Below are 144179 nucleotides of genomic sequence, written 5' to 3' on the forward strand. Positions count from 1 at the left end.
GACGTTAAATTATTTGTCCAGAGTCACATGGATGGAAGAACTGAATTCTTGTTTCAGATCAACATAATTCAAAAAGCATTTATTAATTGTCAGTTTGTGCCAAGCCATGGAGATACAAAGACAGAAACAAGAACACTTCCTATCTTCAAACTACTTTCATTCAACAGTGAGGGGGTAGAGGAGCCTGTGAACAGATAAGTAAATGGGAAATATTTAGAAAAAAGATTGTCAAACTGAAAAAACACAGAACCATCAAAGCAGTTAGAAAAGAACACATCTTTAATAAGGATAAGGGAGACACCATACAGTCATACATCCACCAAGCTCTGGGACTCTGGGAATATTGTCTTGTTTAAATGGAAATTTTGAACCTTGTACTTCATTGCCCATAAATTTCCCCAAAATTCCCTTTAATCTCTCCTGCACCTCCAGGTTTGTGTGGTCATGTTATTGTTTTATAGTTGACTGTAACTCCTCCCATTTTCTCTTTTGTTCCTGGGAACAAGCTGGTTAGTACCTTTTAGTTAGTCTCTTGTTAGTCTATTATTAATAAAATATTCATAAATATAATATCTTAGTTATTGAATGTTAATTTTAATCTCTACAGTCTCTGGGGAAAAAAAAACAGCAAGAATGGGAATTTCTGTCTTGTTAAAGATTTGGGGGTCTTCTGTATACTTTAGGGTATATAGGAAGGGAAGGACAAGTGATTGGCTTACAGGGAGATTAGGGGAAGAATACCTGGGTACCTGGAAGAATACTCAGATAAAGTAAGAGAAAGGAAGTAGACAAAAAGAGTACCTGAGATTTGATTATATTTGCTAATCCTATCTCCAGTGATCAGTGGGTACTTAAAGGTTCATTGTTCCGTCTTTGAACAAACTGATCAGTGGGTAATTAGAAGTTTCATAAAACAAGATTATCAAGATGTAACACAATATCTAGGAAAGGGAGAGAATTATACTAGGGAGGAGAATCAGCCAAGGCTTTGTCTAGGAGAATTGAGGTGAGACTTGAAGGGAGTGAGTGAATCTAGGAGGCCAAGGCAAGGGAGAAAGGACCAGAGTAACCTCCACCAAGGTGGGAAGTCCTGTGTGGGGGAAACATGGAATATGCATGAGAGATGGTCCTGTGAAATCAGCCTGCAGTAGTAGGTGGGAGCCAGTCCATGCAGGATAGTAAATGCCCAATTGTATTTTCTCCTAGAGGAAGCAGGGAACCATTGATGTTTCTTAGGTAGGCAGATGGCATGATTGTGTAGTGGGAGAGCTGTTTCTGGCTCCCCTACGGAATTACCAGGCTCCAACAAATCTTTAGAAAATAAAACAATGTATTAGGAGAGAAGGTCGAATGGCTGGGAGGCAGAATGCAGGGAGAATGTGCCTCTGTTGTGGAGAGAGAGTTCAGGCTTTCTGTGCTTGTGGCTTACATGAATCATTGTACTCTAGAAACTTATGACAATGCCAGGAAGTCAAAAGTTACTACTCAGAAATCTTTATACATGAATAGCATCATTTCTTTACATTGTAAAAGCATTTGAGTGCTTGCTACATCTTTTGTATCCTCACTTAAAATTTACCTGCTGCCACTGCTGACATGTCAGCCATCACAATACTTTTTATTCCCAATTTTAATAAGACACTTCTGATGAAGCCCCATGTGATGCTAAATAAATACTTAGGTGCATGATCTGAGTACTGTTTTCCTGAAGACATCTGAGACAGAAATTCGAAATGTGTTGTCTTGAAGCACATAGTTCCCCTGATGATCCATCCTTAGATTGTCGATTTGTTTCTCTGAAAATTGTGGTTCAAAAATCTTTGCAAATGAACTTCGTGATATCTCGATCATCCTTCAAGGTTGCAGTTAACTTTTCTATCCATCCTTGTCCCACTCTAAAACCCATGTTGTCCAGCTTAGTAATGCACCTTCCATTCTCCATTCCTAACCCTTGGTGGCCACATCTTGAAGGTCTTCTAAAGGACTCTCCACCACTTTGGGTTAATTACTGGTCAGTCTTGATCTCAGGAATTTGAGAAACCTCACCTAGGTAGAGTTCCTCAAAGACTTCTGAGGGACTTTCCCTCCTTTTTCCTTCGGGGCTGGTAAGACTGTTTCATCTGTCTCTTGAAGAAAGGAAACTTATCTGCCCAAAATGTCATCCCTACCTACTGTGGTGGTGTCTGTGAATAACAACATTCCCCTAGGATAGTAGTAACAAAAATATCAATAGGTAGCATTTATATAGCACTTTCCATGAGTTATCTCATTTGATTCTGGGAAATGGATGCTGCTATTTATTACTCCCATTTTTCAGATAAGGAAATTGAGGTTTAGTTGAGTGACTTGCAGATGGTCACACAGCTAATAAAATAAATGTGTGGGGCAGTATCTGAATTCAGGTCTTCTCTCTCCATGTCCAGAGAACTTTCCACTGTACCATCTAGACACCTGAATATGCATTACAATGGAAAGAGTCACCTGCATTGGGTTGAAATCTTAAATCTGATCCTTATGTCAACCATAAAATAAACCAAGTATCAAAGTAGTTATAATAAAAGGTCTTTAATTATGCCCAAAAGATTGCAATCTGGGTGCTCCCACAGCACCTTGCACCATGGTCCTTGGGTTCTCTAAGGAGACACAGAGAAGAGGGATGAGCATCCTTTTGGAAAGAGGGAGGGACAAACTGCAGAGTTACTAGATTTTACAAAGGTTTGGGTTTGCCATAGCTGAAGGCTAACTAAGGTGGGTGTGAGTGGGACTTTGTTTTGATTTGATTGTCCTCTTTTAAGTTTAGTCCTCTGGGTAGGTGAGATAAATTCATCTGCAGGTTGAGATAAAGATTCTTCTGGAGGCTCTGTCTCTATTAGAATACAGACTTGGCTGATTTTCTTTGTAGAAAGCTATAGCATTCCACCTTCTTTGAACTGTTGGCCATGCTTAACCCTAATGCTATATTGTGTCAAGATGTTTTGCTGTAAATTGTAAGCCTTATTCTTTGAAAAAAATAATAATAATTTAAAAGAATTAGTTCCTAGCAGCATTGAGTAACTGACAAAGTTTTTTCTCTTAAGATCATTAGATATTTCTTTATTTGATCTTTTTATAGCCCCTATTTGGTACATGAGATAAAGGTGTTGAATTCCAGGGACTGTAAAGGTCTTCATTCTTGTAGAATGTAAGCCCCTAGAGGGCAAGGGCTGTCCCAGGGTTGTTTTCTTTGATTGTTTGTTTTGTAACCCTAAACCCCAACACGTAGTCATTCCACCAGTCAGTAAGTATTTATTAAAGGCCATTGTGTGCCAGGCACTGTGCTAAAATTTGGAGATAGAAAAGTTAAAAACAAACAAACAAACAAAAACCCCTGTTCTCAAGGAGCTAGTAGTCTGATGGGTGAGAGACCACATGGGAGAGGAATCGGGAAAGACTTCCTGCAGAAAGTGGGATTTTTTTTTTAAACCTTTGCTTTTAGAGCAAGAGCTAGTTAGTTGGGGTTAAGTGATTTGTCCAGGGTCACATAACTAGTGTTATCTTAGAAAAAACGCAGAACTATTAAATAGTCATAAAGCCACTCTTTAATCAAGGGAAAGGGGGAACAGGGCTACTTGGCCTCTTATGCAGAGCTGCACCTTGTGCAGAGTCCAGGATTGAACACTGCTTCGCTCTGCTCCCTGAACCCCTGGGAGTGCCACAGGGCTAGATGAGGACTCCAAGGAACAAAGGAAATTGGGGAACCTATATACCATTTGGGAAGATCCAGGGGCTGGGAGAGATGATTGACATTATACTGACAGGATACTATCAAGCTTGGGAAAGGGATCCTAGCCAGAGGCTAGGGTGTAAAGAAAGGAGCTGCTTACCCAATGGATACTAAAGGATGGTCCCTGCCTAGGTGTGTCTTCCTGGGACTGGGTCTCTGATACTGTGGGCAAGACTACCCAAGACAAAAGGGTATTTAGCATTTACCCTAGGGCCCATTATTCAGTCTACCACAGCCAGCCTGAGATTCCCTTCAGGGTGGATCCTCTAGGGAACAGGGAACAAGCACAGCTTTGGGGGTCTCCAACCTATAAACTATTTCTAAACTTGAGGTTCATCATACCTCACTAAGCTACAAGTTTGGGGTTTCTAGATTCCATGTCGACACTAGGAAGTATCTGAGACTGCATTCAAACCCAGGTCTTCCTGACTCCCAATCCTGGCACTCTTATCCCCTGGGCTACCCCAAGGTAGGATTTTAATAAATTGATAATTCATTAGCCCACTCTGGGCTGCTGGGTCCAAACAGTCCATCCTTCTTTCCTCCAGATGATTCTAAACTCCATTCCCTCAGGTTTTCAAGCTAAAACATTCCTTTTTGTCCAAAACTTCTATGTATATGTTATCTTTTGGGAGATATGATTCTTAAGGATAGGGATTATTTTGTGAGAAAGATGGTAAGTTTTATTTCTGTTAAATTTAATACATTTAATTAATATTGACCATCATTGGAACTGTTTTCTAGAAAAAAATAACCTGCTTTTGAATAAAAGTAAAAATCTTTATTATTATAGAAAAAAGCATGGCGATTTCTTGGAAGCCCTAAAGGTAGGCTTATGGGTAACATAGACATGGTTGTTTTTCTTGGCCAGTAATTATTTTTGAGATCAGTATTGCATGCAGAAGGAATACTGTACTTAGTTTAGACAGAGACTTGGAGTCAAATCCCATGTGGGACACTTCCTTGCTTATGGGATGGTCCTTTAATCTTTCTATGCTTTAAACAGTTCTCTGGGCTTTATATGCTAGATTACACATTCATAGACATCTCCATTACTGGAGTGAATTCTCTTATTAGGTGTTTCCCCATATTGGAAGAAATCGCCCGTCCTACATGACATACTCCATGTATTCTTGTAGTCTTTGTTGAAGGTTAGTTTTGAGAATGGAGTTTTAAAAACCCTGCTCCAAATGAACAAGGGGCAGGTTTGTCATAATTCTTCCACACTTTCCCCATTCTTCTTACCATAGCATAGGTACCCTATATCAGATTACCTTGCCCTTCAAATAAAAAGAAAAATGGGAGGATCTCTATATTGTTTAGAAGAGGACGATGATGATAATGATGGCTGGAGAAAGGAATATCTGGAGAGTTCTAGGAACAAGAAGTTGATCCAAAGGACATTTCATTGACACTCCTTTTCCAGGGAAAATGGTCGTATTGACTTATTTACTGAGCCCAGTGCAGAAAAGAAAAAAAAAGGATGAGCATTTATTAAGGCTTTGCACTTTGCTGTTTGTATCCCTGGGGTTACAAATAGAAACAAAGCAAGATAATCCCTGTCTGTAAGGAGTTTACCTTCCAAAAGACACCATATATAGAGAAGTTTTCGCCAAAAAGTAGTTTTTTAGACAGGAAAACCATTGAGAATGGAGTTTGGAATCATTTGAAGGAAAGAGAGGAATGGGACCAGCTGCCCAGAGAGGGACTAATTGAATTTGTGTTCCAACCCTCAAGAATCAAGATGGCTCCACTTCTGACCAGAAGGGCTAAAGCATAGTGAATTAACTCCGACAGGGGACTTATGGGCATTTTTCCCAGCCCCCCTGGCCAGATTAGATTTCTGGAATTTATAGAAGTAAATGGATAACTCATTGGATAGGGCATATGAGGGAAAGACGACTTTAGGGTTCTAGCAGGAATAATGGAGTAATATGGTGATGGTGACAGAAGCAGGAAGTCAGAAGAAGAGGGTAGAGGAGGAATGATCTTATTTTAGAAGAAAGAAGGCAAGTTTTATTTCAAATGTCATGTACCAAGTACTGTCAGAGTACCTAGCGGAGGTGGCTAATAGGCAGTTGGAAACGTATGTCTGGAAGATAGTTGTCAACAGCTCACTAATGCATCTGTGAATGAATGAGTCAGAAAATTCTATTAAGAGGATACCCTTTTCCCAAAATTGTACCTAAACTAACTAGAAAGGGATGGAGTGGATGAAGTAAAGTCAATAGATTTTTTTTTTAAGTGCCTACTGTTTTCAGAGAGGGGCAGCTTAGGTGGTGCAGTGGATAGAGCTTCGAGTTTGGAATTAGAAAGCCCTGAGTTCAAATATAGCCACAGACATTAGCCACGTGACCCTGGACAAGTCATTTAACTCTTTTTACTTCAGGTTCCTCATCTGTTAAAAGAACTAAAGAAGAAAATGATCAATCACCCTAGTACCTCTGCCAAGAAAACCTCAAATGGGGTCACTAAGAGTGGGACACCACTGAAATGACTCCATAACATTGGTTCAAGACTATAATAGTAAGAAGGCTTATATGTTTCGGCCTTTTATCTGTTGATCAGATAGAAATATGATTAAATATTTAGTACTCCCTGCCTCTGGGTTTATCTACCTTAGACACACATAAAACATTTTATGCATATTTTCTTCTAAACTTCTCTGGCCTTCCCCATTCATAAAAGTGATCTTTCTCTCCCTTCAACTGTGGCAGCTATTATCTTCATAATTCATGTGCTGCCATATGACAAGCAATTTTTTTCTTAGCTGGAATTCAAGTCTCATTTCTATGTCTTTTTCCCTCAAATAGATTCTAAGTCCTTCAAAGGCAGGACTATGGCTTATGCTGCCCTGTATCCCACAGAATACAACACCCTGCACATAGTTGGCCCTTAATAAAAATGTATTATTTCTAAAAAGACTAAACACCATTTATAAGTCTTTGTACTTTAGACTCTCAGTAATGAATGACCATTGGCTGTTAAAAGGAAATCCCCTTTATCCTTGCCATCTGCCTGCTGATTCATTTGCTGGGGAACAAGAGTCACAGAACCTTGTGATCGTATCCTCTATGAACTTAATATGACTTCTTGACCTTTGGGCTGATGTTAAATACAAATATTTAATCCTAAGCGGGCCCTCACCACAGCAAGGCTATCCTTTTATTCTTCTCTATTACCCCCAAATGACAGTTCCAAGTTTTTTTTTTTTTTCTCAACCTACCTTTCAACAGACAACCTTGATTCCTACTTCACTGCCAAGAGAGACCATGTGTCAGAAATTCTACCAGTCTTCTAATCTACACTTCAAAATCCTCAACTATACCTGCCATTGTCCAGTGTCTGATGAAGAGATGGTCCCTCTCTCACCGAGGCCAACAGCTCTATTAGTGCCTTTGATCTTATCAATCAGCAAACATTTATTAGGTGATTACTACATTGCTATATTGCAGCAGCTAGGCGGCCCAGTGGATAGAGTGGCAGACCTGGAGGCAGGAGGATTCATCTTCCCGAGTCCAAATTTGACTTCAGTCACTTCTAGCGGTGTGACCCTGGGCAAGACTCTTTTTTTTTTAAACCCTTAACTTCCATGTATTGGTTCCTTGGTGGAAGAGTGGTAAGGGTGGGCAATGGGGGTCAAGTGATTTGCCCAGGGTCACACAGCTGGGAAGTGTCTGAGGCCAGATTTGAACCTAGGACCTCCAGTCTCTAGGCTTGACTTTCAATCCACTGAGCTACCCAGCTGCCCCCCCCCAGGCAAGACTCTTAATCTTGTTTGCCTCAATTTTCTTATCTGTAAAATGAGCTGGAAAAGGAGATCATAAACCACTCTAGTATCTCTGCTAAGAAAATCCCAAAATGGGGTCACAAAGAATCAGATATGGCTGAAAAACTACTGAACAGAAATGATATTCCAGCCACTGTTAAGTCCTGGGGATACAAGGAAAAGCAAAACAAGTCCTTGTTCTCAAATAGTTCACATCCTAATCGATTTTCTCCTTCTCTCCTCTTTGGCCCTTTACTCTCTTCCTTTCTCTCTCTGTTCTCCCTACCTTTTCTCTTGTCTGACCTTGATCTTCTCCTGTCTTCCTCCTTCTCTGCTTCTCTTTGCAGCCTTTCTAGATTCCCATAAACCTCAGATTATCATGTACGTACTTACCTGCTTATAGGTAGTATCCCTCTAGTAGAACATAAAATCTGTAAAGGCAGGGATGGTGCTTCATTTTGTCTTTTTATCCCCAGTACTTAACATGGGAACTTTAGAGTCAGGGTGAGTGGGAGGAGAAATGGTGATTCTTATGGCCTTCGGATTGTTCTCATTCACCCTTTCTCCTGTGGGAAGTATTCACGTACTTGGGGTTACCCTCAACCTAGTCTAGCCCATCTACCAAGATTGTTTACCAGTTTTGGCCTCTGCCTTTGTCATACCTTCATGGAGCCACAGGCAAGAGAGCAGCCCTGAAAAGGGCCTGGCAAGCCCTCCCAGAATGCCCTCTATATCTGTAGAATAAAAATAAAAATTTAAAAGTAAAAATTAAATTAAAAATAAAAATTTAAAAATGTTTAAAAGTGAAAACATGTTACTAAAGATGCTTCAAGTGGATGGCCAGCCCAGTTTGTAAATGTTCCCAGTTAGAGAGCAAGCTATGAAATGGTGTAGGAAAGCTTGTTACCGTGAGCCAGAGGGACCCAAGCATGACAGGAGTCAATCAGGATTCCCCCTGCCTGTGGGCTTATCGTAAATACCATCAGATTGTAATATCTATTATTATCTGGAGTGGTTCCACAGAACTGCTGCTTTTCAAGTAATCCTTGCTTCTTAGAGCCAAAAGCATTTATTTGAATGTGATTTTAAAAGCATGTTAAAATCCTCTTTTAGAAGCTCAGCATCAAAAACGGGACATCCTGTAACACACTTTCCTGGAGCCACAGAGGAGGGATTTATAAAACTTTTTAAATTTTCAGCACCCCCCCTGGGAGGGCTCCGTCCTTGGATGTATCTAGTAGGCATAATAATAATAAGGGAGTGAGCATTTACTAAGCTCCTACTATGTGTCAGCCCCTGTGCTAAACTTCCATCAGTATCTCGTTTGATCCTCAGAACAGCAGTGGAAGGTAGGTGCTATTCTGATCCTCACTTTACAGAGGAGGAAACTGAGGCAGACAGTGGTTAAGAGATTTGCCCAAAGTCACAGAGTAAGTAACTAGGCTGAAGTGTATAAGGCATTCCAGGAAAACTAGCCTCTCTGGTGTAAGGACTTGCCAAGTCCTTTTGGGGGCTATTTGACCGCTTTTTGTTGTCAACCCTTCACCTCTGGATGCAAAAAGCTGTAGCATGGGCAGAGGCCACAGCCTAGTAAAACCATCTCAGGAGGCCAGGTTGAGGGTAACTGCCGGGTCTCAAACCCATCAGTGAGTTAGGAGATGTCCTGGAAGAATGGGAGGGTGAGAACAGCATGTTTCTAGGGACCACGAAGGCAACTAAAGCAGCCACTGTGAAATGCTAAAAGCCTGACGATGCCAACGTCATCCGCTGCATCTTCCAGTTTGGTTTGACCACTGGACTCCAGAGTCGCTGAGAGAGTGAGACGAATGGCTTTGTGCAGCTCTGCCTCACATCTAATTCATGTGCCAGTCAAGATATGACCTCCTAATGGAATTAGAACTCTTAGAAAAATAAAAGACAGAAAAAAAAATGAAGAAAAATAAAGGACAGAAATTAGACCTCTTTGAAAAATAAAGGAAAAATAAAGGACAGGAAAAATAAAGAAAAATAAAGGGCAGAAATTAGACCTCTTTGAAAAATAAAGGACAGAAAAAATAAAGAAAAATAAAGGGCAGAAATTAGACCTCTTTGAAAAAAAAAATAAACTGGATTGAAATTCATATCTTTTTGACTAGAGGCCTGGACCACCTCACTGATAACAGTAATAACATCTCTTTAAGGTTTACCAAGAACTTTACATATATTGTCTCAAATGATCTTCACCACAATCTCGTGAGGTCTGTACTACTGTTATCCCCATTTAACAGGTGAGGAAACTGAGTGACTTTCCCAGGATCACCTAAGTAATAAGCATCTGAGGGAAGAGTTGAAGGGAGGTCTTCTTTGTCTTCAAGTCCAAGCCCCAGAGGGGTGTCAAGAGTCTCAGGTAGGATCCTGGCACAGGCTTTTCTGCCTCTAAGTCAGGAAGGGCTCTCAATGCCTGCGTGACCTTAGATAGGCTGCTTAATGTCTCAGATTCCCCACCTGTAAAATGGGGGTACTAGTTCTTACAGTACAGGAGCTCCCAGAGTCAAAGAGAGTAGGGAAGGCTTCTTTTGGGAGCTCTGATGCACTCTATAAATACAAGCCGTTGTTGTTTTTATAGTGAGTCCTCAGGGAGGAGAAGGAAAAGGAGTCCAAGGGAAATGAAGTCCCACAATGAGTCAAGTTTCTAAAACTGTGAACAGAGTAGTGGAAAACCTTTTTGTTGAGAACTCATTCTGCCCTGTTCCATGGGGAAGGTGCTAGGTGAGGAACAGAAGTGATCTGGCATAAACAGATGATAAAAACAAGAGAACACAAATGGAAAGAAGAATCCTTTCTCAAAGCATTCTTTCTTTTTTCCCCACAAGGTATTCTTTAAATACTCAAGATGCTTTCAGGAATGAATATAGACCTTCCCAGGAAAACCTGCAGTTCTAAGGAAAATCAGTTAATGAATGAATCAGTGGTTTTATTAAACACTTAATATTTGCTAATCACTGAGCTAAAGGGCCTCTTTATCTCTGTAAATTAAAGAATGAATGAACTGGGACAAAAAAAAAAAAAAGACAGATTATCCCAAAGGCATTTGTGAGCTAAAAATCTCACAATATGCATTGTATTATTTCCATGAAGAAGCTAAAAGTTTTATAGGACTCAGAACTAAAAGAGGACCTTAGAGATGACTTAGTCTAACCCTGTCATTTTGTGGATACAGAGAACTAATGCCCAGATGGGTGAAGGGAATTTAGCAATGGCGCCAGGTAGAATATTCTCAGTGCCGCCTTTTTTAATAGATCATTTGTCTATTTCACATGTTAATTTCCTGTTCAATGGATTTTTTTTCACCTTCACATCATACTTACATAAAATTTAGACTTTGAATCATAATGTCCTTTGGCCCAGGGTGGCACTGAGCACAACTAGATGGCACAGTGAATAGAGCATTGGGCTTGGAATCAGGAAAACTCATCTTCCCGAATTCAAATCTAGCCTCACTAGCTGTGGGACCCTGGGCCAGTCACTTAACACAGTTTGCCTTGATTTCCTCATCTGTAAAATGAGCTGGAGAATGATAATTATGAAAGTGCTTTATCAATATCATCACCTTTTATCTTCACCACAATTTTGTACTGTTATTGGTAGTTACTGTTATTTTACAGATGAGGAAACTGAGGCAGAGAGAAATTGAATAACATGCAGATAATACACATCTAAGGCCGAATATGAACTCAGACTTCCTGCTCCGTCCACTGTGTCATTTCATTCACAAATCTTTGGACATTACATGTATTTTTCAGGCCTTGGTTTATCCCATCCTCTCCTTTTAGAATGCCCTGCCCTGCTTCCCACTTCCATTTCTGGCTCCTGAAATTCGTCTGTCCTACAAGGTCCATGCTACCAAGGTGCTCTGTCCCCTGTGCTTCCCAGATGCCCCTCTCTTAATGTTTTAAAAAAGGCATTTGGGAAGTTGTTAAAGGTTTTGTAGAAACCACTGAACTTGCTGAAGGATGAATACCGTCATGAGAAATATTTGGAGCCAGTTGTGAAACCCAGCAAGCCTGCCAGCCCTCCAAGAGATCCACCCCAATGAAACCCAGGAACTCAGCCTCTTAAACCCACTGGGCTTTCTGACCAGACTAACTCCTTATAAGATCATAGATAAAGGCCAAGGGAGTAGATCTATGTAAAGCCTTTTGCAAGCCTTCAAGCACGATGTAAGTGCTCCCTATTCTGTGGCTGAACTTACAGAATTGGAACGCAGAGTGAACCCAAAGGCATTGGTGCATGCCATGTTTTTCGGACGGGAACATTAGAAAAATTTAAGTTATTAATCGTTGGAAGGAGGATTGGATTTTGGATCCAAGCCCTTTTATTTCCTAAAAGTACTCTTACCTGTGTGACCTTGGGCAAATCGTAGAACCTCCCCAGGCCTCAGTTTCTCTGTGTGTAAAATGAAAGGGTAGAACTGAATGACTTCTCTGGTCCCTTGCTGCTTGAATGGAGACTTTTACAAGCCTGTGATTTTGATGAAATGGGCTACATTCCTAAAAGTGATCAAAATACCCTACTTGAGTACAATTTTTGGTTTAATCTGTGTGTTAAAAGAATATTATACCCAGTAAAAATTTGCCAGTGGACATCCATTTCTTCAGTTTTAGCAGATTTCAATAAAATTAGGTTAGAAGGATGGGCATAGATTATAGTGATCTTGAAAACGTATGAAAAGAAGTTTTTAGTAGGTAGAACTAATATTTTAAAATATTAGAAATGCAGACTAATGCTGAGTCAATTGAATGAACATGTATGAGACATATATATAAATGTGTCTTTTTTTTTTTTTTTGCTCCCAGAGTGTCTCTACGTGTTTCCATGCCAGTGGAATTATAGGCCAGACCACTGCATGTATGGCAGTAATTGTAAAGGAGCAGAACAAGAAGGCGTGTCTGTTCTTCATGGTAACCGAGGTGTCTATCATGACGACAAGCAACCAACTTTCAAGGCATTATATGAAGTGATGCGTGATGTAAGTTGTAGGACTGGGGATAAGCTTTTTTCAGGTAATCTAGGGTTTTTTTTCTCCCTCCCTTTCCTTTCATCTTGGAATGAATTCTGTGTATTGGCTCCAAGGCAGAAGAGAGGTAAGGGCTAGGTAATGGGGGTTAAGTGACTTGCCTAGGATCACACAGCTAGGAAATGTCTCAGGTCAGATTTGAATTCAGGACCTCTTGTCTTTAAACCTGGCTCCCAATTCATTGATTGGATTTCTTATGACACGTCATAGGAATTTTAGGGCTATATCCTACCTGGATCAAATGCCAATCAATCTTCAAGCTCTTTTTAAGCACCTACTGTGTGCCAGGTATTGGGATACAAAGACAAGAGGGAGACAAATCCTCATCTATATTTGTGGGTGTGGGCAAGTCATGTATGTGATTTGTTGGAGACTCAATTCTTCATCTGTACAAGTAAAAAACTTCACCCATAATTCTCTTGGGCGTATTTTGTTTAAATTTTTCTGTTATATCCCTTTAGATCGTATAAACTCTTTGAGAACAAAGATTTGTCTCCTTCTTGTCTTTGTATCCCAAAACCTGGCACATAGTAGGTAATTAAAAAGTACTTGAAGATTGACTGGTACTTGATCCAGGTAGGACAAAGCCCTGAAATCCCTTGATATGTCATAAAACAATCCCAAGAGTGGATTGAGAGCCAGACATAAATAAAACCTTGCTGCCCGCCCAGGTAATCTAGTTTCGATAGGGGCAAAGAGGAAAGGAGCAGAATCTACTTTACACAGTATGCATGCTCCTTTGTTCTTATTCTCTCTCTCATTCCTACTCTCACAAATATTAAGTGAGATACTATTTTTAAAGAAAAAAGCCCTTAGAATAGTGCTTGGCACATAGTAGGCAATACTTAAATACTCATTCCTTTTCCCTTCCCATCTCTCCTTTCAATATTCCCTTTTCTTGGGTTTTCAAAGCCTGGGAAATATTTAGGGAAAAGACGTGGAACACTTCTGGTTATGGATATAATAAACACCTTTAGAGAATCAAGGAGGGGAAGCAAAATCCTACTAGAATGCAAAAGTAAACTAAAGTGAACCAAAGTTTTGAGCATCTGGGGGCAACTTGTGGGTTTCTTTAGCTAAGCAACAGTTTCCTTTTTCCACCAGACCAATATTGTATCTGAATTATGATGTCTAGTATTTGAACAAACTGTATTGCCTTCCTAGTCACACATGAAACATTTATGATCATGCTTGGACTGGTTCTTCAGAGACACGGTATTGAGGCAGTTACTCAGGACCCCCCCAAAAAAAATCACTTGTAAAATGGCTAATTCAAATGGGTTATCCCAGAAGAATTATGTCCCTCCCCAGCTTCTCATCAGAGCCAGCCCTCTCCGCTTTTCTCTCACTGCCTCCTCTGGAGCATCCATTCCTGGTCCCTGTGAGGACATCGAATAGATACCCATTACCATTTGAAGATAGCTTGTCTGTCACTCTGCTAGGTTGACTTTATTCCCGTAGACTTGCCATCCCGAAGTGCCCTCTTTGTTACCGCTAGCATCACTCCCTGCAGCATGAACAAAGGGCCCCAGAGAAAATATTAGGGTTAGTGATATTTCCTCTTCTAAAACATTGAGCAAAAGAAATTGCTCATGTTTATAGAATACATTAAGGTTGGCAAAGCAATTTTCCCGTAATGACCCTTCACAGTAGGGAGTACAAATGTTATTATCGTCTTCCTTTTACCGATAAAGAACTGAGTCTCTGATGGGTTACACGACTTGCCCACAGTCACAAACCTGGTAAGTGTCTGATCAGGAATTTAAAACAAAGATTTAACAGCCATTATTTCACCTCACAAGGCTGTCTCTTGGAATTGTCCTAATCCCTTCTGTCCTTGGAATTATCCCAGATCCGTCGACCCCCTTGGCCAAGCATTTTATGGATTTGGGGAAAATATTGCAATCCCCAAAGTTTTTCCATGATCAACTTAGTTTGGGAAATGCTCTAATAAGCACATTCCCAGGAAAACTGTCCCAAGAAATGAACCATAGCAACCATGTGGGTTTTTTTTTAAGACATGCCCTGACAATAAATAAAAAGTAAAAGGCTATGAAACCTCAATTTTTCAGGTGCTATTGAATATCGATCAAATGCTGTGATAACAACTGACCTACAGCAGGGTCTCTCTACTTCCTCAACTGTTAGTAACTCTCCCCCTCACCCCCTCCAGTTATCTTGGGCTTATTTTGTATGTATCTTTCTATGTAGTATGTGTCATATTCCATTAAATTGTATAAACTCCTTGAGATTGAAGATTCATATCCCAATATCTAGCACATAGTAGGTGCTTAATAAGTGCTCGAAAATTGATTGCTACTTGATCCAGGTAGGACACAGCTTTAAAATCCCTTTACTGAGAGGCAATGTGGTGGACTGGAAAGCATTCTGGCTTTGGAGGCAGGGACTCTGGGTTCTAATCTCAGCTATACACCTTTTACTATCTGTAATCTTGGGCATCCAGTTCCATCCCCTGAGGCCTCAGTTTCCTCTGCTGCAAAATGGGAAAATATTTCCCAATTATATTTTAATCAGATTTTTGCATCAGGGAGTATTGTGGCTCTATGTTTGATACCCCCTTTTTTTTATTGAAAATTTTTATTTAATTAATTGATTTAAAATATTTTTCCATGGTTACATGATTCATTTTCTTTCCCTCCCCCCCAAAAAGCCAACAAGTAATTCCACTGGGTTTTACTTATGATCAAGACCTATTTCCATATTATTAATATTTGCATTAGGGTGAGTTTAAAACCCCTTTTGTGGAGGACCTTGAAATGAAAATAAGCATCTGCCATGTCCTAGGTCCTCTATGCCTCCTACATCCCATTTTTATGTACAGGATTTGAACTTTTTTGTTCTGTTTTGTTTTGAAACCCTGACCTTCTATCTAAAATCGATACTTGGTTCTAAAGCAGAAGAGTGGTAAAGGCTAGGAAATTGGGGTTACACGACTCAAAAATGTCTGAGGTCAGATTTGAACTCAGAACCTCCTCTCTCCAGGCTCTGTGCTCTATCCCAGAGCCACCTAGCTGCCCCTATGTATAGGATTTGTAAAAAGCACAAATAAAAATGCATAAAAAACAAACCATGTTTTCACCAAGCAGAAACTTTATTTAGTATTTCTTAATCAAACTGAACCCATCTTTGGAGAATCCGAGTTTAAGATTTAGTTTCCTTTGAGATGGAATGAACAGCTAGATAGCACAGTAGATAGAGCACCAGGCCTGATGTCAGGAAGATCCCAGTTTAAATCTGGCCTCAGGCACTTTCTAGCTACATGATCCTGGACAAGTCATTTAACCCCTATTTGAGTAGGGACACTGGAGAAGGAAATGGCAAACCACTCCAGTATCCTTGCCAAGAAAAACCCTTTCAACAACAATAACAGCAATAGTACTCATTCCTTTTACAGATGAGGAAACTTGGGCCCAAAAGATGCTGGATCTGAGGCTTAAGAGGAGTAAATTGACTTCCCTAAGGTCACACAACAAACAAGCCAGGATTTGAATTATGGCCATATGACTCCAACCAACATTTTTTAGGGCGCAGCTAGAAGTAGATCTATTCCAATGACTCCCCATCCAGCATTCTTTCTAAGATGCTCTGCTTATAAAACAGGCCCCAGACTGTGTCCCCCTTCTTTATCAATATTGGCCCCTTTACCATTTATGAGTTTCCAGCAAAAATGGCCTACGTTTCTTTCTTAAAGGTGTTTTTTTTTAATTTAAAAATATTTTTATTATGGATTTAAACATAAAAAAATTTTTTTCTTACCCATGGTAGAATGCAAAGAAGATTCTATATGAAACCCTGTAATATTTATGCCTTTTCTATAAGAATGGTTTGCATTTTTTTCTTCAAATAGTGTATTCAGTTGCCGAAATTAATTTGTTTTCCTTCGTCTTTATGTGTTTTCTATCTTTCAGTTTCCCTTTCAAGACAATCTTTTTCAATCCATGTATTACCCTCTTCAGTTGAAGTTTTTGGAAACTGTACACACTTTATGTGGACGAATTCCGCAGGTTTTTCTGAAGCAGATTGAGAAAACGATGAAGAGAGTGTATGAGAAACATGTCATTGTCCATGTCAGATCCAACCGGATGTATTATTAATTACACCTTGTGGGGTTTTTTTTTTGATGGGGGATACTCCCAATTTGGTTTATTGTCCGCAGATTATTCGCTTCTCTTTTGATCAAGGAGATACAAAAAGCTCGAAGCAGGCTGGATCCTCTTTCATAGTCACAGACTGTCAGTAAAAATGCTTGCGAAAATTTTGCTGTATTGATTTGTTTCCGTGGAATATGCTTTTTGTTGAAGGCTCTTTTTTTATTCCTAAAAACTCTTTCTTGGTAGGTTTTCATATTATTGCTCATAGGACTTTGTTGGCAATTGTATGAATTAGCTGTGAAAAAGAGTCCTTGGGAGCCTTCTGACTCCTATCAACTGCACAAAAATATTAAGGGTCTTTCTGCTCCTTACCTCCATCCAGGCCCCCGAGGGAGACAGTCCTTGTTAAATTGCTTTTTTTCCATTATAATACATCTCTTAGGGACAGCTTGAGTCAACTTGGGCACATGTACCAAGACTCTCAATAGCAGCCTTAGAAAAAAATAAGAAACAAGATGAATTTTGTGTTTACGGTGCTCCATTTGAAGCCTCTTGATAAAACTCCAGAATGACTCTGGGTTCCCATTAATTAGGTTTTTATGAGGCAGTGTTGCAGTCGATAAGCATTTCTCAAGGTGCTTCTTATGAGAAATTTTTCCATGTCATTTGGAGACTGAACCAGAAGGATTCGCTAAGCAACAATACTCAACTAGGAAATATTGTAATCACGTAAAGCCCCTGGAGGAGCTTATTGAGCAAAGGGGGGGTGGGAAGGTGTATTTATACCCATACAGTGGTATTGTCTAGCTTCTTTCTTTAGGAGTCTAGGTATCTTGTGTCTCTGAGCTCTTTGGCAAGAGAAGAAAATGGAAAGCCAATTCCTTTCTGTTGTAATAGACACCAAAGAGTTTAGCCAATTGAACTGGCAGAAAATTGGACTTTCTATTAGCCACAGAATTTCCTTGTTTTATACTTTGCTTTAGGTTTATGCATTCACCAAGAAACCCTAAAGTCCTACAGAGAGGAGGAAGTTCACCTCTTACATAGGGATCCCACCTCATCTCCATTTGGTGCCATGAGATGGTAGTGTCTTAGGTCTGTACTTTTCAAAGGCTCTCAGTGGAGAGACCACTCCATTTGAAACCCACCAACAAGAATTTTAAACCCTTGTTCTGCCACTCTCTGTGACCTTGGGACCTCCTCTAAGTGTTCTGGGCTTCTGTTTCCTTATCTGTAAAATGAGGGAGTCTCCCTAATTAGGTTATAAACTCTTTGAGGGCAGGCAGGAACTGCCTTTTGATTCTTTTTGAATCCCCAGGGCTTATAACAGTGCCTGGCACATAGTAGGGGCTTTAAAAATATTGATTGATCAATTGACTAGATAACTGGCTTTCCACTATGCCACAGAGGCAAAAGAAAAAATTGCTGGCTTTCGAGTCCTCCAAGGACTTGAATTTGAAATTTGGACCTGCTTCTGACTGTGTGATTTTTGTCTAAGACACTGAGCCTCAGTTTCCCATCTGTAAAAATGAGAAGGTTGAATTGGATAGCTTCTAAGGAACTCTAAATCTATGGTTTCATCTGACCCTCAAGACAATTCCTTAAGGTATTTTTTGGGGGTAGAATGGGTAGATTTCTCCTTTTTGAGAGGTAGGTAAGTTAACATAGAATTAAGTATTCATTGTTAACTTGCCAAAGGCCACACATACATAATTGAATAGGGACACCTCTGAAAAAAACAAAACCTGGGACCCCTGTTGTCTGCCTCCTTATCCATCATTAGATATCCTTTTACCCTAATGGTGGTAGCATTCAGGGTTTAAAAAATAAAAATTGTTTCTGAACCCTGAACTAGATAACTCTATAAAAAGATTTTCTTTTTTCCCTATATACTTCTAAAAGAAGTGCCATTTTATTATGATAAATATATTTACACTTTGTTCACAGTTCTCAGTGCCCTTTTTTTCATAGGAGACTTGAACAGCCAGAATGAGGAAAATCCAAGTTTTGCTGCTGTGGTAGGTAGGTAGGTTACAGATCTGCCCAGGAGTCCAGGACTCCACCCAGTTAAGCCTAAGAAAAAGTGTAAAAATGTAAACATTGTAAATCCTTTCCTGACTTTTTGCATCAAAATACTATGTTTGTTTTTGGCTGAAGAGTTTTAGTAGCCCCAAAGGGGAAAAGGATCCAAAAGAAAGCCTGTAGGTGATCAGGCTTGAAAATTTGACCATCTAGCTATTAGAGCCTTAGTGGAATCAGGAAGGGCATGTTAGGGAGGCAGTGTGGTATGGAGGGCAGCTAGGAGATACCTGAAGACCCCAATTCAAATCTGAGCTCAGATACTTATTAGCTGTGTGTGACTCAGGACAAGTCACTAACCTACTCTTTGCCTGAAGAAGGAAATGGCAAACTACTCTGGTATCTTTACCAAGAAAACCCCAAACGGGATTCCGAAGAGTTGGGACAGGACTGAACAAATGGTGTATTGGAAGAAATGGTGGCCTCAGCATTAGCCTCTCTGGGTCTCAGTTTCTTGATCTCTAAGTTGAGGGAGTTGACTTCTGGGATCATTTCCACCTCCAAAACTGTGATCCTATAACCAAAAGAAAAAAGTTTTGGTTGTGGAGTAGTGTATATTAAGAAGCACTTGCCTTAGAGAAGGATGGGGGCAAACATTCGGGCAAAGATCCGTGGAAGAAGAAGAGATGTTATGTTGTCATGGATCTCCTCTGGGAAATGTACAAAGGGTACACAAGAATTTGGGTGGATCCGGCTCCATAGCCCTCCATGCCCTCTCGTGTTGTATCCATCCAGCATTTTAGACATAAATCTCTAGTTCTCATGACATTGCCTGGATCTCTAGAGTCTCTTTTTATCAGCTGGCTCTCTCTCTCCACCTTATAGAAATCCCTCATTCTTTGAGGGAGGGAAAAAAAAAAAAGCTTCTTTGGATCCTACTTGAGCCCTCAGGATATCATCCAATTTGTTGTTTAGTCATTTCAGTCTCTGTCTGACTCTTCAGGAATCTATTTGAGGTTTCTTGGTATAGATATTGGAGTGAAATTGCCATTTCTTTCTCTAGCTTATTTTACAGATAAGGAAACTGAGGCAAACGGGATTAAGTGACTTGCCCTGGGTCCCACAGCTAATAAGTGTTTGAGGCCAGATTTAAATTGAAGATGAGTCTTCCTGGCTCCAAGCCTGGCATTCTAACCATTGAGGCTCCTCCCTTTCTTCTCTTCCAGCTACTAGAAAAAAACCTGTCTGCATTTATTACATTATTACTTCCTCATCTCCCAATCTCTTCTCTTTCCCGTGTGGCCTACCAATGAAGTATTTGAACTATCCATTAATTATCCCATAGTTTAGTCTTAGGATCCAGTATATGGACTAGAATCCCAAAGGATGAGAAGGGATAGAGAAGCTTTTATTTGCCAAACGCCACTCCCCATCTAAGTATGTATATTCTTATTGTATTATACTGGAGGGTCATCTTTTTCCAATCAATTCAGCTTAAAAATGGAGATAGTATCTTATAGCCAGGAAGTTAGCAAAAGGAAGTATTTATCCTTTTTCTTACCCCTACCCTATTTAACAGGATTAATTTAATTCCAATCAAGTTGCTTCATTATAAAACTCCAGAATCTTAGAACAAGAAGTATCATGTTATTAATACCCCATCTAAGCTACTGCCTATCAGATATTCTAAAGCCACAAATGAGTTTTTGTTAAGAAAGAAAATAGTAGAGTGGTGTTTGGTTTTTACACTGCAAAACATTTGTGACTAATCCTGGTTTCATTTGACATTGAAATAGAGTTCCTGATAGAAAACTAAAAGTATCCTGGTATAATAAAAATCATTTTTTAAAATCCACTGAATATGAATTCAGAAAAGTCTGGGATCCTCTTTGAGTCTCTGAAAAAATATTAATAATAATAATGATGATGAAAAATGAGGGTAAGGACACTAGACTATTTCTAAGTTCCCTAAATAGCCCTAAGCTCAAGTATCCCAAGATGTGTTCTCAGCTCTGGGCCTGAAATTCTCAGTAAATGCCTTCACAAATCATGGAATCTTCTGTTTTATGCAAGAAGAGAGTTTGGATGTTATCAAATTTAATCACTTCATTTTTTAACTGGGGAAACTGAGGTCCAGTTGAAGTATTTTCCCAGCAAGCCCCTTCCTATTGTGGTGTAAGTGGAAAATTCCAACATTTTAAGATAATGGCACCTAGAAAGTTAACTTATTTACCGCCATTTCAGAATAGTCAGTGCATTTCTCTTTTTTGGATGATATATTTCATTTCTTGCTTGAAATCATCCATACTGCAAGCTCAGTGCACTCGTTGCAAGTTGCTTGTAAGTTATGTGGCATTTATTTTGATGACAGGAATTTGTAAGTCATGAATATATAACTTTTCATGTTACAGTTAAGGTATTGGTAACCTAATATAGGAAGGCAATCATAACCTTGTCATTTACCCAGTCCTGAAAGAATGGACAAGAAAGGAACAGCACCATCAAAAGCTCTCTAACTCCTCTAAGATCATTATTCTTGGAAGTTGGGACAGAATTGTGTGTGTTTGACCAAAAGCTGAATGGGATACATTATTTACATCAGTGGTTCCCAAACTTTTTTGGCCTACCACCCCCTTTCCAGAAAAAAATATTACTTAACACCCCTGGAAATTAACTTTTTTTTTAAAAAAATTTAATAGCAATTAATAGGAAAGATAAATGCACCTGTGGCCATCACCGCTCCCTGGGTCACTGCAGCACCCACCAGGGGGCGGTGGCACCCACTTTGGGAATCACTGATTTACATTCATTAAATATTTTGAATTGTGCCTGTAGGGAGGAAGGGAATGGATTTTCCCTCTCAATTGGGTGTTAGCAAAGGTCAACAGCTTGTAGCATTAATGCCAATGGATAAGGGTCACCTAGAGGATTGGTATTGGGGTTACTGGTCCATTCTCATGTTGTACATTCTATTCTCTTCATTCTCTCCCCCATCATTTCTTGTTTCAGTTAAGATCAATTCAAGTCAGCAGGCAATTTTTTTTTTTTTAAACACTTACCTTCCATTTTAGAATTAGTACCAAGTATTGATTCCAAGGCAGAAGAGTGGTAAGGGCTAGGCAATGGAGGTAAAGTGACTTGCCCAGGGTCACACAACTAGGAGGTATAGCCACCTAGGTGCTCCCATCAGCAGGCATTTATTAAGCACCTTATATATGCCAAGCATTGTGCTAAGCACTTGGAATACCCATTCAAAATGGAACTTACATTCGACTTCATTCTGGGAGAAAAAAGTGTATAGGCATTGTTCAGTGGCATCCAGTGCAAAAGAGACTGGTATTAATGCATATTTTCATATTTTAATGTTACTAGAGGTGAAAAGAGGGTTAAAAAAGGCTGGAGAGGGACCTGGAGCTTCAAATGAGGCATCATAATTTGATTGTACTCTGTACTCCCATTCAGTCCTTGAAATTAGATGTGATTTGGCCAAGTTTTGCAATAGTTTTATTTTTTACAGAACAAAACTGGAAATTACCTTTTGAGTCTTCCAGAGAGAGAGAGAGAGAGAGAGAGAGAGAGAGAGAAAGAATATGAGAATATGAGAATATGTGAGAATGTGTGTGTACGTATGAATCAGAACCCATTACTACATCATTATTTGAAAATGTCTCATTTGTTTCACTTGACAAATGCACCACTTGTTTATCGCTCCTAAGGAGATTGTTACAGTGCATTTTTATGTTTGAAAATTTTTCTGCTTACATTGTGAATAAATGAACTTTTAAAGGAACATACAGTGTCTTGGGGTTTTTGTTATTAGAGCAAATTGAAAGGAATGGAATTATTATTAAGTACTACAAAAAATAATTAGTGTTCTCGATCTCTGTAGATGTCACTTTCTATTTCAATTTTTATTAAAAAGCTTTTGAAAGCTGTTTTCAGACATTATTTTGGGAAACTTCAGTTTCTATTCTTTTATAATCTCATAAGCTTAAATGATGAACATAGACTAATTGAGTTTAGTATGGGGTGTCCTATGAATTTTAGTGCATTTTAAAGCTTTATTGCACTAAGAATTTTGGAATACAGTGTACTGCTTAGCATTCACTTTGGTTACAACTGATTTGCTTTTTAAAAATTAAGTATTGTAAATAATAAATTGTGTTGTTTAATTATAATTGCTTTATTATGTTATGAAATAGAATTTAGAAGTGTGAAAATTAAGCCCCTAGATTCCTTCATTTATTATGATTAAAAAAGTAAGACCAATATAATAATGAGAGGTCACATTTTTCAAAAACCAACTTTATAAAGTAGGTAATTAAATGGTTATTAGTTCCATTTTACAGATAGGAGTGACTGAGGCTTAGGTGGATTAAGTGACTTCCCAGTCCCACCGCTACTAAGGAGCAGACCCAAACAGAACTTAAAGCTGGGTCTTTGACTGTACTTTCCATATGGTAAATAATTTGTTAAACATGGTTTTAAAAAATTGTTAGTTCTATATAAGCTGGATTTTAATTTTTTTTCCTCTTCATTTTTTCCCACCAGTGAAATGTTATAAATGTATTCGTTTAATGTGTTTTCCCTATTCATGCATCTATTTCTACAGTATGTGGGTAAATAATGATTTCTTAAAATACTGAATATTTTCTAAATGTTTACATTCTTGTTTGTCTTGAAATGGTTTTTGATGAAACCTGGAACCCACACTATGCAGTGATACCAACTGAACTCACACATTACCAGGGATCCATAACCTTTTGACCATGGGTTGGAGTACAAGAACACTTTCCTAGTTAGGGCCAAGTATGAGGAGAAAGACCCTTGGAAGATAGTAAAGACAGCACTAGAACAAAAGACCAGGAACCTGATTTCTAATCTTCTCAGTAACTTTGGCTATGACCTCTCTGGAATTAATTTTCCTCATTTGTATAATGAGTCAGTTGGACATGATGTGCTTTAAAAGTCCTTTTATGTTTGTTAGTTCCAGGATTCTGAAGTGCTTGTAGAGGAATCAGATTTGCTGCTTTGTAAGCTTCTAGCACAGTGGATGCTCCTACATCTTGAGGGGCATAGCAGTCAGGAGGGGGACAGAGAAAACCTGTCTCTTATTTCCTTGACATCATTACAGGATGAGGGTGGGTATAGAGAAGGGAATGCAAACAGCTCCCATAATAAGATTAAGGCTTTGGAGAGGTAGGTCAGACCTGACAAATGGTTAGTTCCCTGGAATTCCAAATATTTATGCATCCTAATATAAGACCTACCCTCTCTAGCTCTCCTAAAAGCCAGTTCCTTCTCTTTTCCCTTATTTCTTGAGCTTTAGTGGTCTGAAGATGAGCTCATATTAACCTAGTCTGTATTATTGGTTTACACTTTCTCGACTCTACATTCATCTTCCTTCCTTCCTTCCTTCCTTCCTTCCTTCCTTCCTTCCTTCCTTCCTTTCTTCCTTCCTTCCTTCCTTCTTCCTTCCTCCCTCTCTCCCTTCCTTCCTTCCTTCCTGCTTTCCTTCTTTCCTTCCTCCCTCCTTCCCTCCCTCCCTCACTTCCTTTCTTTTTATCTTAACATCAATTCTAAGACAAGAGAAGTAAGGGCTAGGCAACTGGAGTTAAGTGGCTTGCACATGGTCACAAAACTAGGAAGAGTCTGAAACCACATTAGAATCAAGGTCCTCTTGATTGGAGGCTTGGCACTCTATCCACTATGCTATCTAGCTACATCATTCAGATTCTTTCTATCCTGCATCATTGAATGCTATTCCCCACCAGGATTTTCACCTAATCACCCATATATGTTGGCCCAACAGCAAACTTAATAGGACTAACAGTGCATTGGGTGGTGGTAAGCATTTGATAAATATTTGTTGAAAAGAACACACATTATTAGAGAAAGGATTCATTATTCAACAAAAACTACTGAGAAGATTGAATAATGCAGAAATGGGGTTAGACTAGAATACTGCTCTATGGGAAGAACAAATTTGTAATTTCATTGAGATAGAAAGTTCCAATAAAATTACCAGTGCAAATAGCAACTGCTCTGCAGTTTGAAGACCTGGAAAGTTGCAGCACTCTAATGTTATAACTTATGGCATAATGATCCAAATATAATGTCTTCATATTGAAAAAATTGGAGGATATTTTAAAGTTATGCCTTTCACAACTATAGAAAGGTGAAAAATTCTTAACCACTTAACCAGTTCTTATTTTGAGGAAATTAAGTTCAAACTGATTTGTTAGGTTTTATTAGAAGAAAAATGTTTTTACAAAACTAAAACTAATGCAATGAGAATTGAGAGAGAAGATAAAAGTTTAGGGGGAAAAGTCTTTCCATTAAAGATTTCTGATAAAAATCTAATTCAAAATCTTCAAGGAACTGACACATTTTTAGAACTATTCCTCTGTTAGACAAATGGTCAAAGGCTACTTCAGGCAGTTTTAAAATAAGAAACGAGCCATCAATAATCACTTGAAAAAGTGTTAAAAACCCTTAATAACCAGAATGTTTACTAGACCTATGATTTCATTGGTATAGAGCAGTGATGGTGAACCTTTTAGAGACTAAGTGTCCAAACTGCACCCTGACACTGCTTGTGAGCCACTCCCTTATCCCAGACAGGGAAGGGAGGAAGCACTCCTGTTAGCCTGCTGGGCAGAGGGGTGGGTGAAGTGAAAAATGTTCTCAGGCACGGTGGAGAGGGGGAGTGGAGCAGCCCCCTCTAGCACATGTTCCATTGATTCACCAACATGGGTATAGGAAACTTATACATGAGTTAAAAAAAACCCTTCTACCAATACTCCCACAACTCATAGCCTTAGAGAGCTGTGTAGGGCAGGGATTGGCAAATTAAGTCTGCTGTTTTGTTTCTGTATTGTCCATCAGCTAACAATGGTTTTTAAATTTAAAAAAGTTTTGTTGTATTTTAAACTGTAAAAACCATTCTTGCTTCTTGGGCCTGCCATAAACTTGTGGATCTTTGGTCTAGAGCAGTGGTTCCCAAACTTATTTGGCCTACCGCCCCCTTTCCAGAAAAAATATTACTTAGCCCCTTGGAAGTTAATTTTTTTTAAAATTTAATAGCAATTAATAGGAAAGATAAATGCACCTGTAACCGTCACCACCTCCTTGCATCACTGTAGCACCCACCAGGGGGCGGTAGTGCCCACTTTGGGAATCACTGGTCTAGAGAATCAAATGGTTAAATGCCTTACCCAGGAACAAGTCTGAAAGTCAAGTGATTTTTCCTAATGTCAAGACCAGCTATCTATCTGTCATGCTATGTTGATTCTCATTAAAAGTCAAATTAAAATAGGAATATTGCTTTATATACATCAGATTTCAAACATAGTTAAAAATGAAAAATGTCAGCGTTGGTAGGACAGTGGAAAAATCAATATGTTAATTTACCCCTGCTGGAGCTGTGAGTAGGTTGGACCTTTCTATTTTATTTTTAAATTTAAATTTATTTATTTGTTACATTAAAATACCCAGATTGGACCTTTCTAGAATGCTTGGAATTCTTTTCTAGAAAGATGAGAATTATCAAATAAAAGATATTTTTAAAATTTTCAGTAGATTTATAACCTAAAGATTTTATTGACATGAAAAAGACCTATCTGTACAAAAATATTCCTACAGGATTATCTGTAGTAGCAAAAAAAAAATCAATTACATGCCTAACAGTTGGGAAATGACAGTTTAAATTTTGCATAAGGAGATAATGAACTATGATTGTGTCATAATAAATGTGAAGAGTTCAAATAAAGTATTGGAAAATGTGGAATAATGAAAAGTGAAGAGAACCAAAAGAACCATTTACACACTCACCACAGTTCATGGATATGAATCAGCCACCAAGCTCATGTTAAACACTTGACATAGTGAAACTGCCTTGTTTTAAGTTAATATATATTTGAGGGGGCAGCTAGGTTGCACAGTGGATAGAATACCAAGCCTAGAAGTCACAAAAACCTGGTTTCACATTTGACCTCAGACACTTCTTAGCTGGGTGACTGGCCAGGTCACTTATCTCTGTTGCCCTTCTGTCTTAGAGTTGTTACTCAGACAGAAAGTAAGAGTTTAAAGAAAAAGTTATTATATGGTTTAGCCATTCTGGAAGCAGCTTGGAATTATGCTTTAAAAAGTGACTAAAATGTCTTTTTACTCTTTGACCCCAGAAGTCCCCTTATAGGTATACAACACAAGAAAGTCAATGATAGAAAGATCTCATATACTCCAAATTCTAGTATCTCCTTTGGTGGTATCCAAGAGCTAGAAACTAAGGAGATGCCCATCAGTCAGGACATAACAAATGGTGATACATGGATGCAATGGAATACTTTAGTATCATAAGCAGTTAGTATAAAGAATTCAGAGAAGCGTGGTGAACTGATACAAAGTGAAGTAAACAGGAAAACAGTGTAATTGGGAAGGAGAACTAGCATTTATTAAGTGCCTACTATGTGTCAGGCACTCTGCTAAGTACTTTGCAAATATCTTGTTTCATCCTCACAAAAACCCTATGAGAAAGAGTTCAGGAAATTAAAACAGACCGAAGCTAAGTGACTTGCCCAGGATCACACAGCAATGAAGCATCTGAGGCTAGATTAGAATTCAAGCTTTCTAGGTCCAGTGCTCTAACTACTGTACCACCTATCTCCCTTTAAGATAGTAAAGGATAAAAAAAAAAAATCAAAACTAAGTTTGGTATAATTATAATAACCAGGCTTGACCCTAAAGAAGAAATGAGAAAATGTGCTTCCTGTCCTTACTTGCAGAGGTAGAGGGTCTGGAACACTGAAAATATTAACTTGTTGGTTATTTCCCTGCTATTTATTACCTCTGTGACATCGCTGAGTCTCAGTTTTCTCATCTATAAAATAAGGGGATTGGATTAAGTGGCTGCTAGGCACCCTTCCAGCTCTAAATCTCTGATCCTGCAATATGGATTAGATGCATTTGCTGAACCTTTTTTTTCTCTTTTGAAACCTTGGTAAAAAGGGATAGGGAATGGCCCATTGAGAAGGATGATATTTTTTTAAAATATAAAGGTGATAATAAAAACAAAATACTTCAATAATTTAAAAAAATGAATACAAATGTTTGTTTCTTTTCGTGATTGGTAAAGAAATAAACTACACATATAACTATATATAGTAAACTCATGTTGGTGAACCTGTGGCATGTGTGCCGAAGGGGGCTATTCACTTTCTCCTCCCCATATGTGCATGATGACATTTTTTAAATCACCTCCCCCTCTGCCCAGCAGCCCAATGGGAGTGCTTCCTCCCTTTCCTAACTGGGGTAAGGTGGCGGTTCACATGGGGCATGAGGGTACAGTTTGGGCCCTTGATCTCTAAAAGGTCAATTATCACTATAGTAAACTATATGTATAGAATCATTAAATTGCTTTTTTTTATTGCTTTGGTTCCCTTTTATGTTTTTTGAAGGTTAGATTTGTGCATGTATTTATGTTTGCTTGTGTTGTCTTTTGTCTTTCATATATATTTGCATGTTTTTTGAAAATTAAAATTTATCAGTCATTGGGAGGCTGTTGATACAAAAAATGTTTTTGAGCAAGTAGTATTTTCTTAAATAATTGGATTATTTCTCCTCTCTTTTCACTTATATAATTTATTCAATTATCAATTAAAAATTAAAATAAATTTTAATTTACCCATCAATACAATTTTTAATAGTCATTTTCTGACATTTTGTAATCCACATTTTCTCTTTCCCACCCCACTAAGAGAGCAAATAATATGAGATAGGTTGTACATGTGTTATCCTACAATACATATTATATGTTCATCATGTGAAAGAAAACATAAAATTGTTACACTAAAGACAAAATTTGCCTAAGAAATAAAGTGACAAATGGCATGCTTCAAGTTGCATTAAATCTTTGTCCATTTTTCCTATCCTGATGGATGACCTTTCTCATCAGGAATCCCTTAGAGTTGGCTTGCATCCTTGCATCACTGATACTAGCTAAGTTATTCATAGCTAATCATTGTACATTATTGCTGTTACTGTGTACAATGTTGTTCTCATTCTGCTCACTTCACTTATGTCTTTGCAGGTTTTTTTTATGATCGTCCTGTTCATCACTTCTTATGACATAATAGTATTACATTAAAATCATATGCCACAACTTGTTCAACCATCCCCTAATTGTTGGACAATCCTTCAGTTCCCAGTTCTTTGCCACTACAAAAAGATATGTTACAAATATTTTTGTACAGGTAGGTTCTTTCCTCCTATCTTTGATCTCTTTCAGATACAAATCTAGTAGTGGTATTGCTGGATCAAAGGGTACCTGGAGTTTAATGGCCATTGGGGCATGATTCCAAATTGTTCTCCAGAATGCCCGTATCAGTTCATCGTCCCAACAACAGTGCATTAGAATCTCAATTTTACTATGTCCCCTCCAACATTTATCATTTTCCTTTTTGTCATATTAGTGTGGCATTTAAAATTATTGTAAGCCCTGGGAGACTACAACTCCCAGAATTCCCTTCTACAACTTCCCCAACACCTCCCACTTCCTTTGTGGGAAGTGTCAGGGAAAGTATAAAAGAGAAAGTTTGGCACCTTTTCAGTCTTTCTGCTCTCTGGAGCCTGGAGGCTGGCTGACACTATCTACCTTGATCTCTCTCTCGGTGCCTTTTCCCCTTTCTATCTACCTCCTAGTTTTCCATATAAAATTTAGAATTGGATGTTTAGAATTTTTCATCCAATAGTCATTTGGCCTTTTTGTGTTATCTTTTTCTGATGAATTTGATTGGCAATGATTCATATGCCTCCTGCCTCAGCTATATATCCCTCTCTGTTATTTCAGTGTTTCTTTCTATCTTCCTCAGGGGGGATTTGTGTTTTTATTTCATATGGAAACTCTAGGTTGTTTTAGGAAAAGAGATTTACTACCTCCTGGAATCCAAATGGAGATGCCTTTGGAGACCACATGGAGAACACATGCTGATCCAGGAGCCTAAGAAAGCAACTGGATATGCAAAAAAAAATTTTGAACTTTGTGGGGTTTTAAATTCATTGTCTGGTTTAAAATTCATTTGTCTTGTTAAAATTCATTTGTTTTGTTAAATTCATCTGTTTTGTTTAAATGCATTTGTTTTATGTATCTATATGTTTAGTTGTGAAAAAAAGAGGACTTCCCCCTGAAGTTTTTTGTAAAAGAAGTGCCAAGTATTTTATTTCCTTATATTGTAAAAAATTGTTTCCATTCTTCCCTTGTATTGATGTATATACCCTTTATTTTATTGTAATTGTAAATTTGTTTATGTTTGTTGTGATCCATTGGGGAGACTGGTCTCCCAAAGGATCACAGGGGGGAATGTGGCATTTAAAATTATTGTAAGCCCTGGGAGACTACAACTCCCAGGATTCCCTTCTACAACTTCCCTCAACACCTCCCACTTCCTTTGTGGGAGGTGTGGGTAAAGTATAAAAGAGAAAGTTTGGCACCTTTTCAGTCTCTCTGCTCTCTGGAGCCTGGAGGCTGGCTGACGCTATCTACCCTGATCTCTTTCTCGGTGCCTTTTTCCCTTTCTATCTACCTCCTAGTTTTTCCTAGACCTTCCCCTTTCTGATTTAAGTAAAACCTAGCTATTCTAAACCCTAAAGTTGCTCTCAGATCTTCTATTTGAGCCTGGAAGGGCTCTGTTCAGTTTCCCCCTGCAGGGGCTGGGGACCACTATCTTCCTTTCCCTTCCTCTACCTTCCTCTCTCCTTTCCCCCATTCCATCCAACCTTCCTACCTTCCTCCCTTCACCCCCTCGCAATTAGCTAGTCTGAAAGGTGTGAGGTGATTCCTCATGTTAGTACGACTGCCAGGGGTTCAACCCTGGAGACAATGAGACCAAAGTGGGGTGATATAGCAAAGCTTTATTAGAGGAAAGAAGCAGCAAGGGGCAGTCTGATGCCAGTGGAGGTGGCCAGCGGAGCACCTCACAGATATTATAGCATCAGGGGGCGTCAGGGGTAATTCAATTTGGGGTGCCTCTATTGGTTTCTGGTAAAGGTGAACTACTTGGATTAACCTGTGAAAATTTTTATAGATATTGAGTTGGGAACCAAACTATTGAGATTTTTATAGTACTTCTTTTCTTCATGAGCCCTTAATTTCTGAGGCTTACTAGGTGTGAGCATGAACAGATGAGAAAGATTTCCATAAAATTTTATAGGTGGAAGGAAGCCATACGCAAAAAAATCCCCACTACGGCATACTCCCCAAGGATCCATCCATCCTCTGGTTAAGACCCCCAATGAAGGAGAACCCATCACCTTCCAGAGTAGCCCAACCAATTTGGAGACAGCTCTAATTGTTAGAAAACTTCATGACATCTAATCTAGATATCTAGTTTAAGACTTTACAACTGCTGCCCATTGTTCCTCCAGCTTCCCTCTGGGACCAAACTGAACAAGGCTAATTTCTCTCTCATTTAACTCCGTTTTAATCATCTGAAAAATGGGGATAATAAAACCTTAGTAACTATCTCATAGGCTTGTGGGACTTAAAACTCTTTCTATACTTGAAGTGCAACATAAACATCTACCATTGTAATCATTAGTGTAATAAGATGAATCACATTGCTACATGGGCTGTTTGAGCAAATTATTTAATCACTCTCTTCCTCAGTTTCATTATCTATAAAATGGAGATGACTTTGGCATCCATCTCTCTGCATTGTCATACTCATAATACCTGAGAAAGTAGATTCTACTGTATGTGATAATATATGAAATGCTTTGTGAATCAAGTACTCTATACGTGCAAGTTATTGTTAATATTATTAGATAACATTATTATTATTAGATTATTGTTAGTATTGGATGCTATGTCATTAGATGTTGATATTATTATTCAATCCCTCTTGAATCTGTGATGCTATGAATTGAACTAGAACAACATCTATTTTGACGACAAGTGTTGGAAGAACGTACCCTTTTGACCATACTTTACTGAGTTTTATTTTTTAGGGCAGGCATTTTCTCCTACTCTGATGCCAGGCATAATGACATTTTGGTATAACTGCAGTATTGTGTCTTTACTTTGGAAAGAAATATATTGTTTGAGTGTCCAGCTGGAACCTAGTGGTACTGCTGGCTGTGTCAAAACAGGAAAGAGAGTATTCCCTGGGCATGTGCATGAAACAACTATTCTGGATTGTCTTTTTTTTTTTTTTCCCTCCCTCTATTGAAGAAGTTCTATAAACTTGATGAAGTGCTTTTCTCTAAATCCTTTCTAGAAATGTTTCAACAGAGATGGAAAAATGAATAGATGATTTAAGAGGAATTGAATTCTTATGAGGCTGGTCTCTCATTTCTTTCCCAGCTGGGAAATAGAATACTTAGAAAGTCAGTCAGTCAACAAACATTCTTTAAAAAAACCAAACACACACACACACACACACACACACACACACACACACACACACACACACAACACACGAAAACTTTGCCTTCTATTTTAGAATCAATACTAAGTATTGGTTCCAAGGCAGAAGAGCCTTGCCCAAAGTCACACAGCTAGTGTGTCTGATGACAGATTGGAACTCAATTGCTGCCTCAGTTACTTACAGGCCATGTGACTGAACAAATCATTTAATTTTTCTGTACTTCAGTTTCTTTTCTTTTTTTTTTTTAACCCTTAACTTCTGTGTATTGGCTCCTAGGTGGAAGAGTGGTAAGGGTGGGCAATGGGGGTCAAGTGACTTGCCCAGGGTCACACAGCTGGGAAGTGTCTGAGGCCAGATTTGAACCTAGGACCTCCCGTCTCTAGGCCTGACTCTCATCCACTGAGCTACCCAGCTGCCCTTCAGTTTCTTCATCTTTAAAGTAGAGATAGGATTGACACCTGCCTCCCAGGGATATCATCCTCCTATCTCCAGGCCTGGCTCTCCATCCATCAACAAACATTCATTAAGCATTTACTGTGTGAAGACAGATAGGAAAAAAGAAAGACAGACAATTCCCTCAAGGAGCTTTCAATCTAGTGGGGAAAGTTAACACACAAGGATGCAGAAGAGAAGGGGGAACTCTGGGTCATATTGGAAAAGACAGAGAGGTCCCAAAGTAGAGCAGCCAGTGAAAAAGGAGATGTTCTGAACTAGACTCTCTCTGAAGTGGAGATTTGAAGTTCTTGGCTCCACCCTACAATCAGAAGAAAAGTGGATGGTGATGAGGTGGGATGCCAAAAGGGGTGAGCTTTCACCTACTCAGGTAGGCTCCTCTTCATCCTCTTTGTGAAAGATTGATTACCCCTTCAGTCTGGAAATCACTGGCATGGAGAAACAAGGGGGGAGATAATCAAAGGATTTGTTTTGAATGTAAACTGAATATATGAAATTTAAGGCTGGTGATCCCCTCAACATGACCCCCTGAAAGTTTCATTTACTCTCTGTTAAAATTTTTAGCTCATGAGCTGTTATACAGTTTTCACTTTACCAGACTAAGCCAGATGACAGGAGTTCAAAGGGAAAAGCCTTTAAGGAAGCACAGTAGTAACAAGGAATTGGACCACGAAGCAAGCACCCATGGCCCCCCTTCTTAGCAGTAGATACTGCCTAATCCTTAAAGGAGGACTACAAGTCATCTTGGAATTCCATCTCTCTCCTTGTCAATGTCCCAGAAGGAAAAAGCACACAGGTGGCTTAATTCTGCCTAATGACTTTTAGTCCAACAGGATGGTGAATGTCGGTCAACTCTCAGGTAATGGCACCTCCTATTCTGGACCTTAACCATCATCAGTTGTTCAGTTGTTTCAGTCATGCCCTATACTCTGTGTCCCTATTTGGGGTTTTCTTGGCAAAGATACTGGAGTGGTTTGCCGTTTCCTTCTCTAGCTCATTTTACAGAGGAGGAAGCCAAGGTAACAGGGTTAAGTGACTTGCCCAGGGTCACAGAGTTACTAAAGTGTCTGAGGCCAGGCTTAAAATCAGGACAATGAGTCTTCCTGACTCCAGGCCTGGCATTCTATCCACTGTGCCACCTACCTGCCCTAAAGTTCAGTCAGTTTTCATGTTGGCTCTAGTCCTTTAGCCATCCTAGATCTTGAAATCTATTCTTACCCACATCAGCAAGATCTCAGGCTCTCTCCTCTGCTAACTCCTCCCCATACAATAGGCCCACCAGGAGACTGTTTTGTCTTTAATTTTGCATGTGTGTATGTGTTAGAAGAATATGTAGTTGCCCTAAATCTATGCTGCATGATGATACCCAGCGAATTCTGTGCACTGCCTTTTGGGATATGTAGGCAATAGAGATCAAGGTACCTGTACAGGAGCCTGGTACAGAGGTGCTTAATAAATAAATAACATTTATTTATTTGTTTGTTTATTATTATTTTTTAAACCCTTACCTTCCATCTTGGAGTCAATACTGTGTATTGGCTCCAAGGCAGAAGAGTGGTAAGGATTAGGCAACGGGGGTGAAGTGACTTGCCCAGGGTCACACAGCTGGGAAGTGTCTGAGGCCAGATTTGAACCTAGGACCTCCCATCTCTAGGCCTGGCTCTCAATCCACTGAGCTACCTATCTGCCCCCTTAATAAATATTTATTGACAGGGCGATGATATAAACAATTTGGCCTAGCTTTCCATTTTATCTATACCTTAATAGTTTTGTTTTGTCTTATCATCACCCCTTTATTCCAGAACTCCACTGTTTAGAGGATACATAAACTAGTCTGACCTGCCCATCAACCTGGTCTGCTGCTACTTTTCGACATAAACCCTATACTCCAGTGCCAGGAGCCATCAAGTCCACTCTATCTGACATGGTTGCAGGTGTGACCCTGTAGTCTGCAAAGCAGCCTCAGGAAGGACAGAAAACACCCACTTAAATTCCCCTGTGTGACTCTTCTCTTAATAAACACTCCTTATTATTGATATTATTGTAATCAATATCCCTACTCAGCCCCAGGGAAATACAGAAATACAGCTAAAGGCTGCCTAGGGCCTCTACAAACTCCTAGGAAAGTCCCACCTTTACATGTAATAATACAGAAATTCCCCTAAAAAAAAGTCACTTCATAACAAACTAGCAAATGGTGAGTTAATGCAGAAGATTTTAAACCCTAACAAAACTGTACTTGGATTTTTCATTCCCATACACAGGAGCTTACATAATGGGAAACTAAGAAATGACAAGACTCCCTGATTTCAGTATGTCAGTAGGACAATGGATGAAAAATAGAGAAGTTGTTCCATGAAAAGACTGGTACGTCCCAGCCTAGGAAACATGTCAAACATACCTTTGAAAAATATTGATAGTTACTGGAGAATGAAAAGTTGTTAGTAACAAAGTTAACGTATGACTTAATCCATTACCTACAAGAAAAAATGTATATTGAAAATGAAAATCCATGCTAACCATATGTATGATCTCAAAGTGTATAAAAATAAACTTTACTCGAACCTGGGCAGAAAAGTCTCTGTATGCCAGACAGAAACTCTGGCTGTTCTCATTCTTGTATTTGCTGATGCCACCCCACCTCCGAGACATACCTGGACCAGCAGAAGCAGGACTTCTGCATTCCAATTAGGCAAATCTGTTCTCTGACCCTGGCATATGTGTTCATTCTGAAAATTAAGCCTTTGATTATGCTGGGATTCCCTGGGAATTCTCTTCCTCTCCTCTATAAGCATCCAAATGTAACCTGAGTTGATTCAGACCTCACTCTCTGAGGGTCAAGCCACTTATCTCTCCCTGCTCAGGACACTCGGGTACCCAGAGGGGATTGGAGTGTCTCTCTTGTCTGCCATCAACTCAAGTCTCCTACTGGCTGTGTTTGTCCCATTTTTAGGGGGCTATTGACTAACATTCCAGATTCCATAAAAGAATATTTACTTCAAGTTCTATCAGAAGCAAGAAGAAACATTTGCCTCAACACCTCTGGGACATTTAACTCCCTGTATACCACTTCATTCTCTAGGGATAGAATTAGACTTGCAGTTTAGCTTACTTCCTACATAGCATTGATCTAACTAAGTTCATGGCAGCCAGCTTCTACTGGGCTAGCCCGTTGGACCCTTTTTCCTCAGGGTATTGCTGGGGGTCTGGCTCCAACACATGGCCTGGATTTCTAGGCCCCTGGATACTCAGGACTTGGGCTCCTGGCCCAAATCAGAAACTCTGCTTCCTTTACTTCAGAATGGAAAAGAACAAAGGAAAAGTCCAAAGACCCAAGATCTTCCTTTTGCTTGACCCCCTTCCTTCATTCTTTCTCTTTCCTTCCACTTTATGCGTCTCCTTGTTCTTTCTCTTCCTTTCTCATTTTTCTTTCTTCTCTCCTCTTAACTTTTTCCTTCTTCCTCCTTTCCTCACTCTCTCTTGCTCTCTCTGTCTGTCACTGTCTCTTTCTCTATCCATCTCTCTTCTTAACTAGTTGTCATCTCTGTGACTTTGAATAATTTCTTCATTTTCTGGGCCACAATTTCCTACTCATTTGCTTTTTTTTGATCCTTCTCTTCTTTCATTTTCCCTTGCCTTTATGTTCTTTCTCATTTTTCTCCTTTCTTTTTTTCTTCTTCCACCATTTTCATTTTTTACTTTGATGAACTGTTTTTCTTTCTTTTCTTCTCTCCATTTCTCTTTCTTCTTCAAATATTTATTGATACAAGGCAAAATGTGATAAATACCACATGATAAAAGAACAACCCAATTGTAATTGATTTATCCTCAAGTGTAATAGTATTTCCTTGGGCAAAAAGCATGGTCATAGTCAACCTCCTCTGCTAGGAAAATAGGTATTTTTTCACTTTTCTCATGCTTTTGGACAAGATAAACATTTTTTAAATTCATTTATGTATATATGTATGTCATAGCAACTTTACTGGGGACAGATGCTACCAGGAGATTAGGAGTTGGCAATGGGGCCCTTCTTCTTGCCAAAGGTGAGCACTACATTGATGAAGCATTGGTTGTATTGCATCCCTTTTCTGGCACACTCCCAACTTCTTTTTCTTCCTCTGTTTGGTCAGCTTGGGAGTCTGACCCCTAACTTTTCCAGCCTGGGTCAGAGCCATAGACTTTACCTCTTAGCATCTGCCCAGCCACTTCCAGAGTGGCCACAGGCTCCAACCCACACTGTCCCACGATGGCTTCATTCTCCTTTGGAGAGGCCCCTAGAAGTAGGGCCCTCTTGGGAGGCCACATGTGCTCTGACATGGGTGATAGTCTCCTGCCTGGTCACTTGGAGGGTGTACAGAGCCTGCTTGTGGCACCTGGGACGTGCTCATCCTGTTTCCCACTGCAGTGAAGATGGAGCCTCAAAGACAAACATTTATTAAGCATCTACTATGTGCCAGATATTGTGCTTAATTAAATGCTTGCTATATTTACTAGCCACTGCAGCTGGATCTTTAAGACCATGAGCCTTTGGAGGGCAAGAAATCCTTGTTCCATTTTTGTAATTCTGCCCCTAAGAGGTCAGCAACATTAACGGAGCCTGCAGCATGCTGGTGGGGGGTGGGAGGGTGGGGGAGGAGTAGAAAGGTAGGGAAAAAAGCCACAATTGCTGTGTAAAAGAGTTTATAAGGGGCAGCTGGGTGGTTCAGTGGATTGAGAACCAGGACTAGAGATGAGAGATCCTGGGTTCAAATTTGGCCTCAGACACTTCCTAGCTGTGTGACCCTGGGCAAGTCACTTAACCCCCATTGCCCAGCCTTACCAGTCTTCAGCCTTAGAACCAATATTGGTTCTAAGGTGGAAAGTAAGGGCTTAACAAATAAATAAATGGGTTTATAATAAAAATACCATCCCATTCAGTATTCTGTGCACAATAAGTAATGATGACCATGACACCCTATGACCTTTAACAAAAACAGAACTGTGCATACCTATGCAGTTTCACTTAACTTTTATTCAACTTACCCCACTTTTGTACCCTATTTTACTTATATTTTCCTATTCCTTTTTAAAAATCACTTTAAGGGGCATCTAGTTGGCTCAGTGCATTGAGAGCCAGGCCTGGAGACTAAGAGATCCTGGGTTCAAATGTGTCCTCAAATACTTTCTTTGTTGCCTAGCTCCTACCGCTCTTCTGTCTTGGAACCAATACACGATACTGATTCTAAGACAGAAGGTAAGGGTCCAAAAAAAAAATCTCTGTCCCTCCAGGCATGTAACTACTGGACACATGGCATGGGATTACCCATAAATAGTCTCACAGTGGAGACTTTGATAACTCAAGAGTTCAGAAATATCTTGAATTTAGAAAGAATTCTAGTAGGAGGAGAACTTGGGGTGAAGCTTCTTTTAGATTTCATTTTTTAAATATTTTTATTTTTATTTTGAGTATTTTCCCATAGTTACATGTTTCATGTTCTTTCCCTCTCTCCAAATCCTCCCAACCCCTCTTAGCCAATGCACAATTCCACTGGGTTTTACATGTATCATTGATTAAGACCTAATTCCATGTTATTGATAGTTGGATTTCTTTTAGATTTCAGGTGATTTCCTGTCTAAAGGTCCAGCCCTCTTTTGCCCTGCTGGCTAATTTCCTCTAATTGCTCTTGAAGGAGGACTGGTCCTTCTCCTCATTGTGAAGTACGCTTTTCATATTTTTATTATCTTCAGTATCTGAATCAGACAGTCAAATATCTACTGAGCAGTCACTAAGCAGTCTAGCTTGGTAGCCAGACTGGAAGTGGCAAATTAATTCAGAACAAAAGGAATTTAGTTAAATAGTAATTTAAAAAAAGGATGGAGGCAGCTAGGTGGCTCAATGGATTAAGAGCCAGACTTAGAACCAAGAAGTCTTGGATCCAAATTTGTCCTTAGACACTTCCTACCCTTTGGGCAAGTCACTGAACCCCAACTGCCTAGCCCTTACCACTCTTTTTTCTTACAGCCACTGCACAGTATTGACTTTAAGATGGAAAGTAAAGGCTGAAAATAAAAAGATTCCCTGCTTTCTCTCTTCCCCAAGTATATACAGATAGTGAAATTCTTCCACAGGTAACCATGTCTCCAGTGGAGAAGGGTAGACATAGAGAGAAGATATGTGACTAGTGATACTCTATGAAGGAAATGTAGGTGGCCAAGCATACATATGGAAAGCACATACATTGGGTACTGATATGGCCAGAGCACACTCCTAGAATGGACATATGGGAAAGCTCGTAACCAGAATAAACTTGAGGCCAGGTCAGGTCACACCTCCTATGCTACAGAGCCATCAGTAGCCAGTGGGAATGCCATGAAAAGGCTCCTTTCTCAGCTGGCTATTGCCTCATCTCTGCTAGGAGTCATCTCTCCTCTTCCTTATATCCGCTGGCCATCTCTTCACGTCTTGACGTAGCATAAAATTCACGCAAATAAAAATCTTGTTGAGTCCCAGGGATTTGGGACCAAAAAGGATCTCCATCGCCATAGAAAGAACAGAGCGAGCCTGAATGCAGATTGAAACGTATTATTCATCGCTTTATTTCCTCCATGAATTTCTCTCTAGTGTAAGCCATATGTTTCTGGATTCACAACCTGATGAATAGGAAAATATGTATTATATGATAATATATGTACAACCTATATCATATTACCTGCCTTCTTGGGGAAGAGAGAAGGGTAGGAGGGAGGAGGAAGAAAGAATGAGACATAGGTTTTTGGACTTAGATAATGCGAGAATTTGGTTCTCTTGGATATGCATATTTATTAGAATTTATTACAAAATTTTAACAAATCGTCTGTATTATATTATTATGTTATGTTGATATATTTGTATTATTATATATTATTAATATTATTAATATAATACATTATATATTATTAAATGTGTTATTATATATTATATATAAGAAATGATTATATAAATATCATATATTCTATATAAGAAATTATATATTATTATATATTATATATATGAAAAGATAATATATATATAGATATACATAGAAAAGTATTATATATATAGAAAATATAACTATATATATCTACATAGATATATATATATAGAAAAGATAACCATATATCTATATATGTATAGAAAAGATAACTATATATATCTATATGTAGATATATATATATAGAAAAGATAACTATATATAGATATGTATAGAAAAGTATTTTATATATAGAAAATATAAACTATATATAAAACTATATATAAGAAAAGATAACCAAAAAATGCTTGTTGATTGATTGAATGATTAATTATGCTTGTCAAGCTGTTCTTTGCTTCCATCTGCTGGGTGTCCTTCCATCATCTGCTACTGTCCATTGACCACTGGGGTATATGAGTATTCAAAGCACCTCTGATGGGAGGGCTTGCCAAAGCCTTTTAAGGGCAACTCATCCGCCATTGTTCGTTTCTCACCAAATCTCACTGGTGGCCCCAAGAAGCAGTAGCATGTCTAGTGGTAAATCATATCAGTAGGAGGGCTAAAGCACGTTGAGGGGTAACCTAGGAGCCACAAATCCTTTGGTGAGTTGGGGGGAGGGTCTGCCCCAAGCGTGTGAAGACTTTTCCCTGTGGAACGAGCAGATAAGAACAGTTTGTTCTAACAGCCATGAAGGCAGCTAAAGCAGCACTATGGCATGCTTAGAGCAGTGATGGCAAACCTTTTAGAGACCAAGTGCCCAAACTGTACCTCTCATTCTGCATGTGACACTCCCCCTCCTCTTATTCCAGGCAGGGAGGAAGTGTTCCCATTGGGCTGCTAGACAGAGGGGTGGGTGATGTGAGAAGTGTCCTCAGGCACACATGGAGTGGGGTAGAGGAGTAGCCCCCCTCTGACACATGTGCCATAGGTTCACCAACATGGACTTAGGGTTAGAAAATTCTGTTAACTCCTTTTAAATAACTGTGAGCCTGTATTCTTGAAACATTTTTTTAAGCCTTGACAAAAAATACCCAAAGGCACTGTGGGAAAGCTTATCTTCTTCCCAAGATCCTCTTTTGATTGCTATGCACATGAAGCTAAGGACCCCAACAAAAATTAGGCGAAGGAGTCAAGGATATCATTATTCAGCAAACATGGTTCATATTTCTGTCTTTATAATGAGTATTTGTTGGGAATAAAACCTCAAGATGTAGAACCCAGGTCTAAGCAAACAATAAATTCTGAGTGGACTGAGTGAACATTTTTAAGGATGGATTAAAAAAGAATGCCCAAAGGTTGACTTGGTCTTCAGAGTCCTTTATTCTAGCCAGCAAAGAAAGGTTAAATGGTGTGATGTAAATTAAAGTGTAATAGGAATGTCAGAGAGAGGGTGGGGAGGACATCACAAAGCAGGTGAGACTTTGGCTGTACTTTGATAAAATGAATATTTATTCAATGACATATAGTGATAGAGTGCCTCCAATGGGTCAAGGTGTGGGGCTATGTGTTTGAAAACAAAGCACTTTCAAACCTTTCTTGACTACTTCAGAATCATAAAATTGGAGCCACAACAGGGAACTTATAGATAATTTTCCCCATCCTTCTCAAGGAGTTCATGATTTTTTTTAGGGAGAAAAATAATATGTGGCCAAATAAATATAATGCAAGGCAATACTGGATAAATGCTCTGAAAAAGGTGCAAATAAAGCATTAAGGAATTTCAGATGTGGGGAAAGATTGTTACTTCTAGCCATGGGAATCAGGAAAGGTTTCATGGAGGTCATTTGAACTGGGCCATCTATATATCTATGGCTTAGATCTTTCCTCTTCCATAGATCAAAAGACCAAAAATTTCAACAATGGCCACTCCTTGATCCATCCATGTCACATCTCTTTCTTAGAGGCTTTCAGGAGCACTATTTTGCATCACATTGTCTCCATCTCCTTCCAAAGTTTTTTTTGATTGTTTTAAAACCCCTCACCTTCTGTCTTAGAATCAACACTGTGTACTGATTCAATGGCAGAAGAATGGTAAGGGCTAGATCATAGGAGTTAAGTGACTTTCCTAGGGTCACACAGCTCAGAAGTGTCTGAGGTCAAGTTTGAACCCAAGACCTTGCCACCTCTACGCCTGCCTCTCAATCCACTTAGCCACCTAGCTGTATACTTTTATAGTACTATTTGGGCCATCACCTATTCGGATCCAGAGCTCCCAGCTCCTATGACTGTATATCTATGCCAGATCATGTCACAAATATAAAATAAAAAACATTCAATGAAACAGGTTAGCAAAGTAAACAGCAAGGAATTGAATCAGGTTGTAAATGTTCTTTGCAGCTGCTCCAAATGTCTTCAGCACTAATCAATCCTCAGTTAATTCCCTGGTCTCCTGAACGTAGCAAGAAGATGGCACAAATCCTTCATGGACCTGGTGTTGAAGATGGGAGTTAAAGGATGCTCTGCTCCCATCCCATCCTATCTTAGTGCTTGTAAGCATCTGTAGAGTGCTGACTTTTCTCACAGCCATCATGCATGTCTTCATGAGATGCTTGAGTTTCAGTGTGTCCAACTCTGGACTATTTTATGCCCACCTCTCTCCTCTAGACCCCATCTTTCCTGACACTATATCTTGGATGTTTACACCAGACTCCCTCATGGGACTCTGCTGTCCTTAAAGCTACCAGAGGGAAGCTTCAGCACCCCATCCAAGTACACAATTGCAGATGCCACCATGTGATGAGCTCGTTAAGGGTCTTCTGAAATATATAGTTCAGAGAATTTACCTCTAATGAGTAAATTCAGCTTCAGGAATTATAGGAAACAAATAGTCCATGGATGGTTCCTCTACACTAATGACCAAAAACTGTTATTGCTTACTGACAATCCTTGGTTGGTCCTTGGACAACTGTCCAAAATATTTGTTGTTATACTGTTCCCCTTAATTATCCCTTTCAGTAGGACTGAAAGTCAGGACCCACAGGCTGTGGCTATAAGGGTTCTAGGGTATCGACAGATACTCTCTCATCTTCATTTAAGGACTCCGCCAGCAAGTTACCAAATGGATAGTGGCAAAGAAACTCTTGATTGGTAACAGGGAAGAAACATTATGAAACTGAAGGATTAGAGAAGTTAAGAAAGTGGCAGAAGTAGAAATGCAAGTCAAAATAAGTTATGTTTCTATAATTCAATAAATTGAAGATCTCATCCATGAAATCTATTTTTTTTTTTTTTGCAATTTTTTTCCATGTCATTCTTGTTCAGTCTTGTCTGACTCTCTGTGATCCCTTTTGGGATTTTCATGGCAAAGGTACTGGAGTGGTTTGCCATTTTCTTCTCCACCTCAGAGGAGGGAACTGAGGCAAACAGGGTCAAGTGATTTGCCCAAGATCACACAACTAGTACATGTCTGAGGCTGGATTTGAACTCGAGCCTTTCTGATGCCAAACCTGGTACTCTATGCACTGTGCCACCTAGCTTCCTATCACAACATAGTTTTCCATTATATTCATATACTATAATTTGTTAATAATTCCACAACTGGTAAGTGCCTCGTTATTTATTTATTTATTTATTTTTAAAGAATTATCCGTGTTTTTGTTTTTCAAGGCTCTTTTATCAGTTTTCAGTGTGGCTGTTTTGTTGAGGCTCTTTCCTTAGCACTTTGTCTATCTGTCTGTCTGTCTGTCTGTCTCTCCAGTTTTTTCTTCCTTTCTTCAGTGGTTTTGATTTTTTACTTCTGAGATCTTTATCCAGAGAGTAAAATACAAATTCCTTATCCTGGTATTTAAGACTAATCAAAGTCTGGTTGTAACATAACTCTCCAACATTATCATGGTAGTAGAGGACTACTACCAGCTCTTATCTGCTAATAATTCTTTCTCTTGGCTTCCCATCCTCCATATCAGAAAATGGCTCTCTTCTTTCTTCTCTGCTTCTTTTTCTTACACTCATTTAAAGCCTATGTCAGATATTGCCTCTGCCTCGGGCATTCATTTGTAGTATGGTTGTACTTACCTCTTAATTCCTCCACTAGAGGGAAAGTTCCTTGTGGGCAAGGATTGAGCACCATTTTCCATCTTGATATCCTTCATATTTGATATAATACCTTTACTATAACAGGCACTTTAAAATATTTATTGAATTTGAATTGAATTGAATCCTCTCCAACTGGAAGTAATCTTTCCTCCCTCTGAACTTTGAACCTCTTGAACAAACTTGTCACACTCTACTTTTTACTTGTAGTGGAAACTGGGTGGCACAGGCCTGGAATCATGAAGACCTGAATTAAAATTCAGCTTAAAATACACACTAGCAATGTGACCTTGGGAAAGTCATTTAACTTCTGCCTGCCTCAGTTTTCTCATTTGTAAAATGGGAATAATAATAGTAAATATTGCTTAGCGTTGTTGTGAGGATCAAATGAGAATATTTGTAAAAAGCATATAGCATGGGGGTAGCTAGGTAAAACAGTGGATAGAGAACCAGGCCTGGAGTCCAATTAGACCTGGGTTCAAATCTGGCCTCTAGCACATCTTAGCTGTGTGATCTTGGACAAGTCACTTAACCCACATTGCCTAGCCTTTAACACTCTTCTGTCTTAGAACCTATACTTCAAATTCATTCTTAAACAGAAGGTAAGGGTTTAAAAAAAAAAACAAAACTCAAGCATGTAACACAGTGCTTGGCACATAACAGGTGCTATATAAATGCTAGCTATTATAGTATTTTTACTTCTGTTACATGTATTATCTTTTCTATTAAACCATTATAAAGTCCTTGTTTGGAAGTTCTATTAGTCATTTTTATATTGGCCTGAGTGCCTAGCCCAGTGGCTTGGAGCCATATTTTCCAGAATTTCTGACATAGTCCAATTTGAAGAAAAGAAAGTGTATTTTTTTAACCCTTACCTTCTGCCTTGGAATAAATACTAAGTATATATATATGTATATATATATAATTTTTTTTTCCCAAGGCAGAAGAATGGGAAGGACTAGGCAACTGAGGATAAGTGAATTCCCTAGGGCTGGGTTGGTGGCAACATGTCCTGGCATTCTGGAGGGGGCTGCTCTGTTCCCCCTCTCCACTGTGCCTGAGGACATTTTTTGCATGCTCCATCCCTCTGCCCAACAGCCCAATGCAAGCACTTCCTCCCTCAACTCTCTGGGGTAATGGGGAGGTGTCTCACAAGTGGCTTGATGTTGCAGTTTGGGCATATGATCTCTAAAAGGTTCGCCAATGCTGCCCTAAGGTTGTATAGCTAGGAAGAGCCTAAGGCCACATTAGAAGCCAGATCCTCCCAACTCTAGGCCTGGTACTGTATTCACTGTGTTATGTAGCTGCCCTAAGAAAGGTTACTTTTAACAGGGCTTTGGAAAAAGGCAGATATCCCGTGTTATTATGAGTCCTGAACCTTGGCTTTGGAAATAACATAGGCACTAGGCAAAGAGTAGGCACTCAGTGAATGCTGATTGAATAAAATCAATTTAAAATCTGGCTCCAGTCTACCTTTCAAGAATTCTTTCATAGTATTCTTCCCCACATGCCATGTTCCAGCCAAATTAACTTCTTGTAGTTCCCATTTAAGTCATCAAATATGAAAATATATATCCATCCATCCACCCACCTATCCATCCATCCATCCACTCATCCATCCATCCGTCTGTCTGTCTATTTCTCTCTCTCTCTTGATATGACCTACTTATACTTCTTCAAGTCAGCAAACCATCTACCATCTCTGTATGTGGGTGGCTGGAATACACTGTCTCCTCACCTTATTTTAGAATCCCTTGACTTCTTCAGGGTTTGACGTGGGTGTCCCCCTTTTGGTTATTGCTCTCCCTCTTCTAGTTATTATTTACTTGTCTCCTTCAGAGGTTTCAGAAAGGCAAATAAATAGAAGGGAACTTGAAGAGTAGGAGATATAAAGCCACCAATACAGGAAGTACATAATTATCTTTTTAAGTTCTTTTAATGTGTTTCCTCCCAGTTTTGAAATGTGAGCCTACTGAGGGCAGGAATTGTTATTAACATTCATCTAGCATTTACTATGTACCAGGCACTGAGTGAGTTAAACAATTCTTACAAGTCTTTTTTTTTTAAAACATTTATTAATATTCATTTTTAACATGGTTACATGATTCATGCTCCTACTTTCCCCTTCACCCCCTTACAAGTCTTATTTTATATGACCCTCACTATAACTCTAGGAGGTAGGTCTATGATCCCCATTTTATAGTTGAGAAAACTGAGGCAGAGAGGGGGTAAGTGACTTTCCTACCGGGCAAGTTTCTTATCCTCTCTGAGTCAAAGGGGAATAATTATAGCACCTACCTCCCCTGCTTGTAGAGAGAACCCAAGAAGATAAGTCTTAGTAAAGTGCTTTGCAAACCTGCATTATTATTGTGACTTCTGGCTGTCTGTGGGGCTTATTTTCATTCTCATGGAATGGGTCTGAACATTAGGCTTAATCTGAGGTGCCTTCCATCCCTCAAAGAGGAAGTTGGATTAGATTGCCTCCAATATCCCCTTTCAGCTCCAGATCATAGAATTATTACAGCTAGAAGGAAATGGAGAAGCTATCTAGTCCAACTCCCTCATTTGTCAGATGAGGAAACTGAGGTCTAGAAGGCAAACACGGTACCCTTCCCACAAGTCAGTTTCCCCAACAGTCTGTTGAGAAGCTTTGACTCTCAGGGCCCTTTTGGCTAGTCTATATCTGTGATACTATGATAGCACAGTGCTTGGCACATAGTAGGCACTTAATAAATATTTATTAAATGAAAGAATGATAGTGTTGAAATGGACCTCAGAGTCTGTCTACCATCTAGCACAAAATCCCCTCAATGGATGGATGGGGAAATTTGCAAGAAAGGTGATATGATTCTTCCAAAGGCAGTCATCAATCTATCCACCAATTAACATTGATTAAGTCCCGACTGTGTGCTAGGCACTGTGCTAAATGCTAAATGTACTACATTAAGAAGTCTAAGAGTGTGTAACCTCAAGGGGCTTCCTATCTAATGGATGAATCAATCAGTATTTAATCAGCCACCGTATGCCAGACACTGGGCTATAAATGCTGGGATACAAGGAGATCTGTGAGTGCCCGGCCTCAAAGGGCTTACTATCTAATGGATCAATCAACCAATCAATATTTATTAATTACCCATAATATGCCAGTTTCTGGGCTATACATGCTGGGATTCAAGGACTAAGAGTGCCCACCCTCAAGGAGTTCACAATCGAATGCACTAGGGGTGGTATTTGAACTCGGGATTTCTGTCCCCAGAGCCGGTGCTCTTCGTTCTCTCCCTTCCCGGGTCTCAGTTTCCTCCCGGGTCCCAGGAGCTCTCGGGATGAGACGCTACGTGCCTAGAAGTAGCGCCAGCTGCAGCCGCAGACGCAGGCGCACAGCTTGGCTGGTGTCTCGCTCGCAGCCTCGCTCCGGGCCTGGGGGGCGGGGCGTCGGCACGGAGGCCCCGCCCTCGGCCCCACCTCCCAGGTGCGCTTCCGGCCGCCCCTGGGCCGTGGCCCCGCCCAGAGCCCTTGGGGGCGCGCTGGGGCGCGGGGCCGCGCCGAGCTGCGGCGGGGACGAGGACGGCGGCCCGGGGAGCGTGCGCGCGGTGACGTGCCGGGCGCCATGTTGGGGAGCTGATTGTGGGCACTCGGGAGGTGCTCGCTCGCTCGCCCCTCTCCCCGCCGGTGCCATCGTCGCCTCCGTGTGCGTGTGTGCGTGTGTGTGTGTGTCTGTGTGTTTGTGCGCGGGTGTGCGTGTGCGTGTATGTGTGTGGGGGTGAGGGCGCGAGTGTGAGGCGAGTGTGCGCGCGTGTGTGTGAGGGAGAGGGGGCCGGGACGGCGCGAGTGTGCGCGCGTGTGCCTGCGTGTGTGCGGCCTGCGTGGGGGCGCGCGTGTGAGGGCGGCGGGGGGGCGGCGGCGTTCCGGGCCCGGGGACTCGGGACACCGCGGAGGGAGGCGGCGGCGGCGGCGGCGAGGGACGCGGGCCACCATGGACATGGAAAGGCTGCAGGAGGCGCTCAAAGGTGGGGGCCGGGGGAGGGGGGTCCCCCGCGCCGTCCCCCTCCTCGCCGGACCGGGCCCTGGGGGCAGCCCCGCCCCGCCCGGGGCTTTGTGTCGGGAGCCGTCGTGGGGGGCTGGGGGGGCGGCTGGACCTTCCCCCATAACCCAGAATGGAGGGAGGGAAGAAAGAAAAGGGGGGGAAAAAGGAAACTGGAGCCCTCCCCGCCCCCACTTGTTGACCTCCTCCAGGACGACGACGGCGGCGGCGGCCGGGAACTTTTTTGGACGGCCCCGCACTGTGAGAGTTCTCCCCGGCCCGGCCCGGCCCAGGTGGTGTCACTGGAGCCATGGGGTTCTCACGTTCCAAGCCGCAGCCCGTGGATTCGGGTTGCCAGGGAGAGGGGTAGGGCCCCCCTAGTATCCCCCGGACGGGGTCGGGGTCTCTCCCCAAAGCTACCCGAGGCGTCGTGGGTACTCGGCCTGGCCCTGGCTTCTGTGCTGTTTTTGAATGACAGTGGGAGGGACTTGGGGAAAAGTTTCTGATTTGTAGGGGGAGTTGGGTTGGGGGGGGGATGAGCACCGGGAAAAAAAATACTGCTCCATATTTAAGGTATACTTGCTTTAACTTTGTTTCTTTTTCTTTTAAATCACCCACCCAGATTTTGAGAAGAGGGGAAAAAAAGAAGTTTGTCCAGTGCTGGATCAGTTTCTTTGTCACGTAGCCAAGACGGGGGAGACGATGTGAGTTAAACAAATTTTTCAATTGATAAAGAATAGACTTAGGATGTTGTTCTTGAATTAGGGGAGGAGAATTAAAAACCAAACATCTAGAAAGTTGAGCACTTCATTTCATTCACTTCGTTCCAATTTTAAAAAATTACTTCCTCGTGAAGTATATTTGATTTTTAAAACTGCTTTTAGGTGTCTGCTGTAACGGTTTAAAATCATCCTATGAAGCTGATTTCTCCATTGCATCTTGTCCCATTTTGTTATAGTTGGACTGTTAGAGCATCTTGTCATGGTGGCTTGCCTTAGACTCAGGGGAAGAGTTGGTTTTTATACTACTTACAGATACCCTTTGGGTTGTGTGGTCCCAAGCAAATGACTTAACTTTTTAGATCTTCAGTTGTGTCTTGGTGAGGCTTCCCTACCTGAAACGGGAGAGGTTTCTGTTTTAGGAGATCCCTACACTGATGATAAAACCAGAGATTCTGAAACAAAAATTCTGCTAAAGCTACATGAATGAAAAGGAAAAAATGCATTATGGCCATATTTTTGCAGTAATGTGAAGAACCCAGTTCTCTTCAATTTTGTGCTTTTGAGTCTTGTCTTTTATGTATGTTATTTTCTCAAATCCCCTCTCCAACCAAGTGTGATTTTGTAAATGTGTGAAGCCCCATTTCTAATGGCTTTTTGTTGGATTGGGGAAAGAAGTCTCTTACTACTACCATTTGCTCCTGTTTTGTATTTCCTAGAAACTTTTTAGGATAAATGACTTGTTAATACTCAGCATTTTTTTTGGGCACTTCATCTGAAAGTCACCTTCACTTTATGAGTTAAAGTGTTTGTTGTTAGTACCATTACACGCTGTATGCTTAGTGTTGGTGTGTAAGACTAGGTTTTGTTTTTGTGCTCTACCTAGGTTAATCTTTGGAAAACTGAGCTGCATTGATGACTTCCTTGTTGTCTCACTTTTTGGCAGGAAGAGGAAAGATTTCTTTGGGTGCCATGCTAGTGAATAAGCTCTCTTTCTGGCTTCCTACTCAACTCTTGATTTGAGGCCTACTATAAGATTATAAGCTTCAGCAAGTGATATATTCTTACTACTATCAAATGCTGATTTCATAAAGGATTTGTATGCTAACAAGTTTAATCTCAAAGGAGGAAAAAAACAAATGTTTGAATTAATGGCTGTGTTCTGAAAGGTTAACTTTTCTCATATTCTGCTAAAAATGTACCAATCAGGTGAAAGGTGGCTATCATTTTCCATGGTGGGGGAAAAAGTTCCTTGAGAAAAGTATTTGCGTTTATTGTTAGTGTCATATGTTGGCCTTTGTGTGCATTTTAATTTTGAGAATTAATGAAAAGTAAATACATAGTAACAAGATTATTTTTGCTGTTCTAGTTTCAGACAAGCCTAAAAATGATTAAACTTTTGTTTGCTTAAATACATTAACTTCTAAAATATTACTACACAGGCTTACATTTTTAATCCTTATAACTAAGTAGTTATGCCAAACATCTTTAACTCAGCAGGACATTCAAAGAAAAGCAGTGGCATTTTTCATAGTCCCAAACTTTCTGAAAGTTTCCATAGACAATTACTAATAATACCATCTCTGAGTGTAAATATCTGAACAGACCAATAAACTCATTTGAATAATAGATGGTGTTATACCTGGACATTGAATTTTTAAATTTACAAATATGATAAAGAGACCAGGTCTTTTAAATTTTGTTTTACAGACTCACCAGTTGAATATGCCTATTTCCTTTGAATTTGTTTTTTTTAGGCCTAATGGAGAAATTACTTCACTTGCCAGAATGAATATTTGTGAAATATGAACATCTGGAGTTAAAATCAGTATTTGAAAATCTATTCGTTTCTCTATTCGAGATTTTGGAACGCATTTTGTCATCTCATTATGCAACCAAGAAACTTAGCATTTAACTTTTTTCCCCAGCCGGTGTGGATTAATTTTTAATAGTGAAAGAGAAACTAAAATATTTTTATACTTTTTTCTCCATACATTATATGGTTAAGTCTTGTTTTATCAGGGTTTTGATAGTGCAATTGGGGAATGAAAAATACAAATATACCTATTTAAATATTTTGAATATGGTTTTTGTGAGATAAGGATTTAAAACTTGATCATGAACATTTTCATTAAGACATAAGAAAGAAGATGCTGATACAGTAAAAATAAGAGATGAGCAAAAAAGCTTATGAATGAAATTGAGAAATAATTAACTTACTATCAACTTTTAAAGGTCACTTTTTTTTGTCATGATTGACATTTTTTTGTGTGCTTTATTTAACATTTTACAATGTGCTTTGCCCATATTGTCTTACTTTACCTACACAATAAGCCTGTGAACTATTACTATTTTCCATTTTACAAATTACAAAAGTCTTGGGTATTTAGTCAGTAAACATTAAGTGCCTACTATCTATTTTTCAGGCACTATGCTAAGTGCTGAAGACAGAAAAAAGGCATAAGATAGTCCCTGCCCTCAGGGAGCTCACCTGCTAATGGGAGAGACCAAAAGCACAAAAAAATATTTTCAGATAACCTCTATGCAAGATAAAGAGACAATTAAAGGAGGGAAGGTTACGAGAATAAATAGTGGTAGGGAAAGGCTTTCAGATTTTGTTTGGGACTGAAAGTCAGGGGTGGGTCAGTAGGAGATGAGAAGGGAGAGCATTTCAGGTGTGGGAGACAGCCTGAGAAAATGGAGTATATTGTGTGTGTCACCATGAGGCCAGAGAATAAGATATAAAGAAGACTGGAAAGCAGGAGGGACTAGGTTATGAAGGGGTTCAAAAGCCAAACAGAGCACTTTGTTTTTGATCCTAGAGGCAGTAGGGAGCCAGTGGAGTTTATGAATTCAGAGATGTGACATGCTCTGACTTGTGCTTTAGGAAAATCACTTTGATGGCCCCAAATGGAGGTTGGATTGAGGAAATATTTGAGGCTGCCAGATCCCCCCAGCAGGCTGTTAAAGTCATTTAGGTATGAATGATGAGGGCACCAGGATGATGTCAAGGTCAGAGGAGAAAAAGGACCTTGTCTCATTCAAGAGATGTTGGAAAAGTGAAATGGACAGGTCTTGGTTACAGCTTGGAAATGGGTGATTACTTTGCAGTAATAAGGAAGTTGATAGAAGAGTTGGGAGAGGGCTTAAGGGGTATAACGAATTCAGTTTTGGACATTTGGAGTAAAGAAGTCTTTTGGAAATCCAGTTAGAGGTCTAAAGTAGTTGGAGATTGGAGGTCAGTTTAGGACAAGATGGGTAGAGTTTGAGAATTATCATCATAGAGATGGTAATTAAATCCAGGACAGTTAATGAGATCACCAAATGAGGTAGTATAGAGAGAAAAGAGGAGAAGGCCCAGAACAGAACCTTGTGGGATACCTACAAGTAGAGGGCAAGATCTGGCTGGATGAAGATCTAGCAAAGAAGATTTGAGGAGGGGGTCAGATAGGTAGGAGGAGAACAAGGAGAGATTGTTTTCCCTGAAACCTAGAGAGAAAAGAGTATCTAGATGGAGAAGATTATTAACTGTAAAAAGCTAAAGAGAGGTTGAGAATGAAGATTGTGAAGAGGTCATCAGTGGTTTGCCAATTGAGAGATCATTGGTAACTTGGAGAGAGCATTTTGGTGGAATGATGAAGCTGAATTGCAAAGGGTTAAAAAAGGGTGAAAGGAAAATGGAAGCATCTATTGTAGACTAAACAGGTTTTTTAATCCCCCCTTTATTATTATAAGTCATTAAAATTTTTTCTGAATTCTGAATTCTCTCCTTTTCCTATTCCCTCACCCATTGATAAGGCAAGAAATGTGATAACAATTATACATGTAAAATCATGCAAAACATTTTCTTATTGGTCATTTTGAAGGAAAAAAAAGGCCAGGAAAGTAAAGTGAAAAAAATTATGCTTCAAGCCATATTTAGACTTCAGTTCTCTCTATGGAGGTCAATAGTATTTTTAATAATAATTTGGAATTGTCTTGGATCATTGTATTGATCAGAAGAACGTCATTCACAGTTGATCATCAATACCTCCTGGTTCTGCTCACTTTACCTTGTAAAAGTTCATATAAGTATCCCCTATTTTTCTGAAACCATTGTGCTCATCATTTTCTTGCAGCACAATAGTATTCATTCCATCACAATCATACCACAAATTGTTTATCCATTCCACAATCAATGAGCATGCCCTCAATTTCCAATTTTTTTTTGCCACCACTAAAAGAATTGCTATAAGTATTCTTGTATGTATATGTCCTTTTCCTTTGGGATACAGACCTAGTAGTGGTATTGCTGGGTCAAAGGATAATCACAATTTTATAGTCCTTTGGACATAGTTCCAAATTGCTCTCCAAAATAGTTGGATTAGTTCACAACTCCAATGTTGCATTAGTGTCCCAATTTTTTCACATCTCCTTCAAGTTATTTGTCATTTTCCCTTTTTTGTCATGGTAGCCATTCTGGTGGGTGTGAGGTGGTACCTCAGACTTGTTTTAATTTGCATTTCGCCATTTAACAGTGATTAAGAGCAAATTTTTTTGTATGATTATATATAGCTTTGATTTAGACAGCCTTTTTAGAGTTCAGCCCCAAAGGAGAGAAGAGATATAAAACAATTAGGGATAAAAGTATCATGCAAGGTTTTTTGAGGATGAGGAAGACATGATTGTAGAGGGAAGGAGCCATTACATGGGGAGAGATTGAAAATAAATTAAGTGGGTGGGGACAGTTTGTTGAATTGGATGAATTTAATCCCATGGAATGGGATTGCTTGAACAAGTGGAGAGGGACGGACCTTGGTGAGGAGCAAGAGTACCTTTTCATGTGAGATACAGGTAAAGGATTAGATAGTGGCAGAAGGAACCTGAGTGATAGGAGAATGGCTTCAGTTTTTTTTTCTATGTAAAATATAAAGCAGTGTTCTCAGGGAAAAGGAACCATGGGAGATTTGAGGAAAGAGGAAAAGGTTTGGAATTGCTGCTGTGGGGAAGTAAGTTTCTAAGGCAGTTAAAGAAGGATTGTTTAGTGTGTATGGTGGCACAGGTGATGTTGTGTAAGGTAAATTTAGAGTGGGGCCTATCACAAAGGTGATTGACTTTTCTCCATCTTAGTTCAGCAGCATATGCACAGGAACAAAGGTGGCAGATAGGAGGAGTCATCCAAAAGCTGAGATTTAACTGGAGGTTCACTTGCTTGCCCATATTCAAATAATGAAACTATCTGAGGGAGAATTCAAACCCTGGGTCTTTCTAACTTCCACGGCTCTGCCTCAGACGCCAATAGTTCCTTCTTTGGTTATGGATAGCATTTTCACTGAGAGTCTCTTGTGGTTATCTTAGAAACTTTCTTTGCTGAAAATGGTTTAGTTCTTCTCAGTTGATCGTTGTATAATATTTGTTATTGTATACATCATTCTCCTATTTCTGCTCACTTCACTTTGTATCAATTCCTACTAGGTTTTTCTGAACTTGTCCTGTTTGAGTTTTATGGTTTAATTGGTATTCCATTATAGCGCTCTATACCACAACTTGTTCATCCATTTCCCAAGTGATGGACAACCTCTTAGTTTTCAGTTCTTTGCCAGTACAAAAATAGTTGCTTAAAAAAATATTTTGGTACAAGTAGGTCCTTTTCTCTTATATCACTGATATCTTTGAGATAACCTAGTAGTGGTATTGCTAGCTCAAAGGTTATGCATAGTTTTGTGGCACTTTGAACATAGTTCCATATTGTTCTCCAGAGTGGTTGCATCAGTTCACAACTCAACAGTGTATTAGTGTCCCACTTTTCCCATAGTCCCTCCAAAATTTATCATTTTTCTTTTTTTGGTTAGTTATTTATTCTTTAAGAATAATTGTGGGAACTTGTGTGAATGATTGGTTTATTAAATGTGAGTAACTTAAGTGGCTAGTACCATGGTAGACTCTCAATAAATATTGACTATTGAATTTTAGCCCTGCATTTGAAAAATTCATTGAGACCAAAAATGAAACAACTGTTGACCAGTGATGTTTGATGACCAAAATGTGCATTTTTATTATTCATCTAGGAATTTATTATTGTTTTTGAAATATTCTTGCAGGATTTTTCTTTCTATTTTGTATCTACCAAGGGTTAATGGTATACATACACAATCTTAAATATGCTTATTGAATGAATCAAAAGGAAGGAAAAGAGGTATAATTTTAATACAGGGAATTTAATCTGAGAGGGTCTCAAATTGGAACGTAGGGGGAAATAAATTGTTCAGGTTTCATTTTCGAAAATGACAGGAATAGGATAATAGACTGTCCACTGTCAATTCTCATTTTAATTTTACTTGATTTTTATTCCTTTTGATTTCTGCATTTGGAGTTTGGTTGTTAGTGTGCATTTCTGATTCTTCCCAGTTTGATTTCTTATTGCAGTGAATTGAACAAGTATTTGTCACAGTATAAGATTATTTGGGCAGCTAGGAGGAACAATGGATAGTGCTGGATTCAAATTTGGCCTTAGATATTTAGTAGCTGTGTGACTCTGGGCAAGTCACCTCACCCTGTTTGCTTCAGTTTCTTCATCTGTAAAATGAGCTGGAGAAGGAAATGGCACACCACTGTAGTATCTCTGCCATGAAAACCCCAGATGGGGTCAGACATAACTGCAGACTGTTGAACAGAACAAGATTATATTCTAGGCACTGTAGGACATAAAATTATATGACCCCATCCCCTCCCTCATTGTCTTAATCTATAGTTAAGGGAGATAATGAAAGAGAACAGTAAAATAGAATATTCCTTCATTCAAGTTACTTTTCATGTGTATACACTGTGTTCTAGTCAAGTCGGTGACTGTCTTCTGAACTTGTCCTTTCCCTTCAAGGTTATATGTTTTGTATACCTATAGGTGAGCTTTTGTTTTCTTCATTAAGATAAAAACTTGAGGACTGAGACTTAATTCATTTCCGTCTTTGTATACAAGTGCCCAGCACAAAATCTGGCAAAATATAGGCACTTAAATGTTTGTTGCTCAATTCACATCTTGGACTGAAACAGGTGGAATACACTAAGGATAATGGACATATTTGCAAAGAAAAAATTTCAGAAATTGTATCCTTAAAGAACCTCAATTCAAATCCCACTTCTGTTGCCGACTGAGTTTCTGTAGGCAACTAACTTAAGTCAGAATTGTTTCACTTGTAAAATGAGAGTGTTGGACTAGGTAGTCTCTAAGGAGGATCCTTCTAGCTTCAGAACTCTGATTCTGTAATCAGGAGAGAGTCACCTGGTTTATTAAGCTTAAATATCAACAACAAAGATTGAGGAAAACATGACTAAATCAAATCTGTTGCTTGTTACCTATTGTGACTTCAGGAAAAGTCATTTAATGTCTCTGGGTATCAGTTTCCTCATCTGAAAAATGAAAGGATTGGACAGGTAGTTTTATGGGTCCTTTTTATTTAGCCTTAACTATCTAAAAAATTTCCTTTTGCTCAAGATTTCTTAAGTTGAGGTGTATTAACTTAAAAAAAATTTTGACAACTATTTCAGTATAATTAAGTTTTCTTTGAAATCTCTTTATTTTTTGCATTTCAGAGCATCACATTCTGAGAAAAGGAGTCAAATTTGATTGCCAAAAGGCATCCATGACACAAAAAAAGTGAAAAGTCCTATTTTGGGGTTATTGGATTTTTTTCCTCTGTCTTAGATTCACAATAAGGCTTAATTACTTGTTATGTTTAAATGCCTACTTAAGCTATAATGAAAGTATGACTTAAAAAAAAAACCAGTTGAAAGACATGCTTCATAGCAAAAAAGAAAGATTTGCTGTTGAATAATTTTATAGTAATAAAATACTTTATACATATGAATACTATAAAACATGTGAATTGGAGTTTCTAAGGGCTACATACAAATCTCATTAGGCTGACTGCCTAATAAGTTACTAATGAGTTGCTACTCATCCTTTATCAGGTGCTTTTTTTTTTTTTTTTTTTTTTTTTTTTTTCCATTCAGATTACATCCCCCCATTGGAAACTATTTTTGCTATATGACTATATACTATTATCATGTTCTTGGCACTCCCCCCCCCCCTTTTTAATCCATTTTATTCTTACAAGTTTGTTTTTTTTCAGTGCTATGGCCTCTTAAGTATAAAAATAACCTTTTCTAAATAGCTCCTCAGAAGTGCCATCCTCAGTTTTGCCTGCCTAGCATGATTGTTTTAAAAATTGTAGCCTATAATTGATTAACCTTATACCTTAAATTATTTGGGGACTTCCAGGTTGAAGTACTGTTTTTGGAATCCCCAGTGTCTACTTAGATGTCTTTGTTCCTCCTACTCTTTTCTGTTTTCTTATATTTACCTCCTAATTATTCTCTCCAAATTCTTTAGAAGCTCAGTTTGGAATTGTACTGTTGTTTTGTTTTGTTTTGTTTTTTTCCGTAGAAACCAGTTTTGAGGCTTTATTATTTTCTTTACTTGAGATTTCTATGGCCCCATGACAGTCTTTCCAGGCTTGCTTTGACACCACTGACTGTATGTAGATGCTAACCAGCATATGTCAGAGGGCCTTACTAGAGAGTTTTGTCTCTGCGTCTTTTTGAGGGAAAAAAAAAAAAAGGAAGAAATTTTCTGGCAAGTGTCAGTGAGGCAAGTAATTTATATGAGCTTGCAAATGATTTATTTCTGCTTCCTCTCTAGGAAAAAGGTGCCTTTTATGTAATAGCATAATAGGTAGATAGTTGTAGATCGCCCCTCAGAAATGAAAGAAGCCATCAATTGCTGGATTTAGAACAATTGCCACGAGACAGCAGTCTTTTCCATAGCCTTTTACAACCAAGTGGAGTACTGCATTTCTGTGTAAACAGCAAAGCTTACTGTTTAATTCTTAACTGTTTACACATATTGTACTTTTATGGTTTGCAAAGTGCTTGCATGATTTCATTCTTTCTTCAAAACAGTTCTTTAAATTCAAGATCACAGATTGAGTCATCCTATCTTTACATATGAGAAACTGAGTCTCAGGGCAGTGAGAAATGACTTGCTTAGTCACACTTGGAGTAAGGATCTGGGTGGAATGGCTCTTCCTCCATCTTTAGGTCAGAACTTTTTCTGTCTTAGCTTTCTGCCTCTAATTAATAGCCATATTGTTTGGGAGGAGAATAAACTGAACTATATTTTGTTCAGGCAGCTGTAACTTTCATACTTAAGTTTTATAGTTTACACAGCCCTTTGGAGACTGTTCTTTTCTGGATAGTGATCAACCCCCAAACATCTCATCTTTTCTATGATCCTGTGGATCTGAAATGACACCAAGAAATAGTTTTGCTTTCCAATGCTATTGGATTACTGGATTGAATCCCTTCTGCCTCTTAACGTCCCCACTCCTCCTGAATATCCATGTTGGTGCAGGTGGTAGGTTGCCTGAAAGAACAACACAAAATATGGAGTATGGCTCACTTTTTTTCCTCACTTTCCATTTTAGATAATAAATGCTATAACTTATGTTTTGTATAGACTCTACCTTATAATGTTGCCATTGTAATTTATGCACATGGTGCCAGTGAGGAAGATTTGCATTTTGGTTTTACTGTGATTAAAATATTTAAGTGTTTTTTTTTTTCTTTGTAGAAGTCTAATGTATACTAGTTTAATCCTGATAGATTTATGCTTGAATTCACAAATGTAAAAATCCAGTTGTATTGTGTACAGAGATTGAATTTAGTTTTTGCTTTCATTCTTTGTCCCATTTAATTATGGCAACTAATCAAATGTTTCTCCACTTGTTACTTTATTGTTTGGAAAAAAATAAATGCAAAACAGGTGGTATTGGTACTTTGAATAAAGAAATAACTGTTTTTGGATTACAGGCATTCAAAATGATAGGGCAGAACATAAAGTTTGGGACAGAGTTGGAAGCAGGTTCTTCTTCAAAAGGGCTATTCTTACATGATCAGGGTGTGGCAAGTTGTTGGTTTGGCACCCTTTCCTTAGCAGTGTTTTGAGATATATTTACTTGTTTCAATCTACAGGTACATATGTGTATCAGATTTTTGTCATACATATTAGTGTGATTTTTAAATGGAAAAAATAAAAATTGTTTTGTATATGTTTAAGTATGGATCAGCACATTCTGGGTTAGCTTAAATCAAAATGTAACTTTGTCTTAGGTAGGTCAAAATATTGAAGATCCCTAGGGTTGATCTTGAAGTCTATTTGTAAGCCTGAAGGCCAATCTGGACTGTTATTCATGACTATCGCAAAACCATTTTGAAACATATATGATTATAATTAGATAAGATGATAGATAGCCTGAAGTGGGTAGCTCTAGTAATACCCCTCCAAAAAAAAAGACAAAGAAAGAAAAGAATGTTAATAAAGCATTTTTAAACTACAGAGAGCAGAAGCAAATTTATAAGGGGACATGATTGAATAAGGTAGATTTGTTACAGTGTAGAAAGTTTGCCTTGAAACCAAGAAGACCTGGGTTTTTAGTAGTCCTAAGTCCTACCTCTGACACATACTTGCCTCTGTGACTAGGTAAAGTTACTGAACATAAAAAGCTGATCAGTACCATTGAACACACAGGTCTAGTCTCTGTTGTCCCTATTAGTTTGCTACATTAACATGACTTATATAACTTTGTGTCTAATAAGTGGTTCCGTGAATAGGATGCTGGGTCTGTACTAAGGAAGACCTGAATTCAAATTTGACCTTACTAGCTTTGTGACCCCTGGACAATCACTTATCCTTTTTTTACCTCTGTTTTGTAGGATTTAAATTAATTTCCAACACTCGAAGAATTATATTTTATAAAGCTTATTAATAATCATTAGAATAAATGGGTAATTACTGTTGTTTATTACTTAAGAAAATAAAACCACACGACTAGACTCTCTTGACTGTTTAAAAAGACCGCTGGCCACGGCAATTACAGGAAGGAGAGAGAGAGAGGGGTGGAAATACACAAAATTTATATCCTGTCTTTGTCAGCACATAACAAGAGGAGAATGGGGTGATGGGAATTGTAGTTTTAGGGTACAGAAATTAATTACACAGTTTCTTCATCAGTGGAGATAAAAATAATAGTGCCTACCTATCACAGTGATGTGCAGATGAAATGAGATAATTATAAAGTACTTAGTACAGGATCTGGCACATAGAAAAGTACTGAATAAATGTTAACTGGTATTATTATTGTTACTGCTATATAAGTAAGTTTCCATTATGATTCAACTATAATGTATAACTAAAGTTAATTCAAGAAAAAGCATCATTTTTTAAAAAGGTATATTAAACGTGAGAGTAACAAAATTGCTCTACTTGTCCCTGTCCCTTTTTGAGAACTCATTTCTCTCTCTCTCTTTTTTTTTTTTTTTTTTTTTTTTTTTAGTGTTTTATTAACAAGTTTTTCCTTTTTGGGAGCATTATTGTCACTACCCATTTCCCCTACTTCCACAACTTAACTCCACCCTCCCAAATGCTCTGTCTTTAACAAGTAAGTATAGCAAATTAAAACATTCCTATACTGTGTCTGAAAATTTGTATCTCATTCATTCTGCATCTCTAGTCCATCAACAGCTATGTCAAGAAATGAGAAGCATGATTCATCATCAGTCTTCTGAAGTCTTTATTGACCATTGCATTGGTCAGAGTTTTTAAAATCTTTGAAAATATTTTTCTTTTGTATTTCTTCAGCTGGTTCTGCTTTCTTTATTCTCCATCACTTCATACAAGTCTGGGGATTCTCTGAATCTGTTCTTTTTCGTATAGCACAATAATATTTTCTTTTCCTTTTCTTTTTAAACCCTTACCTTCTGTCTTAAAATCAATACTGGTAAGGGCTAGGCAATGGGGGTTAAGTGACTTGCCCAGGATCACACAGCTGGGAAGTGTCTTGAGGCCAGATTTGAACCTAGGACCTCCCGACTCTAGGCCTGGCTGTCCATCCACTGAGCCACCCAGCTTCCCCCATGCACAATAATATTTCTTTCTTTTTTTTTTTTTTAAACCCTTACCTTCTGCCTTGGCGCCAAGGCAGAAGAGGTGTTAAGGGTAGGCAATGGGAGTCAAGTGACTTGCCCAGGGTCACACAGCTGAGAAGTATCTGAGGCCAGATTTGAACCTAGGACCCCCTATCTCTAGGCTTGGCTCTCAATCCACTGAGCCACCCAGTTGCCCCCACAATAATATTTCAATAATTCATATGGCATAATTTGTGCAACTCCTTTTCCAGTTAATAAGACACTTTGTTTTCAGTTCTTTGTTACAACAGAACTTGTTTCTGTAACTTTATGCATGTGGCTCTTTACTTCTTTGGAGAATTTAGTTATAATCACTAGGTTATATGCATAGTTATTAAACAACTACTTTGTGCCAGGCACCTATGCTAAGTCCCTTCCCCTCTGGAAGTTTGTCATCTAATTGGGGAAGACAACACAAAAAAAGCTGAAAACTTGACCATGACATGATGAAGTCAAGTCCAAAATGAATGCAACTAGATTGGAAATGAGGAAATATTTCTAGTCTCCCCTTAAATGGAAGTTGAATTCATGGCTCCACCCTTCAATTAGAGGAACCTGGGTACTGATGAGGTGAGTGGACTAAAGTTTATTGGATCTTGCTGGATGAGATTTCTCAATGATGAGTTTACTGGGGTGGAGCTGGGGGATGGTGAAGCCAGATCCAGAATGAGTGAAGCACCAAGTCACTTTAATGTACCTGTCCTCAGACAGTTCCTCAACCACTTGCCATTTTGCTTTTTAAAAATCATCTTTGCCAATTTGGTGAGTTGAAGGTGGAAATTCGGAGTTTAATTACTTTTCTCTTATAACTTCCAAGTACACATTCACATTACTGTTGTATGTGAATTCTCCTTTGCATTTCTTTTTTTAAAATTACATTTCTTTTGAAAACTATTCATGCTTTTGTCTATTAAGATATTACTTTTCATTCTTTTGAATTTGTCTCCTAATATAGTTTGTATATCAGATCTTTTATTAGAGAAATTTGATCCATGATTTTTCCTAGTTTATTGTTTCTCTTCTAATTCACATTTGTCATCAAAATTGCCTATCTTTTATGTTTATTTCCATCCCTTGTTTGGTTAAGAACTCTAGCTTTACGTGTATCTTAAAGAGTTTTGAAAGATATCTTATTTTCAGTCCCAAGTTTTTTATTATATTTCCTTTTGTACTTATGTCTTATTCATTTGGAAATTACTGTGGTGTGAGATACGAGTATAAATCTGATTTCCTCTTAGAATAGTTTAATTTTACCAATAATATTTTTCAGAAAGGGAATGCTTGTCCTGATAGAGTTTGTATCCTAGGATTTATTGAGAAACCCTTTATACACATTAAGTCAAAGAAATTTTCATGTCGGCCATGTTGTGGGGGAAAAAAGAAGCAAGAAAAATAAAGAAGAAAAAAAACAGTTCTGTTCATCAGTTCTGTATGCCTGGAGGTGGCCTTCGGAATTGTCATCGACCACTTCATTGCTGAAAGTTGCTAATTTCTTCATGGTAGAAAATCGTTAACAATATTGTTACTGTGTACATTGCTATCTTGGTTCTGTTGTTGACTTTACTGTATGTCAGCTTTTATAGCTCTTTGCAGGTTTTTTTGGATACCATCCTCTTCATTATTTCTTGCAGCACTCTTCCATTATAATCTCATTCCATAATTTGCTCAGACATTTCCCAGTCAATGAGCATCCCTCAGTTTTATAATTGGCTACCACAAAATGAGCTGCAACAAATATTTTTGTACATTTGGGCCCCTTTTCTTTTTCTTTGAACTTGGGGCATAGATCCTAATAGCATTATTGTTGGGCAAAAGGAAATGCACAGTTTTATAGTCCTTCAGACCTAGTTCTCCCAAATAGTTGGACTGGTTCATAACCCCATCAGCATTTCATTCATGTACCTCTTTTCCTATATCCTTTCCAACATTAATCACTTTCCTTTTCTGTCATGTTAGCCAATATGACAGGTGTGAAGGTGGTGCCTCAGAGTTGTATTAATTTTCTCTAATGATTAGTGGAGTATTTTTCATGATTATTGAGAAATGAGACCTTTATCACAGAAACTTGCTTTCCTTTTGATTTTGGTTGCCTTGGTTTTGTTTATGCAAAACCTTTTTTATTTAATGTGATTAAAATTACCTATTATGCGTCCTGTGGTTCTCTATAGCTCTTGTTTGGTCATGAACTCTTCCCCTGTTCATAACTTTGACAGGTAATTTTTTCCATACTCCTTTATTTACCCATGATACTATCCTTTATATTTAAATGATATACCTATTTATTTATTTATTTTTTAATTTTAAACCCATAACTTGTGTGTATTGATTTATAGGTGGAAGAGTGGTAAGGGTAGGCAATGGGGTCAAGTGACTTGCCCCAGGTAACACAGCTGGGAAGTGTGTCTGAGTCCGGATTTGAACCTAGGACCTCCCATCTCTAGGCCTGGCTCTCAATCCACTGAGCTACCCAGCTGCTTGATATACCTATTTTGATAGCTTCTACGTATACAATATGAGATCTTGGTCTATGCCTAGTTTCTGCCAAACTTATAACTAGTTTTTCCCAGACATTTTTGTCAAATAGTGAATTCTTGCCCTAAAAGCAAGCTTGAATCCTTTGGATTTATGAAACACTGGGTTACTGTGGTCATTTATTTCTGCATATTGAGTACTAATCCATTTTACTGATCAACTACTTTATTTTTATCCAGTGCCAGATTTTTTTTTTAACCCTTACCTTCTTAGAATCAGCACTAAATATTAGTTCCAAAGGAGAAAAACCCTAAGAACTAGTCAGTTGGGATCAAGTGACTTGCTTAGGGTCACACAGGCTAGGAAGAGCTCGAATTTAGATTTGAACCCAGATCCTATTTCTAGGCATGACTATGTCTACTGGATCACCTAACTGTCCTAGTACGCTCCTACAAAGAAGTAAATCATAAAAGCAGTTTGAAATCAAATACTACTAGAACTGCCTTCTTTTTTGTTGTTGTTGTTGATTTCCTTGATATTTACCATTTGTTCCTCTGGATAAATTTGCACTGAGTAACCAATTTAGGTATAATTGTCATTTTTATTGTATTGCCTTGGCCTTCTCATGAGTAATTAATATTTCTACAGTTTAGATCTGTATTTGTGTGAAATATTTTATATTTGTGTTCATATAGTTCTTGGGTTTGTCTTGGCAGATAAGTTGCCCAAGTATTTTAAACTGTTTGCAGTTATTTTAAATTTTGTTTTATATTTATAATTTATTATATGTACATTTATGCTATATTATATATAATTTGCAATATAGAAATGCTGATTTATGTGGGCTTGTTTTTTTTATCCTGCAACTTGTCTATAATTGTTAATTATTTCAATTAGTTTTTAATTTTAATCTTTAGAATTCTCAAAAATGATCATATCATCTATTAAAAGTGGTAATTTTGTTCTTGGTTATCTATGCTTATTTCCTTGATTTCTTTTTCTTACTGCTGTAGGTAACATTTTTAGTACAATTTGAAAAAAAATGGCAAGAATAAACATCCTGGCTTGCTTCACTCCTGATCTTATTGGAAAGGCTTCTATCTATAGTTATCTTCATTGCAGATGATGCTTGAACTTGATTTAAGATTGATGCTTACTTTAAGAAAAGCTCCATTTCTTCCTCTGATTTATAGAATAATTTTGTCAGAAGCCTTTTCTTCATTAATTGATATAGTCATACCATTGTTTTTGTTATTGATGTTATTTTTACTAGTATTGAATTGGCCCTGAATTCTTGATATAAATTCAGCCTGGTCAGAGTATGGTTTTTAAGATAGAGTTCTATAATTTCCTTACTAGTTTTTTATTTACTACTTTTGGATCAATATTCATTAAGGAAACTGATCCATAGTTTTCTTTTTCTCTTTGTGCTCTTCCTAGAAATCTTATTTTCTAAAAGCTAAATGTAGCATGTTGAAAATTCAGTTTCTGATGGTTGAAAGAATTCTCTTTTTCCAGAGACAGCTATGTAGCTCATGGATCAAGCATTAGTCTTAAGAGTCAGGAAGACTTGAGTTCCAATGAAGTTTTGGCTGTGTTTCTCTGGCCATGTTGATTAGCCTTTGTTGCCTCAGTTCCTCAGCTATCTTAGTCATTGTGAGGATTAAGAGAAATAATGTTTATAAATGTACATATAATCTGCCTTCTATAACACAGGCAACCAAAATTTATTTTGAAACAATTCCATTAAAGTATATTTCTAAAACTTTTTTTCACCTACATGTAGAAAATTTTTTTTACAATTATTTTCTGACATCTTGTGATTCAGATTCCCTCCCTCTTCCCTTCCTCCCCCTCCCTGAGGTGACAAATAGTTCATTTAAGTACATTTTAAACAAAATTGACCATTTGGCTATGAACCCTGTTTAACATCATTTGGTAGATTTCCCAAGGAATAAATCAGATAATGGGCAATAAGTTTAGCTTTTCTATGAAATTTCTCTTGATGTCATTTTATGTAGTATCTTTTCATGAAAGGAATGGGACTAATTTTTATGATTGTTAAGCATTTAAACTTTGTCAGACTTTTTAATAACAAATTTTAAATACCAGCTATTCATTTAACCTCTATGTCTCAGTTTCCTCATCTGTAAAATGGGGATATTAATAGCACTTTCCTCCTAGTGTTGTGAGGATCAAATGAGATAATGTAAAGTGCTTAGCAGAGTGCCTACCTCATAAATGTCATATGAATGTTAACTATTATTAGAAATGGAATTTGCTTTTTCAGTTTAAAAGTTATTATTAATAAAGGAGTATATTTCCTAAGGTTTTTACTTAGATTTGTATGGATCTCTCCTTCATCCTGAATTACTTGTGAACATTAAGTATTCCTCTTAGTAGATTAGAGACTATCTTTTTTTTTTTTTTTTTTAAACCTTTACCTTTCAAACCAATACTAAGTATTGATTCTAAGGCAGAAGGGCCATAAGGGGTAGATATTTGGTCTTAAATGACTTGCCCAAGGTCACCCAGCTAGGAAGTAGCTGAGCTCACATTTGAATCCAGACCCTTCCAACTCCAGGATTGATGTTCTTTCCACTGTGCTATCTCTCTACCTTGAGAGAGACTTATCTTTTTTTTTTTTTTTTAAATCTTTGCATCCTTTGTGCCTTATATGTTGAAGGTGTTAATTTTTGTTAAATTGTACTAATAATTTTGTATAATACTATAATCATACATATTGAACAAAGCAAGTTATTTGTTGTGATTATATCCTGTTTTGACAGGCAGCATAGTATTGTGACATTGGAGCATTGGAACTAGAGATTTTATGCTCGCCTTTGCTACTTTTAGTAGTCCTTTGAACTTTGGATAGACTGTAATCTGTCTATCCTGTAATTCCCACTATAAAATGAGAGTCTTGGAGTAAATAAGGTACCCATCAGCTCTATATGCTATGAATTAGAGCTGGAAAGTTATGTAGTCACACAACATAACCTTATATTAAGGAAATCTAGCTCCATAGAGCTAAAGAGAATTTACTCAAAGTCACACAGGTAGTAAATTTCTTTTCTTTTTTTTTTTAAACCTTACCTTCTGTCTTAGAGCCAATACACAGTATTGGCTCCAAGGCAGAAGAGTGGTAAGGGTAGGCAGTGGGGGTCAAGTGACTTGACCAGGGTCACACAGCTGGGAAGTGTCTGAGGCCAGATTTGAACCTAGTTTTTAGGCCTGGCTCTCAATCCACTGAGGTACCCAGCTGCCCCCCAAAGGCATGGTTTGAACCTAGGTCCTCTGTCCCCATAGCCAGAGTTTATAATAATTTTCTTAATTTTTTTTTAATTACACAGAACATTTTCAACATTCCCTTTAAAAAAATCTTTTTAGTTCCAAATTTAATCTTTTTTACAATTGATCATTGGTACAGTATTGCTCTTACTGTGTACAATATTATCCTGGTTTTGCTCACCTTATTTTGCATCAGTTCATGTTGTCTTTCCAGGTTTTTCTGGAAAGATTCTGTTCATTATTTCTTATAGCATAGTAGTAGCTCATTATGATACTGTGTACCACAACTTGTTCAGTCATTCCCCAATTGATGGACATCCCTTCACTTTCCAATTCTTTGCCACAAGGAAAGCTGTTGTAAATATTTTTGTACATATAGATCTTTTTCCTTTAATCTTTTTGGGAAACAGACATAGTAATGGTATTGCATAGCAATCAAAGAGTATTACGTGTAGATTTTTAGCCCTTTGGGCATAGTTCCAAATTGCTTTCCATAATGTTTGGATCAATTTACAGCTCTACCAACAGTGCATTAGTGTCTCAGTTATCTGGTAGGTGTGAGGTAGTACCCCTGAATTTTAATTTGCATTTCTCTAATCAATAGTGATTTATAATATTTTTATATGATTAGATAACTTTGATTTCTTCTAAAAACTGCTGGTTCATATCCTTTGACCATTTATCAATTGGGGAATGACTTGTATTATAAATCTGACTCAGGAGATCTCTATTTGAAAAATGAGTCCTTTGTTATTAAAGAAACTTAATACAAAATTTTATCCTCAAGTTTTCAGCTTTCTTTCTAATCTAGGTTGCCTTAATTTTGTTTGTGTAAAAACTTCAATTTAACATAATCAGACTTATCTGTTCTCAGTCTTTTGTTTGCTTATGAACTCTTTTCCCATCCATAGATCTGACAGATAAACTTTTCTGTGCCCCCTAATTTGCTTATGGTTTCACACTTTATGTTTTTAAATCATGTACTTGTTTTGACTGTATTTGTTATTCAATGTGACATGTTAGCGTACACCTTGTTTCTGCCAAACTGCTTTTTAACTTTCTCTATAATTTTTGTCATAGTGAGTTCTTTTTTCTTTTTTAACCCTTACCTTCCATCTTAGAATCAATACTGTGTATTGGTTCTAAGGCAGAAGAGCAGTAAGGGCTAGGCAATGGGGGTTAAGTGACTTGTCTAGGGTCACTGGGGTAGGAAGTGTCTGAGGCCAGATTTTAATCTCTTGACTTCCATGTCTAGGCCATGAATCCATCCACTGGGCCACCTAGCTGCCTTCTTACCTCATGAGTTTTTGTCCCATCTGTGAAGGGAACCCACTTCTAGGATCATGCATTGGGGTCCTACCTGTGTCTGTGCCACACCACTGAGCGTGAGTCACTGGTCACTGACCTAGCCACTTGACCCAGACGTGATTGGGAAATTGATCTGGGTCTAAAGGGGAGAAAATAAAGTAGGGGGAGCCAGGAAGTGGGCTCTATTCTCTCAGGTGTGGAGACAAAAGGAAGTGGCTAAGGGTTCCACTGGGAGACTCCATATGCAGAATAAATTTAGGCTTTTCCCTATCTGTCTTCTGTTAAAGTAAATGCTAATAAACTTTATAGAAAATAAGGACCGAGTTGAATTTAGTTATTACATTCAAAAGCTTGGAGCTTTGCATTTATAAAACACTAGATTTTGGTCATTCATTCACTGCTCTGTGTTGTATAGCTAATTTAGTCTACTGATCTACCACTCTTTATTTTTTAGCCAGTACCAGTTTGTTTTAATGATTACCACTTTATAAAACTGTTTTAGATTTGGTATGACTGAGTTACCTTCCTTCATATTTTTAAAAAAATCATTTCTCTTGATATATGACTTTTTGTTTTTCCAGATGAATTTTATTATTCTAAACTACAAAATAATATGGTAGTTTGATTGGGATGGCATTGAATAAGTAAATTAGGTAGAATTGTTTATTTTTTATTATTTTGGTGTGGCCTACTCATGACCAAGGAATATTTTCTCAATTGTTTTGATCTGATTTTATTTGTGTGAAGTGTTTTGTGATTATGTATAGTACATATAGTTCTCATGTTTGTCTTAGCAGATAGACTCTCAAGTAAGAATTCTATATTGTCTGCAGCTATTTTAAATAGAATTTCTGTCCTGCTGCTTGCTGTACTTTGTTGGTAATATATAGAAAGTGGGTTATTTTATTTACTTAATTCTCTAGAATTCTCCAAGGGTACTATCATATTATTTGCAAAGAGCAATTTTGTTTCCTCATTGCCTATTCTAATTCTTTTCATTTCTTTTTCTTTTACTGTTTAGGCTACCATTTTTAGTACAATGTTGAATAATAGTGGTGATAATGGGCATCCTTGCTCCACCCCTGATCTTACTGGAAAGACTTCTATCTTATCCCCATTACAGATAATGCTTGCTGATAGCTTTAAACAAATACTATTTATTTATTTCTGAAATGATATTTTATTCTTACTAATTACATGCAATAACAGTTTTCCACATGTTTTCTGAAGGTATAAGATCTGAACTGTCTCTCCTTCCCTTCCACTTCTTTCCAGGAGATGATAAACAATTTGATCTGGGTTACACATGTATTTTCTTTTTTCTTTTTTTTTTTACACATGTATTTTCATGCAAAATATGTTTGTGTATTGTTCGTTGTTGTAAGAGAATACTCATGAACCCCAGAATAAAAACCCAAAAAAGCTATAGTGGAAAATAGTATCCTTTGATCTACATTCTGACTCCAACAATTCCTTTTCTGGAGGTGGTTAGCATTCTTTGTTGTAAGTTCTTTAGAATTGTCCTGGATGATTGTATTGCTGAGAATAGCTAAGTCTTTTCAGAGTTGATCATCCCACAGTGTTGCTGTTAGATAAATACTATTTATCATCTTAAGGAAAACTTCATTGTTCCTATGCTCTTTAATGCTTTCCAAGGGAATGGGTGTTGTTTTGTCAAAGATTTTTTCTGCATCTATCAAAATTAATCATATAATTTTTGTGACTTTTGTTATTGATATGTTAATTTATAATGATACTAATATTAAACCAACCCTGTATTCTTAATATAAATCTTACCTGGTCATAGTGTATAAGCTTGGTGATATAGTTCTGTAATCTTGCAAATGCTGTATTTAAAATTTTGGCATCAGTATTCATTAGGTATTCATTAGGGAAATTGGTCTCTAGTTTTCTTTCTCTGTTTTTGATGAGTCTTTCTCCACAAATTACTCATGGGTCAATGAACCAGGATGAGAAAAATGGTTCTGGGATTACAGGAGGGTCAAACTGACAGATGCAGAAAATCCTCTTGCTGACCTGTGACAAAATTTAATGAGTTGGGGTACACACTTTATAGGGAAAATGATGTAGACTAAGGGATTAGGTATGTCTTTTGCAGGGACAATGGTTAGTAATTTACAAGATGGAAACAATGGATTTAGATTACTTAGGTGGCTTTGAATAGTTTTCTATAGGTGGTAATTTAATATGTCAATTCAACATGTCAACAACACATAACCCAGCTTTATATAGAATACTGTATGTTCTCACAGAACTTTTTCTTGGTAGAACATACACTATTTGTTTTTCTCAGGCTAGGGAGCAGGCTACGGGTCTGGCAATTTCTAAGCTATACTTTCGCAGAGACCTTGCAAACTGGGGAGCATTGGGTATTCCACAGCCTTGCTGGAATGGAACCCCCTAATCTTATGCTGTTCCCACATATTTTTGCTCTTCCTGCTGTATCAGTACCCTATTCATATCATAAAAAAAGAATTTGTTAGGACTTCTTTGCTTCTTTTCCCAAATATTTTATGTAATAGATTACTTAATTGTTCTTTAAATGTTAGGTAAAATTCACTGGTGAATCTATTTAGTCCTAATGATTTTTCCTGTCCTTGTGAATTCTGGAAGCCCCAAGTTTCTCCATTTCCCTTGGGAACTTACTCTAAGGGAAGTCCCAAAGTGACTTGTCTTAGACTGAATCTGGGATCTCCCAGTGCCTATTAAGTGCCCTGAATAGGAGTAAAAGAAATATTCAAATGCTAAATCACCCTTTTAGTCTTAGAAATTGCCCCCATCATATAGGAGATTCACTCTTAAGAATACTGTGTAGGAACTATCCTTATAGTATCCATTGTGGTAGACAACTCCCTGATGCCCCAGCCTCTAGCTACAGCCTCTTTCCTAAGCCTGCTTACAACCTATCAGTGTATATTTGATGTACTTAATTCCCCAAAAGGTATATAAAGATCCCTATGTTCTATTATTCTTTGGAGAATCATCTAGCTAGGTGCTCCTCTCAGATATTGTCCACAGAGCCCTAGGGCTTCAAAACTTGTGTAGTATTTGGTGCTTGGCTCTGTGTGGGGGCGATTATTATGGACCTATCTCTTTCCTGGTTAAAGGTTTGGTTTTGCTGACTACTTTAGTGATTCTGTGTTTTTCCAGAGTGACATTCCTAAGAAAAATCTTGTTCAGTTTCTGGCTTGTTCAATTTCTTTTTCTGAGATATAGGATTATATAAATTGAGGGTTCCCCCCCCCCCAAGATAGGGTTATTTAAGTATTCCCTCTTCTGTTAATCTAGGCAATTTATATTTTGTAAATATTCATTCTTTTCACTTAAATTTTTGGATTTATTGGTATATAAATTGGGCAAAATAGTTCCTAATAATTCCTTTGATTTCATTTGTGGTGGTCAACATTTTTATTTCTGATACTACTGGTAATTTGCTTTTTTTTTTCTAATCAAATTAACATGGTTTATTTTAGTATTTTTTCCTTATAAAATCGGTTGGTTCCTTGTCTTATCAGTTCAATGATTTTCTTTCACTTTTATTAATCTCTTGATTTTCAGGATTTCAAATTTGGTGTTTGATAAAGGATTTTTAATGTTTTTCTAGGCTTTTTAGTTGTATGCTCAATTCATTGATCTGTTCTTTTCCTCTAACTTATTGATGTAATTGTTTAGATATAAATTTCCCCCAAATTCTACTTTGGCTGCATTCCATAAATTTTGTATGTTGCTTGTCATTCTCTTTAATGAAATTATTGATTATTTCTGTGATTTGTGTCTTTGACTCATTCATTTCTTTTGGTTTAGATTATTTAGTTTCCAATTAATTTTTTATCTTTATCCATTGCTCTTGTGAATATAATTTTTGACCAGGATGTATTTAATATTTCTACAGTTTTGCATTTGATTGTGATGTTTTTAAGGCCCTACTACTTTTTTTTTTTTTTAAGTTTTTGAATAGGTATGTTTGTTCTTGCCCTGTGACTGAAACCCCGAATCACTTATGGGCAATACAACAGAGTGCTCTGCCCAATGCTAGCAAATGGTCTCCTGCAATCTCCTGACCAGTTGTCTGATCCCCTCACTGTCTGTATGCTGAGAGCTCTGGAAGATGCTGTTGGTGGACATCTTCCCAAGACCTGCTCTTAGCTTGTGGCTGTAGGCATTCTTAGGATTGAGATTTTTAAATTGTCTTAGATGGGAAAATTGTTTCACCCTGTCCTTTTGTTTAGTTCTAGGGCTCCAGAATTCGTTTTGAGGCATTATTTTTTTTTTTTTTGAGGCATTATTTTAACAGTTCTTTCTTTGCAGTGGCATTTGGAAGAGCTCTGGTGAGTCCTTGCCTTTACTGTGCCATCTGGGCTCTATCCTGCCAATACTTTTTCCACTATACCATATTAACTGATTCAATATACACAGAATTCATATACAAATTGCCTGTTTATAACTCAGATTTTTCATCCTTTAATTCTTTAGTGCAGCTTATTTCATGAAATTTAAGTTTTTATGTTTAGGGAAGACTTGTTCTGTAACAACCTCTAATTTATCTTTTGAGAATTAAATTTTGATGTTACAGTTGTGTGGAGTGAGAAATTAGTGTGTTCTCAAGTTATTAATATCTAAAAGCTGGCCTATTCCTCCCCACCCCCAATCCATTTCTTTTCAAGCTCCCTTTAAGACAAAATTATACTACCCTGTAGGACTAAGTGTTTGAGTTGGGTCTTTGGAGTTTGTTTGATAACTTGCCTTGGGTGAGTGTTGCAGACTGATCTGATCAAAACTTAAGTACCCTTTTTGCCTGAAAAGTCTCTCTTTGTATCAGAAGCTTCTTCCTGGGGGTCAAGGCTGGACTGATACTCACTTCAGGCCCTCTTGAGACAATCCAGTCCTGAATTCCTCTTTTGTATCTGTCTCCCACTTCCTGATCATTTATTAAAAATGTTAATTTGCGGGAATGTGTCCATTGTAAAGCTATTTTACTTTCTGTCTCCAACTTCTTGAAATTGTTAATTCTATTGTATTTGCCTATAAGTTGGGAATGTCTCTGCAAACCCGGGAACATTTTGTATCAGGAACATTGTATTGGAGTCTGTCTGGCTCTGTTGAGTTCGAGGCAGACATGACCATATCTCTCTCTTTAAATTTTGGGGGGGAATTTTGCCTGAGGTCCATGACTTGAGGCAGTGCCCCATATTTCTCTTAATAAATACATTCCATTTTAAAGATGATTCCCCACCTCCCCCATTTTTAAAAATAGTGTTTAAAGAGGGTGTACTTTGATATTTTCAAGGTCTCCTTAAATTTCCTCAACACAAGGTCAAGATGAAATATGAAAATATTTTCTGAGTCAACTGAATAAATATAATTATGAACTATTAATTTAAATACTTTCTGAACATCTTATTAAAGGCTTAATGTGAGTCATACTTTTAAAAAACCTGATTAATCATAAGTTTAATAATGTGTTCTAGTAGTACTTTACAGTTACATATCCTTTTGCAGCCTTATGAGCTAGGTATTGACTATAATAGTGCATGCATGGCACAATGCCCGACACATAGTAGGCACTTAATAAACATGACTGAGTAATTTTAGAAGACAAGGGACATTTGGAGCAGTAAAGTGACTTACCTAGGGCTACTGGAGATTGTGTTGTAGCTGGAACTTTATTTCACATCTTTTGGATCTGAGCTTGGTGTTGTTTTTTCTGTGCCACAGAAGAATTCATTCTTTGTCCATGTTACAGCCTTTTTCTTGGGTATGTCGACTTGGAAAAACACAGAACCACTAAAGTAGTCATAAACATCAAATCTTTAAATCAGGATAAGATACAAGTTCTTAATATTTGACCACCACACAGAGTCAAGCGCTAAATACCCACACAAAGCCAAAGCTCTGGGACTCTGGGAACAGTGTTTCTGAGAGAATGTACCACCAAAGATGATTCTCCAAAGAGTAACAGTACTCCAAAAGTAATTGGGGCTCTTTATATACCTTTTCTGGGAACAAAGGGCAGGGAAGTATGATTGATTAGCTCTTACTTTAGATACAAGGAAAGGAGGAGCCCAGGGCTTGACTGACAGAAAGAGGCTGATGCTTTACACTAGCTACAAAGTGATGTTTCTAGCCAGGTGTGCTGGACTACCTCAGTAATATCAATAAACTTAAAACAAAATTGACTACTAATCTTATCTAAACTGACATCACTAAGTATCTCAAAATCTATTGTTCAGCCCTGAGGTAAGGTCAATTGGGGGGGGGAGGGGAGGAGTCTTCCCTCAACACAACTTCCTCAAGGACAGTGGGCAAACTTAGGGTTTCAAAAAACACATTTAACTGATAGGAACTGATTCATTTTTTTTAACTTAGTGCTTGTCACTATATGTTGGTGATGGCAAACCTATGACACATGTGTCAGCACTGACACGTGTAGCCATTTTTTATGACATGTGGCCGCATACGGAGAACTATGGGGCCATATGCCGAGGATGAAACATTTGCTGTAGTGTAGACACTCTGCACTAAAGATGACAATTCTACCTATATTAATTTACCTATTTTGGTTTATTCAATACAGTATATATTACAATTATACATTTTTGTTATTTAAACTATAAATATCTCAAAATTATGGTGTTTTTTGTTTTTTCCAGAAGTGACACACCACCTGAGTTGTGCTCGGTTTTTTGGTGAATTTTGACGCACCAAGCTCAAAAGGTTGCCCATCAATGCTATATGTCATGCTTAGTAGGTACTTAATAAATGCTTTCTATCTTTTATTTTTGATCTTTTTCATTTACAAGATATTAGTTGTCACTTTTCATGTAATGTAGAATTTGAGGGGTAGCTTTGGGTTACCTTTTGTTATCACATTCCTTTTCAAGTATAATGGTTACTTACTCAGTACATCAGAGAAAGGGAGAAGAATTAATGCAGATGTGGGATCTGAACTGAGTCTTGAAGCCAGTGAAGTAAAGATAAAGTGAAATGGGAGAGCATATCAGGCATGGAGTGATTTGACCAAAAAAAAGGGCTAGATTAGGGAAATAAATGTATGTTTAGAAACATCAACAGCGTTCCTGGATTGTTGTTGGGATAAATACAGTGTTAATTGGGAAAAAACAGAACTTTTAAATAGTCAGAAAAACTAAAACTTTAATCAGGAAAGGGATAGTATTCAAGTATTTTGGCCTCCACATAGAGCCATGGGCCCAAAACTATACAGAGCTGAAAGTCCTGGCACTCTGGCAGACTATATATCCGTGAGAGAAATCACCATGCGAGATGATAGCTCTGAGGAACCATGAAACTTGGGGAACTTATTATACCTCTTGGGGAACTGAGGACAGGAGTATAGTTGATTGGCCTTAAAATGGCTATGAAAAAATGTGGAGTTCTATACCAGATTTTCTGGGAGAAGCTGTTGCTTTACAATGGACACAAAAGTGAAAGATCCAGCCTAGAGCTGGACTACCTGAGAAAGAACCTTGATACAATAGAGGAGCCTACTAGGACAAAAAAGGGTCCTTAACATCTGATTGAGTTTGTTAACTCAATCTAGAGTACTTTAAAATTTATCATTAGTCTGGAATAAATTCTCTTGTGACAAACTTGAGGTCTTTAGACCTCATGCTGCTACAAACTTGAGGTCCTTGAGATCTGGAGATTGAGGTTTCTAGATTCCAAATTGACCACAGTATAGAAGGATCACCTTGCTTCTGTGAGTTGTTGTTTTGTAACATAATTATTAAAAAAGAAAGAGGACAAAAGGCCTTGCATCAGTTGGCTCTCACAGCTGCCATCTAGCCATGGTCTCTGCCTTGTGCCTTCCTCCTAAGTAGAATTGATGGGTAGTACATTTTCTCATGTTTTGTTTTTTTTCCCTATATTTTTCATCTCCCTTTTATTAGAATGAGTTCCTTCAGAGTAAGAGCTGCCTTTTCTTTTTGCCATCCCCATCTTAGCATAATGTATAGTAATATAGTAACTGCTTATTAAATGCTTTTTCATTTATTCATCTTTTGCCAGTTTCATAAGTGTGAGGTGAAATCTGAGTTGTTTGGTTTACATTTCTCTTATGAGAAATTTGGAGTAAATCTTCATATGGCATTTAGAAATTCACCATTCTTTTGTTAAATTTTCATGGTGCCCCCCCCAAAGTTGTTTGTTTATAGTGGTTCTTAGTCTTGCATGTTGTGTTAGTTTCTTATGTGCCTTGGATATGAGATATTCTTAAATATTTGATTCAAATATTTTTTCTCAGTTGATAAAGGTTTTCTGTTTGTACAAGTTGTATTGATTTTATTTGTAATTATAGTTAAGTTTCAAGTGCATTTTTATATATTGATTCCCAGATATTTTATGCATTTTGTAGTTATTTTAAATGAGATTTTTCTATTTTTCCTCCTGGGTGTTGTTTTTTTTTTTGGGGGGGTATTCTTATGCTGATGATTTTGTAGATTTATTTATTTTCAAACTACAGTTTGCCAAGATTATTGTTTTAATTCTTTTTTTTTTTTTGTTTCCCTTGGGTTTTCTAAGTAAGCCATTATGTTGTCTACAAATATGGATAATTTTACCTCGCTTTTGCAGTTTTCTTTTCTAATTCAGGAGAAAGGCATAAACTTGGCATGACCTGTTTTTAATGATCACACTAACATTTAGTGCTTACTGCTATTTTAATGTTTTCTAGAACTTTGCAAGGACAGAAATTCATTCCAGTGGCCTATTGTCTCAATAGCCAACACTTAAAAAAAAATTGGAGTAACCTTTGCTTTTTTCTTATCTTATATCTATTCTCTAAGATTTTTATCTCTGATTACTTATAGTGATTCTATATTCTTATCTGCTGGTTCTCTTAGTATACTAAGATTTCATTTGTTCTTGTTTGACAAATTGAAATTACTGCAGGCAAGTGATGGGCATGATTCCTGACCAACTGGTTATTATTTTTTCACTTTCAGCATTAATCCTATCCTTTTCCATCATCTTTCTTAGCTTCAAAGGTCTCCTTTTTTAGTTCTCATTAACATTTAGTTCTAGTCCAGTTTATTTTGGCAGGTGGTATAGTGGATAGAGTACCAGGCCTGGAACCAGGAAGACCTGAGTTTTAATCTGGATTTCAGACAGTTAATCAGGGTGGTCCTGGGCAAATCATTACTATTTTTGCCTCTGTTTCCTCATCTGTAAAATGAACTGGAGAAGGAAATGACAGATAATGACAAGAAAAACTCCAAAGAGGTCATGAAGTGTTGCACAGGACTGAAAAATGATTAAACAACTTAACTTGACAATTATCAAAAGAATTCTCAATTACTTTACATTGCTTCATCCTTATCTTTCAAAAATTTAAAACCCCAAGCTACTCTTTTGTCTTAGAATCAATACACTGTGTATTACTTCCAAGACAGAGAAGTGTGGTATAGTCTAGACCAGTGATGGGCAAACTTTTTAAAGAGGGGGCCAAAGGAAAGGAAATGCTCATCTGTCAAGTCTTTTTCTAAGGCAACTCTTTCGAAGTTTCATTGTAGTGTATCCTACATTCTTTTCGTCAGATTAGGAATAATGTCAAGCAACTGGATAGTTTCAGGGGGGCTCCATCTGGCCCTCAGGCAGTAGTTTGCTCATCACTGGTCTAGGTCAAGTGAATTGCCCAGGGTCACATGGCTAGGAAGTATCTGAGGCTATAATCCATGTCCTCTGACTACTGTCCTGGCACTCTATCCACCGAACCACCTAGCTGACCCTAAAATTGGCTTTTTAAAATCTAGTTTTTGTCACTGAGTCTTTAAGACCAACATAGGTTGGTTTTTGTTGATAGTGGCTCCTCTTCCCATTCCTTTAGATTATTTTCAAAATTACATTTTCTGAGTTTCTTATTCAACTTGGACTGACTTTTGCAAAAGATTAGACCATCAAATCATATTTATGCTTCCTCTGAAAGCTTTCAAATGTTTCCCCAAAATCGAGGGTAAATGTCAGATAATACCTGACCTTTTTCTTTTGCTGTATCAGGAAATCTGTTATGAAATGGTAACTTGTAATCAAGAATCATTGGACGCTTCATAGCTGTCTTTTTTGAAGGATTGTGAAGTAGAAGAGTAGTAGAACTTTTCTTTGTTTAGGCTGGGAGAGCAGAACCAGAAGTAGGAAAAGGATATTGGAAAGTGGTCCTTGGGAAAAACTTAATTACAATTAGATCTGACCACAAGTGCAATGGGTTGCCCCAAAACATGGTTGTCTCTCCCAGAGATCTTTTATCAGAGGCTGAATTTGCTAAATATGTTATCATGGTGAATTCCTTTTGGATATGGATGACTAGCTGTTCATGTTCTTTCCTTGTGGGTTTGACTTGAGTTCAACACAGAACTTCTCCTTAGTTGCTTATTCATGTAGAGGGGCCATGTTGAGGTCTTTGAATTTTTCTGTCTTATTGTTTGCAAAAAATGTAAGCCCAATAAGCTTCAATTTTCACAATGGTCTTTTTTGCAAATATTTGCCATTAACAGTATACTGCTATATTACCATATATTCCTAAAATAATGATCTTTGTATTTGGAATCAAAATAAAACTCCTGATTCTTTTATTAGCTTCTCTATTCTTAACTCATAAACCATCCTCCTTTGATTTGGTTGCAGCTGTTATCTGGTTTTATTTATGCCTAGAATGTCAAAACTGTTGAGATTAACTTCCTCTGATAGTATGTTCACTTCTTAATTAGTGGACATAAGTTTAAAAATACAATACTGGTGTCTAAATAAATGAGTTTATCCTTACAGAATAATTGTGAGTCCAAGCAGGTGGACAGGAAATAAGCATTTATTAAGCATTTACTATGTGGTAGGTATTGGGCTAAGCACTCAGTATACAAATATAAGCAAAATGACAGTTTCTACACTCTGCTCAAAGGGCTTACATTTTAATGAGGGAAATATAAAAGGATAAAGGAAGCCAAAAAGGTAGGAGTGGAGTAAGTACTTCTAGGGGCAAAGTGTCAAATCCAGAAAGTTACAGGTACAAGAGAGAGGAGAATGAAGTGTGGGCAACCCAGGTCTCAGAAATGTACCTAAAATGGAGGTCTTTAGAAGGAACTCAATAATGGCAGAAAGAGCTCCAAATGGAGAAAGGTGGAGTGAGAAGACAGCTGAATCTCATGAACACTTCCCTCCTTATTTCCCATTCTAACATGGCCACTCTAGAAATTTAACCTCAGCTGAGTTCCATTTTGTATTTTTTATGAGTTAACATGGTAGTGTGGTCTTCAGAAAGCAAATATATTCTTTTGTCAAGATCTTATTTGAAACTTTTTCAATATTGTATAATCTACCAGAGTTTGTATTCTAATAATAAAGCATCAGGTTTTAAAATTTATCGTGAAAGAAGTTAAACTCACTGGATTGTAGTTTGAAGATCCTGTTGACTTAACCTTTTCTGGAAAAATTGAAAAAAATTTGACCTTTTTCTAAACCCACGGTTTTGTAGCAAATTTGGCACTTCTTGGGATACTCTTTTGTCCTAGGTACATGGTATAGAAGACAACAGACCTTTTAATCATCACAGCTTTCCTCAGTAGGGATTCACCAACTCTTTCTATTTTTCAACTTCCCCTGGCCATTTTTGAATGACCTCTTGTATCGTCTAAAGATCCACGTTACTATTCCTTGGAACAGGGGAACCTACTTTCTTCAGAAATTCTATTTCCTCTTCTGTAGGGCCTCTTTCTTACCAACTATAAAACTTAAACAAATGTTCTGTGGTCCTTTGATTCTTTTAAAAAAAAAACACAACAGATTTTTACCATTTCCTTTTATATTACCTAGATTTCCCCCTGTATTACTTTTCCTAACCTTTCTAGTGATCCTTCCTTTGTAACAATTTTCTTTTTTTAAAGGAAGAGAGAAAAAAAAAACCTTCAAATCTTAACATATACATATTGAGTGTTAGTGTAATGGAACAGACTTAGGACTCCAAACTTGATCCGCGAGGATACATTTGATTAAAATAGAAGAAAATACAAAGTAATTGGGAATTAGCATTGTATATTAATTTACTTACTAGGAAATATAAATTCAAGAGGAAACTGTAACAGAATACTTTTGAATGAGGTAAGAAGAGAAGTGACATTGCTCTAAATAGATCACAAATCTGGCTCATGAATCATAGTAGTGATAGATTGACTTCAGTTATTTAGTCACCTGTTTGAATTCTTTCAAAAAAAAAGCAAAGCATTTATTAATGTGTAACTTGATTTGAAGTATAGTTTGAATTCTGGCAAGTCACTTAATCTCTCTGTACCCCAGGAAAATTTTCAGTTGTAGAGTGGTTTTATGGATAGATACCAGTAAAATCTAAGGTGTCCCGTACCCCCCCCCCCCCCCCCCGTACTTTTGAAGATATTTCTTCATTTTTCTAGACTCGAGGCCTATATGATTCCTCAGTATTTTAAACAACTTAAAATTGTTTACTCTCGTCTTCATAGAAAACGTATTTAGGGGTATATAAAAACACAGACTTTTTCTCTCCCTATCTTCTTAAGGAAAGTAAAAATCAATTATTCAAACAGTTTTGTTGTTAAGTAGAGAGGAGAATGTTAAAGAATTAAAATGATTAATACAAAAATGTATTTTGGTCATTTGCCAATAGGACACATTTCTTTTCCCCCCCTTCTTTTTCACATAAACCTGTATCTTCTTACTGATTCCAAGGCAGAAGAGTGGTAAGGGCTGGACAGTGGGAGTTTGATGACTTGCCCAGGGTCTCACAGCTAGACAGTGTCTGAGGTCAGATTGAACCCAGGACCTCCTGTCTCTAGACCTGACTCTCAACCTCTGAGCTACCCAGGTAACCCCACAGATTTATTTCTAGACATTTATTTCTTTGTGTTGAACTCTTTATGACTCCATTTGGTTTTTTTCTTGATAAAGATACTGGAGTAGCTTCCCATTTTCCCTAGCACATTTTATAGATTAGGAAACTGAGACAGGTTTATGACTTTTCAGCATCACAAATCTACTTTCTGAGGCCAGATTTGAACTTTGGAAAATAACTCTTCTGACTTTAGGCCAAGGACTCTTTCCACCTACCTGCGGCATTTCTAGGTAAGGGGGCTGAAAAATGAGTTCTTGACGTATGTGCTATATGTTATGAGAGAATGCTAGCACTTGTAGAAACGTGCTGTATAAATCTAATGTGGAAAATGTGGTTTACTTGTGTTCAGAAGACTTAAATGATCTGATCAGTTTATTCTTATATTATAGCACAAAATCTTATTTGGTGACATCTCTAATTACATCTTTGCTTAATTGTCCTGACGTGATCTTCTTTCTTTTAATATTTTTTCATGCAGCTTCCCTTCCAAGTGGGAAGTTCTCTGAAACCCAAACACTTATTGCCCTTGATTAAGGAAAGATTTTAGTGGGGAAATTTACTTTGAAGTAGGCTTTGAGAATACTCTTTCTAGAATGCAATAGGAAAGATATGATAGTTAAAACAACTTTTAAAGTCATCCTAAGACATAAAGCTTTTAACAGTTATGTATCCATATGTATATTATTTGTATTATGCATTTACTTAAATTTATTCAGCACCTAGTATGTTCAGAGCACACCTAGGAAGTAAGGGATGTATAAAGTTGGAGTTTATGTGCCCTATATTGTTCATTAGTAGGGGAAAGTAGCAGATGACTTATTTCAGGGTTTAGAACACTTCATTAGCATTAAGTGTGTATCATGTCATTTTAATGCTACTAAATTGCAAATTTAGATTTAAAATGAAACTTACAGATGTAGGCCAAAAAAAATGCTTTTGTGGAAAGCTTTATGATCCAAAATAATTGTATGGTGATTGCTTTTGTAAAGCAAAACCCTTTTCCAAATTGAATAATTTAATCTTGACTTACCTACTTTATAAGTCAAGAGTTTCAAATATCATATTTGGGTTTAAAGATGGATATGTCTATGCTTACCTTATTTAGGCATCTCCAAATATGAACAATATTTTTTTTTTTAAATTTTTAAACCCTTAACTTCTGTGTATTGACTTATAGGTGGAAGAGTGGTAAGGGTAGGCAATGGGGGTCAAGTGACTTGCCCAGGGTCACACAGCTGAGAAGTGTCTGAGTCCGGATTTGAACCTAGGACCTCCCGTCTCTAGGCCTGGCTCTCAATCCACTGAGTTACCCAGCTGCCCCCTGAACAATATTTTTTAATCTTGGTCATCAAGGATTTTACTTGTCCACCATCATTTTTCATTCTCTTAATTCTTTCCCATTCTATGGACAACCTACTTCATTTTCTATAGCCTTATGTTCCTTAGCATCTGCTGATTTAATTACCTCTTCTGTAAAATTGGAAATTAACGTACATACCTATTTCATTTTAAATGTCCCAACTTTATTTGCTGTTGGTAAAATTACTTATGTGAGCTCACATAAACTCAGATTTAAAGATTGTATAAATTTGGTTATTTTAAAAGGACGAAACTCTAATGTAATTTTTCGTGCTCCTGTCTTTGATGTATGGAATTCTGATATACTTGTCACATTATTCAGATACATTTTTACCACTGTATGACTTTATTGATCATGTTATATAATAGTGAATATTATTGGCATACAAGGCAAACATTTCACAGAAGGTTAAATATTAATCTGAGTATTTATGCAATTTCATTTAAATTAAAATTTTTTTATTTTAAAAGATCTGAATAATTTATAAGACCCGAACCATTATAAAGTTGAGTGGCTTGTCAAACTTATAAGCTTCTTCATTGGTTCTGTTTAATTTTAGAAACTTTTCTACACTAGGAGTTGAAGCTGTATCTTCGGGACTTATTTTAAAGACAGTAAGTCAATCCATCATGGTGTGTCTTCATATTGTTGCCAGTGCTGTTTACCATAGTATCTAGAAAGAGTTAGTGAGTTTGGCATTTGGAGAAGTTCTTAATTTTTAGGGATCTTTTTGAGTTCTTAGACTTGAGTTACAGTAGAGGGGGATATGCTTGCCAATCTATGCACTTTATTAGGACAAGAACCTTTATTTCCTCAACTCAGCTTTTAACTCATGCTGTAGGCAATTTTATTTTTACAATCTTCTTGCCCTAGAGAAGCATGCAATAATAGTGTTTTTCTCTGCTGGAAGTTGACCAATTTTTAATTAGGATTTTTAAAAAGCATCCCCATTCTATCTGTATCATTTTTCACAGATATTTAAAGACGATCTTCCATGTGAAGAAGAAAATGGTGTGTGAAAAAGAAATGAGTAAAGGACAGAAATTCTTGAGAATTTGACCAAAAAAAAATCCATATTTGAATGTTAAATTTTACTACTCACTGGAATCTTCTTATACCACCAGAATTTTCCTGTACATTATTTTTATGAAAAAGACAAATGACAAAAAAATTCCTTCATGGATTTATTTGACAACAGAAAAAAACTTGTAGGGTATAATTCAGATATAGTGTATGCTTTAGATTATCTCATACCTTCTATACTTATTCCATCAGAGAACTAATGCTTTATTATAGCTTTTTGTGACATCCTCTTTGTGGATAACTTCAAATCTAACTTCATTTCTAACCTCTGATTCCAGCCTGTATTCTAAATGTCTACAGAACTCCTGCTTGAAATTCATTCTCATAAACTCAGCATATTCAAAATAAAATTCATCAGTTCTCTCTATCATTCTGCTCTAAAGACTACTTCAACTTTGTCACTTGTTAAAAGCTTCACCTTCACATCCCTTGTAGGTAGTCATTGTTCAATACAGAAATTCTTTCTTCACTATTCTAAGATTTGTATTCCTTCCTTTGTATTTCTGCAGAAGTAGTTTCTTAGTAGTAGTTCTATAAGTCCCTCTTCCTTCCATTCATACTGTTGCCAGATAAGGTTCAAATTGTATCGCTTAATATTTTAATTCCTCTCTACCTACTTGCAGCCTATTTCTTAAATATTCATGTTTTCCATTAGCTTTTATATGGCTACAAATTACAGAACATTGCAGTCTTGGAAGAATCAAAATTAGAAGAGACCAAAAGAGAATGGAAAGATGCATGTTGGACATAAGACTGCAGCACGTTTCCTGTGTTATGCACAAAAGAAGTGTTAGAAATATAATTTTAAGTATATTTGACAAAAATGGGGAATGGGCCAGTTATGTATTGAGTTGAACAGTCTGATTGTTACTTCAGTATCCTTAAGTTATTAAAGAACCAGAGGAAGGTCTCCAGCACATTGGAATATTGTGGAGAATTTATGGAAAGATATGGGCAAGAATAACGCAAGAGGAAAAGGTATGAAAGGGTTGTGATGCATATCATTCTGTCTCTACCTTGTCTGTATCTGTACCTAATTCCTTCCATTTGCCAGTTTAACCTTTATGCACTAATTATTGGTTAGTTTCCATATTTATTGCCCTTTCTGCATGCATGTTTTCGATCTTGCCTTGGCTTTCATTTCACTTTCCATACACTACCTATATTTTAAAGACAGAACACAAAGTCCTCTGTTGTTCATGAAATATTCCATAGCCATATTCAATAGTCCACTTTTTGACTTAGCTGTCTGTTGCACTGTATTAATATCTTATTCCTCATTGTTTCGTTTTTGTATTACTCACTTTACCTTAATAAATTATAAACTCTGTTGAGATCTGTACTGTATTGAAAGCCTTTTTATGTGGGATGGTGTTAGGCAGATATCAGGGAGTTCTTAAATTCTGATTTTATTATCTTGTAGACACTACATAGTTAAGTTCATGAGAGGCAAGAGACAAAGTTCTAGTTCTGCTTCTGTTTTTGTCTACTCAGGGACAGCAAATCACTTAACATTTTTTGACTTCAATTTCCTCATCTGTAAAATTAAGTGAATTGGGCCTTTCAGTTCTAGAATTCATCTTCAAAATATTGACCATATGATATAACTATATGATAAGACCCCCCCAAACCATTAAATTCTAAGTTTATTGTAATGTGTCTTTTACTAGGATAGAAAAATAGAGTGGTAAGGATTAGGCAACGGGGGTGAAGTGACTTGCCCAGGATCACACAGCTAGGAAGTGTCTGAGGTCAGATTTGAAGCAAGGCTCTCAATCCACTGAGCTACCATGATGTCCCCCCATAAGAAAGTATTGTGGGAAATCAGGGTTTCAGTTTCTTCATTTGTAAATCAAAAAGACTGGGGCTAGAGTTCCTTTCAGCTCTAAATCCTAATACAATTACTGGCATCCAACCTTGAAATTCTTTTAGTATTTGCCCTGAGAAGTTATGATTTTGTTTTTACCACCAAAGTAGAGTGCCAGGCCTTCAGTACAAAAATCATATGCTCTCCTTACAAGTCCCCTTCATTTCCTTCTTACCTCTATCCCCTCATCATCATCCTGGAAAAGAACTCTTGTCTCTTGGTTTCTTGTCCCAGACAGTGGGAATGGGATCTCTCCCAAACAAGTAGTACCTTTTAACCAGGCCATGAGAAAAGAAATATCAAGAGGGATGAAAGTATTGTGGGAAATCTGACTTAGAGTTTGAAGGGGAGCGGATATAGAATATGGAAGTAGGAAGAAAGGGGGATGAAAACCAGGAATAAGGATTATGGACCATTAAAGAATGAATCATTAGGAATTGGGACATGCCCCCTTTGCTGGACAAGTTATAGATAATAGAGGGTGAAGATAAGGAACAGTGACAACTTCTGGCAGAGTAAGAATATCAGAGAAGAGCTTTGGGGAATTAGGATTCTTAAAGTAGAAGTTTTTAGAGAAATAAGCAGAGGGTCTAATAATAGCAACAACAGTTAGTAATTTATATAGTGCTTTAAAGTTTTGCAAAATTCTTCTATGTGTTACCTCATTACCAGCCACAGAGTAGAATTAGACAGGGCAAAGTCTTCCATATTCTAGCTGATATTGATATTGCTTTAATAAATCCCTATTGTTGGGGCAGGGTTGTAAGGCAGAAGTATTCTAATTTTGAAAATATTTGTTACATTTTTTCCCCTTGCATAAAGCAACTTTTCAAAATGTTACTAATTTTGGCCAAAGCAAAGAGTAGCAGCAGAGCATTACTTTTGGATTAGAATTTCTGAGTATGAAAATATGTTACATATAATACATAATATTTTTTTAGAAACTTTCTGTCTTACAATTGTAAGACAGAAGGGCAAATGCCAGGTGGTTCTCTAAGAACATAAATTTTAAACTGTGGCCTACACCTGCACCCTTACCTACAAAAAACAATAATAAATAATTTATCTTTTAAAGAATTGAATTTTGAATAGGTTCTAGCTAAAATTAACACAGGATTTAACTCAAAAATCTTAAAATCTAGCGAATTATTATCTTTAAGATAAAAGAAAGATTCACAATCATAGACCTTTTGGGTTTTGGAAAGGGGTACCAGCAGCTATTAATCCAATCCATACCTAGAAAGATTATATAACCCTTTATGTGGTTAATCAGCTTCTGCTTTAAGACTTTGAATGAGAGAGAACACCAGTACCTTTCATTGCATCACATTCTGCTTTTGGACCCCTCCGATTTCTGAGGAAGTTTTTCCTTACGTCATGCCTAAAATTGGCTTCTTTGGAACTTCTACCCTTTACTATCCTGGTTTTGTTTGGGGAGACCAAATAGAATTAAACATAATCAATCCCCTTTCTATATAAATAGCTTTTCAGATTCTTGAAGGCATTGACTTAGATTCTTCTAAGATTTCTCCCAGCTTTTCAACCAGTCTTCAATTGATACTGACTTGAGGTTTTTTGATCACCTTTGACGTGGACCTCGTTATTCATTTTCCTTTGTAAATTGTATTGTCTAGAACAAAATAGGATTCTAGATGTCATCCGACCAGGGCACAGTAAAGTAGGACTAAATACTTATTTCTGAAGATTAACTTCTCATTGTAGCCTAAGTTGATTAGCCATTATCTTCTATAATATTGTGGATTCATTGAAATAACACAGGTTTTTTTTAAAGCATATTTCAGTCCCCTATGGTGATATCTTCTCCCCCAAGCAGGCGGGGGTAACTGATAGATGGGGTGTGCTTTGGTAACCCTTTTTAACCGAGTGGTAGTGGGCCAAAGCTATTTACAACACTCCTCCTTAACTAGGGAGACACTTGGTTGTTACAGGAATGGGATTTCCCCAATAAGGATAAATTAAAGAGATGAGGTGTTAGGGGGAGATGTTCTCTATTGGCTGAACCCCAACAACCCCCACCCCCGCAATTCCTCAGAGTCAGATTAAATCAGGTAAAGCCTCCCCACTGCCCCTTGCTGATAAGCAGTTTAAAATGGTGAGTAATCCTCCTTTCTCCCCACAACCCACTAAGAGGTCATCTCCCTCCCAATTCTATACTCTGTCTTAAATAACTCAACAGGGGTTTATTCAGGAACAAGATATTCAGGGATAAAGGGGAAAGATTTCAGGAAAAAGGGTGAGGGTGAAATTAATATGGTGTAGTCTTAGTCTTTTCCAGGATTGAGTAGTAACTTAGATTTCATCTGTAACTTTCAGTCTTCATTAACTGTCTCAGGACCCTAGTAAAACTCCTATCCTAAAAGGTTACAAATGGCTAAAGAGGGAATGTAATATCTAAATCCAATCTGGGCTTAGCTAGCCCCCAAGGGGCCGGCTCCCTCCCACTGGAGTCTCAGGCTCCTTGGCCAACAAGGGTAACTGCAATATTTATCTTCCAAGATATTCACTGAAGATGTAGAATCAATGAGGCTGGCTTTTGTAACAGTAGGTCTGGTAAAATCTCATATTTAGGCTTTTGAGATATTCAGGGTCCCAGGAAAACAATGCATCCCACCTCCCTGTCCTCCCCCAAAAGGTCCAGAGAACAGTGAGTGTCCCTTGGTTTTTCCGTCCCAGAATTCTTAGCCTCAACTCAACTACCTCTCCTGGGTTCTCAGAATTCCATCAAAATGCAGTCTTGCTTAGTCTATTACACCCCTACCCCACCTTTCTAGACCTAGTATTTCCTATCTTACACACTACATTGCTGTTGACATAGTCAGCACCCCACTTCCCAGCTCCACCCAGGAAGACTCAGAAGGACCTTCCCTCAGCTTTTTAGAGTTTTAAATCCTCCTTAACATTTTAATTTCATGGTCTCTACTTCCCTGAAACCTGTAAATCTGTTGTTCTCCCTTATTACGGTATCTTTTTTATTCATGTACATGTCTCCATCACCCTTATAGAACATAAGTATCTTGAAGATTTTTGTATCCCCAACACTCATCATGCTTTCTTACATATGCAAGATGATTAATACATAGTTATTGAATTTAATTCTTCCTGACACATGCCATTCTGGACACTTTCCCTTTTCTCTGCTTATGGAAAACCTTGTTTAAATTTAGAATGAACAGTAATATTATTTTTCTTACCATGTTTGCCTCATTTCTCCTGATCTTAAATATTGTGAATATGAACATCACTACTTCACCTTTACTTGATTTTGGTTTATTCCTGTTTTTCACTATCCGTGTTCAAGAATAGAAAGTAGTAGATTTAGGTATTTAAGGAGATAATTGCTGCACACAGACATAGTCTTGTTAAGTAATAAAAACATATCAAAATGTCAGGAATATGGAGTTGGGGGGAATAAATGTTAGTACAAAGGTCAGTCAGTTACCATTAAGTCCAGGTTACACAACCTTTTAGAAAATAAATAGTATCCTTTTCCCTTAGGGAAAGTAGATAGAGTAGTTCTCTGTTGCCCTGGACATTGCAAGACAACAAATCCTGTCTTCTCTTTGGGATAGGTAAAGGTGAGTAACTGACTTAGCTGACTTTCAAAAGAAAATGAAGGTTTGGGTAGACAATTTTCCTTAATAGGAGGAAAGGTGGTCATGCAAAGTGCTACCAGAGCATTCTGCCTTCTGTTTGTCTAAAGCCAGAGGATACTTATGCATTGTTCCACTAGGGTTAAGGAGACAAACACAAAAAGGGGAACTACTGGAGGGGGACAACTACTAATTGGGGAAAAATGCCTCCCATTATTTAGCATAATTTAAAATGTTATAGATCCTCAGTTTAGTGGTGTAAAGGAGATCCTGGATCAGAATTATCATTGCTGACATTTATATAATGATTTATGATTATGAAGTAAGTTTTCAGGCAATATTTCATTTGTCATTCTGACAACAGCTCTTTGGGTAGGTTGTGGTATAAACGTCCTCTCATAGTAGATAAATCAATAAGTATTTTTTTAAGAGATGTTTTTTCTTTTTTCTTTTTTTTTTTTTAATCCTTACCTTCCATCTTGGAGTCAATAACTGTGTATTGGCTCCAAGGCAGAAGACTGGTAAGGGCTAGGCAATGGGGGCTAAGTGACTTGCTCAGGGTCACACAGCTAGGAAGACTCTAGGCCTGGCTCTCAATCCAAGGAGCCACCCAGCTGCCCCCTAAGAGCTTTTTTTCTGGCACTGCTAAGTGCTGGGGATACAACAGAACAATGAGGAAGATCCTTCCCTTAAGAAGCTTACTTTTTACTGTGGAAATACAACATATTTGCAAATAAACATAAAATAAATGCAGAATGATTAATTAAATTTCTGAAGAGAGGCACTTGCACCTGGAGGAATCTGGAAGGGAGAAGTGCTAGCAGCTCTAAGAGGCAGAAATGAGGACAGATAACATTCTAGCTCTGGGATCATCAAAGACCCCAATGGAATGTGTGGGGAATACCAAGTAGGATGAGGAAATGGAGGTGCAGGAAGGCCATGTGATAAGAGCTGGAATACCACACCCGGATCTTTTCCAGTTCAGTGAGATAACTTATACTTTGTTGTTGGGATAGGAGTGGAAAACAGAGAGGAAGGTGCTATATAGTACTTTTATAGTAGTACTGTAAAATCATGTCCTTTAATTTTTTACATAAAAGCTTAAGTTTAAGGCCCTGTTTATAATGATTTACTTAAAGACGGCAAGAATGCCAAGTGTAAGTTTCTCTAAGGAAGATCTTCAACAGATCTGAGTAGATATTTAGAATTATCTAAACATTCCATTTGGGTGCTTTTACTTAATGCAAAATTAATACTTTCATTATGAAAAAAAAACCTGTACACAAAAATCCCAATTTATAGAAGAGATCAAGCTATTCATATTGTAAAAGATTTCTGCCATTTACAAGGGATTTGTGACAAGATTTCTATTTTAAAAGTCTTTAAAGCTTGGTAAAATTAAAAGTCTACTTAAATTAAGTCTGCTTAAATTTGTCCAAACCGAGGGCAACTAAAGATTAATCAGAAATTGTAACATAATATTGAATACTTGCTTGCAGAAATTCATGTTGTCATTGACTTTTTTTTTTTTTTTTTTTTAAATTTTTAAACCCTTGTACTTCGGTGTATTGTCTCATAGGTGGAAGATTGGTAAGGGTGGGCAATGGGGGTCAAGTGACTTGCCCAGGGTCACACAGCTGGGAAGTGGCTGAGGCCGGGTTTGAACCTAGGACCTCCCATCTCTAGGCCTGACTCTCAACCCACTGGCTACCCAGCTGCCCCCTTGTCATTGACTTTTAAGAGTTGTGAGGGACTTTAATCTAGTCCAGTGATGGGCAAACTTTTTAAAGAGGGGGCCAAAGGAAAGGAAATGCTCATCTGTCAGTCTGTTTCTAAGGCAACTCTTTTGAAGTTTCCTTGTATTGTATCCTACTCATTGTATTCGTCAGATTAGGTATAATTTTGCCATGGCCACTCCCACCCTACCCAGTCTGCCCTGCAGGCCATAGTTTGCCCATCACTGATCTAAGCCGCTTGTTTTAAACACGGGAAAATGGTGGCCCAGAGAGGTTGGTTCAGGTGACTTGCCAAAGAACTCACATACAGTAAAGTGGAAGGACTCTAAATCCAGCATACTTTCTACTTCCCCACATTACCATCCTACCTCTTCTTCCTCCAGTTTTGAAATATAGGATAAGGAAAGGAGGAGATGATTTTACAGCAGCTGGTGATTTTCACCCTCATTTACTATAAAATGACTTACTGGGATTTATACACTATGAGAGTAGCAGAATTAATTGAAATGTAGGTTTCATAATTTCTTCTTTCAATATTGCCTCTCTAACGTCATAAGTATTTAGATCTGAAAGGGCTTTTAGGGCATACATTTAGAGTTGGAAAAGACCTTAAAGGCGATCCAGTCCAATCCCTCCCTTCTTACAGATGATAAAACTGAGGCACAGGGAAGTCAAGTGGTTGCCGAAGTTCATAGAGAGGCAGATTGATGTTTTGATACCATGTTCTATGATTATACTTATGAGAAAAGGGTAGAGTAATGGATTGGAAAGTGACTGAAAGATTTTGTTGATATTAAAGCATTCTCAATATCGATTTCATCTCAAGCTTTCTTCTTTCTATTCCCCTCCTCCAGATGCTTAGTAAAATGTGTTTTTTTTAACATCTCTTTATGCACATTTTATTTTATTAAGAATTTATCATTGCTTCAAGGAAGGGACTACATGAGAGTTCTCTGTCTCCTTTCACAGAGTTAGGAGACTGTCATTCTAGGGATTTTTGAGGAAGGGATGGTGGGGAAGAAATTAAGAGGGATATAAGACAAAGCCAGGTTGTTGAATGGAGATTAGGTGAGTTGAGTGTAGATTGGCATTCGATGTAGTTTAAGATTTCATATTACATAATTTAATTTTTTCTTAAAAAGAAGATTGAGGTAAGACCGTGGGTGGTAAACATAGAAAGTAATTGATGCCATAGTTTATACTGTTTACCTGAATTTGGTTTTATATATTTATTTTCAGAAATATTTGTTGGATAAAACAAAATATGCTTGTTTTAAGTGATGAACTAGCTCCTGTAGGTTAATTTATGGATTATATAATTTACCTTGCTACTTCATAACACATTAAATTTTAAATTAGTTAATTTTGTTGCTGCCCAGAACTGCTAAACAAATCGGGGAGGTTAAATTGATTGAAAGTTATTTGGGTCATTATGAACCTGACTTGAAGCAATTTGAACCACTGAGGTCAGGTATTTGAGTTTCAGAATATCAGGCTGCAATCCAACCCAGTCAAATTAGTTTGACTGGAATGCTACATTTTACATGTCTTTGAGGACATCTTTATCATTGCCTCCTTGTTATTTTGTCATCATTTGTGTTGAATCAGTGGCAACATACAGTTTTTACATTTATCCACGGTAAATAATTATAAAGATGATGTTTTAATTTGGCTCTTTTTTTTTTTTAAACTTATAGGATTCAGTGGTCCCAATTTAAAGGCTATTTTATTTTCAAATTGGAGAAAGTAATGGATGATTTCAGAACATCAGCTCCTGAACCAAGAGGTCCTCCTAACCCTAATGTTGAATATATTCCCTTTGATGAAATGAAGGAAAGAATTCTGAAAATTGTCACTGGATTCAATGGGTATGCATTTTTAAAATACTCTCTTAAACATTGAATTCATAATAAAATGTACTGTTTCATTATGTTTTGCTTTGTCTAGTTATCTTTTTTAGAATAAACCACCCATTTAGATACTAGATTTTGCTTCCTAGAATAATTTCCCTTGAGTTACCTGAAATGAAAATCAGAATGTGTGGATTTTATTTAAAAACAAATGTTAATGGCATCTTTTGGGTCTTATCTTATAAAATAATTTTTGACTAATGTATGCTTTAATTTTAAAGTATTTTCACTTAGCTCATTTTTCTACTTGAAACACCTCACATCCTTTTTTATGAAGTTAGATTTTACAAAATGTATTCATGAAAACAACAGCAGAAATAGAAATGAGTATTTAAGTTGTGTTTAATTTGAAAGATTTTTAAAAATGGTACTGTAAATCTTTAATGTTTTTATAGTTTGTATAGTATTTATAGCTTACTAATAAGTCACATATTTGTAAATTGCAAAAGTTTCTTACAGCAGACTTAATATTATAAATTTTATTGTTTAAAAATTGACCGGAGAGATTTTAATCTTATTTTTAAAAGGACATTACATATACTATTTGCTGCTTTGTGAGAAGTTTCACTGAAACTGTGTTTTGTTAAAATAAAGCTGTTTTTTAAAAAACGGATGTCTCTCTCTTATTTGGTATTTAAGTTTTAAATAATTTTCTACAATAATTAGGAATTTAAAGACTTTGTAAAATGGTAAAATTACTTAGGGATTTGAATTGTACAGATTTTGGTTCACTGTTACCAGATAGTTTCTTTATGTCCTTAAAATATCAATTATAATGAATTGTAGAACTATTTTATTTAAACTCTTGGGTAGTTATTGAAAGGGATTTCATCTGTGAGAACAATGAAGCATAAATGTTTTTTAGGAAATAAAATGTTGAGACTTTGACTACAATACTGATCTTCACTGAACTCTTTGTTGTTTGCTAAAATTTTTTTGGTTTGTGTCTTAATGTTGTTAATCATGTTTTTGTTTTTTGGTTCAAAGCCATCTCCAGATTACTTTTGGGTGGTGGCAGAGGTGGGTGAGATGGGAAGAGATACAAAACCCTAACTAACCCTCTTGAAAGTCTGCTAGAAAGAATTAAAATTATAATGTAAGTTCATTGTTAAGAAAGCTTTATTTTGCACAAACCTTTTTAGAAGTAAGGGTACTTAGTCGAAATTTAAACTGGAATTATTACACTAGAAAAATACGTTATTTTAATATCACCTTCAAAAGTAGAAACCAATTAAAACTACCAATTAGAAGATGAACTTCTGTAATAGGTGCCTGTATAAAAAAGTGAGCATTTGTGTTTCATAGCAGTTCATCAAACAGTATTACTTTGTGCTTTAAAATTCATTTTGCAGTTTTTTGTTATACTATGAAGTTATATGATAATGTACATCATTGATCAGTTTTTTGAGCATTTCAAAGTGATCAGGCCTGTCAGTTAGTGTCTCTGTCTCTGTCTCTGTCTCTCTCTCTCTCTCTCTGTCTCTCTCACTCACTTTCACACACACGCACACATACACATTGAATTGACATACACAGAATTAATCTGTGAAATAATTGATGGATTTAAATTCTGGGATATAATGGAAGAAAAGTTTATCATTTGAATTTCTCAAATTGTCTTTTTATCATTAAATTTGAAATAATGACATAAACAGGTTCTAAAATGTTTCAAACTTTGTATAACATCTTTTTCTTTGATACTTTTTTTTAAGAGTTATGAAACATAGCATTTCGCCACCTGTTTTTGTTTGGCTAGGTAGAACCAAATTCTTTTATCTTCGATACAGTAAGATTTTTTTGAGAATATGAATATTTCAAGTTTTTATCTCATGCATTATTATAATCAAATTTATCCCTTTGATTGAGCCACCTCATTTATTTTTTGTGAGTTTTATTTTTGCTGTACTCTTCAAAATGGTCTGTTCTATGCTTATTTTTCTTAGTATTTAGAAATTTTAGGTAAGACTCATTTTGGCCTATTCTAAACCAGCTTTAAGCACAAATATCCAATTCTCTGGTTTGTTCATTAATTTTTTAGCATTGGTATCTGTGCATTTTGTACAAATTATTTTCCCTTCTTTGGAATTGAGAATGTTGACTTATTAACTTTGTTTTAACATGAATGAATTTATATTTCAGAACAAAAAGTTTTTTTGCCTAAAAGTTCTGCTTTTATTTTAGAATTTTGATAAAGAAATGACATTGTTTTCTGTACTATGAAAACTAATGATGCTCATTGGAAGGAAGTACAGTTCTAAAGCAAATAAGATGAATAGGGTATTAAATAGTAAAGATTTGTCAGTTCTAAAAATGAATTGTTTCACTTGGCACATTCCTCTCACTTTAGACAGAAGCTCCAAAACTATAAATTAAAAGAAACTAAGACAACAATGTTAATAATTTTAAAAATTTGATGATATATTTTTTTAGACTCTCCCTCCACTTCTCCCTTTCCTTCCCACACCCCCTCTTTCCTGTTTCTTTCTTTCCTCTCCTCTTCTAAGGTCATCAAGTACAGAAGAAAGAAAATAGCAAGTGTACTTACTTAGCCTTTCTGATCAAGCCTTTATAAAAAACCCCTTTTCTAAATATCTTTAAATGCATAAAATAAAATACATAGAATTACCAATAGTTTGAATCTTTGGATCCCAGGTTAAGAACTCTTGATATATAAAAGAGAAGTTTTTATTAATCATCTGCTAGTTGCCCCTAGACTTGTACTTTATTTACAATATGCTATTATTTTTTAGTCTTTGTTGGGTTAGTTAATACAAAGAGAGGTGATTTCTGAATGGCCAGAAATCAAACCATGTTGATAATGATTAAAAAATATTTCTTATATTAAAAGTATGAAAATAATCAGTCCTTAACTCTGATTTGCGTATTGAGAAAGCTTCTTTATGGCTATTATAATTAAGTTGTTTGCATATCAGTCTTAATGTAACATCTCTGTATATCTTTATGGAGAAAATAGTATTTGTGTAATCTGTTTATCCCTAAAGAGCCACTTGTTTTCCTGTTCTACTGTAGTTACTGTTTTAAAACTATAAACCAATTACATATCTCAAAAAGTAGGATGCTTGGTGTGGTAGAGTGCTGGATTTGGAGTCAGAGACCTTGAATTTCAATTTGGACTTTGCACCCAGGTGACCTTGGTTCACTTATTTATCATCTCTGGGCTTCAGACTTTTCATACATTAAATGTTGAGGTTGGGCTAGATATGATATTCAAGGTTCTTTTCAACTTTTTAAGTCAATAACTCCTAAATTTGTTTTCAAAATAACTGCTGTATTATTAATGTTTTTTCTTACAGTTTTTACATTTCTTCCCCAAAGTTCTTTTCATATATACTGGGATTCAGGAACCTTGATTGTATGTAGCTAAGTAACTGATCTGGCGTTTTATTTTTGAACATAAAACATGTAGATTTATAGCACCTAGCTGAATGCTTTGTATGTTATAGGTATTCAGTACATATTTATTGAATAAAATATGAAAGAAATATATAAAGTTTATAAAGACCATATTGAATAGGGATTTTAATTATTTTGGAACATGCACAAAAACATTCGATTCTGATCTATTGAAGAATGTCATCATTAGCTAGTTTTTAAAAAAAATGAGATCAGAAGTAAAAATTTCTTATAAAATAAGAAAATTTGACTATAGGTGGAAAATGATCTTTCTTTATCCTCATTTGTAAAGTTAACTCTAGCCTTTCAGGTAACCTCTTTACCTCCCAAATCCTTACTGCTTCTTGCTGGCCATATAATGTTTGTTTTCTCTTAAGCTGCTTAATTATTCGACAATTGTAACTTGCTTGTGGATAGTAGGTGAAGATAGAAGACTAGAAACTGAAATCACTTTATTTTTCTCTTTAATTGCTTTTACAATGTAGTCATTGTAAGTAGTAATGAAAATGTTTACTTTATATTCCATTTATTTATATGATGCTTTTTCCCTTTAGCATAGATAAATGAGAATTGGCTTTATTTGATTTTTATAAAGTCCTCTAGGAAAAGTTAATTAATTGGTTAGTGTGGTTTATTGTGACAGGTTGTTTTGCTCTACTTCTAGGATTCTTGAAATGGAAAGACAAGAGGAACGAGCAGTAAGCTAATTTAGTTATTCTTTATAGAGCAAATTAAGAAGAAATTAGGCTTCATAGAGGCTCTAAGAGTGCCTTGACTTAAAAAGCTTTGACAGATGTCATAGAGGTTTTTATTTTTGCTTTTTTGAAATATCACAGTCAGTGGTTTTGGGATTCATTGATATTATTAGAGGAGCTTTCCAAGATGTCCCATTGTGTTATACCTTTCCCGGTCAATTACAGGGCTAATTTTAATTTAAATATTTTGGGGGCACAAAAAGAAATTAGGTCTTATAGTTTTAGAACTTGCATTTGTAGTGATAGTCACAAGAATTTCTTCAGAGTCAATCAGAAACAAATCAACTTTTGAAAGAACTTAGAAAGGGACAAGGGGACATGTTTAAATGACCTCTGACTTTAGTAGTACCTCAAAACCTGGAACTGGTGAAAAAGCACTGGGAGATATCCAGTTTTAAGAGCTTTCTTTTAATGACAAAAAAGTAGCATAATGAAATCCCACTTGGTTCAGGGTTGCTTTGCTTTGTTTATCTTTAATCATAGCTAATGGCCCTGAAGAAGGGCTTTATCAGGCCCCTCATAGGGAAAAAAGGACAAGTTTCTGTACATAGTCAAAGTACTTGCTTCTTTATTCTGTTATAGGAAGCTTTGCCTTGCAGTGTGTTTTCATTATTTAGAGAACTTCCAGTGCATTAGCAACTCTTCTATAACTTTGAGGCTAATGAATGCTTGGGGGGCAGTGAAAAGTTAAGTGATTTTCTCAGTCACATACTCTTGTGTCAGATGGAGGTCCTGAATTCAGGTCTTTCTGACACCTTCCTATCCAGGGTTCCTCAAAAACACCTCCTTTTCTTTTTTACCTTTTGTAAAGATAATGGGAACTAAATAGCTGATGTGAGAATACTTGGTGTTTTTAAATTTTTAAATTTGGCCAAGTACAAAAGTTAAATAATGACCTTTTAATGAGATTTTTGTGTCTAAATGTATCTGTCTATAAGATAATTGTTTACACATTGTCATACATTTTCCCCAGTGGCAAATCAGTTCAAAACTTCAACTTTATCAAAGAGATTTCTACTTGAGTCTTTTCAGTCTGAATGTATGTTGTACATATTAAGAATGCCTAGGATTTGAAAGTTAACTGGCACATCTTTCAAATAAACTATTTCTGCTATAAATTTAAAACATAAGAACATTAATAGATGCATTGGAATTTTTTTTCTCATTGTGAAATCTTGTTAGGTATCAGTTAGAGACTCATAACTCTTAGTGATGTTTTCTCACTTTTTTTTTAACCCTATACTAGTTTTATATTTTCTTAATTTAGATTTCCAGGATCTTGAATTTTACTTTATTCTTACATATTTTCCTGTATTCTGTATTGGAGATCTTTTGTCAAATAAGAGTTTTCCTAGAATTTAGCTTCTTAGGGTTTATTTTCCAGTAATTTACTATGATCTGTATAGTTTAATGTAATCTTCATTTGGCTGTGATTTTTGAATACGTAAACTTGAATTTTTATAGAAATCTGTACTTTGATATTTATTTTAAAATTTCTTATGTTCTAAGGAGTGCTTTTTCATATATGAAGCAAATATTCCTGGAAATTTAAATAACTGAATTTATTAGGGCATATTAGATTTCCAAATAACATTTTAAAGTTTTTTTTGGGAGACTGGGGGAGTGGAAAATAATGGTTGCTTGAGCAAGAACTTCATCATTCCTTTGATTGCAAAATAGGTATTTTGAATTTCAAGTAATTCTTCTATTTGATTAAAATGGTTGATGAGCTTGTGTCCTCTTTCCTGCAAAAAGGCTAGGATAAACTCAGTATGGGTGTTTTTCCTATGATTTCTAAGTAATACTTTGGCTAGTCATCCCTTTTTGTACTTATTTTCTCTGAAGTGATTTGAGTATTAGATTCATTTTCCAAAAATTAAACTGATGAAATTGCTATTTGACCTGAATTTTATTTCTCATATATACTTTTCTTTGTAACTATAACTCCCCTCCAATTTAAAGAAATATGCAATAATTGCATTTTAATATTTTGGGGAGCGTAGGAGGTTATTCATCTCTTATCCAAAATACTTTGTACCTCCTCATTGTCTGGGCTCATCCTCTGCAAGCAAATAGATACTTGATAAAAAATAAGTGTTTATCCTCCTAAATATTGTTATAACAATTTCATATTATTGACCACGTCTGTTCTTAAATTTCTGTAGAGAAATAACTAATGTTCTTGTTAGGGTGCAGGGCATTTTGTCAAGTATCTTAAATGGAGATTAATGGAGTATGCAAGCCTTTTCCATAATTAAACCAAATGTAGTATATTTGAATTGATCATATTAAAGATTTTCACTAGTGCACTAACTTATAGAAATAAACTTCTGGGTAAAAGATTGCTAACTATATGAATGTAATATAATTTCATAGTTGTCTTCTGCTTTGATCCTTTTCTCAAAGTCAGTTTGTTAAAGGCATCTTTCCAAAAAAAATTTTTGGCCTTGGGGAAAAAGAGATGAAAGAGAAAAAAATTATATACTGCCATCTCCTGGGCACAAGGTAAAATGCTGTTGAATGTTCGTGGAAATATTCCTAAAGAAAGTCAAATACAGGAAAATAAACCAACAAAATCTGAGGACTTCAAGATTTAGTAAAAATTTCCCCCTTTAACATTTTATTAGAAAATGTTTATGTAATTATAATTTAATGACCCTTTATTTTTGTTCCTTATAATGCCACTGAGAGAAAATATTGTAGTAATGTATTTGTCTATTCTGTTAATCATTTTCTTTTCTAAGTTCATCTTAAAATTTTACTTCAGTTTCTATGAAATATACAGAAAACAATAAAGGTTTGGCTTATCCATCAAAAAAGTGAATCTTTTCATTACATCTGTTATTTAGGCTAATGTATTTGGGGTACCACCAATATTAAAAGGGTAGGTGGTCAACATTGTTGTTCAATACAACTCTAATCTTTTGAACTACAGCTATATTTTTAGTTTTATTAACTTCAGAAGATAAGCAAATCTGGAAAAATGAATTTCCTGGCATTGTTTATGTTACCTGCATACCATAAGCAATTAAAAGAATGCTTTCATTTTTTTATGAATAAGTTTTGTTTTAAGTTTACATACTCTTTTAAATTGTATGTTATAATATGTTTATTTAGATGTCAGGTACTCTTATTATAATAGTGATGCTTGTATTTTTAAAATGTTGAGTTACCTAATCAATGATTTCCTTCAGAGATTAAATATTGTGAATGTTTTTTAAAATGTGTTTAATATACTTTGTTATATTTAAAACTGCCTTTTCTTTGTATGGGTAAATATTTGTATCTTGATGTTGACATATTATTAATTTCAGTTGGTTGTCTTATTCTTTTTGTATATTGTAATGATTATAAAAGGATGTACTGTTAAATTGTAGTACAGATAGAAGTTCTAAGGTGGGACGCACACGTTTTGTAGCAGATAACTTCAAAAAACAAGGTTTTGTAGCTATTAAAATTTTCACCTATGTACCTGGGCAAGATATAATTATATGGTCATGTTAAAGATTTTAGAATCCCAGCCAAAATTCAATGTGAATAGGGACTCATTAGGAGTTGTTTTGTTTCTGTGAAATAAAACTTTCTTTGTGTATAATCATACTTCCACTGTTTGTGGATCAGTACTTTTTTTCATGGATGTAGATATTTCTTCTATTGGTACAGTGCCATCATTTATTCCTTAATAGATGATCTTCATGAATTGCTATTGCCCAAAAAGCTCATCCTATATTGCTCATTTTCTGATGGTAAACCTCTCCATATTTTTAGCGGGGTTGGTCTTTCAAGAATAGTCAGTACAGTTGGGAAGCCTGTTTTTCTAGTTTGGTGTAAGACTTGTCAAGGCTTGTGCTTTATGGGAACAGTCCCTGAGAAGCTTGAAATAACACTCTGCCATGGTGAGCAGTACTTCAATGATAATTCCTTCTTTGGTGTAATAGAACTTATAATGTTGAATTCTGTTACAATATTTTTGGGATGTATTTGGTAATTCTTGTCAGTTTTGTGTTGTCTGCACATAAGAATTATGTATATGATATTGTCACAACAATTTTATATGTGAAAGAAAGAATTCAATTTGAAATTTCAAGGGTAGAATAACATGTAATGCCCTCTTTTCACATTTTATAGTCTGTCCTTTCAAAAAAGTCACAGTTTTCTTAAAATTTTACAGAAAAGCTCTTGCTAGGGTAGAGGATTAGAATAAATTCTCTTGAATTAATGAAATTGAGATGACTGATTTCTGTTGATATTTAAATTTTTTGGGTTTAAAACTTAATGCTTGTTCTAGAAGAGGCATAGGGAAAGGAATAAGCATTTATTAAGTGTCTGCTATATGAGGCACTATTTTAAGTGCATTTAATCCTCACAACAACCCTGTGAGGTAGGTACAGGATTACTGCATTTCAAGTAATCCTTAATTTTAACCTTATGGTTTGAAATTTTAATGTAGAGTATTTTTATTTTGATGCTAATTTTAAATAGCATTTTTAATTAAGGAAGGTGGTGGGTAGTTTGCTTTTTGAAATAATTCAAGGACAAGTGTCATTTTCAAAAGTGTCATTTCACTGAAAGCTACAGCTGTGTTAAATTATTCTAGGAAATGCTATCACTGAAAACTTAGTCCATAATTTAATGCTCACAGTTCTCTTGCTCATGAATAACAGTTTCTTAATTATAAAATTGTATTTTATTACAGTATTCCTTTTACTATTCAGCGACTTTGTGAATTGCTAACAGATCCAAGGAGGAACTATACAGGAACAGACAAATTTCTCAGAGGCGTAGAAAAGGTATTTTTTTCCCCTAATTGAATTGGATTACATCTATAAAAATAGGGTTGACCAAGAGACCGTGAGAGAGATTTAGTCTTAATTGTTTTATCATTTAGGAGCTTGTTAAAATTATCCTTTTATCAGTTATATCTAGTAATAGTTATATCAGTCCTTATTTGTATTAACTTAATGGTCAATAAATTTAAGATTAATCTTAAAATTCTGATTAAAATGGAATTCTGTTAGAACCTCTTAATAGAGGATTTGAAGCTTTCATGGTTTATAGGGCTCCATGAAGTTCCTTATGCTATGACCACCCTCCCCCTTCCCTTCAACCCCCTCCCTCCCTATATCTTCCCTTTCTCTGTGGTCCACCAGGTCCCAAACTGAGGAAAATTCTACTCAGCAGTGCTATCACTTTTCCTGCCCTGCCCAGGGAGATTTACTATCAGTTCCTAGCCTCTCACTATGGGACTTCACTGCCAGCATTTTCCCTACCAGTGTTAGACTTCCAAAGCTTTCAGTGCATAATAAGATCCATGATTTCACTGCTGAGAATCCTCCTTCCATCAATGCCTTTCTAGGTTGATGTAGGAGCTGCCAGAGATTGTCTTCTACTGCATAGGCTTTGAAAACCTAGAGTCACCTTCACACCATGATGGAACATTGAAATAGAACTTTAGTAGAAATTGGCAATATTTAGGGTAAGAAAATTTGATGGATTTTGCTTCCAAGAAACAAATTATAGTAATTAAATGTTATGGTTGGGGAAAAGCTTGATTTTTTTGGCCCTGACTTTGGGGTTTTGATTAATATCTTTATATACTACCTTATTTTCTTCATTAGTAAAATAGGAATAAAGACCTTACCTCAGGATGGTTGTGACAATAAGAATGACTTAAACAAGATAATGTGGCTTTATTCCAGCACTAAATTACCAATTTTTGTTGTTGCAGAATGTGATGGTTGTTAGCTGTGTATATCCATCTTCAGAGTAAGTATAAAAATTCTTGCAGTTGTTAAAAAAGTGTTCTTTTTTCTTTTAGCATTTTGGAATTGATACTCTCCCCTGCCTTTTCACCCCTATCTTATTAACTTGGGTGGTTTTTTTGCTTTGTAGGGGAAGAGGGGTTTTATGTGGTTTTGTGGTGCCCTATCAGAAAGGATTACTGGAATTGTATTTTAGTGCCAGTAGATTAAACATATATCAAAATCCTCAGACTTAAGTAGGAATCTTTATATATGATAACAAAATCTGACTTAGTATATATATTTTCTAACTTTTTTAGTTTTCATGTTTCCTGTGCATATTCTTATTTGTAATAGAAGTACATACGAATCCTATTTCTATGAAAATCTGTTCTACAAAGATTCTAATTTAGGAATTGAAGGAGATAAGGTTTAGAATTTGTTTAGTGTAGGGAGGATTTCCTGGTTTCTGAACCACTAATTCTGAGAGGAAGGATCAATATTTCACTTGTACTACTTGCATGTTGGGTGTGTGCCAGTACGTCACAGGTTAGGAACTTTCCTGTTTGGCAAACAGGCTTAGTGCAGGCAAAATAATGTTTTCTTTGCCCATGTTCAAGGATGGAGCTTCTATGGTTGATTTCTTTATGGTTTGGCAAATGAAATAAATGCTGCTTGTGAAACTTATAGGTGAAATAGCCTACTTTAACCCTAAGCACCATCATTCTAGGATCCCCTTTAAGGCAAAGTCTCATCATTTTTAGTGTCATGGATCCCTTGTTTTTAAATGTACAAAATAAAATGTGAGATTACATAAGAAAATATTTAAAATCAAAACCAGAAATCTAAATAGAGAACAAGTTTTAGGATTAAGAACCAATTCACAGGGGGATTGACAGTTATTTGAGTTTAAGTAATGAGCACTTTATATCTTTCTGCTTTCTGGCTGAAGTATTACTAGATTTTAACATTTGGTAGGAAGTAGCCAGTCTTAGGGTCAAAATGGATTCTTAATAGTTGAAGGAATGGATTAGATATGGTTTGCTTTACAAAGTTGTTTCATAATAATTTTAATATTTTATGTAATCTACTGTGCCTATTGGCAAAAAAAGGAAAAAAAAACTAAAAAAGGCAATATATTTTTTTATCCATTGTTAAGAGTAAGAAGTCTATCATATAATGATATAATATAATGATGTTGTTAATTTAACTTCAAAACATAAATACTGCAGTAGAATTATACATCAAAACTAAATCCCAAGATTGGAGAGTTTAAGACATCTCAGTTTTCTGGTAACTCACATTTTGTTCATTTGACTTTTTAGATCAGAATTTGGTATGTGTAACTTGGCAATATATGAAAGGGAAAACAAAAAAAAAATTGAGAAAAATAGGAAAAAATATTCAACTTTAAGACTAGTAAAACAGGGTAGGGTTTATCCTAGGAAGTATGTACTTTTTCTTTATAATTCCTATATTCCCCCAAATTATTTCTCTTAGTTAAAGCTTTTCTTTAGCTTTGACCATTTGTCCTTTAAGGTCATGCCATTACATTTGGAACAGTTTTGGACACCTTTTCTCTAGGTAAATTGAACCAAAATGTCGACTGTCACAAAAATCCTCTACCACTTTTAGAAGGCATATTTTGCATTACCAAAATTAAAGAATATTAGCATTTTGTTATATAGTAGAATGTTTTTATTTTTCATAGGAAAAACAGTTCTAACAGCTTAAATCGAATGAATGGTGTTATGTTTCCTGGAAACTCACCAAGTTACACTGAGAGGTAAGTCAATTGGTTTTAGTACCAGAATTTACAGGATTCTCCCTTTTTGGGAAGTGGGCCCTGCCTGTTCAAACGTAGGCTTTTGATGGGAATGTACAAATAGTGAATCAAAAAGATTTATTTCTTGATTTGTGAATATTTAGGGAATGATTTAGGGGAATTTTCATCAGAACAATAATGATGCTCTATTATAGGTCTAACATTAATGGTCCTGGAACTCCCAGACCAGTAAACCGACCAAAGGTTTCTTTGTCAGCTCCTATGACAACAAATGGTTTGCCTGAGAACACAGAAGGTAAAGAGTCAAATTTACAACTAACTGAGGAGAAAAACCACAGGTTTGTATTTAGTTTACATATCTGTATTTTTTACCAAAATTAGTCTTCCACTACATTCCAGTATAGTTCAGGACATTTACTGTGAGATAGGAATAGGGAGAGAGAGAAGCTGGGAGCTGTGTGTCTGGCTTGGGATGTAAAACTTCTTGGAGTCTAACTTGGGGTTGAGAGCAAGTGAATATTTGAATTATGAAACAGCAAAGCAATTGGTCCTTTATAGCTAAGCTTTGAGAAATTGTTTTTATAAAGCTTAAAATATACTTGTCATTTAAAAAATACTTGCTTAAGGAAAAAAAAAACTTTCCAAATGAGGTTTGAAATCTTATAGAAAAGGCTTTCTCATTACATAAAGGAAATATATAGGAAGAATATGCTTCCTTTGTTTGTATTTTGTCATATCAGAAAAGAAAACCAAGATGAAAAGGGGGGAGGAATAGGAAGAGGAGATTCTCATAGTAAATGGCTTAGGAGTGTATGAGAGGATTTTTAATGTGTTTGAGAGTCGAAGAGGAAGCTGGTAAAAAAAGGTAGGACCTGTTGCTACTGAGATCCCTAGATTCTTCTATTGCCAGATATATTAGCTTTGAAGCAGAGCAATATAAAAATGGTCCTTAAATACAAGATTGTGGTAATTGCCCAAGCACTTGCTTTATTGTTTAATGAGACTTTTACAAAATTTACAGTGATTCATCAGCATCTGAATCAGAAGGTGCCCAAGCGAGTCCTGTAAAAAATAAACACTCAGATGAAGACCCTGTGGAAGCAGAAGGGCATGAGGTAAAAAGACTCAAATTTGACACAGAAGGTGAAGACAGAGAGACAACCAACCCAAGTTCCAACAGTGACATGCCTTCAACTGTGGTAGAAGAAACAGGAATGTCGCCTGCATCTCAGGATAAAGACAGAGGGAGCAGCTCTGCCAGACAGCGCTGTACGGACGAGGAGGAGGAGGAAGAGGAAGAAGAAGAGGAGGAGGAAGAGGAGGAAGGTATTTAGAAATCAAAGAAGGGATGCATCATTATTGTATAATTAAGGCTGATGTTAGATGTGTCTCTGATTACAAAATGTTTCAGGATGTGGTTTGGCCAGGTGGATAGAATAATATCAGTCTAGTTAGGATAGAATTTTTTTGAAAATACAAATTTAACTCTTGCTACTTTTTTTTTTAAAGAATCTTTTGTGACCTCTAAAGAAATTACCCCAGAAAGAAAAGATCAAGAAAAAGAAACTGATGAGGCCTTAACTGTGAGTGAAGAGACTTCTGAGGAGAGTAATCAAATGGAGGAGTCTGTCTTGTCTCAGGAAGACAAAGATTTACATTCTGAAGACAGTGAAAATACAAGACCTGTAAGTAGTGGTGTTGATTGCAGTGAAACTGAAGAATTAGGAACCTATGCCAGTGAAACTCCATCAGAATCCCCAATGGAAAACAGTGATGAGGCCACAGACGTTGCAGAAGAACCCATGGAACAAGACTAACTATGAAACCTATTTAGATGCAGTATTTTACATAAGGCCCTGATTTTCCACTGTATAAAACTTTTATGTAATAAAGTGGACCTTTAGTTTTACAAGAGAAGCAGGTTGTAAAATATGATTCTTCATGGAATAAATCCTGAAAGAGTTTTACACATAAGAACTGTGAATATAGGCTCCTTCAGGTCCTGCTTACCGCTGACTTTTTGGTCTGCTCAAATCAGTGGTATGTGTATAGATTTTTTTTTAATTTAGAATAAAAGTTTTTAAACTGGAAGGTAATAATTATAATTTTGACAAACTTTTTGGAGATTACCACATTTAGTTTATACATATGCAAGAAAGCTTTTTGTCTTGTCTATTTCTGACAGCTCTAGCAGTTTTCATATTTTGGTCATAGTTTCAACATTTTAACATGTGAATTATAGGGTTTCATGCTGGTTTCCAGATTTTATTGTTTGACTATGTACAATGGAACCTTAAGTCATAAATACATATAAATATATATATATACTATTCTAAGGGGGAAAATGTTCTATTTTTCTGTTTCTATAAGAGATGAATACAGTGAATACTTTTTCTATTGGAAATAATTGAGTTTCACCTCTTTCAGAAGGCAATTTCTTTCACTTCTGAATGATTCAAATAAAATCTGGCCCCTATGAAACCCTGGAAATCTTTAACACTGTTGAAATACCAGGTTAAACACATTCCAAGAAATCTGTTCAAACTACAACCCTTTTGTATACTTCTGAGGTGCCTGACTAAAAGGACTTCATTTATTTATGAGAAAAATTTGCTTTATGTTAAGATCAGTCTTCAACCATTAGCTTAATATTTTGTAGAGTGAATGCTTATGAAGCTGATGTGAGAACATCTCAGAAGAACTGGGCAGGTTACTTGACTTTTTGCTTGCTTCTATGAACATTGTGAATATTACACGTTTCTTTCTAAATTATTTGAAAGTATGCAAATGGATTTGGTATGATACACCATTGTACTGGAAGAATTAATATATTACCATAGTAATGTACCTGAGCTAAATGATTGAAAGTTCTAGGGGTGCATAGAAACCAACATAATTTGTATGACATTTTGAAGTGAATTAAATATTTTTGAACATGCTAGTCCGACAGCCAGTGTTATATTTTTCAGATCAGCGCAAAGCACAACTACTGCTCAACTCAATGTTTTCAGATTCCCATTAAGTCATGCAAGCTGCAACTTCCCAGTCAAAATTACTGGCTGCCAAATTTATACCTGTTTCTTCAACTGTACCTTTTTGATATTTAGAATTTTTAAATTTCTGTAAAGTAGATTTTGTAGATTGTAATGTGTTCACTGCCTTTGTGAAGCGGTATATAATTGTATAATTTCTGTGTGTAAACTGAATGCTTGGGCTTTCAATACAGTATTCATATAAAGCAATAAATATTAATGTTATAAAATATTCGAGTACATTTTTATCAAAACAAAAGGATACCTTTTTTAGTTTCAGATGCCTGAAGTACACAAATGGATTAAAAAATTGACGCAATTTCTGATACCATATCATATGCTTTACGAATGATTTGGGGAAAAACACAGGTTGTGGATTTTGTCTGTTTAAATTTTCTTTATAAAAACACCAGAATAATTTGGCTCAGTTTCTATATTTGTAGAGTACTATACTACTGATTGTCTTGTCTGTCAGGTTCACAACAGCCAGAGGATATATTTAAGGATGTTTGATAGTTAAAAAACAAACAAAACACTGCACACTGATTAGTGTCTCCCAGAGAAAAAAGAGAATCAAACATTGTAAAATTTTTTTTTTATTTTTTCAAAATTGCTAACTGCAGATGTTTAATTAAAAAAATAACGTTCAAAATGTTGAAATGAAGCAAGGTTAATAAATATGACATTCATTCATAGTAAAATTTTACTTTTTTGCTAAGGGATATTTTGCCAATGAGAACAAATTTTAAACATTTTAAGTTTAGAAATTTAGAAATTTCTTTTAGATTTTTGTGAAAATATTGTCAATAAACCTATTCTTTAAGCATCTATATGACCTTTTGATATTTTTATTTTATTTAGTTGTAGTGCCATGGATTATTTGTTAAATATAATGATATCAATTTACTTTGTCAATTTTACATTTACAATTTAGCAAAGTGGTTTTGTGGTCTGTGAACTTGTAAACTTGCAATTGCTGTTTTTGCAAGGGTTAAATGCATCTCTTTATTAAATAAAGTAAAATAATGATGAATGTATAAAATGCTATCCTAACTCTGTATGAGAGATATGCTTTTTAATTTTTAGTTTATTGTTAGCCTTCAAATGTTGATCATAGATCAAATTTGTTGCTGTTTACATAAAGTTAATTGAAGAATACTCTAGGTTTACTTATGGAATCTTATCATGCTTCTTTATTAGGATGGATGGGACGATCCTTCCATTGTTAAACCTGGAGTGATCTTGTTTAGCTGCTGTTGTAAGGGTGTTGGTGACTATCAGGGAATGAGAAGTTTTTCCTTAAATTTGAAAAGGTGCACTCAGGAGATAAGCTAAGAAAGAAAAATAACAGTTTTAATTTAAAAATGTTCATTCTGACAATATTTTTCTTTTAACATGGCGGGCTAATTTAAAAAATCTAAATCAAGAATTTGTGGGTTTAAAATGCAATTTCCTTGCTCATCCTTTCTAGCCTAGAGCAGGTTTCCAACTACTTGGGCTGTTTGTCTAGATATGAAATAATACTGATTAGGAGGAGTAACTAGAAATTAATTTTTATTAATATTCTTTTTTCCTAAAAATGGACAAAATATGTTCTGAAAATACTAAAAACTTCTTATAGAGTAGAACAGAGCAATCATTGAATCTTCCCCCTTCCCCTCAATGGTTTGTTTAAATCTAGTTATGAATAGTTTTTGTTGCACCTTTGAAAGCAGGCAAATTAATAGTCTATTGTTGGCAATTTGGAGTAGTAGTCGTGCTTTGAAAAGACCCTCCCCAAAACACTGGGCCATATAAGCACTGGCTTTTTAAAAGCATTGTGTTTATAAGATTGCTTTATTTTGCCAATGTAGATAGGCATGTATTTATGCATTTAAAAGTCAGAGACTAACTTTCAAATTATATAGTATAAACTAGTTTTCATGTAAAGGTGCTTGTGTGAAGTAATTCTTATGAAAGCTGCTGAAATTATAATTACGAAACATTGGAGAGGAGATAAATTTGCAATTTGCTGAATCAAAGGAACCAAATTATGGGTAGGCTTTCAAATTATGGTCCCTGAACAGTTACATAAGTACATGGCAAAATGGATACTCAGCTATTTGTGAGATAGATGGATGGCAGTCATAAAATGGATAAATGCAGTGACATTAAATAATTACATTTTTATATGGGAAAGTGGTTTAAGACTCAAGTTTAATGCATTAATAGTCTAATAAGAATGATAGTGTATTGATGAGAATATATTTAAATATAGTGAACCAATAATAAACTTCCTTTAGGATTTTCTTATTATTTGAACTTGGAGCCCAGCTTACTTTGCCAAAAATGTATTATTTTCATAATGCAATAAAATACAAATTAGACAAATTTCTGCATCTGTGGAATTACTTTTGTTTTTTTGCCAAAAGATTTCTCTGTGTCGATTAACTTTTAAAAATGCTCTATAAATAAGAATATTACTCTTATACTCCTATAAAACACAGCTTCATAACTTTATTTCTTTCCCTCACAAATTTCTAAGATTTATCCAACACTAGCTAAGGATCTGCTTTGACTTACTTTTTAATCTTGTATTTTCCTCAAGGAATTTCAGGAGGATGGGAAATCCCTGAGTTATATGAATGGCAGTTATTGGCCTTCCACCCTTTTCATATTTTCTTTATATTTCTATATTTTTTTTCTGTAAGTTTCTATACCTGTTATATTATTATTAGCTTTGGCTTTTATAATAGTTTATGACTAGGCTACACATTGGAGTTTTTCTCTTATGATTTGAATCGAGGATAAATTCACACTTTGTTAGATAATTGGAGGATGGTAATCTTTCTCACCAAGAGGTAGTTCAGAATAACAAAAACTTATTCTGATTCATAGAATTTGGAGTTGGAAGGAGCCAGTTAGATGTTCCTCTTTTCTTTATAACAATTTTAATGCATTGAACAAATGCACATTTTTAAATTATAAAGAACTAAAAGATTTGAAGATAACACCATGAATATTACATATGGCTTATTTTTAAGAGTATATGTTAAATTTAAAACTGGTAGCTTGAATACCACTGTTTCATTATGTCCTCTTTTGAACTTCTATTTTTTTTAAAATTATCTTCTGCACTGCTTTCCATCCTTATAATTTCTCCTCCTTTCCCAAAGGCCTCACTTATTACATATAGTATGGCAAAAATTTATCACACCAATACAGAACTCTAAGCTAAATAATAAGGCCCACCTCACAATAAAGTCGGGCCCTGGTCCCATTAGACCCAAAGACCCTGAGCCTTCGGAGAGGGGCCATTTTTATAGTGTAAATCTTAGGACATAGTGACAGTGGTACAAAAATAGAAAAAGATGTTAAAATCTTTCACGTAGGCGGTACTTAATTAGTGACGCAGCTGCTGACTAAGCAAGTTATTGCAAAAGATCACTTTGGGTGGTAGCTTAAGACTATTATTATTATTGTTGATCTTTTAAAGGCCTTTTCACTCTTGGTGTCTATTTACTTGACACTAGGAGTGAGCAGTTTAGAAAAACAAGAGGGGCCCTCCCCCCTGCTGACCATTGTGGATTTTCACCCAAAGCAGCCCTCCATCCCTTGACCATCTTATGCTAGCACCCGAGGCAGGGTCTGGTGGGCTTGGTGTAGTAACTTTTAGTTATAAGCCTAAGGAAAGAAAGATGTAAACAAGATTTGATACCACCCTAAACTGTAACTTTCTTAGCTAATCTTCATAATTTTTTTATAAGACATGTCACTTTGGCTATTCATTCAACACTAATGATTTATGTTATTAAAATAATCATAAAAGGCTAATACTATTATCACGAAGGGGGTAGGATGTTTCACACTCATAGTGTCAAACAAAATAAATCCACATATTGGCTATTTGTGCATATGTATGCTTCATCCTATATTTGAGTCCATTTCTACCAAGAAAATCTGATTCATAGGAAACCTTATTTCATCACTGGTCTAGTGGAGTTGTGACTGGTCATTGCATTGATCCTCATTTTAAAATCATAGTTATTTCACTTAATAATGTTTTACAAATTGTTCTGGTTCAAAGTATGTACCCAGCACCAGTTTATACAAATCCTCCCAGGTTTCTTTGAAAATGCCTCTTTTGTTTTCTTTTAAGGAGTAACAATTCGATTACACTCATAAGTCATTTGTTTGGCAATTCCCAAGTTTTGATGGTCATCTGACCTTGTTTTCAGTTCTTTGCCACAACAAAGTCCCACTAGAAGTATATTTGTGCATATGGGGCTTTTCCTATTTTCATCTCTGGGGTAGTAGTAGTTGGGGATAATGTACTTTTAGTGTTGGGTTTTTTTGGGGGTGGGGTGGGGGATGTAAGGATGGGTTTTTCTGGAGAGGAGAGGGAACTAAAAGGAGAAGAAGGCAGTTGTGGACAATTGAGACCAGCAGAGGATTCTAGGTTTGACTTCTAGCTGGCTCGCCAAAAATGTAACAATTAAAAGAGCCAGTAACCGATGTTTGATAGAAAGGAGATAGAGAAAGTCTGTGTGGTGAGTCTCTCTTCCAGCACTCCCCTGGGGCTGAATATACACTGGGAGACTTTAAAGGGGGTGTCACCCCAAAACTGGGTGACCTGGATGGTTGTGCCGCCCCACAGGAGTTGGGGGCAAGGCTTCCCTATAAGAGGAGGTATGTGGTACCCCAATCTGATCCTCAGTAAGGACGAGGTTTATGCAAACCTCTCCTGATCAGTTAATTTCACAGCAGGTGGTCTGGCTTCAAGATGGAGGCAGCCAGACCAAGCTGTGGTTTCCCTCTCCCTTGTTGCCTCTCAGACACTCTGGAATGCTATCTGACTGTTAAATGGCATTTTATTATTTGCAAATCAGGAATTGGGGAAAGGGGTGAAAGGTAGAGGGATGTTGGGGTGTCCTCTTCGCTATTCCTTTGGGCTCTGTCACTTAGGTGAGAACTCTAGTGGTTCCCACTCCTAAGATTCTCCCCTCGCCCCTTTTTCTATTTCTATTTCTGTTTCTATCTTTTTCTATAATTGTATGTTTTGACTGAAAAGGGTCTCTCAGCAAGGTTGGGTAATGGGCGAAGGAGACGAAGAGATGGCTCCCAAAATGGAATCCCAAAACTTAGCTCACTCTATGGTTGAAATCTTGATGGGTGAGTTGTGATGGAATGGATCAGGGAATCAGGATTTCAATTTCCAAAAGAAAGATCCTCAGGAAGCCCTCAGGACTGGATCTGAACTGGGATGCCCTCCTCCCCCTTCCCTGTCCTGCACCCCAATACCTCTCCTCCCTTGGAGAAAATTCCCAGAATCCTCTGCTGGTCTCAACTGTCAGCAACTGTCCACAACTGCCTTCTCCCTTTGGTTCCCTCTCTGCACAAAAACCCATCCTTACAGGGAGGAGGGTGGTATAGTTCCAAACTGCTTTCCAGAATGGCTTAATTCATTCAAAATTCCACCAATAGCATAATATTCCTGTCCTATCGCCCTTTTTTCTTTCTTCTAAAGGGAATAGATTGTTTTTACCAAGCTCATTAATGTGAAGAGGAAACAGTTGATTTAATTAACATTTATCTCAGTGTTCTGGAGCATCTTTCAGATGGTTAATTCCTTGCCTTTTGGGAACTGTTCTTTTGATTGTTGGATATAGATCATATATTTGTATCAATTCCTTATACAACTTAAATATCAATCCATCAGAAATTTACATAAAATACTTTTTCCCAGTTAATATCCGTTTGAATCCACAGTCATGAAAGGCATCCCCTTACCTGCTCCTCTTAATTTGTTTGATATTACCTTTTCCATCTGGGTCATGTTTTATTTGGAGTTTATGGTTGGAGATACTGGGCTAAACGTGATTTCTGCAAAGCTGCTTTCCAGTTAACCCAGTAGTTTTTGTCAACTGAATTCATAACTAGATAGTTGAAGTCCTTCGGCTTATTGCACACTGTTGCTTCTCCGATGGATCGCTTCTGAGTCTGGACCAAATTTGTTCCACTTGTCATCTTCCGCTTTTTAAACTTTATTAGATAGTTTTGATGCTTGATTGCTTTCTATAGTATAAATCATCACTTCATTTTCTGGTTGAAGAAACTAGCCTAGAACTTGTGACTTAGTAAGGCCACAAGTGGTAAAAGTAGCAGTAGTGGGTTCCAAACCCACACTGGTCCTATCTAATGCCTTTGCCATGACAACGAGGTGCAGCCAACCTCCAGATAGTAGGCTTTCTAATCCCCCTTTTGTTCGCCTTATAAAGAATTACTAGGATGGAGTTCTAGGTAATAAGTTAGCTTGGGTTATTCATATGAAAATCAATGACCTAAAAGAAGCCAGGACTTACTTGAAATGCTCATTCCTAATTGGACTAGGTAGTTTCACTTTTTACCGTTTTTTTGTGTTTTCATGGATAGATTATTAAGCTGGAAGGTAGTTTCAAGTTATGGTTCTTCCTCTGGATAAATGTTTGCCCATAAGTCACTGTAACCTCATAGTGATGATCTTCCTTAGGTTTGCGAGTATTAAATGAAGAATGGGTGAAGATTTTTGGGGTAGGAAGGACAGTGTTACTTCTTAGCAGAGGATCTTGCGTCACCCTCTTAAATAGAGCTCTGTGGTCAACTCCCTTCTCACCAATACTACGCCTCAAAATCACTTCATTGTTGACCACCCTTTTTTCTTTTGTTCCAGTCTCTTGAGAGGGCTCTTCCCTTTTTCCTAGGACTGCCACTGTGCTTGTGACCTTGATCCCATCCTCATTGTCCTCAGGTTCTTGCTCCTTCCATCATCCCTTTTACTCTTTTTAAGCAAAGTTTCTCACTAATTCTCTCCCACCCCCCATGTCCTTTTAAAACCCGGACCTTCCATCTTAGAATCAATATTGTGTATTGGTTCCAAGGCAGGTGCTCTTTTCTCTTTGGCTTTTTGTGACACTGCTTTCTCCTCTGGACCTGCTACAATTTGCTTTGGTAGATCATCATTCATGTTTTACATTCAGCGCATGGACGTACCCTCAAAGCTTTGGTTCCTGTTTCTCTGTATAAACTCTGTAGCTGCTCCTCAGAGCTCCCCTGGGCTCTGCTATCTCTGCAGAAGACCTAAACTTTCGTTATGCATTCCTCTTTGGGCTATATAGTCTCATCTCTTTGTTGATAATGCCATTTTTTAAAACTCAGGGTATCAGTGGGGAAAAAATATCAAGAAGTAGTGAAATAGCTCAGTAGCCTGTCAACTAAGCCCTCAAGAGGTTCATCCCTGGGTTCCAGAGCCTGTGTACAACTCAAGCTTTGGGGAGAAAAATCTACACTGGCCACCTTGTCCCGTCTCCAGAAGTCCCCAAAGAATCCCAAACAATATATGCAAAGAGGGGCTCGCCTGGTTCTCAAACTGCTACTTTCCCTCCCTTCTCCTTTCTTCCTTGTTGCAATCTCCACCTTCCTAGTCACCCAGGTTCATGGTCCCCGAAGGCGATGACCCTTCCTCATTTCCCATGTTCAATCAGTTGCCAAGCCCTGTTATTCCCATCTACATCTTCTCAAGGACTTGCCCCCTTCTCTCTACTTACATGCCTATCATTCTAGTTCAGATCTTCATTGTGTTATGGCAGTACTCTGGTATTGCTTCAAAGTCTTTCCTCTTTCCAGTTCTTCCTCCATATTTGTGGTTGCTCAGTTGTTTCAGTCATGACTGACTTTGTGGTCCCATTTGGGCTTTTCTGGACAAAGATACCGGAATAGTTTGCCATTTCCTTCTCTAGCTCATTTAACAGGTATGTGTTTGGAATTCAGGGAGGTGCCATTTAAAAGTATCTTACAAACTTCCTGTGGACACCTGGGACTTTGAGACTACATTCCCCGTGATTCAGTGGGTTTCCAGTTTTTGGACGTGGGGATGTCTCTGATGTCCCCAAACGTATAGGGCAGCTTAAATTCGGAGGGCGACCAGGAGACGGCCCCTTGGTTACCTGAGTGGGCTGGCTGGCGTACAAGAGAGACAGGATGGGCACTGGCGATAAATTTAAAAGATAGTCAGGCGTGGTCATATAGATTTTACCAACATGACCATGGCAATTAAAATATTAATTTCTCTTACAATATCAGTCTTCATCATTTTTAATTGTAACAATAATGGCAACCACGAAGACATTTTAAATTGTAACACAGTTGAGGAAACTGAGGCAAAAAGGGTTAAATGACTCGCCCAAGGTCACACAGCTCATAAGTGTTTGAATCTGGATTTGAACTTGGGTCTTCCTGACTCCAGGCCAGCACTCTTTCCACTTGCACCACTTACCAAACCCTCCACCTATCTGCACAGTTTTAACCATGCCAGTCTGCTCAAGAAGCTTCAGGAGCTTCTTTCTGCCTCCAGAATGAAATATAAACCACTCTGACATTTAAAGCCTTCTGCAATCTGGCTCCAGTGTAGCTGTCCAGGCTGATTTAATTCATTTGCCTTCATGTACCCTAACGTTCAGCCAAACTGGCCCATTTGTTCCTTCTGTATGACATTCTACCTCCAGCTTCTGGTTGTCTTCCAAGTCTGAACCCTCCTTCCTTAACTTCTGCCTCTGAAAATCCTCTGCTTTGTGGAAGGTTTGGCTTGAATGACATCTACACAAAACCCTTCTTGATCCTCCCAATTCTTCTCCCCAAAGTTACTCGTGTTTCTTTTGATCTCACCTTGAAGGCAGGAGCTGTTTCATTCATGTTTTTGTAGCCTCTGAACTTTACACAGATCCTTGGATTTTTTTTTAACCTGTGACTTCATCATTGAACCTCCCTCCACCAATGCAGATTGGGACCTCTCTGCCGCTTAGAATCTTAGTTCACTTTCTTTTAACAAGCACCTAATCAACACTCTGAATCGAATTTCACAAATTGTCTTTTGAAAGTCAGATGGATCTGGTCCATCTTAGTATAGGAGAAAGACAGTTACAGAAAGAGAAATCTGGTCCAGAAGTCATTTTTTTCTATAGAAAGTAAAATAAGATTGATTCCTAAGTCTGTAGGATATCTAATTGTGATTATACCATAAAATTATTCTAGTTCCTGCTGGTTTGCTTTATTTCAATATTTCTTAATTTAGCTAATCACAATTGACTTTCTGTCTGTCTTCTCTCCTTCTGTCTCCCTCTTTCTTCCCCCCTTTTCTGTCTGTCTCCGTTTCTCTGTCTTAGAGGTAGAACAGGGAGCGAGGGTTCCATAAAATGGAATCAATGTGTCAAAAAGTCACTCCCCCGCCTTTTTTTTTTTTTGTAAAGAGAAGGGTAACAGTGGGTCTGTAGGTTCTGTTCATATGAAATGTTAGTAATATAGAGCCTTAGTAGCCCAAGAAATCTAAGCCAAATTTTGCTATAACAATTATTGTACATAATATACATAAATGACAAAGCTTATATTCACATGGTACCTGACAATTTATAGTGATCTCAGCTGGTTCTGAAGATGATATTGAGTGATAACTCATAGAATAGAGAACTTGAGACCTACTATTACATTGTTCCGCTTCAGGTCATGGCAGTGAAAGAGTTTTGTAAACTAAGGCATTATGCAAATGGTGTTGTTTTAAGAACCCAGGCAGAAGAAGAGATGCTTTGCAACGTTGCTTTAGCCCTATTTGCTCCCTCTACAAGGAAAGCCATTTCAAAAACCTGACGTGCAACAAAGTGCTGTTCAAACCAGATTAAAATGGAATTTAGAAAACGTTTAACAAATAAATAAAATACAACACCGATAATTTATGCTTTTCTGAGTCACTCTGCCACCCAAAGGGCTCTGCTTCTTTTTGAGCTTGACACCACTGGTCTACTTTGGCCAATAGTCTGACCTTGGTGCATAGAGAGCTCCACATGGTATATATAATACTTTGGGGAATTACTCCTCAGAAAATGTGAAAATTGAATAACAAAGTGAAGCCACCCATTTTTGTGCCTTTTATGTTCACAAAAGTATTTTTGATGATTCTGGGAATGCTATCCCCATCCACCCAATGGCTACTTATGGAAGAAGATGGGATGATGATGGCTGTGCACCAGGAATGATGCCACTTCTATATTTAGTTGAGTTGTCTCACTTGTGATCTCTACTCTGTGGATCCTTTGCATCTGCCATGCTTGCCTTTATTTCATGGTTTGTGGGGATGATAAGGATGCACATGGCTGGGCGCTGTGAAATGCTTTACATATGTTATATGTAAGTGCTATCATTAGCCCTCATAGATGAGGACACCAACACTGAGAAAAGGGAACTGATTTGCCCAGGCTCACACAGTGTGTAGGCAGGTCATCCCCCTTGCACAAATCCCATCCTTACACACTCTCCTTTGTGTCATCTACTTGACTCCTTACCAACTCTATAACACTCTCATGTTAGACACAGGAGTGTTTTATCTTTTCCTTTATCATCTCCACCTCTCATCTGGTTTGTCAGTCAATTAATGAATTAATGAGCATCCTTGAGGATGCTACTCTGTGCCAAGCACAGTGCTGGGGGCTGAAAAAGGCAAAAGACCCTCCCTGCCCACAGGAATGGGGCGGGGGGGGGGGGGAAGCAACATGCAGTTAGCTGTACAAACCATCTGTAAACTGATTGAATAGAACTGAGGGAAGGCATTAGAGGTGTATGGGTTGGAAAGATTTCTTGTCGAAGGTGGGATTTTTTTCATGGGACTTGGAGGAAATCAAGGTAGCCAGTAGGTAGAAATCAGGAGGGAAAACAATGCAGGAATGAGTCAGAGCCAGAGAAAATGCCTAAAGCTAAGAGATGGATGGAGTCTTGTTCTAGGAGTTTCAAGAAGTTCATTGTTCATGAACCAAAGAGTAAATGTGCTAAGCACTGGAAGATGGGGGTGGGAATTAAGAGAGAAGACCAAGATTCTGACTCAAATGCTCAGCCCTGTTTTTTCAAACCACTTTTGGGGATTTTCACTTTATCTTATAAACTTGTCATTTAGAATCTTTATTACCATGTATAAACTTCTTAAACTCCCTACTTTCTTTCAACTATTTTGTATCTCTTGCCTACTTCTTTTCCTTTCCCTCACTAATTTCTGATTTGTTTCATTGGCTTCTTTTACTTGTCAACTTTCATTACATTAAATTTATTTTATTTTTTAAAATAAGCATATATTTTCTTTCTTTGCCTCCTTTCCTCACCATACGACAAAAAAAAAAAAAAAAAAAAAAAAAAAAAAAAAAAAAAGACAACCCCAACAAAGCTTTTCTAACACTATACAAAGTCATACAAAACAAAATCCCATATTGGTTATGTCTAAAATTATATCTCATTCTGCATCTTGACTTCACATCTCTTTGTCATCAAAGATGACATGATGAAAAAAGATGATGAAATCTTGGTTGATTATTGCAGTGATCAGTCTTTACAATCTTAAGTATTTACAATATTGTTATTCCACAAACCATCAATTTTATAACTTGTCAAATACAATTTTTTTTTACCTTATATAAAAAATGAATACAGTGTAGTCAAAGCAGGGAGGACGTTAGAATCTGGGGGATCAGGAAAAGACTTCACATGGAAGGCAATCTGTCATTTGAGTCTTGAAGGAAAAGAGGGATTCAGTGAGGTGGAGGTGACAAGAGGGGTGCATTTCAGGCATTAGTGACAATGCAAAGGCAGAGGGATCAACTGGAGTGTCATGCGAGAGGAACAAGAGCAAATCAGCCAATATGGCTTGACCGTGGAGTATGATGGAAGGGAATTATGTAGAAGAAGACTGGAAAAGTAGGATAGGACCAAGTTGTGAAGAGCTTTAAATGTCTCATTTAAAAAATTTTTTTTTCTTCCCTATTATAAGGCAAACATTTCCATATATATTAAATAGAAAAATAGGATTGTGTGTGACATCATGACTGTATGTCAGAAGGCATTACGAAAAATAAAAGTATTGAATTTAATGTGGTCGTTCCAATACTGTCCTACTTCTGAACTTCCTTCCGTTTTTGCTTTCTCTCCTCTCCTTTTCTCCTTTTCTCCTTTTCCCTCTCTTTGTCAGTGAGAAGTTAAAAAATTCTTGCTCCAAAGAATTCTACCAAAACGTGAAAAACCCAAGTGTTTCCTATGGTGGAAGAGAATGCTTTTTCTTAAAATATAATTTTAGGATTTGCATCTAGACTCTGGATTCCATACTCTGCCCCCACCCCTGTCTGCCTGCAGAAGAACTGTTCCCTCTCAAAGTACCATATTCTAGTGGAATATTATCTGAGATGTGGATTTAAATCTAATTTTTTTCCCAGACTTTTTTCAACTTTCCCAGCAACTTTTCTGGAATAGTGAGTTCTCACCTCTGTGGCTGAGGCCCTCAAGTATATCGCATTGCTTCTGGATGTCTGATCTATTGATCAACATTATATATGTCATATGTAATCCAATAACCTAGTTTTGATCATAACTTTTGTAATATAGCTTGAGATCTGGTTCTACTAGGACTCTTTCATTTTTCCTTTCTCCTCCCCACCTCTACTATTTCCTTTAAAATTCTTGACCCTTTATTTTTCTGGTTGTATTATCTAGTTTTAGTTTCTAACAAGGTGAGATTTCACTAGGATAAGCAGGAAGTTGGGTAGCTGATGTCTATGCCAATAAAGCATGAACTTCAGTTTCTAGCCTGCTGGTGCCCCTGTGGGCAACGTGGATGCTCAAATTTGCACCTCCCAGTTCTGAATGTCTTTGTAAGAGCTTCGGGCTGCTTCAGGTCATGTAATGACCCATTGCTGAAAGATCTTGGCATTTTAGAATGATGTCATAAACCCTAAGTGATGCTCCTTGACATCAATAGGGAAGCCAAGTATTGTATCTCTTAAAGAAAGAACAGCTTTGGTCGGTCACTTGGCTACAATTTACACTCCCGTGTGGTTAGGAGTGTGACTTTTGCTGTGACATTCCAAAACTGGCAGGTGTGAAATGGGTAGTGATTAATCCCCAACCCAGGGGTGTACTGGTAAGTGTTTTAAAAATCTGTTCTCCTGTGGGGGGGAAACGTCATGCCTCACACATTTTTCAAGTTTCATCTATTTTATTAGCATTTTCTCCATTTTCTTTTATTAGTATTTTTTTAGTATTTTATTTTATTAGTATTTTCTCCATTACTTTCTTAAGGCTAGAAAATCAAGAAAACAATGAATCAAGCCCTAATTTATAGTGCTACAACATTCCAATTTCTTAGGAGCAAATGCTGCACTGAAAATTTAACCATCAACTCTCCTCATCCCTATTGATCCCAGGTGAAGTATATTCTCATATAAGAAGGTTTACCTTATGTGCTATAATAATAAAGAGAGCCTCTGCCAAAAGTGTAGTAATAAAGAGAGCCAAGTAACCAATGTTATGATAGAAGGGAGAGAGAGAGAAAGTCTATATATTCTTACAGTGCCTAAGCTGTCTTGTGGTTTATTCTTTCCTTATTTTAGGAGAATGAGTACCAATAAAGCAGAGATTCTTAACTTGTGTTCTATGAACTTGTTTCAAAAATATTTTATAATATTTTTATATTATACATGGTATAAAATATAAATATCTATACAATATATTATAGAAAACAGAAATAAATATATGATACAAAATAACTTACTTTACATAACTATAAACATATTTATAATATAATAACATAAGTATACAAGTATATAATATATATAAATATATATAAATATGTAATAATATGATAATATAAGCATAAATATAAACATATATTTATATAAAAATATATAAAATATCCATTTGAATAGAATTTAGTTTATTTATAGTTCCTTGCACTTTATTTTTATTTTTATTTTTTTTAAACCCTTAACTTCAGTGTATTGGCTCCTAGGTGGAAGAGTGGTAAAGGTGGGCAATGGGGGTCAAGTGACTTGCCCAGGGTCACACAGCTGGGAAGTGTCTGAGGCCGGATTTGAACCTAGGACCTCCCATCTCTCAATCCACTGAGCTACCCAGCTGCCCCCTCCTATGTACTTTAGTTGTATGGATTTAAAATATTCTGAAAAGGAGTTCCTAGTCTTCATCAGACTGCCAAAGGGATCACGACACCATAAAGATGAAGAATTCCTGCTCTAGTGGGATATGTTCCCAGGACTTTAAAAGCCTAAAGTCCCAATAGTATTGGAAGTTTCATGGCAGCCAGGAAGAGTCCCTGAAGTGTGGTTATTTGATATTTGATATATTGGAGAAGATGTGGATTGACCCAAACCTGTCCTGTATCATCAGCAAATATGTACTAGAACTGACAAAAAAAAATCTTTATAACAAAAACATTTGACAAAGATCTAATTACTCAAATTTATTAGAAGCTAAATCAATTGTACAAAAAAAGTCAAGCCATTCCCCAGTTGATAAATGGGCAAGGGACAGTGTGGTGTTGAGAGGAAATATAAACTGACCAACTGGCTCTCTTACAAAACAACTTCTCTTATGATGAGATATGACTGTTAAATTCCCACCCCTGGTTTTAAGTGGTGTTTTTATATATAATGTTCTGTTTTGTGAGTAGGAATCCCTTATCTGTTCTATACCAGATTTATGTTGTGCGTGACTCACTTTGTTCTTTTCCCTTTTTGGGAAATCCTGGACTTGTGAGGTATTTGGGATGCTGAAGCACGAGGGTGTTTGCTATGAGCCAATGAATGGGAAGAAAAAGGAGCGTCCTTCTATCACCAAAGGTGGTCTAACTGGGATGAAGTGCCACAGAAAATCGTGCCCCTGCCAAGGCTACTCTTTGGTGATTTCCTTTCCCTCCCAGTTTTCAACTTTCTTTTATTTGTTGCTTCCTTTATTAGTGTGTCATTTGAATCTGTTACCCTAAAAACTAGGATTCCCCAGCAAAACTACTATTCCCAGCACCCCACTCACGTCCTGTCGTTATGTGCTGACTTAGATGGGATATAAATTGGGTGGAGTTCCGTGTCCAGCTCTTTTGAGCAGGTAGGAAACTTAGTCATGTAGTTCTATTTTGCAGATAATAATTTATAAATTTATAAAAATATAAATTTATGAAAATTTATAAAAAATAATACTTGAAGTATTTAACATTAATTTAACTAATTAAACTAATAAACTAGTTTGTAAGCTTCTTAAGGCAGGTACCTCCCCTTCCCCCTTATTTGTCGGGTGCATTAGTAGGTGCATAATAAACATAATAAATGTTTATTGAATTGTAACCAGGTCCACGAGCCACAGCGGCTGGGTCCAGATCAAGGAAGGGAAAATGGTGGAGCTGAGCTCAGTGTCTGATCAGTCTCTTAATATTAAACTGGATCAGCTTCATGGTCCTGGCAACAGATTGTGTCTCCTCACTCAGGATTAGTCTAGCTATTTGTGGAGGGACTCATCCCCAGTAAGCTGGACACATGGCCATGAAATCATCGTTTTTGGCAATTCATGGATCAAGGAAAACTGCCAAATAAACCTTGGTTGTCCTTCTGTAGGGATGGCGACAGAGCGGTGGGCAGAAGGACCGAAGATGCCAAGATTCACAGTTTTTAGATTGTCTGCAAATATTGATTTTGGTTGGTGGCACCCCAAATGTAAGATTCTCATTAATAGTGAAAAGCAGATCTACTTTGGGGAAAATGGAATCCTATCAATCTTGACATTCTTTTGAATGGAACTCGAGGAAAGGTCTTTCAATTTGAGATTATTGGTTAGAGAGCAATTTGAAATCATGCAAATAAAGTGACTTTTGGTCCCTACCCTTCTATCTAGAGAAGACATCGCTTAGGCATGCACCCCAAAGAGCTCACTGATGAAAAAAAAGCCCTATTTATGCTATTATTTATGGTAACACTTTTTTTTTTTGCAATGACAAAGACTTGGAAAGAAAATACTCATCCATTAAATGGGGAGCATCTGAACAAATTGTGGCACGTGAATATGATGGAATATTACTACAATGTAAATAAGGACAAATATGATGAATATCAGTACCAGCCTTAGGTACATCTAGGTGGAAGGAGTTCAGGGTAAAGAGCCAAGATCACTTTAGATACTAGCCATGTGGCCTTGGGCAAGTCACTTAACCCCGATCTCCTAGTCCTTACCACGCTTTTGCCTTGTAACCAATACACAGTATTAATTCTAAGAAGGAAGGTAAAGGTTTAAAAAAGAAAGTTACTTGACAAAAACATTTGAGATTATTGTTGTGTTCACTATTAAATATAATTCTTCATTAGAGTTTGAGAAAGAAATGGCAAACCACTCTAGTATCTCTGCCAAGAAAATCCCCAGCGCAGTCATGAAGAGTCAGACATGGCTAAATAAGACTAAACAACAACACCATTGTTAGACTTTTGCCTCATTCCTGTGCTTCAGAGGGTCCATGCTTTGGAGGACCCAGATCTTTACAGGAACAAAAAAGCCGTGAGGTGAACCATCATAAAATAAGCCATTTTCCTGGAATGTCCAATGAATTATGTTGTGAAAAGCTGGACAGATGGGTTTGGGGCGGGGAGATCACTCTTGGACGGTTGGTGGTCTTCTGGGCTGCATGGAGTTACTACGTGAATGATTGAGTGAATTTATGTATAGGTTTGGACACTTACTGACATTGTAGTTGGCATCAACTGATACTGGTCCAGTGACTTATACAAGGGAGAATTTACAGGAAATATACTGGGCAGCTTACACAAAATCTTTGCAAAAGGAAAAAAGAAATTTTATAGAAGTAACATGAAGTCTGGATTTCAAAATTAGCCCAGTGACTACTAAAGGGTTAATAGGATTCATATACATTTCTTATTTTACTAAATCATCCCCCTTTTCAAAATCATGTGCTGTTGTCCCTCCAAAATTTGTCTCAAGATGTCAAACTTATCCAGGTATTTTAAAGGTGTGAATTTAATGCATTAAGGAGATCAGAGACTGATTTCAGTCTCATATTGAACAGTGGAAGGAGGGACAAGTTAAAAAAATCCAGCTAAGGAGCTCAAGGGATTGAGACCTAGAGATGGGAGGTTCTGGGTTCAAATGTGACCTCAGACTCTTCCTAGCTGTGTGACTCTGAGCAGGTCACTTAACCCCCATTGCCTAGCCCTTACCTCTCTTCTGCCTTAGAACTAATACACAGTATCCATTCCAAGATGGAAGGCAAAGGTTTAAAAAAGAAAGTTACTTGACAAAAACAGTTTAGATTGTGGTTATATTTGCTACTAAATATAATTCTTCATTAGGACATTATTTAAAACATAATTTTGTGGTTTGTGCTGCATTATCTTGAGAGGAAGTCACTGAAAATATGAATGTCGTCATTAGCGGTGGAAGTCTTGATTGAAAAAAGAAAAGGAAAGGAAACAAAAACCAAAAACTTGGTGGAGTTTTTTTGTGCAACGATCTTTCAAGATTTCTTTTGTGAAAAATCACATGGAAACCCTGTTAAACATATTAATCACTGGTTAAATGATAATGTAACCTAGACTATAAAATTTAGCTCCTATATGGATTTACCTGTCCATCATTTATTATACTAATATATATTATTGAGATGATATAAATACTAAAAAATGTGTATGAATGGGCTTTAGATGAGGGTAGTGAAGTAGACTAGGTTGTTTAATTCATTATTGTAGATAATCAAAAGTAAATTCTTGATATGAACAAAATATGAATTTATATTCAAACCTTTAAAAACTATCCTGGATTCTATTTAGTGAGATATGTGTGAGAATTTTGATTACTTTAGTAGGAACAACATTTTTGAAAATGAATTAAAATTAATTTTTATTTCCAATATTTACTTCAATTTATATTATGATACAATGATAAATCAGCATACCTCCCTTGGGCTCATGTATTTTTTTAACACATTAAAAAAACCAAAACCCCTCATTTTCTGTCTTAGAATTGATACTAAATATCTGTTCCAAGGCAGAAGAAGAGCAGTAGAGGTAGCAATTGGGTTTAGATGACTTGTCCAGGATCCCACTGCTAGGAAGTATCTGAGGTCAAATTTTAACCCAGGTCTTCTGGACTCAAGACCTGGACTTTGAATCCACTCAACTACCTAAGCTGCCTTCCTATCACTCAGTGCTTTGTACTTGGGTGAACGGAATAGTTGGTAAGAGCTTCACAAAAGAAAAAGTCAAGTCTGTTGGCTTCCAAAGAAAGAAGGTATATGGTTCCAGACTTTCTTTAGGTCTCTGAAGGGAGAGAAAGACTCTGGGAAGAAACTTATAGGTAGAGGAAATGGTATCTTGACCATGTCTCTACCTAGTCTATTATTCTAGAAACTCTGGGAAATTTCCATCTAGATGAGATTTGAGACTCTAGATTGAATAGAATTACCTCCCTCCCAATGGAAGAGTTCATTCACTCTGCATAATTTAGCATATATTTTATGTGTTCACTTTCTCTGTTTTTTAAATTTTTTTTTGCTATATTTTGTTATATTATTCTTGTTATTTATTTATAATTATTATATATTATTTATTATATTTGTTATATTTTCTTATATTATTTTGTTTTTCTCTGATTATGTTTTATCAACTCTGATACATGAGTTTTTCACTATTTGCTACACCCCTTATATTGATATGGACAGGTCCCTTTCTGCTTCAATATAATGACCTGAGGACCCTCTGCATACCCTAGTATGCAGTACTCCAATGAATATAGAGAAGGTGGAAAAAATTTACATGAACCAATGCAAAGTGCAATAAATAGATGCAAGAAGATAATGTACATAAAGTCTACAATTATGCAAATGGAAGAACAAAAGTCACAAAACAATTGAAAATAACCATTACAAAATTACAAAGAATGAGCTTGGCATCAGAGAATGTATATGTGAAGTCCTCTTTATCCACTCCCTTGCAGAGATAAAAGGTCCATGAATGTGTAACAGGGCAAATTCTGTCAGATTAAAAAAATTTTTTTTAGATAGAATTTTGCTGATTTCTTTTCCCTTAATTCAGTCCAATCCAATAACCATTTATTAAGTGCCTATTATGTGCCAAGCACTGTGCTGAGTGCTTTAGTCAAAAGAAAGAACCCCCGCCATGAAGAAGCTTACCATCTAATTGAGGGAGATAACATACAAAAGAAGACAGGAAAGGGGAGGGAAGCTAAAGGGACTTGGGCTGTACAGCATTTTGTTTCATAGAGTTGAAATCAGGCAGAGCAGCAGACACAATGTACAAATTAAAAAAAAAAACAAAAAAACCCCAAACAACAATAACCTGTGTTATATGGAATGGCTCTCTGGTAGGAGGTAAGGAGAGGGATACAACCAAGTTAACTCATCATTCACATTATTTCCTCAGTCTTTTGTTGAATTTTTCATTTGGATTTTACAGTTATAGCTGAGAGATTTATAGTTCAAAAGGATGACAATGAGGAGAAATCTAATTCAGTTAGGCTGCCATGAGTGACACAGTGTCTAGGACACCTGAAGAATAATCACTTCGGAGGACCACATCTTAAAAAAGGGGTCCACAAGATGACATTAGATATTAGAAAAGAGCCTCTATAATGATGAGACTTGTCCTACAGTGTAACGAGCTATGTAGGAACTGTTATAAAGAAAGAGAAGTCCTAAGGTCCTAGGGTGATATGGATACCAGAGAGGTGGATATATCTCAGTATTCTCCCTAGGTGCTGGTGATGGGGGAACACCAACCCCTATCACCCTTGCTAGTTCTTGTAATTTCCCCTTCCAATAACAGTTGCCCAGGGAAGGCCCCTGAAAGGTTAGGTGGATGGGTAACCCTTTCAGGTCCAACCTGGGGTTGGATCAATTATTAATATTGGGCTCTGATTAGCCTTGGATCACGTTTGTTATCTGACTGCATTTGCTCCCTCCCCAAGGTTTATAATATAAAGACCACTCAGGAAGGTACTTATTAAATACTCTTTATTTATCATCTATAATTTAGGGAAAGGATAATCAGGAAAAGGATTGGGGATTGGAGACCCTGTCAATCTAACATCTATAATCTATAATCACTCAGTACTGGAGGCTATTGATTTAGTAGAAGCTGGAGCTTGTTCTTCACAATCCCTCTGGCTCAGCTTGGCCACTGCCAAACCAGAAAATGATGTCTGCTCTTGATGCAGTTGTGTTGGTGATTTCCCTCTTAGCTTCTCACTATCAGTGTTTGGTGATGTGCTAGCCCTCACAGCCTTCAGGAAATATTCAAATCCCACCAACCCTCTTCTTCTTCTGACCTCCCAGCCTCCCTTTACCACCCAGGGACCCAGAGACCTAAAGATCTAAGGACCAAAGTCCAAAGGACCAAAAGACCAAAATCAGAGAACCCCCTCCAGGTGGCTATTAGGGGTATTTATACTCCTAGGCCAACCGACTTTGCCCCTGGCTCACAGCATCTGGTAACATTCCAATCTCTCCAACTGCCTCCCTTGTCAATCAAAGTGACTCCAACATTTCTCAGGATTTGAATATAACAGAACATAGTAGGTTTCTTGTATAAAGGTGTGCTGTGCTGCCCACATAAGTTAAACGTGTTTTCCTGGTTTGCAGCTCATGGGAAGGTATTTAGATATATCTTTGGAATCTTGCCCATCCCTCTCTAAGGGAGACCTATTTTTGCCTTAAGGAGAGTCAGAGGTGGGGTATAAGACTGGCTGAACTATTTTCTTTTGATGGAGATGGTATCAGTCTGAAAGTATATATTTATCTGCTTTCCTTCCCCAATATTGTGGGTCTAAAAAAATGTAGCATTTTTTTTTTTTTAGGTTCAAAAGCTAAAACTTTCTGGGATACTCTCTCTTAAGAGGAGAGTCAACTCAAAACTCCACCTGCAGGCTTTATTCCTTATCAAATGCTAATTACACAAAAGACCATCACAAATGGTAAAAAATGAGTAAACCCATTTATCTATGCATATGGCAAACAGAAATTAGAAAAGTTCTACAAATTGGAACATACTGAAAAATACACAGAGTGAGGGAACTCTTTTTTTTTTTAATCATGCAAAACAAACTTGCACATTGATCCTTGGAACACACTCATACAAACTCCAAACCCAGAAATAAAACCATAAATACAATGATCTGAAAGATAGTCTGCTTTGATCCATATCCACCCAACTCCAGCAGTTCTTTCTCTGGAAGTGAATAACATTCCTTGCCTTTCAGGATTGTCCCAGATTACTGCATTGCTGAAAGTAGCCAAATTTTCACAGTTGATTATCATACAATATTGTTATTACTGTGTATAATGTTCTCCCAGTCCTGCTTCTTTTGCTCTGCATCAATTCATGCAGATCTTTCAAGCTTTTTCTGAAATCATCTTATCATTTTTTGTGGCATAATGGTATTCCATCACCAGCATGTACCACAATTTGTTTGGCCATTCTCCAATTGAAGGGCATCCCTTCAATTTCTAGTTCTTTGCCATCACAAAGGGCTGCAATAAATATTTTTGTACAACTAAGTCCTTTCCCCCTTTTAAAAAAATTTATCTCTTTGGATACAGACCCAGTAGTGGTATTACAGGATCCAAGGGTATGCAGAATTGTCCTCTTGAATGGTTGATTCAGTTCATAACTCCATCAACAATGCATTAGTGTCCCAATTTTGGCACATTCCCTCCTACATTTATCACTTTCCTTTGCAGTCATATCTACCAATCTGAGAGATGTGAGATGGTACCTCAGCATTGTTTTAATTGGCATTTCTCTCATCAAGAGTGATTTAGAACAATTTTTCCATATGATTATTGATAGCTTTGACTTATTCACCTGAAAATTGCTTGTCTATATCCTTTAACTATTTGTCAATGGGTAAATGGATGGCATTCTTATAAATTTGACTTAGTTCTCTATAGATTTGAGAAACTAGACATTTATCTATTTATTATAAATTTATATTTTTATTTATTATAAAATTGTTTATTATAAATGTATTCACCATAAATCCATCATTTATTTATTTATTTTTGTTTATTTGTTTATTTATTATAAATTCCTCCCACCGGTTTTAAAATTTCCTTTCTAATTTTAGCTACATCAGTTTTGTTCATACAACAGTTCTTAAATTTAATATAATCAAAATTATTCATTTTATATCTTATAATGCTAATGCTCTCTAGCTCTTCTTTGGTCATCAATTCTTCCCTTCTCCAAAGGTCTGCCAGGTAACCTATTCTGTGTTCCCCTAATTTAGTTGTAGTATCACTCTTTTTTTTTTTTTTTAAATCCTTACCTTCCGTTTTAGAAGGAATACTGTATAGTGGTTCTAAGGGAGAAGAGTGGTAAGGGCTAGGAAATAGGGGTTAAGTGACTTGCCCAGGGTCATACAGCTGGGAAGTGTCTGAGGCTAGATTTGAACCCAGGACCTCCCATCTCTGGGTCTGGCTCTCAATCCATTGAGCCACCCAACTGCCTCCTCTTTCCTTGTATCTTGAGTTAATTCAAGTGTCTGGAACTGCATCTGTTCCCTCTTGAGTCAGGAGTGTAGAATATCTTTGCCTTCCAAAGCTCCTGGGTCTGACTTTCTCCCTCTCCCTATTTCCACTGGGCAGAACAGAGTCTCCATTCTCTTCACCAGTGAGACGTTTTATGCTTCCAGACTTGGCTGGAAATTCCAAAGTAGAAAGACCAGTGCAAAGAGGTGTGAGGACAAAAGCTGGGATGACCACTGGTCAGTCATCCTGTGAAGAAGATTCCTTTTTTGTATGAGTTGAACCAGATCGTTCTGGATTGGCTCCCGTCCTTGAGTTTCTATGTATAAAGAGTACCTGCATGGTTCCCGTTTGGTTCTGGGAGTCTTTTCTGAGCCACAGAACAGAAAGCCGATCTTTTGGTGCCACCGTGTGGTCATGTGTTTGGTAACAGGTAGAGTGCTTGATTTTCAGTTTTATGAGAAAAGTCAGCCCTTACATATGTTTTTAGCCAGTAATACGTTTTGAGATATGATAATTCTGTTAAAACTCTCATTCTCCAAACTTAAAAATAACCACAACAGAGATGATGTCGAAACCACTTTGGAGCAAAATCTAACATATCAGTGCCAAAGTATTTTGATTCAGGGGTCCAAAAACTTGGGTTCTAATCCTGCTTCTGCGACTTACCATATCTGCGACCTTGGGTATATCATTTTATCTTTTTGAGACTCAGCTCACATAGCTGTAAAATGGAGGGATTGAAATAGAGGACTTCTAAAGTCCATCGCATCTTTAAATGTGTTGTAGAGGGGCAGCTGGGTAGCTCAGTGGATTGAGAGATGGGAGGTCCTAGGTTCAAATCCGACCTCAGACACTTCCCAGCTGTGTGACCCTGGGCAAGTCACTTGACCCCCATTGCCCACCCTTACTACTCTTCCACCAAGGAGCCAATACATAGAAGTTAAGGGTTTAAAAAAAAATTAAATTAAATGTGTTGTGGAAGGGGACAGATTATCTAGGACCGAATGAGACAGAGAAGATGACAAAATACATTACTAGCCATGTATCCCAAAGGGATAAAAGGAAGAGGAAAAGGCCCCAAATGAATAAAAATATTCATAGTATCTCTTTTTTGTGGGGGCAAAGAACTGGATACCAAGCGGGTGTCCATCAACTGGGAAGCAAAAAGCTGAAGAAATTATAGTATATGTAATGTACACTATATTATATACTAATATAATGGAATGCATTGTGTTATAAGATGAAGGGGATGTTTTTAGGGAAATGGACCTCTATGACCTGATGCAGAGTGAAAAAACAGAATCAGTATATAACATTGTATATAATAAACAGTATAGAACATTGTATATAATAATTTTATAAAGGCAATTCTGAAAGACTTAACTTGGATCAAGAAAACGATCAATTATAATTTGGGAATCAGAGCAAAAAAATGTTAGACGCTTCCTGTTAGAGCTGATCAACTCAAAGTGCAGATTGAGACGTACATTTTATTTTGACACTGATTTAGTAATTTGGTTTATGTGATCCTTGATACAAGACTTTTGTATTTTTTTTCCTTTAAGGAGAGGAGATGGGAAGGAGAAAAAATGTTTTTTGTTATTTTTTATTTGAAAAAAAATTTATTATTTGAAAAATATTTTTATTTGTTATTTTTTGTTTGTTATTTAAAAAAATTAAAAATCATAGTACATTAGGTGAGACATAATTGTAGTTCAGTCAAAAAGAAAACCACTCACCCCATCAAAGTAAATTCTTTAAGACAAAGGGCTGCCTTTTATCTTTCTTTATATTCCTAGTGCCTAGCACAAAGTAGGCACTTAATGTATGCTTATTAATTCACTGACTTATATGAGAATGAAGAGGGATAAAATTAAGAAGAAAGTGATTTGTAGGCACTGTTTTCTACCTATACTTGAAAAAAATAGAAGAGAGGGTGGTTTAACTATTATTACAGTATGGGGGGATCTGAATTTGGAATGAGAAGATCTGGGGATGAGTCCTGAGTATGCTATTTACTAACTCATTATTAGAGAGGTCCCTTGAACGAGATTATCTTTAAGGTCTCATGAAAATGAAGTATTCCCGCTCTGGAATTTATTCATGCAAGTGTGGGCTGTGGCCCTTTTCGTTCCTGGGATTTTCTGATCCAATCATGAATGTGCTACACGAGAGAAAGTGTGCAATGTGGATCCTTCCTTCCCTGTTGATCTTTCCGAATGGGTCCCCAAGTGCAATATTCGAGTATTTAAAGGACTGTCACACAAAAGAGGGATCAGCCTTGTTCTGCTTGGTGACAAAGGGCAGAGCTGATAGTGATGGGTGGAAGAAGTAAAGAGAAAAAGATGAGGCTTGATGTCAGGGTAACATGCACTGTGGCCCTACTCCCTCAGGGTCAGGTCTATGATTGCCTTTCAGGGGTGCAGGATACTCTGAGGGATCTGTGGGTGTCTTTTTTCTTAGTTATTGGCTCGAGTTCCCATTGGCTGTGTTTCCTCCAATGTGTTAGGTTGCTGGTGGACTAGTCCTGGCTATTCCTTTTATAACTAGTTAACATCAATTGGCTTTTAAAAAATGAAGCTTCAAAAACATATCTAAGCTTACTTTCTCTTAGACCATTTGGGTCTCTGGTGGGCGAGGACGTGTTACACAGGTTCGACTTAGCTCCATTCCCACCTAGCAATGGTTTCACCAAAGTTACGCTTATTCGTGTCATCTCTGCTGGATGAACACCTGTCTTAGGTTTTTCTGGGTGGGGAAACGAGAAAGTCCTCCCAAAGCTTGCCCCTGGCTCCTTGAGATATCCATGTGAGTCCGACTGCCACATTGAGCCCGAGTTCCAACTCTAATTCCTGCGGTTCCCTCTCCCAACCTTGGGAAACCCTCCTAGCTGGAGACTTCACTCCCTTCGTCAGATGCCATGAGCAAAGGAGTCACCGAGATCTTCCAAAACCAAATGAGGCTGATGTTGAGAGGCCATTTGGAAAGCCTCTGGAGCCAACAAAGACGTAGCTAGTTAGCTAGATTCAATGAAAAGATGTCTGCAGATGCTCTCTATCATGTTGTCTCTGGCACACTTCCCTTACTTGTTCTCATGATTCTTCCTGATGTAGCTCTCTAGTGTCTTCAACATGGAGATTCCATCTTCTTCCTCCATATTGAGATGCCAATGGACCAAATGCCCAACCATCCATCCTTTGCTCTTGCCATGGGACCGACCCCTTTTCCTCGTATATTTCTTCTTTTTAACCCTTACCTTCCATCTTAGAATCAATATTGTATTGTTCCTAGTAAGGGACTAACCAAGATTAAGATTAGCTAGTAAGCTAGTAATTTTAGCTAGTAAGTTTCTGAGGCCACATTTGAACCCAGGACATTCCATCTCTAGGCCTGGCTCTCTGTCCACTGAGCAAACTCGCTGTCCCCTTGTACATTTCTTTGATTGTATTTTTTAATATAACTTGTTCTTTATATTTCTGCCTATTCAATCCCACCATGTCTCTCCATGGTCTTTTGGGTAATTATCATTTTAAGTTCTTCAGTGGTTGTAGCATTTTATAGCTCATAGTCATTCAGCAACACCAGAATACAAGTAGTATAAAAAAGCTGGTCTTTTGTATCAGAGAGAAGCTTGGATCATTGAAAAGAATTTACTAATTTTCCAAAGGAAAATCAGTTCTGTTTAGACTCATTGATTATTTGCTCTGTCGGTCAAAAAAAATTTTTATATACACACATGTATACATGTATACACACATGTACACATACACACGTGCATGTGTTTCAATGTAGGCACATACATATATACCACGTGTGTCTGAATTATAAAAGCATATATGGTGTATATGTATGTATTTATTCATGTAGAGCATACACACATATATGCTTATATACATAAATGCACTCTATAGTACTTACAGAAACTAGTGAGAAAAATGAAATCCAGAGAAATCATTTGTTCTTCACCATATTGCACAAAAGAAACAAGAAGGCCGAGTGAATAAATCCTGGGTTCAAATCTTTCTTCTTACTTGCCACAAGTCTCTCTTCTCTGTCAGAGGTCCTTCGCCTTTTTTCACGTGTCGTGGTTCTCTTCGGCAGTCTGCGAAGTCTTCCTTGTAAACATTTATTTTAAACAATTGAAGGAAATGCTCCATGTCAGTTATGTCACTGGAAAGAAAGAAGAAAGATAGGATTGTATTTTTCCCTCCAAGTTCATGGACTCTCTGAAATCTCTGCACAGATACTGGAAGTCCATGTCAGTGACTCCTGCACAAAATACTATCTCACTCAGCCCATAAACTTTCATGGATTTAATTCTCGTTTCCATGTCGATGATTCTCAGATCTAAAGTTCTGGCCTTTATTCTCTCTTCTGAGCTACTGTTTATTGGGCATTATTTCCTCTGGACACCTCAAATTTAACATGTACAAACCTCAACTCGTATTTTTTTCCCAATTCCTCTCCTCTTCTGAATTTCCTTATTACTCTTGAGGGTACCACTCTCAAGGCACCCAGCCTTGCCACATGGGTATCATTCTCAACTTCTAATTCTCATTCCACCCATCCAAACTTTCCCCAGATCTTGTCATTTCTACCTTCACAACATCTCTTCAATAGATCTTCTTTTCCTGCACTCACATAACTACCACCAAAACTCAAACTTTCCACACCTCTTATCTGGACCATTATAGCCTTTTGGTTATTTTCTCTGCCTCAAGTGTCTTTCTTCTTCCCTGCAAAATCCAGCATAAAGTCCTGTGGAATTTAAGGATCTTCACACCTCGGCTTTCCAATCTTCTTTTTAAAGTTTTTATTTGAAAAATATGTATATTTTTGGGGTTGCCAGGTGGCTTTGTGGATTGAGAGCTCGCCCTAGAGATGAGAGGTCCTGGGTTCAAATATGACTTGAGACACTTCCTCTCTGTGTCATTCAGGGCAAGTTACTGCTCTTCTGCCTTGGAACCAATACACCAGGGGTCAGCAACCTTTTTGGCCATGAGAGCCATAAACGCCACATTTTTTAAAATGTAATTTTGTGAGAGCCGTACAGTGCTCGCAGTGCCGCTCCTGTAACCGCGCCTGAAAAAAAAATGGACTTTATGGCTCCTGCAGAAAGAACCAGATCTGGCCCTCAAAAGAGCCAGATATGGCTCGAGAGCCATATGTTGCCGACCGCTGCAATACACAGTATCCATTCTAAGACAGAAGATAAGGATTTTAAACAAAGTATATATTTTTCCTTTCCAGTCTTCTTACACTTTATTCTCTTCTGTGTGTGATCAAACTACATATATTTAAAGGTTTCCCCCCCTTTTAAAATTTGTTTTGTTTTTCAGTTTTTTGTTTTATCAGAGAAAAATAAATCAATAAAAATGAACTTTATTAGAAACACAGCAGAGAGAAATGAACAGTGGCCAAAATATAAAAATGGTGGGGCAGGGAAAGTGTTAAGAAAAGCCAAGCTCCAAAGAAAAAATATTAATGGTCCAGATGAGAGGTGATGAAAGCTTGTGTTTTGGTGGTAGTTATGTGAGAGGAAGAAAAGAAGATCTATTTAAGAGATGTTGTGAAGGTAGAAATGACAAGATTTGGAAAAAAGTTATGGGGAAAGAAAGTGGAGAGTTGAAGGAGGTGAACAGAAATGAAATGATTGTATAACATCCTCTGCACATAGCGAGAGGGGACCATGCTTGAGAGAGAGAGAGAGAGAGAGAGAGAGAGAGAGAGAGAGAGAGAGAGAGAGAGAGAGAGATTATAGCATTAGAAAAGTTGTGGATCAGTGGTTCCCAAACTTTTTTGGCCTACCACCCCCTTTCCAGAAAAAATATTACTTAGCCCCCTGGACATTAATTTTTAAAAAATTTTAATAGCAATTAATAGGAAAGATAAATGCACCTGTGGCCATCACCACTCCCCTGGATCACTGTAGCACCCACCAGGGGGCGGTGGCGCCCACTTTGGGAATCACTGTGTGGATATAGGAGATATTATTGCATTGAGAATTATTATGTATGACTCAAAATGACTTAACCAGATGGAAGCAAAAGTTACATCATTTGTGCAGAACTTTCCTCATTGATGAAGAGAATGATCCCTCAGTACTCTGTGCCTTCATGGGATGAGGTTGGGAGCAGAGCTGGAGACAAGGTAGGGGAGGAGAAATGACCTTCTGCTTTCCAACTTATAAGAAAAGAAACATTCCAGAGAGAAGTTCCTGGAGCAAAAAGAGAAAGGCAGATGAATAGAGAAGTAAGCCTCTGGACGTCCTTATGATTTCCATTTTGTTCTTCTGAAGATTTTGGGGACTTCTCCATTGGGCAAGTCTGGGGATCCTTTCTTTCTTGGTTAAGGTATGATATTTTTCTCCAAGTGGGAGAGGTCATTTACTCTATGTATTGTCAGGTATATTCTTATCCCAGAGTGTCTCTGATTTTTATTATCAGCTTGGATAATTGGGTTTATTTGTTATTCAATCATTTTCAGTCATCTATGACTCTTCACAACCCCATATGAGTTTTCCTTTGGCAAAGATACTGGAGTGGTTTACCATTTTCCTCTCTAACTCATTTTACAGAAGAGAAAATTGAGGCAAACAGGTTTAAGTGACTTGCCCAAGATGACACAGTTAGTAAAAGTCTGAGGTCATATTTGAACCCAGGAAGATGAGTTTTTCTGACTTCATGGTCAGCACTCTATCCATTAGAGCACCTTCTATTCATTATTTGTGATATTCTTTGAGTTGATCAGGCAAAGAGTCAGTAAAAATTTATCCAGTGACTATTATGTGTCAGGCACTGTGCTAAGCCCCTGAGACACAAAGAGAGACAAAAAAAATTGTCATTCTCAAGGAATTTACAGCCTAATGACAGAGACATCATGCAAAAAATTGTGAACAAACAAGATAGATATAAGATAAATTGGGGATAATCTCAGAGGGAGGGCACTAAGATTGAGGAGGATTGGGAAAGATTTCTTGCTGAAAGTGAGTCTTTAGCTGGGACTTAAAGGAAGCCAGAGAAACCAGGAAGGTGAGCATTCTAGGGATGAGGAACAGCCAGAGAAAATGCCCAGAGTCGAGAGATATGGAGTGTCAATAGTATTTGATAGGAAGTCAAGTCTTTGGATGTAGCCTGGTGCTTTCCTTTCCCATGAGGAGTATTGACCAAGAAAATGGCTTGAATATAAAAATCCATTTTCTCTAGATTAGCAATAGTGGGACAGATAGACATCGTTCTAGTCTGGTATTCCTTTTCTTGGAAAGCAGAAAGCACCAACTGCACGTCCCAGTTCTTCTTTGAGGCCAGAACCAAGTTCTCCTTTGGAGAGAGTTGAGCAAAATTCTGGAGATATTCTTCATGCTACTCTGTGAGCTTATAGTCAGAGAAACTTATGTGTGCATAATCTACATGGGCAACACATACTTCTTACTCATACATTGTTACAAAAGAATCAAACAATTGACCTTACCAATAGACTGTAAGCTCTTTGAGGGCAGGGACTGTTTCATATCTGTCTTTGTATCCCTGATGCTTTAGAACAATGCATGATATAAAGTAGATATTTATTTATTTAATTTTAAAGTTAGAAATAAATTTTGCTTATTTATTATAAAACCCATATCTCTCATCTTAGAATCAATACTGTGTATTGGTTCCAAGACAGAAGAGCAGTAAGGGTTTGGCAAATGGGGGTTAAGTGACTTTCACAGGGTCACACAGTTAGGAAGTGTCTGAGCCCAGATTTGAATTCAGGACCTCCTATCTCAAGGCTTGGTTCTCAATCCATAGAGCCACCTGGCTGCCCTCTAAAATAAATTTAAAATACATTTTTATTTCCAGTTCTGAATTCTTTTCCTCCTTCTGGTCTTGCCCCAACCCACTGAGAAGACAAGAAATATGATATCCATTAAACATATGAAGTAATGCAAAACAAATTTAGAATAGATTCATTTTGTAGACAAAACCAGAGACTCTGTGATGCTGACAATTCTGTAGTAGTAATTGAACAGGAATTTAAATCACACCCTCCACATCATCATTCTTAACTCAAAGTGATTGGCCCAAAAGCTTGAATGGAAAATATCAATTGATCAAGGCCTCTCCCTTCTACTCCTCCACCTCCAAATACTAATGTTAGGTCTTCCAGAAAGGAATCATGTATTGAAGAAGAGTGCATCTTCTAGAAGAAATCATGACTGATTACTTTTAGCTAAAAATGATTTTATTGGTTTTATTTAATTCCAGTAGCCCATGATCTTGGTCAGGCCCTCCCTCATTAGCTGATTATCTCTCTTCCAGAATATTTTAAGAACCTATTTACTAATCTCTTTAACTCCAGTCTTCCTTTTACAATTAATCTTTCATATAATTGCCAAAACTACTTTCTTAAGACCTGAGTCTGACCATGTTTGCTGGATGAAAAATCTTGACCTAGAGGCAGGAGGGTATTGCTTGGTTAGTTGTCTTTTGTACCAAAATGACATCATTATGTTGAAGTCAGTGTCCAGTGGGTCTGACTGTGGTCGGTCAGTCTAATGTAAGCTCAGAAGGCTCTACCAAGGTTGGGTACGAATAGATCGTATGAACATTTGGGATGTAGATGTCTTTAAATCTATGCATTTCATGTTTCTTTGGAGCTCCTGAAATTCTACTTTGCTCATAGACAACATCACCTTCTTTGATGCAGGCATGCCATGCTGGAAGGTCCCGTGCCAGTGTTCCCAGTGTTACAATTGATACTAGAGTTCTTTAGAGAGACCTTGAGAGTGTCCTTGTGTTGCTTCTCCTGACTTCTATGTAACCACTCCCTTTGTGTGAGTTCTCCATAAAATAGTCTTTTAGACAAACGTGTGTTTGGCATTCAAACAACATGGACCAACCCATTGGAGTTGTCTTCTCTATAAACTATAAGAGTTTGAATGCTTGGCAGAACAAGTCAAGAGAGAACTTCAGTGTCCAGTACCTTATCTTGCCTTCTCTTCAGAATCTTCCCAAGACAATTGAAATGGAGGCGTTTCATTTTCCCAGTGTGGCACCAGTACACTGTTCAGGTTTCACAGGCAACGAGTTCAGCACAACAGCTCTGTAGACCTTCAGTTTAGTAGGTAGCCAAATACCTCTTCTCTCCTATACTTTTCTTAGAAGACCCTTGCCTCTTGTTCTAGTGACTCCTGATATCCAGAAGATTGATCTCTGACCCAGACTGAGGTCGAGTTTATCCAACCAGAGAGACCCAGAAGGAGTGACATCGATCTTTTTATTTCTATCCAACTCCAACTTTTACTATCTAATAACTAATTATAAATTAATATACAGTTTATAGAGAATTTTAATTCTAACATAACCCCAAAGATTTCAGTCAGCTTTTGTATGAGCGGTGAACCTACTGCTCTGTAAATCTCTGCTGGAATGGAATTACCACCAAGGCTTTTGCCAAATGAAAGGAATCTCATGGCATTGAAATCCTCTTTTTAACTTGGAAGTTAAGCAGGAGGGGGATTAACTTTAACCTTAGATATACGGTAAATGACTTCAGCATTGATTAATGACAGTCAATTGAGAACACTATGGAAATATTTAGCTCACCCCTCTGGAATCATGTCTTTATCATTAATCAGTATAGCTCCATCAATGCTGAGTAGTTGAGATGTGCCATTTGTCTTTGGTCCATACATAACCTTCAGGGCATCATAGAAACACTTTGGGTTGCTACTATCAAAATAAAACTGAACTTTATTTGTCTTTTTACTGAGCCAAGAATCCTGAATCTCTCTAAGCTTTGTTTGTATTTTACTTCTGATAGAGTTAAAAGATGTCTTCTTAGAGAGGGATGAACCATCCTGCTGGCAAACTCTGTGGAGTTCTCATTTTTCATTTAGTAACTTCTGAATTTTCCCATCATTTTCATCAAACTAATTCCAATGTTTGTGAGTCTTCTTGCCCAGATGAGTAAATGTAACACTATACACCAAATCTCTGAAAACTGCCCACTCCTTTTTTGTCTCATTGTTGCCAATCAGGTGTTGGCTCAGCTTTTCTTCCAAGATAGCAACAAACTGTTTTACTCAAGGAGAAATGCTCTAATCTGTTGATATTAAGTCTTCTGCTAGCTGTCTTGCTTTGAAGTCACTGTTTTTGTTGAATGTGAATGATTAGCTTGGAGAGGATAAATCTATGATTGGTCCAGCACTCTGCATAAACAGATTGCCTTTGCCATTCTCACATCCTGTCTGTTTCTTCTCCTTACAATGACATGGTCTATTAAATGCCAATGTTTGCTTCAAGGGTGCATCTGTAAAGTTCTGTTGTATTTAGGTAAATGGAAGACAGTATTGGTGATGAGAAAGTCATGAGATGCACGTCCTCAGTAGTAAGTGACCATTGGGGTTGTTATTTCTGACTCCTTTCCTCCCAAGGATTCCCTACCTTGTCTAATACTCTACGCCTACTCTGGTGTTAAAGTCACCCAGACTTATGAGAAAGAAAACCACCCACATTCAGAGGAAGAACTGCAGGAGAGGAAACACAGAAGAAAAACAACTGCTTAAACACATGGGTCGATGTGGACATGATTGGTGATGTAGACTTGAAACGATCACCCCAATGCAACTATCAATAATATGGAAACAGGTCTTGATCGATGACACATGTTAAAACCAGTGGAAATGCACGTTGACTATGGGGGTGGTGGTGGAAGTGGTGGGGTGGAGGGGAGAGTAAGAACATGAATCATATAGCTATGGAAACATTTTCTAACAAATAAAAATTCAAAGTCATAAAAAAAATAAAGTCACTCAGAATTACAAGCTTGCTCTCTTTGGAATACTGTTGATAAGAGTTTCCAGGTTTTCATAAATTTTTTCTTTGATCTCATCAGGGTTCAGCAAGCCTCACTCTCTCACTGTTGTCTAAGTCCAGTGGCAAAGCAAAAGTCAAGACAGCTGGCAATAGCTGAAGATGCCATGGATGACCTTGGTATCTTCCATGTCTGACTAAGGTCTAAGCATCCCACAGCAATGGCTGTTGGAACAAATTATTCTCATTTCCCATTCCTCAGAGAAAGTTCTCACATTTGGGGTAGTTACTGTGGGATCCATATTGCTGAGAGGGGTTCAGGCTGCAGCACAGAATTCCATGGTGCCCCCCAGAACTCTGAGAGAGGGGGCAGTTAGAGGCAGTTGGAGCCCTGGTATAAAAAGGCAGGTCACCTGGCTTGTAGGGTCTTAGGTCTTAGGTCTTAGGTCTGGGGTCTTGGGTCTTGGGTCTTGATCCTGATCTGGGTGTTGTCTCTGCAAGCTGTATACCTCCCTAACTCACTGACAGTTTTGAGACCTGTTTAGGTTTAAACCTCAACCTGGTTTAGCCTGTTTGCTGAGAAGGTTTAATGGGGGTATGGCTTTACACCTGCTACCTGCACCTTCTTGGAGCCACACATGAATGTTGGGTGAAAGGTGAATACCAAAGCTGGACTAGCAGCCCTGAAAAGAGGCTCAACAAACCCTCATGCCAGAGATGGTAGTTCTTCCTGAACACCCCATACACTCTTGTGTCTTGGTAAGAATCTAACAACTAGTTCTTTGGTGGGGGAAAGTGTATATAAGACACACTTTAAAATTTAATTTGCATTATTAATATTTTCCCTATCACTTAAAAAATGTCCAGACCATCAAAAAACCCAGCCAATCCAGCCCTGATTTGCTGATTTCCAAGTAGAAATTTAACAACTAGTTGTGTTTAAAAATATACATCTCATTTTGGATCTTAGTCTTTGATTTTCAAAAATGGAACTTTTGTGATTGTATTGGGGTCTTCCTTTTGGGGATACTTTAGTTTTTAAAACATCATTGACTCAATTTGTCAATTTTCTCTAATTTCTTAATGTTTGTATGTATCTATAGTCATTCTTCTCAGGACTGCTTGAGCTAGATCTTATTCATCTTGGAATATTGTCTCATTGTTATTATTTACCTCAATATACTTATTTATTATCTCCAGCTAGGTGACATAGCGGATAGAGCACTGGACCCAGTCAGAAATATATGAGTTCAAATCAGGCCTAAGACACTTATTAGCTGTGTGACCCTGGACAAGTAACTTAGCTTCTATTTAACTCAGTTTCCTCAATTGTGAAATGGAGATAATAATAGCGCCTATCTCCCAGGGTTGTTGTGAGGCTCAAATGAAATAATAACTATAAAGCATTTAGTCCAGTCCTTGGCATATAGGAGGCCTTTGATAAATGTTTGTTCTGATCTCTTCCCTTATAATAATAATAGACAAGTCACCTCACCCCTGCCTATCTGTTTCTTCAACTGTGAAATGGGGTTAATCATAGCATTTATCTCCTAGGGTTGTTGTGAGACTGAAATGAGATAATTGTAAAGTTCTTAACACAGTGCCTGGCACATAGTAGGTGCCATGTAAACATTAGCTGTTATTATTATACCCAGAGTTCACTATATGGATAAAATCACAAAATACAAACTTATACACACATCAGTAACCATCTCTGTCTCTACCTCTTTGTCATTGTCTCTATCTTTCTCTTGTATTCTTTCCCTCCCTCTGTTGCCTCTCCCTCTCTCCTCTCCCACTTTTTGCTCCCTCTCTCCCTTCCCTCTCTTCCCCCTCCCTTTGTCCCTTTTCTGTCTCTTTCTACATCTTTCCATCTTCTTCCTCTCCCCCACTCTCTCTGTCTTTCTCCCCTTTCTTCCTTGCCTCTCTGCCCTCTCTCCCTCCTTCCTTCTCTCTCCCCTCTTTTCTTTCTGGCTCTCTCTGTCTGTCTGTCTGTCTCTGTCTCTGTCTCTGTCTCTCTGTGTCTCTCTGTGTCTCTGTCTCTCTGTGTCTCTGTCTCTGTCTGTCTCTGTCTCTGTCTCTGTCTCTGTCTCTGTCTCTGTCTCTCTCTCTCTCTCTCTCTCTCTCTCTCTCTCTCTCTCTCTCTCTTTATGCACACACACACACTTGTATAAATTTGGACCGCTGGTAAAGGGAACTCCCAGGAAAGAAACACCTTCCCTTCTACCAGTCCAGACTGGCACTATTTACACAGCTTAAACCTTAGCAAGCCACCTGAGGCACTCAGACGTTAGGTGGCTGCCCTGGTCTTAAATTCTCTCCTTTCCCATACATCTTACAGGCAAACTAGTCTTTGTTCACCTAATTTACTTATAGTTTCCCTCTTTCTATTCAAGCCATTCACCCACACTGAGTTTATCTTGGAGTAGGGTATGAGCTGTGGATCTAGACCTCGCCTCTCCCATGCTCTTTTCCATTTTTCCAGCAGTTTTTGTCAGAGAGTGGGTTCTCGAGGTGCTGTGCCGTGGACCACACAGCCAGGATCTATCGGATGCTGCGTGTGAACCAAGGCTGACCCGAGTGGGAGGCCAGCACTCTACTCACTCTTCATCATGTCTTTACAGTTTTATGACCGGTGCCGACGTTGCCCAATTTGGAACCCAGGACTCCCGGAATCTCTCCTCCTCTAGATCTGACCTCCCGTAGACTGTTCCCTGTTTGCTTCTGTCTTTCTTATGTACAAGTCGGCGATGCTCATTTTGCACAGGGACCCAGCACGTGTCTATTCTGAGGGTAGTTTATGAAACCAGACAAATCACATAAACAAACTTTGAGGAGTACCTTTTCTCTTTTCGGCCATTAGCTTCCTTCCTGTTCAAATGAGTGGATACCAGATTCATGTGTTCTTTTAAAACTGAAGCACGATAATAATAATCCTTCTCTGCCTGCCAGATGTAAACCATTAAAGGGAACCGGTCTCCTAGGGAAGCAAGCCTGGTAGACAGTCGGCAATTATAGAGATCAATGATGTGCAGAACTTCCATCCAGAGTGAACCCCTGCAAGGGACCAAACACTGAAATTTCGAGATTAAAATGAGAAAGGACACAATGCGAAGGACAAGCTTCCTGCCAGCACTTGGCAGGGGCTGGAGCTATTGGCTGCCCGCAGGGCACTTGGCAAGGAGCTTCGGGGACTGAGAGAGTCGGACAGGAGAGGCCAGCAGGCGTGCCAACCCCTCCTCGGCCTTTTCAGCAGAACTGGCCCGGCGATTAGAGAGCTCCAGGGCTGTGGACCGTTTCCCCCTGAGCAGCCACACTGTGGCTCGAGGGCTGAATCATTGGCTGCCAGCTGAAAAGAGAATTGATCTCGGTGACTGTCTGCTCTCTGTCTGTCAGACCTGCTTTTTTCTCTTCATATGGCAAAGGCACTTCTCTTTGGGCTTGGCTTGAGGAGAGAATGAAGTTTAGCGTGTAAAGAATATGGTGTGATCTTTTATGACAGCTTGGCTTTGGGAGCCGTGGAGGCGTAGACTGTCCAGGACAGTGATTCCCAAAGTGGGCGCCACCGCCCCTTGGTGGGTGCTGCAGTGATCCAGGGGAGCAGTGATGGCCACAGGTGCATTTGGGGGCTGTGAATAACTGTAAGGGGGCAGTGATGGCCACAGGGGCATTTATCTTTCCTATTAATTGCTATGAAAATTAAAAAAAATTAATTTCCAGGGGGCTAAGTAGTATTTTTTCTGGAAAGGGGGTGGTAGGCCAAAAAAAGTTTGGGAACCACTGCTTCTAGGTGAGAACTCAGGAATGCTATGCTATATTAAAGTCAGCTTGAGGGTGATGGAGAAGAGTACTTGGCTGGGGGTCAGGAGACCTGATGTGTGGTCTTTTTTTTTTTTTTTCAACCCTTACTTTCCATCTTAGAACCAATACTGTGCCTTGGGTTTCAAGGTAGAAGAGCGGTAAGGGCTAGGGAATAGGGGTTAAGTGACTTGCCCAGGGTCACATGGCTAAGAAGTGTCTGAGGTCCAATTTGAACCCAGGACCAACCATCTCTAGACCTGGCTGCCAATCCACTGAGCCACCCAGCTGCCCTCTTCAGTCTTGGTTTTGCCACTACTTGTAAAAGTCTGGATAAACTGCTCACCATGGAAAAAATGGTTAAATTGGCTAGACTTCTTAATCTGGGCCTTTTATTTTCATAGATGAGAAAACTGAGGTTCTGAGTGGCACATCTTGAGCCCTGGGAGCCAGAGGCAGTAAAGGATCTGTTCTAAAAAAGAATCCACATTCCTCAGAAATCCCAACCTCTTGGATACAGGACTGATAAGAAGCCTTATCAAGTTAGTATTATAGAAGGGATAGAGACTGGCTCTCAAATCTTACCCACCTCAGATACTGTGTATAGTTCACTGTAAGTGATATAGCTGCT

The 144179-nt window shown here is 37.3% G+C and overlaps 2 protein-coding genes across 4 annotated transcripts in view; both read left to right on the plus strand.

Moving 5' to 3' along the window:
- Positions 1 to 16703, plus strand: part of GXYLT2 (glucoside xylosyltransferase 2) — a 78106-nt gene extending 61403 nt beyond the window's left edge. Inside the window, exons 5-6 of the mRNA XM_044675856.1 lie at positions 12368 to 12540; positions 16518 to 16703. Of these exons, the coding sequence (XP_044531791.1) occupies positions 12368 to 12540; positions 16518 to 16703 (359 nt within the window). The remainder of the gene's footprint in view (positions 1 to 12367; positions 12541 to 16517) is intronic.
- A 30773-nt stretch (positions 16704 to 47476) lies between these two features.
- Positions 47477 to 106815, plus strand: PPP4R2 (protein phosphatase 4 regulatory subunit 2). Of its 3 annotated transcripts, XM_044662109.1 has the most exons (9): positions 47477 to 47600; positions 48237 to 48318; positions 91645 to 91815; positions 100723 to 100816; positions 101755 to 101792; positions 103479 to 103553; positions 103748 to 103891; positions 104575 to 104879; positions 105063 to 106815. In XM_044662109.1, the coding sequence occupies exons 1-9, from the start codon at positions 47567 to 47569 to the stop codon at positions 105368 to 105370; spliced, it is 1251 nt and encodes a 416-aa protein (XP_044518044.1). In that variant the 5' UTR covers positions 47477 to 47566; the 3' UTR covers positions 105371 to 106815. The 3 variants fall into 3 exon arrangements, with proteins under 3 accessions (XP_044518044.1, XP_044518185.1, XP_044518112.1); XM_044662250.1 differs by lacking the exon at positions 91645 to 91815; XM_044662177.1 differs by lacking the exons at positions 47477 to 47600; positions 48237 to 48318 and adding an exon at positions 82249 to 82264.
- Positions 106816 to 144179: the final 37364 nt, after the last annotated feature.

Source organism: Gracilinanus agilis, chromosome 1 (assembly GCF_016433145.1).
Source record: "Gracilinanus agilis isolate LMUSP501 chromosome 1, AgileGrace, whole genome shotgun sequence".
Classification (NCBI taxonomy): domain Eukaryota; kingdom Metazoa; phylum Chordata; class Mammalia; order Didelphimorphia; family Didelphidae; genus Gracilinanus; species Gracilinanus agilis.

What these genes read in the sequence shown, in the direction of transcription:
- PPP4R2 (XM_044662109.1), top strand. Translation starts at nt 47,567, where the DNA reads ATGGACATGGAAAGGCTGCAGGAGGCGCTCAAAG. An exon ending in ATTGTCACTGGATTCAATGG is followed by an intron (nt 91,816 to 100,722) that starts GTATGCATTTTT and finishes ATTTTATTACAG; the next exon opens with TATTCCTTTTACTATTCAGC. An exon ending in TTCTCAGAGGCGTAGAAAAG is followed by an intron (nt 100,817 to 101,754) that starts GTATTTTTTTCC and finishes TTGTTGTTGCAG; the next exon opens with AATGTGATGGTTGTTAGCTG.